Source organism: Pelobates fuscus, chromosome 9 (genome assembly GCF_036172605.1).
Source record: "Pelobates fuscus isolate aPelFus1 chromosome 9, aPelFus1.pri, whole genome shotgun sequence".
NCBI classification, from domain to species: Eukaryota; Metazoa; Chordata; class Amphibia; order Anura; family Pelobatidae; genus Pelobates; species Pelobates fuscus.
Genome location: NC_086325.1, coordinates 150,200,825 through 150,345,003, shown reverse-complemented (window position 1 = coordinate 150,345,003; position 144,179 = coordinate 150,200,825). Strand labels below are relative to the sequence as shown.

At 43.9% G+C, this 144,179-nt stretch overlaps 2 protein-coding genes across 4 annotated transcripts; both read left to right on the top strand.

The window, feature by feature from the left end:
- Positions 1-38,565: 38,565 nt before the first annotated feature.
- LOC134573188 (formin-J-like) lies at positions 38,566-102,039 on the top strand. Of its 3 annotated transcripts, none has more exons than XM_063432748.1 (12): positions 38,566-38,653; positions 46,171-46,637; positions 59,319-59,380; positions 62,781-62,883; positions 63,021-63,106; positions 81,152-81,252; positions 91,832-91,902; positions 93,098-93,205; positions 93,969-94,039; positions 94,599-94,722; positions 96,122-96,286; positions 97,716-102,039. In XM_063432748.1, the coding sequence occupies exons 2-12, from the start codon at positions 46,233-46,235 to the stop codon at positions 101,106-101,108; spliced, it is 4,689 nt and encodes a 1,562-aa protein (XP_063288818.1). In that variant the 5' UTR covers positions 38,566-38,653; positions 46,171-46,232; the 3' UTR covers positions 101,109-102,039. The 3 variants fall into 3 exon arrangements, with proteins under 3 accessions (XP_063288818.1, XP_063288819.1, XP_063288817.1); XM_063432749.1 differs by having other exon boundaries at positions 38,598-38,632; XM_063432747.1 differs by lacking the exon at positions 38,566-38,653 and adding an exon at positions 39,704-40,060.
- An 11,696-nt stretch (positions 102,040-113,735) lies between these two features.
- On the top strand, positions 113,736-121,924 carry LOC134573187 (rho-related GTP-binding protein RhoG-like). The gene is made up of 2 exons (XM_063432746.1): positions 113,736-113,808; positions 119,306-121,924. Exon 2 carries the CDS (start codon positions 119,322-119,324, stop codon positions 119,895-119,897), a length of 576 nt encoding a protein of 191 aa, XP_063288816.1. The 5' UTR covers positions 113,736-113,808; positions 119,306-119,321; the 3' UTR covers positions 119,898-121,924.
- Positions 121,925-144,179: the final 22,255 nt, after the last annotated feature.

Here is a 144,179-nt window from a genome sequence, read left to right as displayed (position 1 = left end):
GGAGAAGACAGGTCCAGCTCCCGTGGGTCCTAATCTCCTAAGTTACTATCTACCCAAGGTGCCCATATTCTGTCGAACTTCGCATTCGTGCCCCTGACCTTTGCAGTGAGTTTATCCATGAGGTAATTATCCTTGATTTTCTGCAGCAACATGCGAAGTGAGGGAGCTGAGGGTTGACGCCAAACCTGCGCAAGGGCCCGCCTTGCCGCCAGAATCACCCTATGGACTAACTTTTGTTCAGTCCTGGTCCAGTCCTCCAGTGGCCGGGCCAGGAGGAATACCCATGGGTCAAGCCCTACCTCCCTGCCGAAGATATCTTTCAATAACCCCGCTACCTGCCCCCAGAAAGTCTGGGCCACAGGGCATTCCCACCACATGTGCAAGTAGGTTCCTTTTTGCCCACAGCCTCTCCAGCATACGTCCGTAGATAGCCTATGCATTCTACAGAGCTTCACCGGGGTGGTGTACCACCTGAACAAGGTTTTATATGCTTGTTCCTGCATAGTCACACATATAGAGGAGGTCGCCGCAGCTTCCCAAATCTCCTGCCAGTCCACCCCTTCCAACTCTTCGCCAAGGTCAGCTTCCCATTGGGCTATATACGTAAGCTCCCCCCACTCCGAAGTGGAGGTACTCAAGTGTGCGTACAATTTTGTGATAAGGCCCCTTGGGAACTGTTCCTTAAGGCATAGGGTTTCAAAAAAGGTGAGTGGTTGGAGCGCGCATAATTTAGTTGCCGAAGTCTGCGCATAGTCCCTAAGTTGGATGTATCGGAAAAAGTCCGATGGGCGTAGGGCCGCTCTAGTTTGTAAATCTTCGAACCTAAGAAGTGTTCCGCCCTCGTAGAGTTGGCATAGACGCTGGAGGCCCGTACTCTCGATCCCTTTGAACGCCCTGGCATCCAATCCTGGGGTGAAGGCTTTATTCCTCAAGTAGGGAGTCAGTGGGGATTCCCGAGGGGATAGCCCATATTTGACCGATGTGGCATCCCATATTTTCACCGAGTTCGCTATGGCCGGGCAAGCAATTTTTGCTATCGGTCTCTGGTCCCGAGGGACCCAGATGTAGAACTGAGGGAGATCAGGTCCCATAAGAGCCGATTCTAAATCCACCCATCTTCTCTCATCCGGGGGAGAGTGCCAAAACGCGATTTGCGAGAGTTGGGCCGCTAGGTAATAGAAAAAGAAGTTAGGTAATCCCAGGCCCCCCCTCGACCGTGCTCTGTACAAGACATTACGGGAGACCCTGTGTTTCCTGTTCTGCCATATGAACTTCCCCACCGCCTGTTGCAGTGCCCCTAAGTCAGACCTAATCAGCTTGACCGGAAGGGCCTGAAACAGAAATAAAATCCTGGGGAGCACATTCATTTTTACAGCGTGGATCCTACCGATCCATGAGATCGGTTTATCCTGCCAGTTTTCCATGTCAGATATCAGAGTGCGGATCAGGGGAGTGTAATTTTGCCTGAATAACTGGGCGGGGTCTGCTGTCAGGTGTATCCCTAGGTATTTGAGACGGTGTTTCTCCATGCGAATATCATGCACAGTCCCTACGTACGCAACTTCAGGGTCACACATACAAATAGGGAGCGCACTCGATTTAGGGAAATCTGCACTTTTATAAACTTTCCCAAATGTGACAGACTCCAGAAATTTAGAGCACTCCAGCAAGCATAACCTAGTAGCTCCCTTTTAAAAACCGATTGAACTAAAAGCTGTGAGCTATGCATCAATCTGCTCGGCGGGTTTGGAGAAGCTAATTTTGAACAGGTGCAGAGTTATTCACTAACGTGTGAATTTAAAGTTAATTTCAGGTGAAACTGAAATCTGTGGTTTAAATAGTAAAAAAAAAAATATCTGAGTCAGATTCATTTTAAATTCATCTACTTTTACCTAAAATTTTAAATTCCTGGCAATTCACTCTTTACTGAATAACTCTGAAGGCATAACTATTCTCAAAGAGGAACATACAAGTTACATTATAGCAAATTCTCATGGAGCATAGCCTAGCTCAGGCATAGGCAACCTTCTGCACTCCAGATGTTTTGGACTATACCTCCCATGATGCTTTGCCAGCATTATGGGTGTAAGAGCATTATGAGGGATGTAGTCCACAACATCTGGAGTGCCAAAGGTTGCCTATCCCTGGCCTAGCTTATCAGTAGGCCAATAGTAGACTTCACAATGAGGAGAACGAAACATCGGTGGTATTTTACAAATATGTATCAAGAGCTAAGACGTCTTATATTGACGATCTTATATTGAATAACCCTGATTACAGCATTTACTAATTTCTGTTTTAATTCATCCAATAAACAACGCCATGTGTGCCCAAGCAAGTTGAGCACATGTGTTTGCTGTAAAATGCCATAACATGATTGCACATATTAACAGTTTATGGGTGTTATTCTAAAACCCATCATATCAATAATCTATACCTCCCAAGTCTCCCCCATTAAGACCATCATTCGCACTTTGCTATGTTTGTATTTTGAATATATTTGTATTTGCATACACTGTGTGCAGAATTATTAGGCAAATGAGTATTTTGACCACATCATCCTCTTTATGCATGTTGTCTTACTCCAAGCTGTATAGGCTCGAAAGCCTACTACCGATTAAGCATATTAGGTGATGTGCATCTCTGTAATGAGAAGGGGTGTGGTCTAATGACATCAACACCCTATATCAGGTGTGCATAATTATTAGGCAACTTCCTTTCCTTTGGCAAAATGGGTCAAAAGAAGGACTTGACAGGCTCAGAAAAGTCAAAAATAGTGAGATATCTTGCAGAGGGATGCAGCACTCTTAAAATTGCAAAGCTTCTGAAGCGTGATCATCGAACAATCAAGCGTTTCATTCAAATTAGGCAACAGGGTCGCAAGAAGCCTGTGGAGAAACCAAGGCGCAAAATAACTGCCCATGAACTGAGAAAAGTCAAGCGTGCAGCTGCCAAGATGCCACTTGCCACCAGTTTGGCCATATTTCAGAGCTGCAACATCACTGGAGTGCCCGAAAGCACAAGGTGTGCAATACTCAGAGACATGGCCAAGGTAAGAAAGGCTGAAAGACGACCACCACTGAACAAGACACACAAGCTGAAACGTCAAGACTGGGCCAAGAAATATCTCAAGACTGATTTTTCTAAGGTTTTATGGACTGATGAAATGAGAGTGAGTCTTGATGGGCCAGATGGATGGATTGGTAAAGGGCAGAGAGCTCCAGTCCGACTCAGACGCCAGCAAGGTGGAGGTGGAGTACTGGTTTGGGCTGGTATCATCAAAGATGAGCTTGTGGGGCCTTTTCGGGTTGAGGATGGAGTCAAGCTCAACTCCCAGTTTCTGGAAGACACCTTCTTCAAGCAGTGGTACAGGAAGAAGTCTGCATCCTTCAAGAAAAACATGATTTTCATGCAGGACAATGCTCCATCACACGCGTCCAAGTACTCCACAGCGTGGCTGGCAAGAAAGGGTATAAAAGAAGAAAATCTAATGACATGGCCTCCTTGTTCACCTGATCTGAACCCCATTGAGAACCTGTGGTCCATCATCAAATGTGAGATTTACAAGGAGGGAAAACAGTACACCTCTCTGAACAGTGTCTGGGAGGCTGTGGTTGCTGCTGCACGCAATGTTGATGGTGAACAGATCAAAACACTGACAGAATCCATGGATGGCAGGCTTTTGAGTGTCCTTGCAAAGAAAGGTGGCTATATTGGTCACTGATTTGTTTTTGTTATGTTTTTGAATGTCAGAAATGTATATTTGTGAATGTTGAGATGTTATATTGGTTTCACTGGTAAAAATAAATAATTGAAATGGGTATATATTTGTTTTTTGTTAAGTTGCCTAATAATTATGCACAGTAATAGTCACCTGCACACACAGATATCCCCCTAAAATAGCTATAACTAAAAACAAACTAAAAACTACTTTCAAAAATATTCAGCTTTGATATTAATGAGTTTTTTGGGTTCATTGAGAACATGGTTGTTGTTCAATAATAAAATTAATCCTCAAAAATACAACTTGCCTAATAATTCTGCACTCCCTGTATATTTGTATTTGCATTTGGTGGCTACGCATTTATCTACATTAAATGTGTTGTAAAATCAGTTTGTGTTCATATAATCTGTTTTTCGTTCTATTTGACATTTTCAGTTACATACGTGACTAGCATCGTCATGAAGTCACCTGAACCTGACAAGAATGAGTCCCTCCTACTGTCCACACCTCTATCCATACCCCTAAACTAAAATCCTGAACCATTGGGAGGAATGCTTCCTAATTGGGGCAACTGGCCATGGCGATGTAGGTCTCGTTGTTGGTGTCTTACTGAAGAAATCATGGATGTTGCCAATCAATCCTATATATTTATATATATATATATATCCAATTTCCTATATATTTGTACACATAAGATAGCAGTTTAGACTTATCCACTAATCTATTACAGGAGCAAGCTGAGAGATTCATTTTTACATAATATTTTTGTGGGAACCGAACAGTTTATTTAGAGATTACCTTGTTGTATGTAAGTTCAACCCTTCATAAATCAAAACCTCCTACACTTGTTATTCTTTAATACTTCGCAATGTAAAACTTTGGCATTTTTTTTAGGTTCCTCCTAGCTCTATTGTTTAAAACATATAATCTATTGATGTTGTTCAACCACTCCTATACAATATGTGTGGGTCTACCATACCCGTTGCCTAATCCAGTCAGTTGTGTTACTAATTAGCTGTGACTGCGCCAACATTCTAAATTTTCAATAACGTACAAGGAAACATGTCTGACAAAGTCGTTCCCTCCTACTTAATGACGGAGACACAGCAATAATTCATACTGTCTCTCACATCTTTTTTTTAAAGGACGTTCAACACTAAAGAATGTTGAAGAATCAGACCAATTCAGAGCAAGAGCAGACTGGAGATATTCATCCCTGGAAGGCAACGCTTTCAAATTTTTTCAAATACCCATGGAGGGAAATTTTTTCGTTTTTTGGCAAGAATGATCAAAAATGTAAAACTTGATAACCAGCGAAGGCCTCAAATGTTTTTTTGATACATTTTTTGAATTATTTAATATTTAGAAAAATATTTTGATATTTTTAAAATATATTTACCGTATATATTTTTTGCACGCAATATATTTTAATATTTTGGGGGAATTTTTTTTTTTTTTTGTAAATCTTTCTTTTATTAGAGACATCTAAGATGGGGTACAGAAGAGAAATTGGGGGAAATGTTCAAGCGATTTACAGTATAGGGTTGATACATCAGTCAGCGAGATGAAGTCACATTTCCAGAGTTACGATGCCTCATTTTTATTTTTTTTTTAAAGGAATTTTTTCGTAGTTAAACTTTAGTTTGAAAATACAAGCTGCGGATCATAAGAACCAGTCAGTGATTCGCTAAATTATTAAAGACAGACATTCGGGAACACATGGGTAAACAGTAAGCTCACCATTCAAAGCAACACAAGAGTTAAAATATATGCAGGCATAAGACAAGTAATGTTAATGACCTCGCTTGGTATGTGTTATCCTGACAACAAAATTAGTAGGCTAGCTGTAAGTTATTGAGGCATATACAAAGCATGTTCATTTTGTTTAGCTGAGTGAGTGAACCCAATATAAACGGTAAATTACATAAATAAATAGCATATAAGCTTTTGCAGGTTAGTCCCGTTTATCTACCAGGGTGCTCATACTGATTTATAAGTATATTAGTAAGTCTCACTGTTTACATAAAAATCATAGGAGTTAAAGTAAATTTGAAAATAGGCGAACATTTTCATACATGCTAGTTTCAGTTGTAGCATAAAAGTACAAACATTAACAGATTACTTAACCTGCACCTATCTGAACACTAACAGTGAGGAGTAGACATGCTAGCTGGGGACTCAGGCTACTACCATCAGGCCTATCTATACGCTGGGCCTAGAAGAACATGCTGAACTGAAAGCTAAATTAGAACCTTACGACAATTAGCATGCTAGCTAGATCGTGGCAGTATTCGCTCATGTGGTAGTTATGTGCCTGTGCGGTAAGCTCAACTCGGCAGGTATAAATGATTTAAGTCCCGTCTGTTACTGCATGTGGCTCAGAAGAGTGTGTCCGCTGTGTCCCGATGTGTACAGGCCCCTGCCCGCAGAGCTCTAGGTCGTGTGCGGCCAGGCAATCCGACTGTTCAAGGCTGTCTGCAGACATGTACCTGTCAGCAGTGTCGTGGGTGTTTGGCTCAAGCACTGGGTAAGCGGATGGTAAGTCCGTATGGTAGTGACTCGTGTATTTCCCCCATCAGGTGTGCTGCTGCTCGGTTATAAAATTTCCCGGCGTTGTGGTGGCATCGCTACCATGAGCCACCGGCCTTCAGCCTGAGGCCTCAGCAGGCGCTCGTGCCCTTTCGCCATGGATCCCATCAGCAGGATCGTGGGCCCCAGGTTCCGCCAGATCGTGGTCGTCTCCCAGGGAGTATGGCAGGCTGCAGAGGGATTCCTCTTGATGAGCGCCCAGCCCAGAAGAAGGGCGAGCGGCCTCATGGGTAGTACGAGTAGGGCGGTATGCTGGGTCTTGCTTCCATACTTTCACCGGGCTTAGGAGCTGCTTTATTGCGTGGTTCACTACACGTTTGCCGCCTTGTGCTCCAAGCCAGTTCCTGTCTGCCTTCTGCCTCAGGGTCTGCAGGTTGTTCACCGCGCGCGTGGCCTCCGCCATCTTGGCTGCGGGTCTTGGGCCTGCATGATGGTCAAGTAATGCCTCCGATTTCAACTTTAAAGCATGGACCGGGATCACCCCCCCGGTCCGGTGGGGGGGGTACAGGGCCGGGTCGTCCGAAGTGCCATATGTGCGACAGGCACCGTTGGGCAGGATAGTGAAGCGGCGGCCGTCCACTTCACTCACCGCCAGGTTGGGTCCCGCTTAATGCTGCAGTGAACCCACCTCCGGGGGACTGGAACTCCTGGAGCAAGCCTCTCCCCGGCTCCGGTAGCCCATATATACTGCGGGTTGGGGTTGTCGGTTGCTGACTTTCGTTGAAATCACGATTTTCAATGTAAAAGGAGCCTGTTGTGCAGGAGCTGTTGTTCCCTGCGACCGCTCGGCGGCCCGGCCCCGCCCCCGGGGGAATTTTTTTTGAAAAGTTTATCTAAAAATATTAAATCATTTGAAAAATGTATTCAAAAATATTAATTTAAGGCCAAAATTTGATAAGACATTTAAACAATATTATTTATATAAAATGTTTACGAATGTATATAGAATATAGAATGCACACCATAACAATTTAAAAAATATATTTAAATTTTATTATGCACAAAAAAGTACCAGAATGAAAACATATAAGAAAAAATGAATATAAACAAAGTAACAGATACAATAAAATAATAGTGATAAATTACCACAAAAATCCTTACAAGCCTCAGACAGAAACACGAGTCACCAAACCCCCCAACGTTTCGGCACCAACTGGCTGCCTTTATCAAGGGTACCTGGCATTCTATATTCTAAATACATTTGAATATTTAAAGCACTTGAGGGAGCGCTTATATGGTTTGCACCTGGCTGTTCTTGTATTGTTTTGTCTCTCCATGTGCTATTGTTTTGAGTATAAAATGTTTATGAAACATGCATGTTTTATGTCTTTGGAACTCTAGGTTAAGAGGGAGGTACACAGAGGTAGTGGAGACATCGCATACGCTATAACTCCCGAAATTTGCATGTGCTCTCGTTACCCAATTACATCTCTGCTCTAATTTATGCTAACACTCCTGCATTCACAAACACATATACAACAACGAAAAAAAATGATACCGACACTTCACTCTTAAATTCATTTTGACATTACATAAAATCCATTAAAAAATATAAAACAAATGACAACTTCCATTCACTCTGACAAAACACAATCACACGCATGCATTCACAAAAGACTCTATACACTCACAATAACACGCATTCACACTGTAAACATATTGATACAATACAAGCTGTTTGTAGATTGATATGAAAAAGAACACTCCAAGCAACATACAAACTTATACCTATAACCCACCACCACCATGCTTTCATACTCCTATACAAATACTCATCAATACTCTCTGCATCCATCACATAATCTATTAATGAAAAGTGCATGAAATTAGCTTTTTAGAAAGAAAACAGAAGTTTCAGTCAGTTTCCTCATCAGTTTCATTTGAGACTTTTAATGAATAAAACCCCTGCCATATGGGGAGGTACGTAGCTGAAACGACCGCCAGCCAGGGATTTATGGGATACGCTCAGCGCTTTCTCTGGAAGTAATGAAAGTACTAGGACTGGCTGGTATGTTTCAGCCACTTCCTTGTATGGTTAGCATTCACTGTAGAGTCTTCAAATTCTGTATGATTTGCGTAAAAATTCAAATTGTATGGCATTTTTTTATTCAATGTTTGATGCATTATCTGTGTAATATATTATGTAATACAATAAAAAAAAAGTAATTTCCCTTTTTTATTAATTAATAATGATAATAAGTAGTGATGGGCAAGGACGCCACTCCTAAATTTTACAGGGGGCGTCTAAAGGCCGAAAGCCGGCCCTGTTTTAAGTGTTCCTTGTATCCAACATTTCGCTGCTCTGTCCGCAGCTGGCTCCGCCTCTAGTTGAGATTGTCAATTGTGATGATCTCAGCCAATCCAATGCTTTTCCACAGGAAAGCATTGAGAGGCTATTGCACATTACCCTGTATAGTAATGCATTAGCTACTATACGGAGCGGCAACTAAACCTCAGCCCCTCCGAGGTGACAGCCCTTCTACGGAATACACCTCACTATTAAACCTTGATGGCACGCACACAGAGTTACCTATTAAGGAATGTCAAGAAATCCCTCCACGTAGGAATACAAGTGTGTACACTATTATACCATGTTTACTGTCAAACAGTGCTTTGTCAACATAATTACAGGCAAGGGTATATCTGTCTAATAGAATACGATAGACACAGACAAAACAATGTCATAAAAAACAAAGAGAGTTTAGAGGAACGGTAAACATCCTATGCAGGACAGGTCTGGTAATATCAAGTAGCCCTGATTGTCATGTAATCTAAACTCATATAACCTGCAAGTATATTAGGGAATAATATGGAAGTGAAATGGAAAGGGTAAAAAAAATTGGCTGATGACAGATGCAGCTCTGGGCAGAATCACTGCTCCTAGAATATAGATTGGTGGCAATATTCTGAAAGAATATAAAGACTGATGACAAACTATGCTTTGTGAGTGTATAAAGGATAAGAACTCAGAGCAGAATTAACCATAAGGTGAGTTTGGAAACACGGTCCAGGGGTAAGAGACAGAAACCATGAATTCTCTTGGACCCATTCACCACCTCTATGTGAAGAAAGAAGGGGACCCCAAACAGGAAACCTGCTTAGGGCCCTGTGGGAACCTTCCCTGTGAACATCTACAATTTACCCGGAAGGTATGTGCAGATTTGTCTGTTTGGTTACATTTACTGCTCCACATTAATGTGAGTGCAGGGCCGGTGCAAGGATTTTTGCCGCCCTAGGCAAAAGTAAAGTTTGCCGCCCCCCATCCCCCCCCCCCCGATATGACATCACAATGCCCCATGTTAACTAACGCAAGTGCTGCAGTGCCACCGTGTTTACATTAAAAGGCCTGCAGGGACAGGCTATAGACACCAGAACCACTACATTAAGCTGCAGTGGTTCTGGGGACTAAAGTGTCCCTTTAATGTGAGGTAAATTAGAGATTAGTGCCACGAATAATATACTAGATTGCCTACTTACAATCAGATGAGGATGGTGATGGGCTCTACCTGCAGTCTGGCTCCACTGGTCTGGTGTAGAACAGGCTCTCTGGAGGCTGTTTGTGTTCTGGGAGAACAGGAAGAAGGCTCCATTTTTTTTAAGGCCCTTTGCACAGCTCAAGGTCTGGGCCCCAGGGTCCACCTTCATGTTCCACCAATTAGTTTGTTCACAGGAGTAGGGGATGTCCTGATATGTGTGTAAGGAATGCATTGTGTGAATCTGTGTTTGTATGTGTAAGGGCTGCAATGAGTGTTTCTGTGCATGTACGGGATGCAGTGTGTGCGTCTGTAAGGGGTGCATTGAGTGTGTGTAAGGAATGCATTGTGTGTTTCTGTGTGTGTAAGGGATGCATTGTGTGTAAGGGTTGAATTGCTTGTGTGTGTGTGTCTGTGTGTGTAATGCATTGTGTGTTTTTCTGTGTGCAATGGATGCATTGTGTGTGTGTGATGGATGTCAATCTCTCCCCCCTCCCTTGTCACTCTCTTCTCCCCCTCTCCCTCCCTCGTCACTCTCTTCTCAACCCCCCTTGTCCCTCTCTTCTCCCCCCATGTCCCTCTCTTCTCCCCCCTCTTGTCCCTCTCTTCTCCCCCCTCCTCCCTTGTCACTCTCTTCTCCCCCTCTCCCTCCCTCGTCACTCTCTTCTCAACCCCCCTTGTCCCTCTCTTCTCCCCCCCATGTCCCTCTCTTCTACCCCCTCTTGTCCCTCTCTTCTCCCCCCTCCTCCCTTGTCACTCTCTTCTCCCCTGCGTGTCCCTCTCTTCTCCCCCTCCCTTGTCACTCTCGTCTCCCCCGTTGTCACTCTCTTCTCCCCTCCCCACTCTCATTCCCCTCCTAATCCCGTCAATTCCCCTCCCTGTCAATTTATCCCCCCCCTTTCAATTTATTCCCCCCACCCTGCCTGTCCATTTATTCCCCCACCCTGCCTGTCCATTTCCCCCCCCCTCCCTGTCCATTTATCCCCCCCCGTCCATTTATCCCCCCCCTCCCTGTCCATTTATTCCCTCCCCCTCCTGTCCATTTATTCCCTCCCCCTCCCTGTCCATTTATTTACCCCCTCCCTGTCCATTTATTTCCCCCCCCTGTCCATTTATCCCCCCCCTCCCTGTCCATTTATTCCCCCTTCCCTGTCTGTCCATTTATTCCCCCCCCTGTCTGTCCATTTATTCCCCCCACCCTGCCTGTCCATTTATTCCCCCCTCCCTGTCCCCCCCCTGTCCATTTATTCCCCCCCGTCCATTTATTTCCCCCCTCCCTGTCCATTTATTCCCCCCCCTCCCTGTCCATTTATTTCTCCCCCCTCCCTGTCCATTTATTTCTCCCCCTCCCTGTCCATTTATTTCTCCCCCTTCCCTGTCCATTTATTTCTCCCCCCCCCCTTCATTGATTTCTCCTCCTCCCCTCCCTCTCCATTTATTTCTCCTCCCCCCCCCCTCTCCATTTATTTCTCCCCCCCCCCCTCTTCATTGATTTCTCCTCCTCCCCTCCCTCTCCATTTATTTCTCCTCCCCCCCCCCTCTCCATTTATTTCTCCCCCCCCTCCCTCTTCATTGATTTCTCCTCCTCCCCTCCCTCTCCATTTATTTATCTCCCCCCCTCTCTATTTATTCCCCCCACCCTCCCCTACCTCTATAGTAGCGTGGCCGAGCTCTGTATCATGGTCCGCGGGTACAGGGAGCTTTTGTTTCCTGTACCCGGCGGACTAACAGGAAGTGAACACCAGTGTTCACTTCCTGTTAGTCCGTCCGAGTACAGGAGACAGATGCTCCCTGTACCGGCGGACTATACTGCGCTCGGTCACGCTACAGAGAGGGAGTGACAGGAGGGAGCGCTGAGCGCTGAGCGCTTCCCTCCTGTCAGCCCCCTCCCTCTCCTCATGCTGTGCCCGGGCGGTGCGCCCTCATGGACGCACCAGCCCGGGCAAAGCTGCAGCCGCCTGAGGCTCTCTACAGAGCGCTCGGGCGGCTGCAGCATTAGGGGGGCCGGCGCTCCTGGCGGCGCCCCTTCCCAAGGGGCGCCCTAGGCGGCTGCCTAGTCCGCCTTAATGGTAGCGCCGGCCCTGTGTGAGTGAGTTAATTTACTAAACACCGAATTGCGCTAAAAATTTTAAATGTTCCACAAATTTGATATTTTTAGTGATATTTTTCACTAAATGTAACTGAAAGGCAGAGTCAGATAACACTATAATAATCTGATTCCGGATTAAAGGGTTACTCCAAGCACCATAACCACTTCAGTGATTTGATGTAATCCTGCACTGTATGTGTAGTTTTAGTATAAAACTCTGCACATACACAGTTTAAGCACGTAACTACCAGAGCTGTAACCTGCCTCTCGTTACGTCAGGGCTGGATTTCCCATAAGGCCATCAAGGCGGTAGGGATGAGAGTGGTGGCACAGCCGGTGGGGAAATTAAAGATCTCCGTCATGGGCCAGTCCATCCTGTAGCAGTGTGTGCAGCAGTCAGCCTGGACAAGAAGGAGACAAGAGTCCTGCTTCTTTTCCTTCCCAGTGAGTGGCTAAGCTGCTGCACAAATCAGAGGAGAGTGGGCAAGCAAGAGCACTTCACCTCCCCTCCCCCAGTACACTACCATGCCATGCCACCCTCCATTCCAGCTAGGTGTCAGTGTCAGTGCCAGAAACTGGCCTGCACAGCCAGGGACCTGCCAGGCCATCAGCACTCAGCAGCCTGCCTTGTCAGTCACCTGGGCCCAACAAGGTCAGTTTGGATGTGTCTTCATAGGACAGTTAGTTTATGTCTGCATGGGTGAGTGTGATTTTACATGTGTCAGCATGGTTCAATGTGTGTGTCTGCATGGGTCAATGTGTGTGTGTGTGTGTGTGTGTGTGTGTGTGTGTGTGCATGGGTCAGTGGTTAGTGTGCTTGTATGTGTGTCAGCTTGGGTCAGTGTAAGTGTGTGTCTGCCTGGGTCAGTATGAGTGTGTCTGCATGGGTCAGTGAGTGTGTGTCTGCATGGGTCAATGTGTGTGTGTTTCTGCCTGGGTCAATGTGTGGGTGTCTGCCTGGCTCAGTGGTTAGTGTGATTTTATGTGTGTCTGCATGGGTCACTGTGTGTGTGTCTGCATGGGTCAATGTGTGTGTGTCTGCATGGGTCAGTGTGAGTGTATCTGCATGGGTCAGTGAGTGTGCATCTCATTGGGCTAATATGTGTTTGTCTGCATGGGTTAATGTGTGTGTGTTTCTGCATGGGTTAATGTGTGTGTGTTTCTGCATGAGTCAATGTGTGTCTGCATGGGTTAGGGAGTGTGTGTCTGCATAGGTCAGTAATTGTCTGTGTAAGTGAGCATGAGTCTTCACAAAGGCCAAAGTTTTCATTAAAAAAAAAAAATAATTTTAATAGCAGAACAGTGGGGTAACCAAAATCCCCCCACTCTGGCAACGACGATGCAAAAAATAAAAGAGGCAATGGAGATGGACAAACTCTCAGCCCTTTTACACGACACCACCCACCACCACAGCAAGATATGGGATCCCTGGCTGATACACCACCTACTGCACAACCTCTGAGACCAGATGACCTAGCACCCGTCTCACCGACCCACACCTCCCTCACCTAACGCATGGCCTCCCCCAAGGCCGTGAATCCCATCCACACCCAACGGCAACACTCAAAACCCACTACACAGCCGACACACGACAGTACAATATGCCATCTCCCGCAAGAACAGACTCTACCCGACCACACTCCGCTTCCTGAAACCAACCAAGACTCACAAACTTCATAGACTCCCCCCATGACGCCGTGAGCTGACACTGGGGGGTTGACTCAATGTAAGGAAATAGGGAACCGGGTGAAATGACAACCCCCCCCTCCCCAACCTCAACCCTCACCTCCCCCCCCCCCCCCCCCACATAACCGGACGACAAGCCCTAAACACCGCACACCCCGTAAAGAGATAACACCCACGGTAGAACACCCCAATATCTGCCCTTTCCCGCACCACTAACCCTCAAGAACACGCTAACTGCATACATAGGCGGTGAACATAGGAGATAACGAGACTAACCGAGATAACGCACGCCCAGGGCCGGCGCTACCTGTTAGGCGGACTAGGCAGCCGCCTAGGGCGCCCCTTGGGAAGGGGCGCCGCCAGGAGCGCCGGCCCCCCTAATGCTGCAGCCGCCCGAGCGCTCTGTAGAGAGCCTCAGGCGGCTGCAGCTTTGCCCGGGCTGGTGCGTCCATGAGGGCGCACCGCCCGGGCGCAGCATGAGGAGAGGGAGGGGGCTGACAGGAGGGAAGCGCTCAGCGCTCCCTCCTGTCACTCCCTCTCTGTAGCGTGACCGAGCGCAGTATAGTCCGCCGATACAGGGAGCATCTGTCTCCTGTACTCGGACGGACTAACAGGAAGTGAACACTGGTGTTCACTTCCTGTTAGTCCGCCGGGAACAGGAAACAAAAGCTCCCTGTACCCGCGGACCATGATACAGAGCTCGGCCACGCTACTATACAGGTAGGGGAGGGTGGGGGGGAATAAATAGAGAGGGGGGGGGAGATAAATAAATGGAGAGGGAGGGGAGGAGGAGAAATCAATGAAGAGGGAGGGGGGGAGAAATAAATGGAGAGGGGGGGGGAGGAGAAATAAATGGAGAGGGAGGGGAGGAGGAGAAATCAATGAAGAGGGGGGCGGGGGGGGAGAAATAAATTGACAGGGAAGGGGGAGAAATAAATGGACAGGGAGGGGGAGAAATAATTGGACAGGGAGGGGAGGAGGAGAAATCAATGAAGAGGGGGGGGGGGAGAAATAAATGGACAGGGAGGGGGAGAAATAAATGGACAGGGAGGGGGGGGAATAAATGGACAGGGAGGGGGGGGAATAAATGGACAGGGAGGGGGGGGAATAAATGGACAGGGAGGGGGGGAATAAATGGACAGGGAGGGGGAGAAATAAATGGACAGGGAGGGGGGGAAATAAATGGACAGGGAGGGGGGGAAATAAATGGACAGGGAGGGGGGAATAAATGGACAGGCAGGGTGGGGGGAATAAATAGAGAGGGGGGGGAGATAAATAAATGGAGAGGGGGGGGAGGAGAAATAAATGGAGAGGGAGGGGAGGAGGAGAAATCAATGAAGAGGGGGGCGGGGGGGGGGAGAAATAAATTGACAGGGAAGGGGGAGAAATAAATGGACAGGGAGGGGGAGAAATAATTGGACAGGGAGGGGAGGAGGAGAAATCAATGAAGAGGGAGGGGGGGGGGAAATAAATGGACAGGGAGGGGGGAGAAATAAATGGACAGGGAGGGGGGGGAATAAATGGACAGGGAGGGGGGGGAATAAATGGACAGGGAGGGGGGAAATAAATGGACAGGGAGGGGGGGAAATAAATGGACAGGGAGGGGGGGAAATAAATGGACAGGGAGGGGGGGGAGGACAGGGAGGGGGGAATAAATGGACAGGCAGGGTGGGGGGAATAAATGGACAGACAGGGAGGGGGGAATAAATGGACAGGGAGGGGGGGATAAATGGACAGGGGGGGGAAATAAATGGACAGGGAGGGGGGTAAATAAATGGACAGGGAGGGGGAGGGAATAAATGGACAGGAGGGGGAGGGAATAAATGGACAGGGAGGGGGGGGATAAATGGACAGGCAGGGTGGGGGGAATAAATTGAAAGTGGGGGGATAAATTGACAGGGAGGGGAATTGACGGGATTAGGAGGGGGAATGAGAGTGGGGAGGGGAGAAGAGAGTGACAACGGGGGAGACGAGAGTGACAAGGGAGGGGGAGAAGAGAGGGACACGCAGGGGAGAAGAGAGTGACAAGGGAGGAGGGGGGAGAAGAGAGGGACAAGAGGGGGGAGAAGAGAGGGACAAGGGGGGTTGAGAAGAGAGTGACGAGGGAGGGAGAGGGGGAGAAGAGAGTGACAAGGGAGGGGGGAGAGATTGACATCCATCACACACACACTTGCACACAGAAAAACACACAATGCATTACACACACAGACACACACACACAAGCAATTCAACCCTTACACACAATGCATCCCTTACACACACAGAAACACACAATGCATTCCTTACACACACTCAATGCACCCCTTACAGACGCACACACTGCATCCCGTACATACACAGAAACACTCATTGCAGCCCTTACACATACAAACACAGATTCACACAATGCATTCCTTACACACATATCAGGACATCCCCTACTCCTGTGAACAAACTAATTGGTGGAACATGAAGGTGGACCCTGGGGCCCAGACCTTGAGCTGTGCAAAGGGCCTTAAAAAAAAATGGAGCCTTCTTCCTGTTCTCCCAGAACACAAACAGCCTCCAGAGAGCCTGTTCTACACCAGACCAGTGGAGCCAGACTGCAGGTAGAGCCCATCACCATCCTCATCTGATTGTAAGTAGGCAATCTAGTATATTATTTGTGGCACTAATCTCTAATTTACCTCACATTAAAGGGACACTTTAGTCCACAGAACCACTGCAGCTTAATGTAGTGGTTCTGGTGTCTAAAGCCTGTCCCTGCAGGCCTTTTAATGTAAACACGGTGGCACTGCAGCACTTGCGTTAGTTAACATGGGGCATTGTGATGTCATATCGGGGGGGGGATGGGGGGCGGCAAACTTTACTTTTGCCTAGGGCGGCAAAAATCCTTGCACCGGCCCTGCGCACGCCGCCCCTTGCAACTACTCGATAGCAATAGCACTTGAGAGATACAACACGCACTGACACATAGACGGGGCACTGGTTAACTCCCTGCCCCCTCTTCTCAGAGCCTGCATCCCCCCCCCCCCCACACGACCTGACAATACCATGGAATCTAGCAACCCGCCAAACCATAAACACCCACGACCACCGCACCTAGTACTTAACACCGCTGAGTAAAAGATATCTGACCCACCCCCCCCTCACCTCCCTCTCCCCCTCTCACTCCCCCCCCAACTGCGAGACCGACAAGGTGACCATACACCGATGAGTATAAACAAGACATCAACCAGCTAACGATATATAACAGTCTTCCTGATGTACGATAACTAGACTGAATTGAACTATCAGAGTACAATGTCGAAACCTTGTATGTATACCCTGATTTACCTTACGAAATATACTCCCCTATCTTTTTCTTCTGTACCCCCTCCCCGTAACAACAAAATCTTCAAAATAAAGAATAAAAAAAAAAAAAAATACTTTTAAGCCAGGGACACAAATCCGAGATCCTAGTACTTCTCAAGCTAACAAAGTCTGAGATATACAGACCTTAGTAATTACACTTCCTCCAGGTCTACCAGGAACAGACACCATACACCATACTTATGCTGGGCCGGCACTCACCGGCCTACCTAACTCATCCCCCAGGAGTCACACTAGGCTTGTAAACTGCTCCTTCTCATTCTGAGGCCGCATGTGCACAACGTGATGGGGAGAAGGGAGACTATGCATAGCCAACCTAGCTTCTGGATAGAATAACAAACATACACTAAACCATTAATGGCAATACGCACATAATGTAAAGTGGACTCCCACCCATACCCCCACCCCCCGCTCCTCCTATCAACCTCCCCAACTCAGTGGCGGATCCGGGGGGCAACGGGGCAATTGCCCCCCCGAGACTCTCCCCTGCCGGCTAATGCAGGGCTGGCATTGTCCAAGTGCCAGCCCTGCAATGTGCCTGCGGACCGGGGAGGGAGATCAGAGATCAGAGATCTCCCTCCCTGCCGGCTGCCAGCACAGTGCCTACGGACCGGGGAGGGAGATCTCTGATCTCTGATCTCCCTCCCCGGTCCGCAGGCACATTGCAGGGCTGGCACTTGGACAATGCCAGCCCTGCATTAGCCGGCAGGGGAGAGTCTCGGGAGTGAAAGAGGTGGGAGTGAAAGAGGACCCGGGAGCTCAGCCTGCAGCTCCTCCGGGTCCTACTCTCGCGAGCATGGAGCGTTGCCGCGGTTACCACGGCAATGTTCCAAATCTCGCAAGAGTGAACTCTAGCTCTGGAGCTACGGGCTAGAGTTCACTCTAACCATCGGGACCACCAAGGATAAGCCACCGGACCACCAGGGATGGAGAAATGTCCCCCCTCCTCCCAGTAAAGGTAAGAAGGGAGGGGGGACATAAAGTATATATTTTTTATTAAATAAATTTTTTTTTAAAAAGCCTCCCTACCCTCCTTCCCCCCATACACACACTGCCACCCATACACACACTACACACACTGCCCCACAAACACTGCCCCCTTACACACACTGCCCCCCATACACACACTACACACACTGCCCCACAAACACTGCCCCCTTACACACACTGCCCCCCCATACACACACTGCCCCACAAACACTGCCCACCATACACACACTGCACACACTGCCCCACAAACACTGCCCCCTTACACACACTGCCCCCCATACACACACTGCACACACTGCCCCACAAACACTGCCCCCATAAACACACACTGCACACACTGCCCCACAAACACTGCCCCCATACACACACTACACACACTGCCCCACAAACACTGCCCCCATACACACACTGCACACACTGCCCCACAAACACTGCCCCCCATACACACACTGCACACCCATACACACACTGCCCCACAAACACTGTCCCACAAACACTGCCCCCAAACACACCCACAGCACACCCACACACACACTGCCCCACAAACACTGTCCCACAAACACTGCCCCCATACACACACTGCACACACTGCCCCACAAACACTGCCCCCATCCACACACTACACACACTACCCCACAAACACTGCCCCCATACACACACTAAACACACTGCCCCACACGCACTGCCCCAAACACACACACACTGCAACTCTCACACACACTGCCACCCTCACATACACACTGCACCGCTCAAACACACACTGCAGCTCCCAAACACACACACACTGCCCCACACATGCACTGCCCCCTAACACACACACTGCAACCCTGACATACACTGCCACCCTCACGCACTCGCACACACACTTCACCGCTCACACCGCTTCACCGCTCACACACACACACACTGCACCTTTCACACACACTTCACCCCTAACACATACCACTGCTCCTATGCCCTATATCCCAGCAGACCCCAGGTAAGTTGTCAAACTGTTCTTAAACAGTTTGACTACTTACTCTGGGATGGGATCCTGGCACTACTGGAGCCATAACTACTACACTGAGCTGTAGTGGTTATTGTGCCTGGATTATTTCTTTAAATAATCTACAAGTGCCCCTCCCGAGATCAGGCTCTGCATCCACCACTGCCCTGACTACCCCTGTTTGTCACCTCCCAGTTATTCCCTCCGAGCCTACTAAAACTAAACTGAGTGCACGATGTATCCACATACTTGAATTTGTTATGCTACACTTTATATGGTACAATGTTCTGCATGTATCGAATGTATACCTTCCTTGTATGATGCTGGTCTACATTGTAACTCGACAATGCTTTGTAGAATTCTCGTCTATACCTGAATGACTTTTGACTCAGACAAGGTACTGTCTCAATGTCAAACTTGTGAGATTTACACTCTGGTTATTCTGGTTTTATTCTCTTCAGTCCTAAAGCAGATTGTCACGTTTCTGCAATCATTATATATAAATCCACCTTATTGTGGCGGAACCCACCTCGCCACTGGACATTGGAGGGGCCTGGCTGCCTGCCTCTTACCTGCTGACTATGGCCCCTGGAAAATTGGTACACTTAAAGATTTATATTTGGGCATATTGTACTGTATATTGCTGCTACTGGCCCTTTTAACAGCATCTATGGACACATTGGGACTTTTGGGACTACTGTCCCTTTAAGACTGTGAAGCATGTTCTAGTGTGCTGCCTGTAATATTGTATATGTATTCATGTGTTAAGTTTAGCCTGGGTGATATGTATGCAGCATTCATCTGATTGTTCGGTAGAATCACTCCATTCATTATATTGAGTGAAACTACCGAACAACCAGACCACCCAGGAATAAGTGTGCCTCCAATTACAGTTTGCAACAATGTTGCAAACGGGTAATTGGCAATCAGTGTAATGTAGTCTTTGTCCTCTGGGTGGCCGCCATTCGGGAAACAAACACGTGGCGGCGGCCATCTTAAACTACCGAACAGCGGTGTTTTGCCGTCGAGTGTCTGGAACTAAAATCGGACACTTGACTAGGCAAACACCGCTGAGACCTCCATACTTCCAGAAATTCGTATGGAAACTACCGAATGACCCGCCGTTCGGTAGAAAGAACCCCATAAACAAGGGAATTCATTCAAACCCTCTCCAGGCTCTATAACACAGGCAATTCGCCTGTTTTCATTCCCTTGTTTGTGACCGACCGCAGGGCCAAAATGCATGGAACTGTTTTCGGATACTTTACCCATGCGGTCGGTCAAATCTTTGGAACCCCATATCTCACGAACCATTCATCCGAATTACTTGAATTTTGGATATGTTGTCCCCCTGAATAAGGGCTATCCAGCGATGCTGGATTTAAAGGTGTACCCCCTGTTTTTGGGGTACATCCAGGAATTGGGGAAAAGTGTGTACTGTATAATTGGGTTAAGTGGTAATCTAAGGGGAGGAAATGTGTGGGAGGTACATCCATGTGATTGGTCAATATCATCCTCCCCCTGGGAGTGTCCTGTATGTACCTGTTTGTGAATAAAAGCCAGGCTGGATGAGCCAGTCGAGAGTTCCTGTTTTAACCTCAAAGTGATGTGTCGTCTCATTATTGGGGGAAGGATTTATTGTATGCTGTTCCAGTTGACTGCTAGGGGTACAAGCCTATTCGTATGGTTCCTATTCAATGGTCTACAGCATTCATACGCTTGGGAGAATTTAAAGGTTTCTTGGATTCGGTGATTATGGTGTCTGCCAGAGTGCTTGGAGTCCTCAGGAAGCACTAGGAGCATCCATTAACGGAGGTACCCGGTCGGGGTGCCAGGCGATCCGTTACACTTATAAGTAGCTATTACTTTATGGACTGATTTTTATTTTTTGAAGACATTGTGTGTCTTTTTAATTTTTTGCTTCGAGGCTGTATTGCATGTTATGCTAATTACCTTTATTGATATTCTGATAATGAGTCATAATATTGCACAATGCATTGCAGGCGGTAATCAACATATACAAATATTTGTGATAAAGCAAGTGTTGATGGGTGCTTGTAATGACAATGGTTATTGCTGTTAATGGCTTTTATGCCAATGGTTATTGCAGATTTAACAATGGGGTACAATAGATAAGAAATAATAAACATTATTACAGAGCACCTCGCTCAAACAATCTTACAATCTAGAGAGTCGTGCTACTTTGAGCGATTATTTACATCTTCAGAACATTTCAAATTTGAAAATTCCTTTCCAAAGTTCTCTTTAAAAAAAAAACTCTTAAAGGACCACTGTACAGCCATACTCCTTATGGACAAGGTGTATCCCATAAAAATGAAAGTTTATGAGCTCTCCCTCCCCGGCTGTCAATCAAACAGTAAGAGGGGGTTTCTCCCGTTAGCCCCCTTGACAAACAGAAGTGGCAGGCATGCTCTATTTCGGTGTGCCTGCTTCCCCCCACATTCCTCAGATCCAACCAGTCCAGTGTCTGTTCGCAGACCTCAGATTAGTTGTGCGCGCACAAGCCGACGCTTGCGCACACAGCAGACGCACACACATGTACAGAGGGAGACTTTGGGTGGCTTTTCAATGAGAAGCCTCTGATTGGCTATTTCCCCGTGAAGAGACTGAAAGACTCTTCCAAAGAAAACGGGGGGGGGGGGGCTTGCAGAGGCAGGAGTTCATAAGAACCGCAGCTTTTGCAAACTGTTGCATAAAAATGCATGCACGCATTAATTGGGTTTATACCTACTACACTGTTTTCTAGTTTCGGACCCATTTGGACAGTGGAGCGTTCCTTTAAGTTAAGCTCCCTATTAACATGTGGGGTCTGAAATCCGATCACTCACCCACCTATTGAGTCCTCCACAGAATATCAGCTGAGACGTAATTTGTTAAGCAGAATTTGCAAAGTTAAAAACATGGTTGTAATGACTACCATACTTTAAACATTTGTTGGGAGTATAGAATCCTAAAAAAAAAAAAAAGTTTTCTGCAGGGGCCATTGACGTGTAAGCTCACCGCTCACATTAAGGCAAACCTCTTAGTCCTACATTGATGCTTTCAGCTAGTAGGCATGATTTCTGAAATAGAATACTAAAAAAACTCCATTTATTTAGATTTGCACAGGGATTTGGGTTAGTGTGCAGGTAACATTTTTTTTTTGTTGATTTTATTCTATGTATTGGGGCTGATGAGCGCTATAGTCATTGCTGCCGCCCAGGAGACAGGAGTAGTGGGAGTTTGAGCGCATGGCTTAATTTTGTATGTTTGTATGTGTTGGGAGTATCTCCAAACCTACATTCAAAACATTTTAACATTTCTCCCTCTACAGATTTGTGTCTCTCGGTGATTATTGGGTTTTCCAGATCAGAGAGTATTACAAGAGACATAACGGTTTATAAATGGAGACATATTTTCCATGCGCCCATCATACAACAGATTGTTTAAATGTTTCCCAGTAAAGATAGAGGATAATGGAAACTGAATCGATACTTTTTACAAGTTGGTAAATCCAATATTATTATTCCAAATTAACTGAATATTACAGTAGCATTGTCATTTATTTCTTTCAGTTTTCCCATCTTCTTTTCTTGCGTTTTTTTCTTCCTTGCGCCAGATCTCGATATACATTTTTTTCTTTGTCCGTGTCATCTGCAAGCTGACTCGTTGGCCATTCTTTGGCCATATACCTAAAGAAACCAGAGCCAGATCCCATGGAGGACATAACTAAGTATCATATTTGACTGATGGGTTATGGGTAAATTAGCTCGGCAAAGGAAGCTTGCATAAATTCGGCCAATTACCAAAGATTGCCAAAGATCACAATCTACATAAAAATAATCAGTCCCTGATTTTTTACATTTAAAAAAAACGAAAAACGAAAGCAAAATTCATGAAATATATAAACAATAGAAAACAGAGGGACAAAGAAAAGATTAGTTAAAAAAAAAACACAAAAAAGCCCTTCAAGGTTATACGGCCACTTTCACGTGAAACATACCACTCTAATTTGTGCCCTGCTAATAAAGCAGTTATCTGTGATTGATTTATTCTACTAGATGCTCAGCTGCTTTGAGTTTTTTGTTTTTTTTAACGTTTTAATCTATTTTTTTTTATGTATTATATTGATGACCTACTACTAGAATAATACATTGAAAAACTACCAGCAGAAAGTTTATTATGAGATCAAAAGAGTTATGGGATAGTTACAAACTACTAAATGAATGCTGATGCAACAGGAAACAGGAGTTGATGAAGTACTGGGTCATAACTTACACGTTAATGCACTGAAGAATTCCTTATCTTTTTCATTGATTGACACATAAAATATATGTATATATGTTTGACCCTCGAGGCAGTAGATTTTTTTTTTGCAGTCGATTATAAATCATTCTCGTTTGAGAGACAATTTCTAGGAAAGTTCGATTGATGTAGAACTATCAATAATTTCTTAGCGTATTTTGCTTTTTCCTCAGATTTACGTATATGAAAAGGTGTTTTAATATATGTCGAAAGCAGATGGTGTATAGCCATAAAACACCCATACAGTCCAAAAAATAACCACATGGGTCTTATAGTCTGATCAAGCACTATTATGAGATGTTTCGGTGCATTCTTCTACTTAAATGTCTTTTTCTCCCCTTCTTCGATCTGTCAGACAGCTTTCCATTGAATCCTAGGTAAATATGATAATATCATGCAAACTGTTCAAATTAAATGGCAACTTTAACCCATTTTAAGTGATGGTTTTATTTTATTTAGCATGGCTGGCAAAGTTCTCTACACTGCGTTCCATGCCCCGTCTGCCGTCCCAGCTGCCCTCGAGCAGTCCAATCAACGTTCAAGGTTACCCCTGCAGGCTATCTATGAGTGCTGCCGTTAAAGGAGGTCTTCATTACATCTGTAACCATTGTGCGCTGACGACAGATTTATTTTTTTACACAGGAATCCCAGTAGGCCAGGTGCCAGTCATGGGAGCCAGGGGTGCAACTTGCCCCCCGGCACAAAAGTGTAAATATCCCGAATATGCAGTGTTTCAAGACTAAATGCTGCACTTAAGGATTCCTGACACCATGACCACCTCTACAAAGTGTTCATGGTGGTTCGAGTAACATTTTAATCGTTAACCTCATTTATACTGGCATCATTTATTTGGGTATTAAAATTGTTCTGAAAAATATTGTCACATCCAATTCTGCAGAATTTGGGCCTTGTTTCTGTCTCTTAAAATTGCAATCCTCCCCCCCCCTCCACACCCCCCCCCCCCAATAAGTTCTTATGAGTGGTTGCAAACATCTCTTCTTTCTACCCCACGGCACCTACTGAAATGTACTTCCTACTTAGGCATTTAGATGGTTTTGGAGGAAATAAAAATAAATAAGTTAATAAATAAATAACTAAATTCTTGTCTGCTGGATTTTGCATATGGAGAGACACATTTTTGGGCATGGTTATATATTATTTTTGGAGTCCTCCAAAGAAAAAATAATTTCTCCAAAGGTTTCAAAATTCACCTGGGATCCATACAGTTTCCTTGTGTCTTTACTTATTCTATACCACATATTCTATATGCCTGAATGCACGTTATGGCCATTGTGTATGTCTACAAACACTCTGTTTGTTTTTAGGCGTTCTAGGTGTGTCAAGGTTATAGACGCTGGTTCGTCTTAGAGCACAGATTCCTCCAATTATATATATTACCTGAATTATGGAGCACAATGGTCCTGAGAAATTGACCACCCAGGTTGTAGCATCTCAGACACAATGAATGCTCATATAACAGAGAAGTCCTACTCTTTTGTCTCACTAAAGAAACAAACACAGCTGCACATTGTGTCGAGGATTTTGAGTAGATACTTTATTTGCCTCCATTTAATTACTGAAAAGAGAGATTGAGGTAATGGGACTGAGCAAAGTGGCCTGTCATTTATAAAGCATTCTCCTACTCTCTCTGGCTGCAAATCAAGTAAAATCATTCTAAGCAAATAAGTAGCCAGTATTGCAAATGTCATGAAAAAGAGGTATACATAGCAATAGTACAATTATTTAAACAGGAACAATAGAACACTACCAAGCAATGATAGATTTACTGCATGCTACTCCAATGCCATTAAAGGATCACTTATGCCCCGTTTCCATTGAGCGGTACAGTTCGGGTCGGTATGGTACGCTATTTTGAGTGTTTCCATTATGAAAGTGGCCCATACAACTGAACCAAACCACACCATTCCTGGGCCCCCTTCAGATGTAGGTCCATAGAAAATGGTACGGTACGGTTTGGTCAGAGCTACTGGCGTCGCACTGTACCTTCCATTGAATGGCGGACAGGAAAACATCAATGCTCACGACAAATGACACACTAGGAATTTGGTCTAAACCCCGCATGCCCCTTGGCGGTCCGACTTGCAGTGGAAACACTCACCTGAATAGGCTGGACCATTCTAACCCTTCTGAACCGTACTGACCCAAACCATACCGCTCAGTGGAAACGAGGCTTAAAGGAACCTGGACCCGGTTAGGAATACAGTATTCCTTTAATAAAAACATAAAGAAAGTAGAAAATGTTATGTAAGCTGGGCATTGGTGTAAGATACTTAGAGATGCATAAAACGTTGGGGATTTGTGGGTGACAAAAGCTATCATTAACCTGGTCAGGATAACAGAGAGCAAAAATGGTCAAACAAGCCGAGGACAGAAAACAGCAAATCGAATACACAGTATAAACACTCTCCGGTTAAAAAAAAAAGAACACAACAGGGCAAGGAAACAAGGACATCCAGAAAGTATATATACCCTATTTTATTCTGGGTTGTGATTGGCTACAAAGGGCCATGATTTCACAAGTGTGTATTGTAATGGAGCTCCTGTACTCCGGCTGAGAACCTCCGCCAAATTTGCTTCTTAGCTGCAACCAGGGACCCCTGGAGCGTTTCAGACCCAGTCGCCGCAGCTTGACGGGGGTCTCTGTGCAGCTCTGCCACCCTGGAACAGGCTGCTGTGGTTATCCTATAGAATGTAAGCTCGATTGAGCAGGGTCCTCTTCAACCTATCGTTCCTGTAAGTTTATTTGTAATTGTCCTATTTATAGTTAAATCCCCTCTCATAATATTGTAAAGCGCTACGGAATCTGTTGGCGCTATATAAATGGCAATGATAATAATAATAATAATAATAATAGCTCTCTGCGGTGGTTATAGTTCTGGAGACCCTTTTCTCCTGCGAAGCAGTGATTATAGATAGTTTTCCCCACACATTAGCCGAGACTGAATGTAGGGGTAGGGGAGTAGAATGCAGCTTTATTGCAAACACAGATACCTATACACAGAAATGTGGATTCCCAGACCAGGGGGTCCTTCATGCAATGTAATGGCTCTTACCATAGTCCTACCCCGGTGCCACTCTGTCTGGGATCTGGATTTCTTCATCCCCAGCTAGGATGATAGACTCCCTGCTGTGCCTTCCCTGTCCAAGAGGCAATATGTGCAAAATGTCCCTTTTTGTAATTTCTGTCCATCTGGTGATAGGGGTCCGTGACATGTATACATCGTCAAAAAGCGTCACATAGACTGACATTACAAAAAGGAGATCAATGGAAGAGTTCCATGTCATCAATGAAGTATAACACGACGCCAGGAAGCTAGGGGAAGAGACATTATTACCTGGGCTACAGACTTCTAAATATGTGTGTTCTCCATCTCACTGTAGTCCTCTCCAAACACAACAGAAGGTTTATTATTGCTGCACACGAAATAAACATTATTGGTATTTATGCATTTATTACTGTTTATCTGTTTCTCTGTTTATCTAGATAAACATAGTAAGTGTAGCACCTTACTACCAGGGGTCGGTCCTCCAGAATATCTCAGCTGCTTTTAATAATGTCAGCCAGACTGTGCTCGTTCACCTGCCCTATCCAATAGGTATTCATAATACAGCTTTCTCTTGGCTTGTCTTATATTCATAAGTTTTATGTATCCTTTCCTATCATCAATTTGCCAATCCTTCCATTGACCACAAGGTTAAGTTCTTTGTCCTCTACTATAGTGGTTTCCAATGAGTGTTCCGTGGTCCTCTGCTGTGCCTCACACCTCCTGAAAGTCTGGCATGACCATACTGACCTATGGGATATAATAGGTTGGGTGAAGTCCTTGTATTTTGTATCTCCATGCATAACATATAAGTATGTACGTAGATTACATTAAATTGCCTATGTGGGATGGTGTTATCTTAAGTGCTTCACCAACCAGATATATATTTCAGGCCCAGTGATGAAAAAAAGTAGAGAGTGCACCGGTGAAACAATATTTTTGCCCCCCTCCCCCATTGCAAGGGTGGCCAAAATGTAGATCCTTATCTGTTGCACAACTCCTATTTAGCAATGAGCAATCTTTGTCTGTTTGAATGTAAGCATGTTTTTTGTATAGAGTATCTCTGTGTGTAAATGTAGGCCCGTCCATAGTCCACGGTGGAGCCATGGCTCCAGGCGGCACTCTGACTGGGGCGGCATTTTGCCGCCCCTGTCAGTGGTGGGCCAGCGCCTCTCTAATTAGGTGTGTTAGGCGGACGCCTAAGGCCTTGCAGCCGCCTAACTCGCCATAGGGCAGGCAGTCTCTGACAGGTCGTCGGTACCTCACCGAGGACCTGACACCAGGAGGGGGCCAGGCGGCTTGCCCGGTATGCCGCCGGATGCGAGGCCCCTCCAATCTGCCCTGAGAAGCAGAGAGCCACCACAGTCTGCAGCTCCGCCAGGTGTGAGCTGTAGACTGTGCTGTATCTCGCTATCACTGGCCAATCAGAGCGTTGTCGTGGGTTATCACGGCAACACTCTGACTTCTGGATATCGCGAGACACTGCACAGTCTGCAGCTCACATGTGGTGGAGCTGCAGACTGTGGTGGCTCTCTGCTTCTCAGGGCAGACTCGAGGGACAGCCCACCGGACCACAGGGATCAAAGTCACTGGACAACCAGGGGGGAAAACATAAGGTGTTTTTACAATTACAATCCCCTCCCTCACTGTCACTCCCTCTCCTTCAGTCACTCTGCCACCTGTCATCCTCTCCCTCACTGTGTCATCCCCACCCCACTTTGTCACCCCCTCCCTCAGTCACTCTGCCACCCCCTCTTTTACTGTGTTATGCCCTCCGTTACTGTGTGACCCCCTCCCTTACTATGTCACCCCCTCCCTCCCTCAGTCACACTACCACCTGTCACCCCCTCCCTCACTCTGCTACCCCTCCCTTACTGTGTCACCCCTCCATCCCTCAGTCACTCTACCACCTGTCACCCCCTCCCTCACTCTGCCACCCCCTCCTTCCCTCAGTCACTCTGCCACTTGTCACCCACTCTGTCACCTGTGTCACCCCCTCCCTCCCTTAGTCACTCTGCTACCCACTCTGTCACCCCCTCAGTCACTCACCTCCTCCCTCAGTCACTCTGCCACCTGTCACCCCCTCCCTCACTGTGTCACCCCTCCCTCCTGCATCCACTAAATACACACACTGCATCCACTAAACACACACACACTGCATCCACTAAACACACACACTGCATCCACTAAACACACACACTGCATCCACTACACACACACACACACTGCATCCACTACACACACACACACACACTGCATCCACTACACACACACACTGCATCCACTAAACACACACACTGCATCCACTAAACACACACACACTGCATCCATTACACACACACACTGCATCCACTAAACACACACACACTGCATCCACTACACACACACACACTGCATCCACTACACACACACACACACTGAATCCACTACACACACACACTGCATCCACTACACACACACTGCATCCACTACACACACACTGCATGCACTAAACACACACACTGCATCCACTACACACACACACTGCATCCACTACACACACACACTGCATCCACTAAACACACACACACTGCATCCACTACACACACACACACTGCATCCACTACACACACACACTGCATCCACTACACACACACTGCATCCACTACACACACACACTGCATCCACTACACACACACTGCATCCACTAAACACACACACACTGCATCCACTACACAAACACACGGCATCCACTAAACACACACACTGCATCCATTAAACACACATACACTGCATCCACTACACACACACACACTGCATCCACTAAACACACACACACACATTTTGCATCCACTACATTCACACAGGCCCTGCATTCGCTATCCACACACTGCATCCATTACAAAATATACACACGCTGCGTCCACTATACAGACACACACTGCATGCACTCCACAGATACTGCATGCAATCCACAGATACTGCAGACACTGCACACACTGCATCCACTACACAAATACACACTCTGCATCCACTACACAGACACTGCATTCACTACACACACTGCATAACATAATGGATGTGAGCGTTTTTTGCTTGGTGTGGTTTTAAATTCTTTATTTTTTGTTGTGCAAGTTTTAACAATAAGCTTACTCAGCCACGACAGCAGTCGTAAGCAATAACAGGCATAACAGTCAAAACGTGGCATATGAATAGACAGCACAATTTTTGATTATGTTGAAAGAAGGTATAGACGTAACATATAAAAGAAAATTTTAGCTTTCTTGTCTGTGGTGAACATGTTAGGTGTTGGTCTTTATCTCTCGCTTTAGTGTGTGTGTGTGTGACAGGTTATCTCTCGCTTTAGTGTGTGTGTGACAGGCTATCTCTCGCTTTAGTGTGTGTGTGACAGGTTATCTCTCGCTTTAGTGTGTGTGTGACAGGTTGTCTCTCGCTTTAGTGTGTGTGTGACAGGTTGTCTCTCGCTTTAGTGTGTGTGTGACAGGTTGTCTCTCGCTTTAGTGTGTATGTGACAGGTTGTCTCTCGCTTTAGTGTGTGTGTGACAGGTTGTCTCTCGCTTTAGTGTGTGTGTGACAGGTTGTCTCTCGCTTTAGTGTGTATGTGACAGGTTGTCTCTCGCTTTAGTGTGTGTGTGACAGGTTGTCTCTCGCTTTAGTGTGTGTGTGACAGGTTGTCTCTCGCTTTAGAGTGTGTGTGACACATATTTTAGTTTTAAATCAAGCTTAAACATTTGGCTTTAAACACAGATTGGAATTATAAGTACGTTAAAACGGTGCTATAATCACGCTGTAAACAATTCAAGTAACGTAAATGCATATCATTTAGCTATATCTGCATAGGTGCAGAGTGGCAGTGCGTGGAGTCGTTTAGCTAGTGATGATTTTTATACCAGCTATCCTAGCTGTCCTTATCATGAGTGACTAAACATAAAACATAATGCATGAAACTTTGCTTTGCCATTAATCAACTAGGTGAGATAGCAATTATAAACAGGCTGAAATAGAATATCTGATTATACTGCGACTGTGTCTCTGAGTCTCAATAGCAGCTAATATGTCCACATGAGGGGCGCTGAGATAGGCCCTTTAGCCGATGCCCAGTGCCTGGACATGTTTCTTGCCGTCGGTGCTTGGCTCTCGGTGATGCTTGGTGACGTTTCTGCCCCAGATTTTCAGGGGGCCTGAGCCCGATGTGGTCACAGTCTCTGTGCCCCTGCTGAGCTGGTCCAACTTTTCTAAGTAAAGAGTGGAGTCCTTGCTTGGTTTGTAGGGGAGGCTTGTGGGGTGCCTCCCAGGTCCCTTCAGCGGTGCGGGTTTACGTTGCTGGGCTAAGTGTGGGGTCTGGGGGGTTCCCTGTGCTTGTCGGGATTGTGAGCTGTAGTGTTCGGGATGGCTACCACGGCGGCGCCCTGCCTGTAACTGTGGTGTTATCACCCTCCATGTAGGTCTTTGCTTACTGTGTCGCCTATGGGCTGCTTTGGGGGTGCGAGGGAGGGTCCGGCCTATTTGGCGCTGGGTTGCCGGGCGGATCCATGCCTCCACTACCTTGATCGCCACCTTGAAGGCCTGTCTTCCGGCATACAGTCGTGACCACAGTTTGGTATACAGCGTGTTGTAGAGCTCCTCCATGTTCTCGGGCGGTAGGTGTAGTGTGCGGTGCCTTGCAGGCCGCATCTCTCCCTCCTGTCTAAGTTGCAGAGCCAAGGTGTGCTTGTCCGCCATTTTGGAGGCCCCCGCTCCCGTGCTGCTGACATGGGCTGCAGGCTTGTTCGGAGAGTGCCGGGTGCTAGGTTCTCCATCTGACGGGGATCGGGATATCCCCCGCCGATCCATAGGGGGGGGGAAGGTTTCGTTCCCAGCTTACTTGTGTCTGGGTGCGTCTGGCGGGAAAGCGGCCGCCTTTCTCCGCCTCCTCCTCCGGTAGGCCTCAGTCCGCAAATGCGGTGCCTGGGGGACCCCAGCGCCGTGTTCAGCATTTCCGGGTTCAGGTCGACTGCCCCGGTCCAATGAGCCCACTGACAGGAGGGTGAGCGCACTTTATTTCGGTTTAGTTGTGATTTTCGTGCTGGTTTGTCAGGAGCTGTTGCAGAGCACGTCTGCCCTGCTCGCTGGTCAGACTCCGCCCCCCTTGGTGTGGTTTTGTTGGAGATGTGGGGGGGGGGGCAACATTTCATCCTTTGATCCAGGCAGCACAGTGCCTTGGGCTGCCCTTGAATGTAGGGGTGTGATTGCATGCAGTGTTGGCGTTTGAATGCAGACGTGTGTTGTGTGTAGTGTTCAGTATGTACATATGCACATACACTGATTTACACATATATTTACACAAACTGACACATATACAGATACACAAACACACATATACACACACTGACACACATGCAGATACAGAGACACACAGATACAATCAGTGATAAACATGCAGATACGCAGAAATACACACTTACTAAGTGCAGAGGCCACTTGATGGGCCCCCGGTGCCATCGTACCAGCTGCACCAGTGCTACTTGTGCTGCTGCTTGCCCTTATTTCCATATTTGTAGCATGCTCCTCTCACACATGTGCAGCCTGTCCCATCAGAGTGGTTACGTTGCCAGTATTCACCACTACATAGGGCAGCTTTTTTGCTGTGAATAAATCTAGTGAAGGCTAGAAGCATGGCTCTCAAATTCCGACCCTAAAGATGTTGCTCACCTACAACACTGATTACAACTACAACGATGATTCTCGCCATGTACTGCATTCAAAGAATTCTAGGAGTTTTAGGCCATCAATATTTCTGCCGATTTGTGCTACAATGTAATTACAGGACCCACCATTGTGACATGCTAAAAGAACTAAACTGGCTGTCGCTGGAATCCAGACGCACCCTTCATCTTTCCAGCCTTGTGTTTAAGAACTTTTCTGGGAAACTCCCACCCTACCTGAACACAATGCTTTCCCCGGCTGTTCCCACTTCCTATAACCTCCGATCCAGTACCAACACTTTACTTAGTCTACCTCAATACAAAAAGAAAGCAGCCCGAACCTCCTTCTCCTACAGAGCGCCGCAATTGTGGAACGATCTCCCGCACAATTTAAAATCTTCCCTAAGCCTAAAGTCCTTTAAGAGATCCCTCTCTACATACCTCAAAACAGAATGCACCTGTCATGGTTGATTATATATTTCCTACCTGTTCTTTGTTAAATTTTGTACATATTGTATATTAATATTGTTTTTGTATTTTATTGTGCACTAACTGTAACAATGCAAGGACTTGTGGACCCAGGACATACTTGAAAACGAGAGAAATCTCAATGTATCTTTCCTGGTAAAATATTTTATAAATAAATAAGTAACTAAATAAAATATTGGGGGGTCCAGAGGTTGAGATCCCTGGTTTAAAGAAAAACAAATAACTACATGGGGGAGTGGAAGATACTGCCATTTCTAGGCTGGTAAAACACAACAAGTTCAAAAGATCTCTTGATCTCTCCAATTGGCCATCTGCCCATGACCATTAAGGTCCACTGGGAATTTGCCCAGTTTGCCCAATGGCCTACCCATGTATTACTCCATCTCTTATAATTATATAGCTCTCGTGATACCCAGAAAGCCCTGCTCAGTTAGATCTGTTTTAAAGGATTAGGCTTTACACTGACCTGTGAGCGCAGTACTAGCTATCTTAGTGGAACAATCTGCATTCCATTACAATGTGACTTTTCTGAGTTTTCTTCCAGCATCCATCGAACGCAGAGAGGGTTATAAACATTTCCTGCCAGCGAGGGAAGGCATTGGCTGAGTAAGCAGTACAGAACATTTCAATTATAACTGTGTCATCCTTATATTTGCCAAGGCTCTGGAATTACTTAATGTGTTTTGAATATCCCTTTTTTATTTATACAGCAAACGCTAGATTTATGATCAATCTATTATAAGCCAAGCACACGTGCTAAAGCTTCTACCGTACATGGCAATCCATTATTAATGCTCAGAGACCAGACAACACTAACACGAACTGTATATTTATCGCTTGTGTGCAGGCACAGCGGAATATTATACTATATTTAGCCGCAGATTTGCATATAGACATAACGTTCCATTTAGCTGATATTTATATTCACCAGCATTTGAGCCTCCTTTGCATTTCCTTTCTTCAGGTTAAAGGGATTCTTCAAGAAACCCCCACTGAGGAAGCCCTGCTCAAGCCTGTATGAAGGAACACTCCCACATCTATAACAACTGTATCTCAAGAACATTATGGTGGTTGGAGTGTGTAACGGATCCCCTATACTCCGACTGAGTATATCCGCTGTAGTTCTCCCAAATCCCAAGTGAAGCAGTGATTAAAGCTCTGAGCTACCCAAACTTTTTTTTTTTTTGTCAATCTTTCTTTTATTGAAGCATATCAAATGGGGTACAAAAGTAAAGAGAGGGAAATGCAAAAACGGTTCACAATAAGGGGTTAGTACATCAATATTGTAGAGAAATTACATTTCCAGAGTGACAATGCCTCATTTTATAATTATGTGAATACGGTGTAGTTTGCAGTGCCACGGCCATAGCGTTAAGCGCAGTAATACCAACAGTGGAATCTGTAAGTGGCAAACGATAATCCTGTACAAATTAAAAGTATACAGTGAACAAGATAAACAAACATGTCTAGGTCAGATTGCTAAAACAAGAGGTGCCTATCGGAGGTCGACATGCATAGATAAAACAAGCAATTAATACACAGGCTTTTTATGTTTCGAGAAACACATAGTTGACAAGCTAGATAAGCAGATATGAGTGCTATTGGTTGATATTCATGTTGGGTTATACAGGCTAGATATAACTTTGTGTGAAATTAAGTGATGAGCGTCTGCTTTGTTAATTGTAAGAAAAGCGAACAGTAGCGTGGTGTGGGACATGGTGTGAGCATCTGTAAAAGCCTGTCTACCAGACCGGTCAGTTAAGGAGTCCCGTATGCATGAGCGGCATGTGGAGCCTGGCATGGAGGGAGCAAGCCCAGAACGTAGGGTTGGGCGGTTCATCTAGGACCCTGAGATGTGGCATATTTGGGCACGGCCTATCGCCTTAGTGAGTTACCCAAGGAGAAGTTACACTGTCTCACTAAGTACGTGCTAGGACAATACAGTATTGGCCAGTTAGACATGGTAACAGACAGTCCCTACGTGTAGGTAGACTCCTGGTGGTTCAGTAGCTGGGTGCTAAGTGCTGGACAACAGTGTTTAGTAGTCATCACATTACTAACGTAGCTGGTTGAGACCACTAGGAATAGCCCATTAAAGATAACTTATTTACAGACAGTAAGCCCACCAATCTAAACATGCCAGCGTCTATAAAGCAAGTTAATGTCCGCTAATGATGTATGGGTACGTTGAGAAAGCGGCAAGTCGGTAATGTTGACTGTAAGTTAACCAGGTGTAGCATAATTGTACCGGACAGTGCATGGGTCATCCTTTAGTTAAAATTTTTCCAAAGTCCCGTTGTTCAGGTTGGACTGCATGCCAATGGACTCGCTTGTCGTTTAGGTCATACCCAGTGCTGGCAAGTTGTGTGTTCATAAGGGTGCAGTTCATTATTGATGTACCGGTAGCTCTGCTGTTTGGCGTCCACTCCAGGCCCAACACGCACAGGCATGACAGTTGTGTAGGGTTAGGTCACCTCAGGCCATCACCACGCTCGGTTCCCCTAACGGACTCTGCGAATGTAGGTTGTAGCGTCGGAGTCCCTGCTCAGGCTTCTCTGCGTTTGAGGGCCGCTGAACTTCGGCCTGAGGCCTTAGTAGGCGCTCGTGCCCTTTTGCCATTGGACCCATCACCAGGACCGTGGGCCCAGGGTTACGCCGGATCCAGAGCTTCTCCCTGGGTGTATGGCAGGCTGTGGAGGGGACAACCCTCTCAGTGAGCGCCCAGCTCAGATGAAGAGCGAGCGGACCTCTCGGCAGTGATATCCCCGTGTGTGGTGGTGGACGGGCGCCAGTTGTCAGGGGTGGCTCCGGGCGTGAAGACCTGCGCTTAATGTTTTCCCGTGTGCAAGGTCGGACAGAGGCTGCTGGTCGCCCTGTGTTCACGGCTGCGAGTCCTGTGCACATGGTCTCCGCCATCTTGTGCACAGATTTCGGGCCTGCATATCTGCGTGCACTCAGTGAAGTGCTTAGCGTAGTTTGGCTTAGCTTGGTTTGATTTGGTACGGACCGGGATCACCCCCCCGGTCCAGAGGGGGGGGAAACAGGGCCGGGTCCGCAAAGATTCCACGCCTGTCGGGCTCCGTCGGGCGGGATAGTGTTGCGGCGGCCGTCCGCTTCACTCACCGCCAGCATAGGTCCCGCCTGTTGCAGCGGGCCCCATCCTCCGAGGGGCTAAAACTTCGAGAGCAAGCCTCTCCCCAGCTCAGGCAGCCCAGTTCTGTCGAGGGTCTCAGTTATTAGTCGGCAAATGTTTCCAAAAATCACGATTTACAGGCTATTTGTTTCTCCATTTGCAGGAGCCGAGATGTCTTGCGACCGCTCAGCTCGGCGGCCCGGCCCAGCCCCCCTGAGCTACCCAAACTTCAGCCTAGACTTGATGAATGGTAGAAACGAATGTGTTTAATCATGGCCAAATGGCCCACTTATATACAAAACAAGGATGCAGTAAAACAGGCCAGAACACTCCCACAAAATGTCCACAAATTCCTGTGTCCGTGTGACTCGGTGCAAGGAACGTTCAGGGATCCTACACGCAGAATGCAAATACTAGTAATATATACCGGACCTTGGGATGGCCGGACTAACACTACACACACAAAGAATAGTCAATATTCTAGGTCAGGGGTACCAGAAATCAGGATCAACAATAATGCAATAGCCAAGGTCAAAGGGACACAGAAGGGGGAACAGTCAAACTAAGCCAAAGTCAGAATACAAGAATACCAATCCGAGATACGCGCTCTTGGGTCTATCAAAAGCCAAAACAGGACAATGAGTCTCTCCCTGGTTTCTCTTTAAATACCGTGTTCAATTAGTTAGGTAACCACGCCCCCAAAATGTTCTTGTTCGAACACCTTGGCAGGCCGTGGCGTTCTTAGTGTCATGACGTCGGCGCTCATTAGCTGTCTTATAAAAGGAGGCGGGGTTATCGCGGCTATCGTGAGAATCGTTGGGGACAAGCGGAGAGTTGGTAGGAGTGTCCCCAATAACCTGCAATGTGATGCCAGCCTGTGACATGCCCCTGAATGATACTCGGGATAAAAACATAAAATATCAAAATACATAAAAAATACATACAAAACAAATAGAAAACCTCACAAATTATATACCGTTAAAAAGCCCTGATCTGAGCACTCAGATCCATGCAGTGTAGGGGAAACACCATCGTGTGGAAGTTCTGACCGGGTCCTATGCCCAAAACAGTTCCATGGCGTTTGGTGCTTTTGCCGGTCAACTTTCAGGGGCTCCAGCGGCCACAATACGGGGTGCTCCGGCTGGCTCCTAGGTGACGTTTGTTCCCCTTAGTCTCAGACACCTTCCCTCCAAAAAGCGCTCTCCTGGTGGATTTCACGAACCAAGCTGTCCAGGAACCGCACGGTCACCTCCTGCTGAAAACAGTTCCATAACATTTGTGGCTAAGTCCCACAAAGTCCGCATGCTGAAATTAGTTCCATAGCGGTCACAGTTAAGTACTGCTGGGACTATTCGTAGGTATTGCTGCTGGGACTATTCGAAGGGAAAGTGTCGAACCAGGGACACCCAGGGCAAGCTACCCTGTGGAGATTTAACTCCAGAACAGGGTCTTGGAATACAGTCCATAGTCCTGGGGCAGGAGGCTAACTAGCCAGCTCCTCCAGGAGCTCGTGGCAAACGTCCAGGGTAAGGAGCGATTGTCACAGAGGGCCTGTGCGCCATCTCACCTGCAGTGGTTAAACCGATTTTGCTTAGTACGTTCTGTTATTCGCAGTGGGAGGCCAGTGAAAGGCCAAGAGGATCAGCTGATGCTATTATGGTGTCAGTGGCCGCCAAGACAAACTATTCTGAAGTGTACATCGGCCAGAGGAAGGAACTCAGCAGGCAGAGCTGTCTAGTGCCAGGGGGTTAACTTTGGTGTTAAACTGTTCGAGAATGGAGAATCAGATATTTATGATCAGAAAACTTGCTGAAGACAGTTGAACATCCCATTTATAGCAAAAGCAGTAGTTACGGGAGTGATTGTTTTAGAATCAATGCAAGGGCTCATGGCGGGCACTCTTGGACATGTAAAATGTTATTTATAGGTAGGCATTGTCATGTACTACCCACTTACAAAATTTCGTCATCATGAGCAATATTTGCGCATGCGTATAACGTCATTCACATACAGAGCATTGCTCAGCAGTGAATGCTACGAACTGGCAAACTAATTCCTTGGCTCTGCAGATCCATCAAGGTAAGAGATCCTGCAATCTATGGACATTACAAGCTAGTATTGTATTACTTTTTAAAGTTACTTTTAAATAATTAATTTAAGGAATGCATTATTTATGAATTTCTTTTAAAAAATGGGGAATCAGCGCCACCTTGGAATGCCCTTTTAATTAATTTATTGGAAACTACACAGAAAGCACGTCTGCCTATCCTATCCTCTTCTTTCCCATGACCCTCTGCTCCCAGACCAGCTCTGATTGGCCGCCTATCTGCGTTATCACTGATTGTTCCTTGAAAAAAACATTTTCTACTGGAACTTTATTTGGCAACAATTTTAAAAGTTACATTTTAAGATTTTGCACTGTTAAGAATTGTATAAAGACCTGGTTTATACCTGAATAAAAACAAAATGTTGGTAAAGTGTGAAACATTATACCATTTCGATCACAATACGATCATTCTGCTAATAGTTACAAAACTAACATTAAAGGAGCAGCCAGTTTACACTGCTGATGAATGGCACCTTGGGTTACTAAAGGGTATTAAAATGTGCCAAAAAGTTACTCTCCTCACTGACTGCCTGTACCGCAAACCCTTAGGCTTTCATATTCCTCCTGCAAAATCTCCAACTGTCTGAGATCTGGCAAGAAACCTGTATATCTGAAACCATGCAATAAAAAAAGTATCCATTTAAAAAAGAATAAAAGAGTTCTAAATAAACACTTGCCCTGATGGCTTCCCATGGGCACTGTGGGTAAAAACTGTATCACTGGGTCATTTATAAACTGCACTTTAAGAATGCTGGGAGGGGGGGAATTATCTCAACCCAGTAAGAGCCAGCTTCTGATTGGCTACTGACAGCACATACTGTCAGCACTTTTTTGTTTTAGTTTTTTTTTTTTTATCAGTAACTGACTGTGAACAGCTTAATGCAGGAGAGCCACAGTCTGCACAGAGATGGGGATGTAATGCCAAGATAGGCAGAGGAGGAGGAGAAAGCTGTCTCCATGTGGTAATTACAACCAATTTTACTGTAACTGCTATAGATCTGCTGGGGTGATATTATTATTATTATTATTATTATTATTATTATTATTATTATTATTATTATTATGAGATGATTATTGATAATGCAAATGTATGTATATAATAATAATAATAAAAAAACAAGCTTTTGATACAATGTATCTTTGTATGTGTAAGCCAGGGTGTGAATATTTTACAGTGTGTGAATAACAGGTTAGACCACCTCCAGCTGTCAATCATACTGGCTGATATGGTAATTATTACTATCATGTGACTGTACATCGTATTCCTTAATATTCAGGAGATATTGCAGCTGTTAACATTGTCCATCATGGTTTTCATTATGTTTAGAATATACTGTGTTTGCTAATAATAATAAAAAGAGATATCCAACCTTTTTTATAACCATATTTAATATACTAAAATATCAGATAGAAGATATATTATTATTTTCATATATATATATATATATATATATAATTTTATTATTTTATTGTAATATATATTTATTTATTTTTTTTCTCATTCCATCAGTTTATTTATATACATACACCCAGTTTAGAGTTAGACTCCCTGATGTCTCTCTCTCTCTCTCTCTCTCTCTCTCTCTCTCTCTCTCTCTCTCTCTCTCTCTCTCTCTCTCTCTCTCTCTCCTACCTATAGCTGTGGAGGTTGATGTACCTAGAGGTGTATCTGAGTCCATGTCCTGTAGTGCGCGTGCGCGGTTCGAGCTCCCAGCTGCGTGCCAGGAGAGACACAAGAGAGAGACACAGCTAGAGGGAGCTTAGAGCTGCAGCAGACAGACAGTGGGGGCAGACAGAGAGAAGACACTGGAGAATGATAGAATGCCGGGGAATGACATGAGAGTAGCAGAGTGAGATGGGACCAGCAGGACAATAGGAAAATTGGAAACAAGAATATACCAGTGATCCAACATGTGAATAGGAAAGTGAGACAGGAGACAACTGAGTATAGGAAAGTGAGACAGGAGACAACTGAGTATAGGAAAGTGAGACAGGAGACAACTGAGTAAAGGAAAGTGAGATAGGAGAAAATTGGAAATAGGAAAATTAGACAGGTCTATCACTTGATACTGAGTGAGTGAGGTCTATCACCTGATACTGAGTGAGTGAGGTCTATCACCTGATACTGAGTGAGGTCTATCACTTGATACTGAGTGAGTGAGGTCTATCACGATGGAATTTAATAGTATATTAGAATAGAATGATAGATTACTGAGAGTCCAGCAATCTAGGAGGATAGAGGGGGGAGTTGGAGAAGGTCAGACAGAAGAAACCTGGCTGAGGACATGGTGAATGGAAAGCACACATTGAGAGAAACAGGAGTGAAAGCAGGCTGACCTTGAGAGCGGACCGTGGAGAGAACTGCCTTCCCCTCTAACCCATATTAACAGGTATAAACTGCTGGGAGAGTTTGGGGTCTGATCCAGTGCGGATCCTGGGCTGCGGATGGGGGTCTTTGGAGGGTGGATATATTACAGTGGGGTCATTTTTACACCTCTGGTTAAGTAGCAGTGGGTGATCCATAATGCAGATAATGCAGAGTTCTGATCAGGACAGCTGAGAGAACACCAGTAATTATATGGTGCTCAGCTCAGAACTGGCTACATGTCACTCTGAGGGAGATCAGACAGTCTGCAGGGTTTAATGTGGGGACAGTATTTATCAGCATCCATGATTTGGGGGTCAATGCATACTTCCCCCCTAGAATGTGTGGTCAGTGAAGGAATGGGAGGGGGATCTCTGATTTGGGGGTCAATGCATACTGCCCCCTAGAATGTGTGGTCAGTGAAGGAATGGGAAGAGGGATCTCTGATTTGGGGGTCAATGCATACTGCCTTCTAGAATGTGTGGTCAGTGAAGGAATGGGAAGAGGGATCTCTGATTTGGGGGTCAATGCATACTGCCCCATAGAATGTGTGGTCAGTGAGGGAATGGGAGGGGGGTCTCTGATTTGGAGAACAATGTATACTGCCCCCTAGAATGTGTGGTCAATGAGGTGATGGAAGAGGAACTTCTGATTTGGGGGTCAATGCATACTGCCCCCATAGAATGTGTGGTCAGTGAAGGAATGGGAAGAGGGATCTCTGATTTGGGGGTCAATGCATACTGCCCCCATAGAATGTGTGGTCAGTGAGGGAATGGGAGGGGGATCTCTGTGTTTGGGGGTCAATGCATACTGCCCCCCTAGAATGTGTGGTCAGTGAGGGAATGAGAGGGGGATCTCTGTGTTTGGGGGTCAATGCATACTGCCCCCCTAGAATGTGTGGTCAGTGAAGGGATGGGAGGGGGATCTCTGATTTGGGGGTCAATGCATACTGCCCCCATAGAATGTGTGGTCAGTGAGGGAATGGGAGGGGGATCTCTGTGTTTGGGGGTCAATGTATACTGCCCCCCTAGAATGTGTGGTCAGTGAGGGAATGGGAGAGGGATCTCTGTGTTTGGGGGTCAATGCATACTGCCCCCCTAGAATGTGTGGTCAGTGAGGGAATGGGAGGGGGATCTCTGTGTTTGGGGGTCAATGCATACTGCCCCCATAGAATGTGTGGTCAGTGAGGGAATGGGAGAGGGATCTCTGTGTTTGGGGGTCAATGCATACTGCCCCCATAGAATGTGTGGTCAGTGAGGGAATGAGAGGGGGATCTCTGTGTTTGGGGGTCAATGCATACTGCCCCCCTAGAATGTGTGGTCAGTGAGGGAATGGGAGGGGGATCTCTGTGTTTGGGGGTCAATGCATACTGCCCCCATAGAATGTGTGGTCAGTGAGGGAATGGGAGAGGGATCTCTGTGTTTGGGGGTCAATGCATACTGCCCCCATAGAATGTGTGGTCAGTGAGGGAATGGGAGAGGGATCTCTGTGTTTGGGGGTCAATGCATACTGCCCCCATAGAATGTGTGGTCAGTGAGGGAATGGGAGGGGGATCTCTGTGTTTGGGGGTCAATGCATACTGCCCCCATAGAATGTGTGGTCAGTGAGGGAATGGGAGGGGGATCTCTGTGTTTGGGGGTCAATGCATACTGCCCCCATAGAATGTGTGGTCAGTGAGGGAATGGGAGGGGGATCTCTGTGTTTGGGGGTCAATGCATACTGCCCCCATAGAATGTGTGGTCAGTGAGGGAATGGGAGAGGGATCTCTGTGTTTGGGGGTCAATGCATACTGCCCCCATAGAATGTGTGGTCAGTGAGGGAATGGGAGGGGGATCTCTGTGTTTGGGGGTCAATGCATACTGCCCCCATAGAATGTGTGGTCAGTGAGGGAATGGGAGGGGGATCTCTGTGTTTGGGGGTCAATGCATACTGCCCCCATAGAATGTGTGGTCAGTGAGGGAATCGGTGGGGGATCTCTGTGTTTGGGGGTCAATGCATACTGCCCCCATAGAATGTGTGGTCAGTGAGGGAATGGGAGGGGGATCTCTGTGTTTGGGGGTCAATGCATACTGCCCCCATAGAATGTGTGGTCAGTGAGGGAATGGGAGGGGGATCTCTGTGTTTGGGGGTCAATGCATACTGCCCCCCTAGAATGTGTGGTCAGTGAGGGAATGGGAGTGGGATCTATGTGTTTGGGGGTCAATGCATACTGCCCCCCTAGAATGTGTGGTCAGTGAGGGAATAGGTGGGGGATCTCTGTGTTTGGGGTTGAAGAGTTGGGATTTTGGCATGATGATGGGCTGTGTTGGGCTCAGTAAGAAGTGCTGACTGATTTTGGAAATTACTGGATAACTGCCCTTCTTTAATCGAGCATGTCAATGCTTTATATAGTGATTTGTGCATATTAGGAAGTTTGTGAAGTTTGGTATGTGACAAGCCTGGGGGGGGGGGGGGGAAACAATGATACATTTATTTATTTATGGCGGCAGTTTATTGCACTTATGGAACTTCAGATGTGCAATGGGTGATTTGGGCACATAAAGCAGATAGTGATGTATAAAGAGATTAAAGGACTCATATAGCTTGTAAAGGGGAGGGGGGGTATTTTGGGGACTGGTAATTCACAATTTCGTGCAAGCTGTATATTTACATGGCAAACACTTGTTATATGTATTCATGTTTCTGCATATTTAATGAAATAGAAAGATTACTTACGTGTGTGTGTGTGTGTGTGTGTGGGTGTGTGTGTGTGTGTGTGATTTGAGGTTGTTTTATGATGAAAAATGCACACAGATCGGTGTAAAATTGTGATATTTCCCATTTATTCTTCAAACTGGCATTAATTCCAACACAGCTTTGCAGTATCTAATATTGATAACTATTCTCCTTTAAGGGGTTACCTGATCGTGTTAAATTGGGCTGATCTCAGGTGCATGAATTGATATAGAGTGGCTCAGAGGCCATTTGTATATATGCGATGCCTTGGAGCAGGAAATGTATCTGGAAAATATTTTTTTTAAAACATTGTAGAAGTTATAAACACAGAGAAATTGTAGAACCAAATTCTCAAGGTGGAGCAATCACCAGAAACATTCCTTTGGTTTCCACGGCAACTGCTCCACTTTAGAATGTTGACCCCGGTTTGCCGTTTATAGAAAACCCACCATATTTTTTCTTAATTCATGGAACTTTTTAAGGATTTTATGGGCTGCATTCAGATTATCCAGACATGCCCTTTAAGGAGGCAAGTTTACGGCAATTATTTATCAATGCTATTTATTTAGAAATCTGTTCTATTAATTCACATGGCCTATGTATATTTTGGGGGGGTTTCATTGCCCTCTGTGAGGACATGGCGTAACATCATAAACAAAATACTGGCATACTGCCAAGATTTCGGGGTGACTCCAGGTGGACAGCGATGGTTTGAAGCATGTTAAAAGTAGGGAACAATTCCAAAATAGTCATAAGGAACATTCTATGGCTTTCTGTGCCCAATGCACCACTTTTAGAAATGTACCCACGACTGATAAGCCCTAATGTGTCTAACATTCTGGTTGGTGTTAATCACCTGCTAGTTTAACACAGTCACTAGTAGTCATTTCTAAGTTATGTGCTAGTGCGCATTCATGGCTTGTGCAAGTGATGGCTCGCTGCTGTGTGGTTTGTCACTGGTAGGATATGGTGTACGTCCACCAAACAGTGAATTGCAAACTAATTAGTAAACTTTGGGCACAAATAGCGAGACAGTGATAGATGTGATAGATTACGCGGAACATGTTCGACATCAACTGTTTGTGCCTAAACTTTAACATTTGGTTTTCAATTCAATACAACTCTGTCTTTGGTGAATACTGCCTAACACGGCTTTAAATTTGTATTCCTGTGCTACTATCCAGGCAATGACATTTTATAGTAACAGACACATAAGAATCTATGTTGTACAAACGCATACAGTTATACCAGTTGGTCTTATATTCACTGACGGGTCGAGTAATTAAGCTTATTTTATTTCTACTGTCTGACACTATTTTCAGTTTTTTTTTGTGTGGTTTTAAATATTGGATGTTCAAGAAGGTCATGCCTTTTTTTAACCACTTTGATGCCGTTTCCATTTTGCGTGCAAGGACACCATATGTGAATGTTCTGAAGGCTTAAGAGGCTATCTAAGCAGCATAGCACAGCAGGATGTAGTGGTTATGGTGCCTGGAGTTCCCTGTTGCGTCCCACTGGCGGTTCCCTAGCGCCGTCCTCCAGGGGACGTCTTTAACATTATTATATATAGTATTTATATAGATCCAACATTTTCTGTTGCGCTTTGTGGGGTTATATAACAGCTGGTAATTAACAGACACAAATCATGTTGACAGATGCAAGAGGTAAAGAAAGCCCAGCTCCAACTAGCTTTCAAGCTGGGAGGAAGGGGTAAAGGGGAGGAGAGGTAGATAGATAGGATGCTTGTGTCTCATTAAACTTGTGTTAATGATGTGTGGAGAAAGCTGGAGAGGAAGGAGGGAGAGTGAAGTGGACTTTGCAAACTCAGGCAATGTTTGGAGAGACTGGAGGGCTGTTTAAATGAGTGATGTGTCACTCAGGAGGATGGTAAGTGTTCCCAACTAGATGAGTTTAAAATGAGTTCTTAGAGGGCCGACAAGGTAGAGAATTCCATAGTTTTGATGTGGCCCTAAAGAAATTCTGATGATGACAATTAACAGTGTGAGAACGAGCAGGGGATGAGGAGGTCACTTGCGGAGTAAAGAAAAGGTGCATTTGTGAATTATAGAGGAGATGTATTGAAGAGATGAGGGCTTTGTATGTTAGTATCAGTAGTTTGAATTGGACTCTGAAATCATGGTAAGAACTGGCAAAGAGTCAGGAAGATAAGCCTGTTGGCGACAGTCAGTACCGCTTTAAGCTGAGCAATACGGGTTATTGGAGGCCAAGGAGGAGTTAGCTGTTAAAGTCAAGGCAGGAAATGGTAAGTGAATGAACATGTGCCATAGATGTACCTTGTCTTAGATCGAGGTAAATACCAGAAATATGTCTCAGCCACATGGATAAGGTATCCCTCTTCACCCCGATTCTTTCCATCACATCTTTGAGTTACATGAATGTACCCTACTATGTAATAATGAGTAGCATTATAAACATCACTATTATGATGGGGAAGATTTATCTTACAAATTAATTCGAATTAAATTTCAAATTTTCGGCCAAATTAGCGAAACTGGAAGCATAACTGATTCGGAGAATTTTTCCGCTTTGAATTTCTGCTAATACTCAATTTAATGAAAACCCTGAACGTGTTCTGTTCTAAAAAGTAGTCTAAAGTACTAAAAGTGGAGCCATCACCATTGAAACCAGTGGAATTAGCAATTGAATCCCATCGGTGACTCCTCCTCTTTTACATTTTGCACTAGGAAAAATCTCCCCTAATGTTTTTTTTAAGTCAGAAGGTTTGTAGGCATTTTCTGCTAAGTGGTTTGACTCTGCAAATAATGGACAGAAAAGACTTACTAGGTCACACAGATAAACCAGCTCAGGATGGTCAAAGCAGAACTGGTACCAATCACACTGCCCTGGGTTATTCAGTAAACTGGGATCTTTTATGGGAATACAAAGTGGATTTCAATTATTTTCAGCAAAAATAGTTAAACCGAAAATGTACTTTTTAAAATTCAGCGATGAACTAAAATTTGAAACTCACTTAGAATTCCTGACAAATCACAATTTTGCGAATAGCACTGAGTATGTCAAATGTGTTGCATCGATAGAGTGCAATATGTAGCTTCTTCTCAATAATTTTTTTTTTCAAATAATAACTTATCTCATTGACCTGTGTATGTGAAGGAATGGGGGCCCAACTGAACATTTTGTACTGAATAGCATCAATGTCTACTTACACCTCTGATAGAAGATATATCATGCCAATCAACACTTTAGCAACATCTTGGGTATGAAAGCTTAATAAATCATTCATCTTATGACTATACACATATTCTCTTGTTAGCTCAGGAATTCTTGTGGTTTATCTCTTGTTCTGACAGCTGTTCCCAAGGATCCCACGCGTGCCTATGCTCAATGAGCCGTGTGAGTTCTCCACTGTCTCTGATGGTTATTTCTATCTTGCTTTAGGTTCCAGTCCTGATTTAGACTTTGAAGAAGACAGGGGGATTTTTTTCAAACCCCCCTGTGAAATGCTGATCAATATGAACATGGGAGTCAAAGATGACAGCTTACACTCAGCGTCTCCTATACAGTTCAACGGATCTCCAATGCCGGAACATTATGCAACTGTGGAAATCCCAGCCCCTCCACCACCGCCTCCCCCAAACTTGAACTTGTCAGGGCCTCCTGGAAGCCCGTTTCCAACCTTTGACACAAAACGGAGGTCACGCCTACGGAACTTTAATTGGGAGGCTATTCCATTGGAAAAGGTAAAAGGTCGACCCAGCCTATGGAGTTCAGAGACCTTTCAGGGTGACCTACAAATTGACACTAGAAGGATGGAGGAACTTTTCGGGAAGCAGGAAAAAGAAATACAGCAAGGATCACCTCGTACGCGTAGATCCCTTTCTCTTGGAGATACCCAGATGACCAAGGTAAGCATTGGTCCAAACTCTTATTGCCAAGTCAAATCTAGACACAAAATGTATCTCTGTCTGTTACGCTTACTAGCCTGAACTTGATACAATAACTGCTAATGAAATTTGCGTCCCACCACTTATCCAAAAAAAAATTTTGCATGTGAGATACACTCTTTGGCTCAACTCCATTTACACATTAACATACAACTTATCTATCTTATTTATCTGGGGTTTCCTAGTCCTGCTTCTGACAAACACATTCATCTTTGTTCAGAATTCTAGATAATTACTAAACACAAATACAAATCTCTGCCTTGCAGAAACGTTTGTCCCATGAATTTATGAGTTTTAACCCAGTCTTATCAATGGAATAACTTTTGGCTAGTGCGTAAAAAAATGTTTTTCCCTGCGGATAAAACATTTGTCCATTAGCGAGCAACAGAGTGAAAGTTGTCTAAAATCAGGGGGAAAAATACTGAAAGTTAAGGATCATTGAATGCAAAGGGTTACTAAATGTGTCAAAATTCCTGGAAAGATTTTTCACTTATCCCTATATTTTAGATAAGGAAGAATGGTAAAGATATTTTTTTATGGGGGCTTTACGTAATGAGATAAAAAATGAAGTGCACTTTATAATTATATATGTCTAATACCTTATATGGACTAAGCTGCCTTGTAAGAATTTGTATCCCATAACAAACACCTGTTCGTATGCCCATGCTTTAAGGACCTCCAATATAAACTTGCGTGTATTTTTGCACGCATACACATATTCGTATACATAAAGCATTTTTTCACTTAACTGGGAATTGTGGAGAATTGACAAGATAATTTTCAATAGTAGGCCAAAATAATCAAGCTGATAATATGGATGATGAGAATTTTCCTGATTCTGCTATTTTTGACCAAAAATTGAACAGTTCCTTTTTGAATTCACTACAATTTAGTGGATAACATGGACACGTGACTGTTTTTAAAGGGGCAGGTTTGATTTGTATGTCTGTATGCTGTCCTGTGTGAGTATTTTCCTCTGATTGAAGTGGTAGGATTCAGCATAACAAAAGTCTTAAAAGGACAATGAAGGCAACATAACCACTTCAAGTTCAGATTGAAGTGGTTATGGTACCTGGAGTCCATGGACACTGGTTCCCGCATCATTAAATTAGTAAAGATTAGTAAAGATTCTCAGTCCTCATCATCCTAAAGCCCAGATCCATTAATGATATGTCACAATTGGAGCTATGCTTTCCCCTCACGCCATAACAGTTTATACCAGGGATTGTGGCAGGGATACACTGACCGCTAGTCCTGGAATTGCGTGATGTGAAGTATAGCTCTGTCATATTGTCATTGGAGGCAGGGTTGCCAGAGACTGAGAATCTTTGCTACACAGAGAAGAAACTATTTAGTAGCCATGCAGGAACCACAGACTCGAGGTACCATAACCACTTCAATCAATTTAAGTGGTTATGCTGCTTACAGTGGTCCGTTAATTACTGTTCAAATGCTTGAAGACAGGGAAGGTAGACATGTCTTCAGGCATGCTAAAGGGATGTTGTAGGCATTTTAACTGTTGAATTTCTATTGATTGAAGCAAGAGTCAAATTTCTGCCTTACCCAAACCTCCAGTGTGAGCCTGGCTCTGGGTGGGCAGGGACCATCATTCAGTGTTAAACTGCTCAAAAATGGTTTAACACTAAATGGAGGGACAGTGCCATGGGACTCCAGGCAGCATAACCAATGCGACGAGATGAAATGGTTAGACTGCCTTTTTTAAGGATTTACCCATTCTTACAAAAATTTAAAACAGTGATCTGTCAATAGGACCCCTGTCCATATTTCATCCACCTGTCTGTGTGACAGAACTGTTATATGATTATGTGCAAAATATGACTCTGATTTTGAGCTGGCTTGGTGCTTAAAGGAACACTCCATGCACCATAATATCTTCATCTTAATCTCAAGGCGCTAAACAGTTCTTGAACGGTTTAACCCCAAAGTTTCCTCCAGTGCCGATCTCAACCTTCCCCAGGCAACATCCGGACATAGAGTGCCGCCGGACTGGATCGTCAGCTGACCGCTTTCAACCAATCAGTGACTCCCTATTTACAAAACTGACTTGGAAACGATATGCCACCTGGGGTGAGCAGGGCCGGACTGGCCCACCGGGATACCGGGAAATTTCCCGGTGGGCCGCGGCATCTGGGGGCTGCGCAAGTATGTGCCACCGGGTGGCCGGTCCGGTGGCACACTCAGAGGGGGGCCGGCGGCCGCGTTCCAGGCTGGAGCCGCCGGGCCGGATCGCAGCCTCGCCGGTCCGGCGGCACTCCTACTGCTGAGGATGCTGCACGGATGCTGCTGGGGATTGTGGGAACCGCGAGGGAGCATGGTAGAGATATGCTCCCTCCCCCCTCAGCCCTCAGCAGTAGGAGTGCCGCCGGACCGGCGAGGCTGCAGTGTGGAACGCTGCCGGCCCCCTGACTCCTCTGCCGGCCCCTGACTCCTCTAAGGTGGGTGGGGGAGATGGGGGGGGGTGAATAGAGAGAGAGAGACAGAGGGAATAGAGAGAGAGAGACAGAGGGAATAGAGAGAGACAGAGGGAATAGAGAGAGACAGAGGGAATAGAGAGAGAGAGAGAGAGACAGAGGGAATAGAGAGAGAGACAGAGGGAATAGAGAGAGAGAGAGATACAGAGGGAATAGAGAGAGAGAGAGATACAGAGGGAATAGAGAGAGAGAGACAGAGGGAATAGAGAGAGAGAGACAGAGGGAATAGAGAGAGAGAGACAGAGGGAATAGAGAGAGAGAGACAGAGGGAATAGAGAGAGAGACAGAGGGAATAGAGAGAGAGAGAGACAGAGAGACAGAGGGAAGAGAGAGAGACAGAGGGAAGAGAGAGAGAGACACAGAGGGGATGGGGGGGTGAATAGAGAGAGAGACAGGGGGTGGGGGGTTGAATAGAGAGAGAGACAGAGGGGATGGGGGGTGAATAGAAAGAGAGACAGAGGGGATAGGGGCGGTGAATAGAGAGAGACAGAGGGAATGGGGGGGTGAATAGAGAGAGATACAGAGGGAATGGGGGGGTGAATAGAGAGAGATACAGAGGGAATGGGGGGTGAATAGAGAGAGAGACAGAGGGGGAGGGAGAGTGCCAGAGGGAAAGGAGGGAGAAAGAGACAGAGGGGGGAGAGTGAGACACAAGGGGAGAAAGAGAGGCTAATAGAGAGAGACAGAGGGGGAGGGAGAGTGCCACAGGGAAAGGGGGGAGAGTGAGACACAAGGGGAGAAAGAGGGGTGAATAGAGAGAGACAGAGGGGGGGGGGAGAGTGCCACAGGGAAACTCTAGCCCTGGAGCTACAGGCTAGAGTTCACTCTCACCACTGCGACCACCAGGGATTCCTGGTGGTCCAAGTGGTGAGAGTGAACTCTAGCCCCATACAAACACTGCCCACACACACACCATACACATTCACACACTGCCCCCCCCCCCATACACACACACACAGACCCCCATACACACATTGCCCTACACACACAGCCACCCATACACACATTGCCCCATGCACCCTACACACTGAACCTTTCACACACATTGCACCCCTCACACATTGCACCACTGCTCCTATACCCTACTACAGCCCCATATCCCAGCAGACCCCAGGTAAGTTGTCAAACTGTACTTAAACGGTTTGACTATTTACTCTGGGAGCGGGTCCCGGCACAACTGGCACCATACCCACTACACAGAGCAGTAGTGGTTATTGTGCATGGATTATTTCTTTAAATAATCTATTGGTTCCCCCTCCTGAGATCAGGCTCTGGATCCGCCACTGATTATATATATATATATATAATTATGCCTATAATATTTACACATATATTAATGTACATTTATATATGCATAATACACTGAGAAATGTCATTGATATGTACAATATGTAATAAGCAGATATTGGCCCAGTCTTGTTGCTAGGTGCATAATCCAGCACAATAACATATTTAAAGTGAAGAGTGCACCCACAGGACCTCAAAATAAACAAGATAACGTAATTTTTTACAGTTGTGCCCTACATACATTCACCATTTCAGTCCCATTACCAAGCTTTCCTTAATATGTCATGGTAGTTGGAGTGAAACATTGGTTATATGCAAAGGCACGTCTGCTTAAAATAAATCTGCACTCTTTTTTTTTTAAGCCTATATGTGCTTTTTTTCACGTTGGAGTAATCATTTTTTATTTTAAGTTATCTTTTCTAACTCTGTATCTGCACACTATGCTGGCGCGACGCATTATGGGGCTGGTAAATATTTTTTTTCCAGGGCTGCTTTTAATTCCCAGTCCGGCCCTGGGGGTGAGTTCAGATTAGCGCTGGAAGCAACTTTGGGGTTAAACCGTTTGAGAACGGTTTAACCCCTTAAGGTAAAAAGCTCTCTGGTGGCCTCCTGGCACCATAACAACTTAATTCAGTTTCTCTTAAATTGCAATGTTTTACATTGCAAGGCTAAGGGGGACAGACAGGGACAGTGCAACCAGACTCCTTCAACGAGCTTAAGTGGTCTGGTTGCTTAGAATGTCCCTTTTATAAATCCCATTGTGTTCTATGTACTAAACAGTGCATTGCGGTGACTTGGTGACCAACAACATTTAGGAGAAAATGGTGTTATGAAAATAAGCTCAGCACGACAGATTTGCTGAATTTTCCCCCCAAAAAATCTGCTATTTTGGTCTAAATTTGTTAAGTCAGTAGTTAATATTTATCGACTTGCTTTTTAGGTTATAAACCCTGCAGTTAAATAGGAACAGACATTGGCTGCTAGTGTTAACAACTGTCACAGTAAATCCACTTCCAGTACCACCTGCCCTGCTTCTTGAACATAAAAATCATTCTTTAACTGCCTTCACCCTTTGCTTCCTAGAGAGGTGTGGAATAGATTTGTTTACTGAATTTTGCTCTGAATTGAATTTCGGAGGAATCAGACAGTTTCTGAATTCCTTACAAACTAAAACGAATTGAAAACAAGCGAATTCTGAACGGATTGAAACAACATTTTTGGATCCTTTTGTTTTCATGAGGATAGCAATTAGGGACTTATCTACTAAGCAACTGAAACAGCAAAAAAAGGTTTTAAAAAAAAAAATTAAAAAAATGATTCATGGAATAGTTTGATTTACACGTACCACCCATTCCTTCTTCCTGGTTCATGTTTCTCCCCAAATGTACACAGGGTACCAGCTTGCCTCCATTAAGTAGGCATGTCAGAAGGTGGCCAGTCTCGTCCCCCTGGCGTAAAAAGTGCCAACACTGGTACGGTGCCAGGGAAAACCCAGTTCTTCTGGCATACATTTCCTATAAAACTCAGTTTCCTACTTTGCATTCCCTTAAATATACATCGGGTTCTAAATAATAAGCTTTGTATGTGACAAAAAAAAAGTATATTTTTTTTAAATGGGCCAAATCGAGCATTGTTAAATAATGCCCATATTAACTGCAACGGAAGTAAAAACGCTTGAAAATAAATAAAGGAAGCAGCGAAAGTATGTTTTCACAGCCATGACTGTATGAAAGATGACTTTGTCAATTGCTGTTTTAAAGAAACAATGTCATTTTTTTTTTAATAATCTCTGTTATAATATACAGTTTAATTTTTATTAAATTTTATTTATTCATTTATGTTGATTTAAAAAAAAATAAAAAAATCTCTTGCCCGCCTTACTGCCAGCCATCTGTATACACCTTTGGCCAGACTGTCAATGATCCAACACTCATATTTTGCAACCATTGCTTTTCAAAATCATGTGCTCATTCCCCTACAGCACTTTATAGGATAGGTGATAGGTGTGTGGGAAGATAAGGCAAGTGATTTATTTAAAAAAAATTCCAATGCATCTGTACATTAATTTAAAAAGTAGTGAGACAGATGTTGATGACTGTGTCCCTTTAATGTATGAGATTTACATGCCACAATGTGATTTTCTCTTCTAACTGGACACAAAAAGTGCTTTAGCAACATTGGAGTAGGAACCAAAGACAATCTGGGGGGTAGCCTTTCATAATAACCCCAGCCTCACTTAGTGAGCATACATTAAACCATGCAGCTTTCTACAGGCAATATTACGTGTTATCACTAAGGGGGTCTGTTAGTAGGATGGGATAACCAAGTCTTAACTTGTGTTTTTCTTGAATTTATTAAACAGTTACAAAATTTTGCTAAATTCAAAATCAAATTTTTTGGCGGGGAGAGGGGGGCATTCTTCCCCCCATACCTCAGTTCCTGCAGTGGTGAGCAAATCGGTAGCCATGGTTGAGTCTGCTGCAAGGCTGCCTGTTATCCTGATGTGCATGTGTACAATGGTGAGATGCCCCTCTTAGTCAGTGGGTCCAGGGCCGCCATCAGTGGGTGATAGCCATTACCCCTGTAAGGGGCCCGGTCGAGCAATGGGCTTTGCATGGGGTGGGCTGCATTGTGGTGCTCCAGAGGACCAGGCCCCTTAATGGACCTCACTGACTGCCAGCCTTACCCCTCTGGTCTCCTGTGCGGCAATGCTGGGAGGTAGTGATGTCATATCGCTTCCTCTTAGCTCCCAAGGAAGCCACGTGGGAGGTTAGCAGAGGTGCTAGGAGCCCTATACCTGCTGATCCTCAATAGACCCCCAAAGCCACTCTTCAACTGTAAAAACATAACGTAAAAGGAGGTTGACTAAATAAAATATACTTTATAATGTGTTAAAAATATGTACCCGTGTTTGTATCTGTGAGTGTATATCCGTGTGTATCCCATGACATTGTCTGAAATGTATATCTGTTTGTGTGTGTTTATGTCTAAGAATGTGCATCTCTCTCTGGGAGCGTATGTTGGAGTATCTCTGCCTGGTAGCCTGTATATCATGGGAGCCAGCCAGTGGGCTTGTAAGGGGCTTTTAAATATGATGGTTGGTCTGAGTGAGTCACTGGCACTCACCAGTAGCATCACTGCGTTATCAGAGTAACACTTTGGGCGTTAGGTAATCCGTTTTTGGAGCAGCAAAACCAAGTAGTTTTGAATCTGTATTGTTTCCCCAGAAGATAAATTAACAATTTTTATTAAACAGATAATGGTTAAAAAAAAAAAAAATATATATATATATATTTTAATGATTATATTTATTTTAGTAACAACCCCTGGATGTTGGGCTAAGGTAACATCCCTAGGACGTACTTGAAAACCAGAGTAATCTGAATGTACCTTTCCTGGTTAAATACTTTGTTATTATCATTTTAATATTACAATCTAGCGAGTAGATGTTACAACAAAATCTGAAAAAATTATTATAATATAAAGTTTGATTTAACAGATGTGGGGGGATTTTAAGACGTACTGCTAAAAACAACAAAACAGCATTTCCCCCCGCTTTCCCCAACTTTTCAACTTATAACAGCACACCTTTCTCTGATGTTAATTATTTTTTTTAGCACTATAGGGAGGATAGCAAAAGGAAAGAAAAAAGACCATTTAAGGTGCGAAATGATCTCTAAATCACTGACAGGCAAATGGTAGCAAGCTGATTGCTGGAGAGATAATGTGAAAGTTTTCTTCAAAGTCTCCACTGTATAAGTATAGCATTCCAAAGTTCAAGATAGGATTCCCCTCTGTAATTTATGTATTCATTTATTTTGAGAGGTGGGTACTTCTGAATTCTTCATTTTCCAAGCAATGTTTAGCCTGTTATAATAGTGGATATGGCTAGTTGGTATAGTCAGATTGCTACATTTTGTACCACTTGCAAGCAGAGATCCATTTAAATTTTGACATGAAAGAAAAGCGACAGGGGCAAAGCTCAGTGCAGACCACAATCAAAGACCGGTTGAGGTAGATAGGCGTTATGATCCACAGCACCTTAAAAGCAGGTGTCCTTAAACGCTCATCCAAGACACTGTGTAACCCATACTCCTCTGAATCTGAAGTGTGATGGCGTGACCATGACTACAACATAATATAATTTTTATATTGATTGGCTTATTGTTGTCCTTTTAAACGTGAAGGGCTGAGTGCAGTGTTTTGCAGTGATCCATAACAGAATAAACTCCAGGGTGTAATTAGTGCTGCAATTAAAGGGTGGGTACGTCTTCAGTTTGTCAACATTGCTTAGCAGTTCTGGCGAGATGCAAAGTATCCATTGTAAAATGTCAAAGTATCGGACCGTGTTTTCTTAGTACATTCTTTGTACACCTTTACGGGTATATTGAATATTCCAGTTCTCAACGGGGAGCGGGCAAATTAGAAATGAAATTTGACAAATAGCTGTAATTTTGGATGATACATGAATAATACTGTGTATGTAATTAAAGTAAAAATCTTCGGGGAAAAATACAGAACAAAAAATCCAAAAAGAGGTGTAAAAAACAGCAGAAACACGAATTATTTTGGTACTTTTTAGAAAAAACGCAAACAGACATCACCAATGGATAAAGGATGTAGTAGCCTTTTTATACATACAAAATTACGCATGTACATGAAACTGAAACAAATATAAATGCAAATGTGTCGATTTAATAATTCCCCCTGTATGTTTCTCATACCCATCAAACTTTCTTGACGCTAATCACTTTTTCATGCAGTTTGGTAGGACATGAAAATTGCTTCCCTGTAGGGTGTAAAAATGATATTCTGCAGGAAATTATTAATCAAACTGCAATTCTGAAGGGCGGTATCAGCTAATCTATGGGTTTCCTTCCTGTAGCATATTGAAGGCATTGAAGGATTAAAATAAAGCGACCTAAGAGACCACCGAGGCTCACCGGTTAGACAGGCCTCTCGAACCATGAAGAAATATGATAGATTTGTGCGCGGAGAATTAAATGTGTTTGTGCAAATCAATTTGTCAGGAAAAAAACATGTTTCTGGCAAATAGTGTTTTACCCATGGGGCTTTTGGTTTGGGAAAAACAATTTGATGAACTAAACTGGAGCAAAAAATGTACCTAAAAAAATAAATATTATATATTGCCGTAAGCAGTACACAAATTGACATATTTTCCTGCCATTTGGTTCACAGGTCAAGTGAGAAGAAATAACCAACAGAGAGGAAAAAACGAGGACTAGTAAAAAAATATATTAAAAAAAAATATATATATATATATATATATATATATATATATATATACATAGTATATTAATATATAGAATGTTTTTACTCTAACAATCAATCATCTTTTTTGTTTAATATGTTTTCTGCCCCAAACCACAAAACAAATAAAATAGCTCTTCCATCTCTTTTTCGTCCATCGCTCGTCCATCTTTTTTTTTTTTTCATGATCATCAATATTGTGTTTCGGAGTTGCAGAACCCAAACTTCAAACACATTGTGATTCGTTTGAAACCAATTGCACAAGTCTATGGATGGTCCATTCCTCATCCATATATAAAAAGTGAAGGGTACGGGGTTATGGCCATGTGGGATCGTAATTTAATATCAAAATACAATATGGTTGCCACCAAGACACCCATGCAACCTATATACGTGGACAAAGAAGGAAAATACAAGGACCCAATATATTAAATGAAACTATGAGATACTGCAGATTGAGGTTCATCATACTATTATTGATTGTGTCCCTCAACGCCCCTTACATTGACCTCTTATGACTAGGAGATTGGTCATCTACTCATCCTTATTATTATATTAATGACATATTTAAGTATTGACATATATACTGTGGAGACCTTTTGGCCATCATATGCGTGTGACCAGCTAATGGGGTGGGGGGTTTCCTGGTCTTTTGAAGTATGGGTCAGGCTGCTTGGCCTACCTTTACCTACCTTATGTTTCTCTACTTACAATTGTATCATGGTGGTAGAAGAGGTAGGGAATAAGGAGGAGTGAGATAGTCACCCCAGCTCTAGCAGCTGACACACATCTAGTGGGGGAAAAAAGTGATTTATCTCTCCTTTGGAGAGGGTCCTGTAGATAACAAAATGTTTATTTTAGCATGTTTTATGTGTTTACAGCCTTTTTCAGCACCATGGTAAGGTGGGGAGGGTCACTCTTTTGTTACAATAGCACCGAAAGGGTGAATATTGATACCTTACGCAACATCAGTCAGGGTAATTTAGATAACCAAAGCTGACATAAGGCATCAAAGTCCTGCACTATCTATAAATTCTATGACTTTTACTGTAGTTTTATATATCTTTTCCCCATCAATTTTCTTCTATCAGTACATTCTCCAACCTTTTCCAGAATTCGGTATATACTTAGGCAACAATGGTTTATTTTATTTAGTGGGAGACTCAGAAGGGCACCTTGAGCACAGAGCTTATAACATTGCTGCTAGTATTTGGTATGTCTTATATGGTAATACACATAATGTTAAAAAAAAAAAAGGAATTTTCACAGTTCATCCTGTGTTGCTCCTCCTCCTGATACTGAACAAATTATGGACCATATATTGGTACTTTATACCACTTTTTAGAGCAGAACACTTTGATAAATCCCCCCAGTTTCTCATATTGCTGTTCTAAATGTAATATTTTTGTTAAAAATATATTCAGAATCTCCAGAGATTCCAAGAGATTTCATATTTTATGTATATATTTATATATGTTATGTAATATATAGTTATAGCCTTCCTGATCCCAATATTTTCCCTCTCCTCTAAGTTAATATGGGGGAACCAAAAACTGCCATCCTTCTCAAACATAGCTTTGCATTGTTTTCTTAATTTTAACGGGACTTGGGGGATGTGGAGAGCAGAGCCCTTGTATGTTTTGAGCTTCCCTTGATTGTCATTAATGACATTTCCGTTGTCATAATGTATTTATCTATGTGCCTTAAGTACATCGTAACATTTTTATGTTCCCTTACATGGGATTATTATGAGATAACAGTGCAAGGTCAATGGACTTCATAACTCAATTATTGTCAAGGTCAATTCTCATCTTACTGGGGCCTCTGGGCAATTCTGTGTTACGAAGCCCGATTCCCATTTCTCAGTTCTCCACACCCTACACCTTGTTCCAGGTCAGGTCAATATGTCACATGTGCTAGCTGTACATCCACATTTTCTATCTCAGTACTCAAAAAATTTACTTTCCTTAAGTAGTCTTTCACTTAAACACAAATAGTACCATTCCTCTATCTCTACTTTATCTTGGTAACTGTTTCACTTTCTCTTACCAAATTGTGATCCTGCCTTATTTTTTATCTCCGTATCCATCTGTTTACCTATTGTAGCACATTCTTACTTTGCTTAGGACCTTGTTCCCTTTTAGCACACACTCCACTGTTAATTTAGGACACCTCAAATCCCTCCCAGTACATGCTACCCCTGCCTTCTTCATCTGAGAACCTCCTCCTCTTCATGATATGTTCTGGGCCTCCCAATACCATCTCCTAACACGTAGGATTCCTCCTTCCCTCCCAGCCCTCACTTCCTTCTCTCTCAGCACTCACTCCATTCCATCCCATCATCTACTCCTTCTACATTCTTCATGTTAGACCCCCTCCTCCCAGAAGTCTTAATCATGATATATCGCCGCAGAATATGTTGGCGCTAAATAAATATTTGTAATTATATGTCCCCTGCCTCACAACACCATATTCTTCCATTATAGATCTTGCTCCTACATTATAGGCCTCAGCATCCAGCCACATGCTCTCCTTCCTCACAGCACCTCCTACCACTATACCCCTTTTTAAATGTAAGACTTCTTCTGTCCCAGGATCCCTTAAATCTTTGTATCCTCCTGCTCCAAGCATCCAATCCCTTAATTATTTATCCCCAACTTCTTCATTAATCATAGTTCCCACTCTCTTCACATCCACCTTCCTTCTTTTCGGGTCCCTTGTTGTGATGTTCAGGATCTACAATTTGGTACAAGAAGTTGACAGATACTGCATATGCAATGTCTGAGGAGCATCATGGCAGAATTTTAACCAAAACCACTTTCATATTACTTGCACAGTACTTTTCAGATTCCAGGTGGGCGACATCTTTCGTGATGGTACAGGTTGACAAACTAAAGGGGTGGCAGAGAATAGAGAAGGTTTAAAAACAGAGGCTTTTGGGCAGAGTGGGCAGATGATGAAGCGTAGGATTAGGCAACCTTTGGCATTCCATATGTTTGGACCCCATTATCCCTGATGCTTTGTTGGCATTATGCCCGTAAGAACAGCATGGGAGATGTAGTCCACACCATCTGGAGTTCCGAGGAGTTTCTACCCCTGGCATAGAGCTTCTTAGACAGAAGATGTGTATATTTCATGCATTCTTGCTTTATATTATCAGACATAACTACTTAAGGTTATCTGAACAATAAAAAACATCATATGTCTGATGTTGTGTCGTGTCAGGGTTTGTTTGGAGTGCCGCAGTGCCCCTGTGAAAAATGATGTTGGCTTGTATTTACAGGCAGAGAAGGGAAGGGGTTTTCTTTTGTTCAATTGTTCGGGGGAGTTCAGCATGGCAGTCTCTTTCTATAGAGTTTGGATCCTGCCGAGGGAGGACAGGTGTGCGGAGAACAATAAGTAAAAATGTTGTACTTGGCAAGAAAAGATGTTATGAAAGGAGAGATGTCAGTGGCGGGTTGGTACATGAAGATGTTGCGGGCAGGCTGGTACAGGAAAAGCTGGGCTATGTGCTAAAGGCAGGTTCTGCAGGTGCAACTTGTATCTTATCTCCGTGTTTTACCATATCTCCATTGTTTGGTTTACTTTGCAGGTTTTTCTGTTGGATTCACGAAGGAGTATGAACATTGGCATCTTTCTGAAACAGTTTAAAAGGTAATTATTTTTGACCGTTTGTGAACATTTTACTACTAACTGGATTTTTTTTTTTTTTACTAAATTCAGAATTATGGCAAAATTTAGTCTAAGATAGTGATTTGGAATAATTATTAAATTCTGCTATAATCAAAGACTCCATTTTGACATTCTTATTTAAGCCTCAGGTTAATATTTTTGGATACATTTTTAGAATTATTTAATATTTTTTAGAAAAACGTTTAAAATTATTATTTTTTCAAAACATGAAAATATCTATAAAAAGAAATATCATATGTAAAAATGTAGATCTACATATGAAAATATTTGTCAAAATATGAAATTGTTGGGGGGCGGGGCCTGACCTGCAAGCCGATCGGTCGCATGGCGGAGGAGCTCCCGCTATACATGCTACCTATAAGGAGAACACTCACCGTTACCAAGCCTGAAATTATGCCGGGAGGTGCTACCCATGCTGGGGGCACCCTGGCGAACACGATGATACCAGACCCGAGTTCCTCCCGCAATCATGAACCGACGAAGGTAGGCTGCGGCCTACGGCGGACGGAGCTGAGGAGAGACGGCCGCTCTCCTCGCCCAAATGCTGGGGGTACCGAGCTATTGCATACCCGCTCCCCCCCCTCAGGACCGGCGGGGGTGATCCCGGTCCAACCACCCCTGGCACCAAGGCTCATCCAAGCACAGCAAACGAAACCCAGCAGGTCGCCCGCAAAAGCAGGGAAGCATACAATGGCGGACGCCACGTGTGAACACAGTGGCACAATATGGCACCTCACCTGGGCACGACTTGAAGCCATGATCGACACCTTCTGGGCGAGCCTGGAGAGCAGACAGCAACAGACCGAAGACCCGGCGAACTCGCCTGGCAGAACACTCAAAGACCCCTGCTACAGCCACTTTGGCAACCACCTGGCACAATCCCAAAGATGGCGCCGCAGACGGAGACCTCACCCGCGCGCACGCAAACCACCACAACAACGCCATACAGTGAGGCCAGCCCTAAAGGGCCCAAGGGCCCTCACCAGACCCCATGCATGGCAGAGAACCACAATGCTACCACCAGCAAGCGGGCCTACCACACAGCATCGAGCACAGCCACTGCCAAAGAGCGCCCCATCAACCTGGCCGACAACACCCCATGCCGGCAACATCAGCACAGATCTGCGTAAAGACGGGTGGCCGAGGAAAACGACGGCACCCACAATGCCCCACCTTGCTCGACCCCTGCGGGACACTCAAGCATATACAGAGCCCTCTTATAAACGAGGCATAGGCTGACAGGGCACCAGCACCCCAGGAGAGGGTAGTGGCCCTTACACATTGCCTTTGCTGCTAAGGACGCTGCCCAGACCCTACCACAGCCTCCACAACTGAGACTGGCTTACCACTTAAGTAACCTTCAACGTTTAAATGCATATTATCTCTCTTGTCTTTTTCGTCCAAGTATAACAATCGTATGTCACTCATAGCCTAAATGTTCTATGTTGCGCTGTCCACACAGGGCCACGTCACCTGCTACTCACATATTGATTAGCCTGCTGCCAGGCATTCTCTTGAGTCCCTCTACCTTTCTCATACTCCCTGTTTATAAGCGTGTACCATATCACAGAAAACTTGTCACCTTACACACCTGAGCGATACATAAACGCTGTCACACATACACGCCCGAACACACAGGTCATATTTATGACAATAGGGCACTAATTATATCACTTCAGATGTGTACGGATACTTCTTGTATTTTCCTATAATTTAAAAATGTGCCGACGCAACAAAATGAAGCAAAGTATTAACTAATGTGGACTCATGCTTTGTGTAACCTGTTTCATTGTAATAATCGCATGTTCTTGCTCTCGTTGTTGTGACGAGGCAGGAGAATTTGTACACCTGTGCACAATAAAAATAAAGAATTGAAAAAAATATGAAATTGTTATAAAATGTAATCCACAAATATTAAATAATTTCAAAATTTTATCCAAAAATATTACATTGAGGCCTTTATTTGGTAAAATTAGATTCTAGCAAATAACCCTGTAAATAAAAGCACAATTGTTTTAGGCTAAACTAAAAACTAAAGATACAAGCACTGGTGTGGCTTTATGTATGTATCACAGTGTAATTCATGTGAAATAAAATATGAAAACTTAAATTAAAATGTTTACTAAAATAACACATATGGTAACTGACAAACCCAAGTGGTATTTGGAATAGCCAATAACGGCCATGATTTAATATATTTGGATGAACTTTTCAAATGCTGTAATGTTTTTTGCTAAATTCTTAAAACAATTTTTTTTTTAAATATTAAAATATTTAAAAAGTCACATATCAATACTAAACCCCATTTAAATGTTTATTTAAAAAAAAATATGAAATGATTTGAAAATATTCAAAAATATTAAGTTGAGGCCAATGTTCTAAAAAAAGAGAATATCAGGGACTTCACTATATCGCACTGAAGGGAAATACGATTGATGATAGTGGTTTCTCATAAGGTATAGATGGAAATAGAAGTACAGCAAAATATAATTTTAATATGTGAAAAAATCATAAAAAAAATAAAGACATAGTAATGTGCGTTTCCTGTAGACAAGCCGTGTATAAATATATAGATAAATCATATTATCAGCATACAGCAGCCTTTTTTTTAAATGCTTTAAGTACCAACAGTAGATCAAAACAGGAGCCTTTTGAATACCTCCAATTACTGAAAACAAACTTGCTAAAGGAGGAGAGGGATCTTCAATGTATGTCTCTATAGACCTACAAGAGGATGCAGTAATAGCTGGGCCAGAATTCCAAGAGGACATCCCTGTGACCCATAATCTTGTAGAATGAAGTGAGAGGGAGCAGGTTTTGAGCCAAAGAAGGTATGGTACATAAATATATCACCGTACTGTGAAAGCCCACATCTCATTCAGCTTGGAGGAAAAATGGAACGCTTGATTAGGCACTAGTCACTATTAAGTTATTTTATCACTTTGACCTGTCTTTCTTTGTCACTTGTTTCTTATCCATCTGTAATCTAAAAAAAAATGAATTCAGAAGTGAATATAATGGGAAATCAGCATCCTCTACAAAATGGCACAAGGTGATGAATTAGGGGTAGTTGCTCCTTTATAACCAATCCTTGTACAGATTAAGTTGGGGCAGGCTCCTGACCATCAAGAATATTAATAGTGAATACAGGTTATGAAACAGAACCAATAGCTTAACTGTAGATAATTCAGCAACTCGAATAGCTGTGCATCAACGCAGGTGGATTAATTTAAATGACTATCACTGCACTCCTCTTTGCCATGAAGGCTGGAGGTTGGGAAATGTTGTTGTTGTGAATTACAATTATCACATCATCTGTGCACATACCATACAACATTTCAGAAGGTTTTCCTCTCTACAGATCAGCTGCCGAGATAGTTGAAGACATAAAGAGAGGAAACGGGGATGCGTACAGCTCTGAGAGATTAGGTGAATTGTTGAAACACCTGCCAGAAAGGGAGGAGGTAAGGTATTTTTATTGAGTGGAAGCAATCACATCCTATGTCCACTGACGCTCTAATTAACCTAATCCTCACCTCCACTGTCAACATTTGTGAAATGAGGTTAATAGATCACTTTGTTGTTGCTGTTTCCATTTCAGGTGAAACGTCTGAAGTCATTTCAGGGGGATAAGGAAAGACTGAGCGAAGCAGACATCTTCATGTTACTGCTTCTGGACCTTCCAAGGTAAGGCAACTAGTTAAATAATATACCCCCTTTATGCTCTCCGATATGAACTACTGTCATGTTTATTATAACATTTCTCTATCGATTGTCACTTAAAATAAAGAGGTACAAAAAAGAGAAGACCACAGGCACTCCAAATTAAAGCCGTATGCAGATTTATTGGGAAAAAATGCAACGCCAAGCTTGAAAAAGACCTCTGTTGGTCGAAACGTTGCTTGGCATTGCATTTTTCCCAATAAATCTGCATACAGCTTTAATTTGGAGTGCCTGTGGTCTTCTCTTTTTTGTACATTATCCTGGGATTGCTGGTCCTGATCCGGAGCACCCTTAGCCGTTGGATTGAGTGCGATTCCCACTATCCACTCTGCGGTAAAATAAAGAGGTAACATTTCATCCACTTCCATCTAGTCCCATCACACCATCAGGATAGAGTGTCTCTTTTTCTTTTTGAGATGGCATGTGAGTGCTTAATTGTGCACCGTAGACTGGCACCCAGTTTCTTCTCCTGTGCTTTACCTATATGAATGTGCCAGGGGTACCCCTGTTTCTGATAGTAGAGGAATTATTGAATGAAGGGTTGACATTATGGACTATTTACTGGTACTGTCTTTATTGGTATTATACACCCTCCCTACCTACCATTCTAAAATACACCAAAACTTCTATAATTGTGGCTCAGCTATGCTTGATTTTAGTGATTGTTCAGTAATCTCAGTTCTTAATCCTATGAAATAAATCTGACTTAATCCTAGACTGTTAATGATCACAAACTAATAATGCAACACTTTTACTCTAAAGGGATTGTAAGTGCTTAGTGCGTGCTCTTGGATGTGACCATATCACAACTGATTAATACATGGTACTATTACCCAACATAATCCTACTAATTTAGCAACCTTTAACGTAACACTATAGCGTTAGGATTACAAACATGTCTATAGTGTCATACTCAATATTTAAATGTAACCCCTACCCCCCTTTTGACCTGTAAAAAATTTGAGAAAAAAATGTTTTTGCTAATATTTTTCCCATTACCGAGATTCGCACATCATCGCCTACATCGTCCTGTAGGCGTCGCTTCCACAATGATCATTGAATTCAATGCCAGTACTTTCTATTTAAAGTGGGGTCTGTAATTCTTCTCATACACCGACAGTCAGTGACTCCCTACACAGTGTGGTATAAACTCAACTATTGGAAGAGCATCCTCAAAGTAGGGATAACTGAAGTAGGAGCTCATTTCCAAATGTGTCTCCTACACATGGTCACATCTTGGATTGTTATCTAAGACCTGTATGTTTCTTGGAAAACAAAACTTGAAAAAAAAAAAAGAATCCAATGCTTCCCTATAAGCTACATTTGAGGACGTTCAACATCCTCGTGGACATCGAACGTTACATGAACATGAAGTAGAGGTATGTTTAACATTTCAATCAAAACATTACCGTATCTACTAAATAGAAGTGTTTCAGATAGAAGAGCTAAAACTAAAGGGCCACGTGCCCAGACCACTACGTTGAGATTGAGTGGTCTGGGTGCATTTAGTGGTCCTTTCAAGTATGAAGGCTTGAGGTGACTTTGGTGAACATAGAACCTGTGATCCTGTGGATTTTAAGTGGTTTTGTTGTTGGTGCTTTAAGCAGCTAATAGACCTAATTTGCCTTGTGTTAGCTGCCAATGAAAGGCATTCTGTCAAAGGGACATAAACTCGGTGCGAGATTTTCACATTTACTGTGGCGCTGGTGGTATTGGTGGGAGTTCATGACCAACGTGATTGGTACAGGTCACCAGTGACAGTTTGACATGATTAAAATAAGTCAATCAGAAGGATGTGTTTTGGTCTGTTTAGCTACATCTCACATGTGTTCTTTATAATCCTCTTCTTTGTCCATTGCTGAATTACGTCTTCCATCTGAGGCAAGGTGGCAAATTTTAGACAATAAGGCAAGCCAATGGACCTGAAAACATGATGCCCCACAATATTTCTGATACAGAGCAACTGCAAAATTGCAGAGAGTGACTGTACTGTTCTCTCTTCCTTACACCCACTCAGAACAAATTAGAAAAACAGGAAAACTTGAGGCAGCAGAGTACGAGGTCCTATGCCTTATTTTTGTTCCAAGAGTGGTCGCGCATTGGAGGAGAAGACAGAGATCTCCTCCCCCCCTCAAGATCAATGGCTCGCAAGCATTATTAAAAGTTTAGGTTTTATCAATGTTAGGATTTGATTAGACTCAGGTAGTCTATATATCCTGGGCCATCCGTCGTCCATGAGATCTAGATCTAAAACCCGTTCACTATCTCACCAAAAGCTGTCAGGGTTACTCGCAAAATTCAGAATTGTTGGAAACTGACCAAGAAATTTGACATTTTAGTCTAAGGTAGCCAAGTATCTTATTTTTTGCATATTTATTTTTATTTGTTTGTTAGTGTAAGCTATAGAATCTAAATTGTTTTTGTTATTTAGGTGGAAGACTCTCTGATATATATACAACTTTATAAAAGTTCCAATAGTAGACTTTCTTGCTTTAATTTGATGCACAGTTCCGTTTTGGACAAATAAAACAATCAATGTGAAAGTCCTCAAATAGGACCCTTGAGAGATATATGTTCTAGTCAAGGCCATTCATGTATCTATTCCAACGTCTAAACAATCCCACAGTACTGAATGTGCAGAGAGAGCGTAGAAGAGGTCAAGGAAGTGAGATATGAATAAAAAGCAGGAAACCAGCATTACCGGGAAATGTAATAAAGATATTAAGGGAGGAGAAATTTTACCATTTGAAGACACATTTACAGGCGTATTCACTAAACTGAGAATTCACAGATAATTTAAAACTGAAGGCAGAGTAGCTGCAATGAGAGGTCTGCTATTCTTTACCTTAAATTTACTTAGAGTTCACTTTAAATTCTCCCTTTGGTGAATAACACTTTGGAAGAGTTACCCCCAGGTGTCCGAGTTATTGGCATGGAATATTCAGTAGAAAAAACCCCAAAAGGTTTGTAAGGATAATCAACCCCGAGTTACGTGTAGTTAATAACCTGAGAATTGAATTTACATGTAGCTAGTTAAGAGCATTTTTTAAAAGTGCTCCTAGTTTGTGTTTTATTTTATTATTTAATTTTTTTGCAATATTGTATAATAGCCAATCCTTACTACTTTACTACTGTAAAACAGATAAAATGTCATTTATGGATACAAAAAAAATAACAATATATAAACCTTCACTGTAAAGCCAACGTTATATAAAATATGAATAGACCAAAAAATAATATAGTTACAATTACAATTATTTATTCCAACATATTCCGTACCGCTGAGCAATAAGAAACGAAACTCAAATTTTTTGATTTTGTGATTTAATTCTAACCAAATATTTATGACATACGAGAACAGCAGGTGAAAAGCGCCCTGCCCAACGAGTTGTCCAGATGTATCCTCTCTGCCAAAGCAAAATCTGGATCCTAATTTTGTTAATAGAATATTTTTGCGCATATTATTTCAAAAGACCTAAGGAGAATAATATCGTCTGACAGCAGATTCCGTAAGAGAGCTTTGAGTTCTTTTTTTTTAACCAGAAACAAAAAGAATGCTTAAAGTGCACTAGAGAATTCAGTAAAGCAATATTGTTTGTTAAACTGGAATTCCACTAAATGTACCATACAGCCATTAGATACGAAGTGAGAAGAGTGTGGGGAGGAGGTCGTGGTAGAGCCAGCATAAACGAAGAAAGGGCAGTTAAAATCCCAGACGATAGCGTGCACTTTCCTTTTTAGGTGTCCAGCAAAAGTCTTGAGGATAATAGGAGGAAGGAAGGGACGTGGTGGGGAAGGTCAGGGGAGACGTACAGTAATGTGAATTTGATTAGATTTCTATGAGGGTTGGGCATTGAGAAGTACTGTTTGTTAGCAGCCGAAAGTAGGACGTGATACACTTGACTCAGAAAGTTATCTAACTCAAGTGCATTCGGAATAGTCAATGGGAAAACCTAAACCGTAAATTATTCAAAAGACCTGAGTTAGGAAAGAAAAGAAAATTAGATTTGCAGCCAGATATTCCTGTAATAAGAAGCAACTGAATAAAGAATACAGGGATAAAGAGAAGAGATCTAGTTCCTTATGTCACTCCGCTCTCTGTCACCTTAGTACTTTTTGTACCCCGTTGCCGTAGCAACACATAACTGATTAAATCAGGGTCACTTGGAAAGAAATGCATGCTTTAGTCTGTAAGTAGTAAAGTAAAGTCAGCTGTCCGCAGACCTTAATTCTCCCAATGCAACAATGGAATGATGTGTCCCTGTCCCATAAAATAAACTATGTGGTTATTCTACTCCAGTGATTGCCATCCTTTCAGATGTGTAAACTACATTTCCCATGATGCTTAGCAAACCAAGTTAAAGGTATTGTGGACTACCTGAGTCCATGGTTCGATCATGACTTGTGTCAGTGTTATAAGTTGATGATGTTTTCTTATCACGTGTTAGAACTCTTTAATTCCACTTTTTGGCATTACCCTGGCAATTCCGCTTTCGTCCTCTGACACTCCACGCAAGTCCCGACATCGTGAAGTCTCGTTCTGATGCCATTCATGGTGCAAAACGCTCACACTTTGCCCCTTTATAGATTTAAAGATACAGGGCACATTTTTATGACGTTATTTTTTTACAACATCACACAGAACTGTAACTAATCACAGCATTGGGTATTTAACTACCTGATGTTCCTAGTTCCTTGGCCTTTTCTGGTTTCTGTTAACTGACTGATTCTGTTTTCTGACCTTGGCTTGATTGACCATTCTTGCTTTCTTTAACCCTGACCTTGGCTTGTTACTTGTTTCTGTGTACATCTGTTATCCCTGACTTTGGCTTGTTTCTCCTTTCTGTGTACGTCTGTTATCCCTGACCTCGGCTTGTTTCTTCTCCTTTCTGTGTACGTCTGTTATCGCTGACCTTGGCTTGTTTCTCCTTTCTGTGTACGTCTGTTATCGCTGACCTTGGCTTGTTTCTCCTTTCTGTGTACGTCTGATATCCCTGACCTTGGCTTGTTATTGTTTATTCTGTGTCTGCTTGCAGATAGCCTGACTAATTTATCAGTGCTAGCCCAGCCATTCTAAGGACTGGTACGCATACCTGCCTTGTTTCTACCTAGGTTTGTGTGTTAGGGTCAGGTCAGTCCTGACAACTACCTTTTTTTCAGTGGTTTCTGGAAGCAAAATGGCTTCCAACCTGGTGCCAGAAAATGTATCTGTTAAAGTAGGCCTGGGCTGAGTATATATTTAGGAACATCACACAGAGCATATCCAATTGTGTTCCCCATCCATGCCTTACACTGGTTTGGAACAGAAACTTGGCAAACTGCGTGAATCTTGAGGGGTTGCTTGGTCAGAACACCAATGCCTGACCTCTCATTAGTGGACCTACAATAAAAATAAACGGGCGGCACAAGCTTTTGGCGGTGGTGTATGTGGCAAACAACCACCCCACGCCCGGAATGTAATTTGTGAAATGTTCAAAATGAAGGATATTTTGATTGGAGGTATATTTGGCTTGTTGCCAGAAAAGTACTTAGTTCCACATTTTTCATGAATAGACATTTAGAATAATTACTTTCCACCTCTGTGTCTATTAAGTTTACAATCCAACAAACTGTTGACTAAACTCCAGAGTGGTTTAGAAATGTGGTCTCCGGAAAAAAAAATTCCCACAGTTCACTGCTGTTTAAATGATACTTAATTGGTAGTTTACGTATAAAATATCATATAGACACATTCCTTAAATTATTTTGGTAACATTCTGCCACCAGACACTTTGTCCAAACGTATCCTGAAATGTTTTTAGAATACAAAGAGTTATTTAGAATATTGTGTAATCCTTCAAAGAATCTTTTGCTTGGGAACAAGATGACAGTCAGACGTGTAACAGCAAACGTTGACTGGATGAATTGATGTATTTATATATATATATATATATATATATATCTTTATGGGCCTCAGATGCTGAAATGAAGTTGCCTATCTTTTTATAAGGTGGATAAATGTTATACGATAGACAAAACCACTCGGGATGGCAGGACGTTAACCAGCAGATGAGAAATTAAAGTTGTACTCGAAAGGAAGTTAGTGTCTGTTTGCGTTCCAGTAAAACAGCTACCAAACCTCTCACATTTTTGTGAGGTGACATTTTACTAGGATAAGGAAAGTACAGAATGCCTCATGTTAGTTTTTCTAGTAGCTTAACGGATCACTATAGTGTCAGGAAAACAAACTTATTTTCCTCACACTATATAACCCCTAGGTCCCCCCCACCCTCAGGCTTAAAACCACTTCAGCCACTTACCTTTATCCAGCGCTGGGCACCCTCGGCGCTGGTGACCTCTCCTCCCACTCCGACATCAGCTCTCGACTGGAGCCGAATGTGCCGAATGCCGCGCGCGCATTAAAAAATGCCCATAGGAAAGCATTACTCAATGCTTTCCTATGGACGTCCAGCGCAAGTTCAATGCGATTTTCACACTGAGAATCACGGAAGCGCCTCTACCGGCTGTCAGGAAGACAGCCACTAGTGGCTGGGTTAACCCTGCAATGTAAACATGGACGTTTCTCTGAAACTGCTGTTTACATCTGAAGGGTTAAAACCTGAGGGACCTGGCACCCAGACCACTTCATTGAGCTGAAGTGGTCTGGGTGACTATAGTGGTCCTTTAACCCAGGTATCGCTGGGAAGTAGATTCACAACTGTTGCAGAACTACAAATCCCATGATGCTTTGCCAGCCTTAAGATTGGTCAATCAACAGGATAGCTGTAGTTTCGCAACAGCTGGGGATACGTTTATGTTCTTAAATAAAGAGTGAAGCTAGTTAAACCAATGCACAGTCAGTCGGTAATAGTGTGTGGGGACTTGCAAGGTAAGCTCCTACATTTTCAGATTGTTTGCTGCAGCAATATGTAACAGAGCCCGAGAAGAGGAAAAAAAATGGGAGTTGTATGACAGATGTTTATGGTGCTAAAACTGTCCTTTTACAATTGTACAAGTTCTAATTAAAAAAATGGAAAAAAATTTGAGCTCTATGTCTGTTCAACCATAATTTACCTCTTTCATTTTAAGTGCACCCAAACTTATTATATATCATTTTATGCAGGAGAAACATGGCTTCCGTTGCACCTCAAATATTCATAATTAAAACATAATTTAATATGAATAAAATCTAACATTTGAGAAATTATTTTTCATGTTCTGCATGACGTTTTAACTGTGAATGTCATAATACTGTTAGCTTTTACGGCAATTAAATACACATATTTGTGTTCAGCAATGTCTCACGAGTAAAACGGTACCCCCCCCTTCCCGCCCCATGTACAGGTCTTACGGGGTTTTGGAAAGTTACAGGACTGTCTCCGTTTTCAGTTTTTACACATTAAATCTTGTGGATTGGTTTGTTGGGCCTGCGCTGCCTTTGAGACATGACATTTGCACAGACGTTATTCGGCATGTGCTTAAACTTTTATATAAACCTTTGTACAGACGATATTCGTCATGCACTATAACCTTAAACTGAATAAGACACGGACACAGTTAATTCTGTTGGAGTATAAAGTCCACAGCTTTTATTAATTAAATTATTAATTAAATTATCATAAATTAACATAATTTAGGGTCATTGTCCAACTATACATTAAATTACTATACCCCCCACACAGTACCCCTGACAATGACCCTACCAATTGAACAATATATAACAAATAACAATTCACTTGAAACACGGCCTACCAAAGAGGCCCCACATCATATTGTTAACTGTAGGGGTGTACCTCAGACACCCCTACACCCACATGTTCGTCGCCACCGAAGAGCTAGAACCAACCAGTCCTTAATTCCATCAGGCCTACACCTCGGCCTGTCCAGTCCAAACTCTACGCCAAATTCCAATTTCTACTATGCCCTGTTCCGCCACAGCACATGGCTTGACCTCCTTAAGCGCATGTGCGACCCCCACCACACCTAAACAGGGCCTGCTCCATACCTTCGTGGAACCCAAGGTTCAACAAGTCGTTCCCCACATCTGACAGGTGTACACCGTCCCTCCTGAAATACCCAGGTAACATGCCCTCCAACTCTCTGTGACGCACCACTACGCCCCCAGAACGTCTAATGAAAACTGACATCATCTTATTCACCTTACCCCTCGATCGAGCTATTGCAGCCGGGTCCCTGGCGTGCCGCCACGCAAAACGCGGAACCATTTCAGACCACACCACCACCACGCCAGGAACCAGCTCCCTCAGCCGATCTACATCCCTTTTCATCCTTCTCACCAATTCCCTTTGTGGAATCCCACCTAGGTCGTTCCCTCCTCCATGAATCAATACCACATCCGGGACCGACCCTCCAACCACTTTCTGAAACAAGAAATTACACAAACTCTGCCAACTTGCTCCCCTGAAACCAAACCAACATAGAGTCACTCGTTCCAAAGGAAAGCCCAGCTGTGATCCGCTTCTGCGAACTGCGGCCCTCTTCTCCGCCCAGTACACATACGAGTGGCCCAGCAACCAAACTTTCAAACCTGAAAAGAGACAAAGTTAGTGGCAGAAAAAGGCAACGTCCCCATCCCAGATACTTGCACCCTAGCAATTACACCAACATATCAGGCCTTACATACGAGCGGAATCGCACGGACTCCCACCTCCCAATTTGCTTGATCTTCTCGTCCCCCAGACCTAAACGCGCAGCCTCCGTCGCTGCCCCAATGCGAAAGGAGTGCGTCCCAAATTGACTCGGCTCCAAACCCATTCTCTGCAGACCCATTCGAAACATCCGTAGAAACTGAAATCTCGACAACGCTGAACCATCGGCATGTAAAAAGAAACAACTCTTACCTTCTGGCCGAAGCTCACAGTACCTTTTGCCACAAGCCACCGGGCAAGCCTCTGATCCTGGCAACTCATACAGTACCACCGCACGGCCCTTGCCGTACACGTCCGTTTTAGACCGGCGCAGCCATATCTGCACCTGATCAATACCCACGACCACGTCCTTGAACATCAAACCGCCGTTCCCCAACTTGTTGGCACTCACCAGCTCACTAATGCGAAAAGCCCCAAAAAACGCCCAGACAAACGCCCCGGAAAATAGTGTCACTTCGAAAGGGGAATTACACAGATCAATCAACACACTTAACAGGTTTTGCAAAACCGAAAACGACACCGGTCGCCTCGGGTCCGCGAGCTTCTTACCCTTCTTAAAGCCCTTCAAAGCCTGGCGTATTAGAAAATTCTTCGTAATGTCCTCCCACCCGTTGAACTTGAACAAAAACGCCATGGCGGACATGCACCTATCTATCACGGCCGGCGACGCTTGTTTAGCAAACCAGCGACACAGTACCCACAACAGCACGTCCACCCTCTGCCCTTGCGAACTGTCACCCCCTACCTGCTGTACCGCCTCGTCCCATTCTTTCCACACCTTGACATAGCCAGACCACGTGCTCGGCGCAAGAGAATTCTTTATACACTCCCCAAGCATGCGGTCCCGAGCTGCCACATCTCGCCAGGGCAAGCCTGCCCCTGTGCCAAAGCTTCCGGCGCCGCTTCCCGAAATCGTTCCCACTGAAAACGAGAAAGCGCATCAGCTACCACATTCAACATACCAGGGATGTGCCTAGCCCTAAACACCAAATTAGAAGACATACAAAGAAGGACAAAACGCCGCAGCAAACACAAAACAGGGGGGGACGACGCCGACAAACTATTGATCGCCTGTACGACCGCCATGTTATCTGAGTGAAATATAATATGCTTGTTGGATAACACCCGTCCCCACAAACTCACCGCTACCACTACCGGGAATAGCTCCAGAAACGCCAGATTTTTAATCAGCGAGCTTTGCCTCCAGGCCTCCGGCCATGGCTCAGCGCACCAGTGACCCCCCAGGTAAGCCCCAAAGCCTACGCTACCAGAAGCGTCGGTGTATAAACTAACAACCTCCCCTGATGCCGCCGGCTCTCGAAAAATCACCGTTCCATTAAAATCCCGCAAGAACCGGTCCCACACCATTAAATCTGCCTTCATATCCGCCGAAACCCTAATGTAATGCGCCGGCAGCCGCACCTTACTCGTAGCTTGCGCGAGGCGCCTACAGAAAACCCTCCCCATGGGTATGACCCGGCACGCGAAATTAAGGCTCCCCACCAGCGATTGGAGCCCTCGCAGTGTCACTTTCTTGGCCCTCCCTACCGTGGCCACCAGCTCCCGCAGCCGTGACAATTTGTCCCCCGGTAACCTGCATTCCCATTTACAGGAGTCAATTTCTAAGCCCAAAAAACTAAGGCACGTCGTAGGCCCCACCGTCTTGTCCTCCGCCAAGGGAACCCCTACTTTATGCGCCACCCACTGAAACACGTCCAATATCTGTTTACAGCGGTCCGAATCCCTCGGGCCCACGCAAAGAAAATCATCTAGGTAATGCACCACCGCACCCTCTGCCGATTCCGTCCGCACAACCCACTCCAAGAAGGTACTAAACTTCTCGAAATAGGCGCACGAGATCGAACACCCCATAGGCAGGCACAGATCAACAAAATATTCCCCTTCAAAACAACACCCGAGCAGATGATGGCAGTCCGGGTGTATCGGGAGCAGTCGAAATGCCGCTTCCACATCCACCTTTGCCATCAGTGCCCCATGCCCCAGCCTCCGAACCAACTCGACTGCCTTGTCAAATGACGTATAAGAGACGGAGCTAAGAGCCGTGTCGATGTCATCATTCACCGAAGCCCCTTTTGGGTACGATAAATGGTGAATCAACCTGAATTTGCCTGCCTCCTTCTTGGGGACCACGCCCAATGGGGATATTCGCAAATCGGGCAATGGCGGTGCCGAGAACGGCCCTGCCATCCTCCCCAGTTGCACTTCCTTACTTAGCTTGTCCCTCACCACCTCTGGGTGTTCCCGCACTGACTTAAGATTCCCACATAACGTACCAGGTCCCCTAACTACGTAGGGAATAAAGAACCCTTCCCGAAAACCCCGCCACAAGAAAATAGCATCTTCCCTGTTAACGTATTGCCTTAGCCAAGGCAACATCGCGTCTATTTTCACCGGAGACGCTCCCAACGGGAGCTGCGGTGGCTGCCGCCCCTGCGGGCCCGCTTCCCCCGCCAGACTTACCCTTTTTGAAACAACGGTTGACACCGTGGGACCCCCCGCAGCCTGAGCATTCGTGCCGGAACCTGCAGTTATTTCCCCATTTGCAATGTCCTTCGTTGAACATCCAACAGAAACCTTTCTTTTGCCCAGCCGACCCGGCCCCTGAGGCCGTGCCGGCTGCCCCAGGAAAGGGCGCCGCCTTCTGGGCCATCATAAGGCGCATCCATAACGGCAGGTCCATTTGGTCCCACCGCATGCTCGCATTCGCTGCCAGCCGCTGACGAAATTGTTCGTCGTACCTCCACCAAGCCAAACCTCCGTAGGTCCGGTACGCGTCACCTATCCCGTCCAAATAACAAAATAGTTCTGAGCAACGCCCCGGCGCCTTCTCCCCGATTACGCTAGCTAGAATGCAGAAGGCCCTCAACCAATTCCCAAAGGTCTTAGGTATCTTGCGATACCTCCGCCTTTTCTCCTCTTCCTCCTTTTTAGCATCCTTCTTATCCTCCTCCTTCAAGTCTAAAAACTCCTCTAGGGGAAGGAGGGAAAATATCTCCACAAACTCACCTTTCCATATCTTCTCCTTCACTTCTATTTTTAAATGACATCCGAGGGGGCCCGCGAAGGACACGTGCACATTCTGTCGCGCCGCATCCGGGACATCACCTACCTCCCGCTCTTCGCCCCCTCCTTCCAACCCAGACAAATCAGCCCCGGCTCCGGACTCACCTCCGCCATGCACGGACAGCTGTGTAACCCCGAGCCCTGTAGCTATGTCCCGGCTACTCTCTCGTGCCCACACCTTCCCGAACTGCGCAGGCGACCCCTCTTTCCCAGACCAAGAATCTAAAAATGTTCTTAAATCATTCAACAACTGTCCTGGGTGTCGTGTGTGTGAGAACTCACCACTCGAACCTCTGGCCGTAACTGGCTGCAGAGGCGCTGTCCTTCTGTCCACCTTTTCAGGCACCGGAGAATCCCGTTGTCGCCGACTCCCATCCGCCTGGACTCGCCTCGAGACCGTAGGGGTATTGCTCCGAGACCTGTAGGGAGAAGGAAATCTGGGTAGTCTGTCCTGAACCTTCCTCACCCGCCTTTCCTCCCTACGTTCCTCCCAATCCTCCTCCGCAACGCTGCGTCTCGCAGGGCGACCGCCCTCACGAGATGATCCCCTCCACCGATCACTGAGCCTCTCTCCCGGCGAACCCGATCTTCTCCGCTGACTCCTCCTCATGCTATCCCTGGAATCACGCCTCCTGCAACATGAGCCTGCTAAGCTGCACCCGCTCCGCGCAGGTGATCCTTCCCTGCTCCCTGAACTCCTTGCTCTGCTCTTCGAAATGCTGCGCCTGACGCCAGAGAAGCGTCGTTCTGCTCTCCACTCACTCCCCGAGGCCTCCCTGTCATGAAGCTGACCCTGGGAGCGGCCAGATGGGCCCTCCCGCCTACCGCTGACATCCCTAACCAGCTTAGCAGTTTGAGCACCCTGTCCCTCAACTGTCAGTGCCGAGCCTGGCCTCTCCTCGGCCGTCTGCCCCATGTCCGATTCATCTCCGCTATCCTGGCAGCCTGCCGTGTGCCCAGACCTACTCGCTTCTTGTGAGGTCCCCTTGTCCCTGCATCTGTCTCCCTGACCTGCCTCAGCCTGAGACGTCCCTGCCCTCACACTGCTGTCCTGGCCTCCCCCCACAGCTTGAGGGGCCGTCATACATCCGCCATCACCATCACACCCCTGCCCTCCAGCATTCGCACTAGTGGCTGACTCACCGGGACGTGTCCGCTTCGTGCCGCCGCTCACATGACTCCCAGCCGGCCTGGCCTCCGTCCCGGCCGTCTTCCGAGATCCGCCAGGACCGTTCCTCCTGCCAGCCGCGGAACCGCGTGGCTTAGATCCATCCGCCACCATGCGCTGTGCGGCCGTCCTCGCCAGGCCGCTGCCGCGCCCACCGGAGCGAGCCGTGCGCCTGCCTGGCTCTGTTGACCGGGCCTCACCCGGACCGTCGTTCACACCACATCCCGCCGAAGGGCTCCTCCTCCGCCGCGCTGCAGGCCCAGCGCCCGAGCTCAAACGCTGAGGTGGTCTCGTCCTCCTCGCCGGTCGACGGGCCGGTACCGCAGGAGCAGGCCCGGCAGTCCCCAACTGCTGATGAAGCCAATCCAGTCCTCTGTCCTTCACAGCTGCCCGAACACCATCCAGGATCTCATCTAGCGACGCCATAATCCTGCAGAAACGACAAAGAAAAGAACCTCGCCGACCTGACACAATTTACAGGTAAGAAAGGCTCTGGTTAAAATGGCCCCTATTCTAAAATGGCTGCTCTTTATACTCCCTGTCTCCGCCCCCAAGCTCCATTAAACTAATCCAACCCCCAAACACTAGCACCTGCCCACTTCCTGGCTCTGTCAAGGCCCACTCCTCCTACTGCGTTGTTCCATGGGCTTCAGTATGGCAGCCCAGGAATGAGAATTATCCCCATCATGGCATACCATTTGTAAAACCCAGGTTATTCCAACAGAAAAACATACCCTATCCATCACAATGTCTTTATTCTCACGAGCATTACAGAATCCTGATGTTGGGTAAAATCTGAAGTTAAAGTTGTTGTTTTTTTTCTCTCTCGGCTATTTTCCCAAGTTTTGATACTTGGCATTAAACACAGTAGATATATTTCCACTAGCGTTTTCACACGCCAGTTTATTCTGCTATTCTATTTGCTTTATGGCCCAATACAGTGGCGTACATACCAGGGTCGCAGGGGTCGCGGCTGCGACCGGGCCCGGCCCACCAGGGGGCCCGGCCGCCCTGCGACCCAGGTATGTACCCACAGGGCCAGCCTCTTCTGCTGGGGGGCCCAGGAGCCGGCCACCTCCGGGCCCCCCGAGGCTGGCCCTGCTGTCACCCGGCTGGCTGGCGAGCGCGCGAGGGAGCACTGTCCCATGAGTGCTCCCTCTTCAGCTCCCTCGCGCACCGCCCTGAAACCGGAGCCGGAAGGTGACGTCATCTTCCGGCTCCGGCATCAGTACGCGACGCGCGAGGGAGCTGAAGAGGGAGCACTCAGGGGAAAGTGCTCCCTCGCGCGCCCGCCAGCCAGCCGGGTGACAGCCTGGCCAGCAACACCACTGGACCCCAGGGAATCCCCCCAGCTCTCCCACAGGTAAGGAGGCTGGGGGGATTAAATAAAAAAAAAAAAAACGTGAGTGTGTTAGTGTTAGTGAGTGTGTTAGTGAGTGTGTGTGTTAGTGAGTGTGTTAGTGTTAGTGAGTGTGTGTGTTAGTGAGTGTGTTAGTGTTAGTGAGTGTGTGTGTTAGTGAGTGTGTTAGTGTTAGTGAGTGTGTGTGTTAGTGAGTGTGTGTGTTAGTGAGTGTGTTAGTGTTAGTGAGTGTGTGTGTTAGTGAGTGTGTTAGTGTTAGTGAGTGTTAGTGAATGTGTGTGTTAGTGAGTGTGTGTGTTAGTGTTAGTGAGTGTGTTAGTGTTAGTGAGTGTGTGTGTTAGTGTTAGTGTTAGTGAGTGTGTGTGTTAGTGTTAGAGTGTGTTAGTGAGTGTGTTAGTGTTAGTGAGTGTGTGTGTTAGTGTTAGAGTGTGTGTGTTACTGAGTGTGTTAGTGTTAGTGAGTGTGTGTGTTAGTGTTAGAGTGTGTGTGTTAGTGTTAGTGTGTGTGTTAGTGTGTGTGTTAGTGTTAGAGTGTGTGTGTTAGTGAGTGTGTTAGTGAGTGTGTGTGTTAGTGTTAGAGTGTGTGTGTTAGTGAGTGTGTTAGTGTTAGTGAGTGTGTGTGTGTTAGTGTTAGAGTGTGTGTGTTAGTGTTAGTGAGTGTGTGTGTTAGTGTTAGAGTGTGTGTTAGTGTGTGTGTTAGTGTTAGAGTGTGTGTGTTAGTGTGTGTGTCTGTTACTGAGTATGTTTGTGTGCGTCTGTCACTGAGTGTGTGTCTGTCAGTAAATGTGTGCGTCTGTTCATGAGAGTGTGTGTGTGTGTGTCTTAAGCACTTACCTTTCTCCAGCGCCGGACTCCCTTAACGCTGGGGATCTCTCCGTCCCCATCCGCCTCTCAGCTCCGAACGCACATGCGTGGCAAGAGCCACGCGCGCATTCAAACCGCCCGTAGGAAAGCATTACTCAATGCTTTCCTATGGTTGTTCAGTGTCTTCTCACTGTGATTTTCACAGTGAGAATCGCAGAAAATCCTCTAGCGGCTGTCAATGAGACAGCCACTAGAGATGGATTAACCCTCAGTGAAACATAGCAGTTTCTCTGAAACTGCTATGTTTTCAGCTGCAGGGTTAAAACTAGAGACCTGGCACCCAGACCACTTCATTGAGCTGATGTGATCTGGGTGTCTGTAGTGGTCCTTTAAGTGTATGTGTTTATGCATGCACTGGCATACATACCGCGGTCGCACGGGTCGCAGCCCTGCGACCAGGTGCCCGCCGCCATGTCTTGCGGTCCCAGCCTGCGCAGAGTAAGCGCTCGGGCGGGGGGAGGGGGGGGCCCCGGATCAGTTTTCGCACCGGGGCCCCATGGGTTGTGTGTACGCCACTGGCCCAATATTTAGAACGCCTAAACTGAGATATTGTGCTTGCTCACATGTTGTAGCCCTAACCATTAATGTGCTATTGCTATATAGAGAGAAACAGTGTTTCCTTGGCCAGTGTTATGCCTCTTTTACGAGGGCAATGCAAGATACTGGATTGATGTTAGATTTGAGATCTCAGAAGAGTATGCTGCAGTTTAAAAAAATGTCTCAAAGAGGTCAATTTTAAGTATTGATTAGTTGTATAACGTTAATTGCTCCATCCTCCCTCTCCTTTCCTATGGGAAAGCACGCATTGCATTGGCTGAGATCATCAATTCTGATAATCTCAGTCAAGGAGGCGGATTGGGGGCAGAGCCAACTGGAAAAAATACAAGTTTTATACTTATTAAAGGGGGAGCCTGGAGACCCAATATGGTTTGTTAACACTATACACATTTGTTCTCCTGACCCTTTAATGTTGATAAATTACTGCAGTTTATCTCAAAATCCCCCTGATGTGGTTAAGTGGTTTTTAAACAACTTCACATACCAGATTTTTTTGTTTTTGTTTACACCAAAGATTAAAGAGTAGCATCAGGACTTACAGAGACTATTAGAAAGTTGTCTTCTCCTTAGTCCTACATTGTGTGTCCATAAAAATACCAATAGGTAGGGTTACCAGATAAACCATGTTTTCAGGGACACATATCATGGATACAGTTTGATGGGCAGCACATGAAAAGGGTTGCCCTGTAGTATGTAGTTTTCAGAAGAAGGTGTATCAGATTAAGTAATTAGACAACAACGAATCTTGCGCAAATTGCAATATACACACTGTAGGGCAACCCTTTTCATGCATTTTCATAAATATGATCAAGTTAAATAAATCACGGCACGGTGCAATATGCCATGTATTGTTCATCATCAATAAGGTTGTATTTACCTAATTGTAAGGCCTGCTAAGGAACAGATGGTAGCTATTATGCCCTGATATGTAAAACCATAGAATTCGGAGGGTGTTCTTTCTTTTTCCCATGTCTGTATATGTATCCCTGAACACATGGTAGATCGGGTAACCCTACCGATAGGTGCTGATGGAAAACAGTGCTATTCACCAAAATAGGAATTAATAATTAACGGCTATCTCTCAAGCCCATTTATTTTGGCAAATTATTCATAATTCCATTGTCAGTTCTTGACAGTTTCAGCTTAGTGAATCACATTATGTTATGTTATATATATAAAGTATGGCTTAGGGTTCTGATGTAACTAAACTGGAATTTATGGAGAATTAACAAGTTTCTGGTCAAAATAACCAAAAATGTATAAACAGCCGAATTAGAGAATTTTTACAATTTGATTATTTTGACCTACAAAAAAAGCAGTGCATTTGTCATTTATCTATAATTGTCATTTTATTGATTTAACCTCATGTACACATTTAATTTATTCACAAATATGAACTGTGGAGAAATTAATTATCTGAAAAGGCATCGTTTACAGTGCTAAGGCTGCAGGGACAGGCTATAGACACGAAAAAAACACTGTGTTAAGCTGTAGTGGTTCTGGTAACTATAGCGTCCCTTTAATTATATTGCTGCCTGTTGCTTTAACTCTGTGTATATAGAAAAAAACAAAACAAGATAAAACTAGTTATAAATGCCGCTAAATATGTTAATTTTGCAACCTTTCAGAAAAAATGATATTAGCAGCAGCTTACTGGTGTATTAGCTGCACAACACCTATTCAGCAAAAAAGCAAATATAACGTTTTTTTTAAATATAAATATATATTTTTTATTTTTTTTAATTTGACAATTTTTATTATCAGTTTAAAAAATATATAAATATTTATTAAAAAAAATACAAATAAATGAAATAAAGTGCTTCATTTTTAAATATTTTATTTGCTGGGGTTGATTGCAATACACAAAAAGTTGTTTGTGAGCCCAATCTTAAATGCACAGCGCACTTTATATTCGTTTTTTTAACCCTGTGTACACTGTGTGCTGAGAGCTAATAGTAAGTCATGAGTATCTGCAATGGTTGGAGTCTATCAGTATCTTAATGCTTTAACCCTGTTCACACTGTGTGCTGGGAGCTAATAGAGTAGCTGACATGTGACAGCAGCAATATTTAGTAGAAATCTAATGTTGTCATAGCAGGAGCTCTACTGAAGATGGGATCATGAAAGGGTGAGCTAAGAGAGTGCTTGGAAGATAGACAGAGAGAGCTGGAGCGTTATACAGAGACATGTACTGTGTGCCCCTGTCAATTAAATAAGGCTCCATTGGGACATTCTAGAGAGAAGCAATATAGATCAGACACAGAACACAGCTGTACTGGGTTGCAATGTGCATGTTTAATAATGCCTTTCGATGTCTCTCTCTTGTAGCTACGCGTTGCGTCTGGAAGCGCTGATTTTCAAGAAGGATTTCCACGCAATTGTACTCTCTCTGCTGTCTACAGCCCGAGAACTAAAGGGAGCTGCGGAAGGTGAGGGTTTAGCTTACTTACGAGTCTGTCTGTGTATAGCAATGTCACAATGTTTGCTAAACATTCCACTGTCGTAGAATGATTGCGGTATAAGGTGTTTCTGGCAATTTATATAAACCATTCGGGCATCCCTACGTGTTTCTCTGTAGGGCAACACACAGTATATATGTATCGATAGATAAATTGATTGATCCTGGTTTTAACGAATTGGAATGCTAAACCTTGTGGCGAAACCAACCTCGCCACTGGGCCCTGGAGAAGCCTGTTTGCTAGCCTCCTACCTACTGACTATGGCCCCTGGGTTATCTGGGGCATATTGTACTGTATATTGCTGCTACTGGCCCTTTTAACAGCATCTATGGACATATTGGGACTTTTGGGACTACTGTCCCTTTAAGATTGTGAAGCATATTCAAGTGTACTGCCTGTAATATTATATATGTATTTATAGATGTGTTAAGTTTATCCTGGGTGATTTGTATGCAGCATTCTGATTGTTCGGTAGAATCACTCCATTCAGTATATTGAGTGAAACTACCGAACAACCAGACCACCCAGGAATGAGTGTGCCTCCAATTACCGTTTGCAACAATGTTGCAAACAGGTAATTGGCAATCAGTGCAGTGTGGTCTTTGTCCTCTGGGTGGCCGCCATTCGGGAAACAAACACGTGGCGGCGGCCATCTTAAACTACCGAACAGCGGTGTTTTGCCGTCGAGTGTCTGGAACTAAAATCGGACACTTGACTAGGCAAACACCGCTGAGACCTCCATACTTCCAGAAATTCGTATGGAAACTACCGAATGACCCGCCGTTCGGTAGAAAGAGCCCCATAAACAAGGGAATTCATTCAAACCCTCTCCAGGCTCTATAACACAGGCAATTCGCCTGTTTTCATTCCCTTGTTTGTGACCGACCGCAGGGCCAAAATGCATGGAACTGTTTTCGGATACTTTACCCATGCGGTCGGTCAAATCTTTGGAACCCCATATCTCACGAACCATTCATCCGAATTACTTGAATTTTGAATATGTTGTCCCCCTGAATAAGGGCTATCCAGCGATGCTGGATTTAAAGGTGTACCCCCGGGTTTTGGGGTACATCCAGAACTTGGCTGAAAAAGTGTACCGGATAATTGAGTTTAATTTTATCTGAGGGGAGGGGATGTGTGGGCTGAACCATGTATGTGATTGGTTATTTTATGCCTCCCCCTGGGTGTGGCCTGTATGTGGATTATTGTAATAAAAGCCAGGCTGGATGAGCCAGTCCAGAGTTCCTGTTTTAACCTCAAAGTGATGTGTCGTCTCATTATTGGGGGAAGGATTTATTGTATGCTGTTCCAGTTGACTGCTAGGGGTACAAGCCTATTCGTATGGTTCCTATTCAATGGTCTACAGCATTCATATGCTTGGGAGAATTTAAAAGGTTTCTCGGATTCGGTGATTGTGGTGTCTGCCAGAGTGCTTGGAGTCCTCAGGAAGCACTAGGAGCATCCATTAACGGAGGTACCAAGTCGGGGTGCCAGGTGATCTGTTACAAACCTATTTAATACAACTATTTGCATTGTTTCCACTCTCCAGATGTCTTTGTTTTCAGATGGTAAGTAAGCAGCGAGGAGGAGGAGATTGTCCTCCACCCCCGTTTCCCCCCAAGACAGTGTTTTACATAGCAAGCATAGATTATGGTATAGAGTAAACCTGCCGCGCTTAGTATAAACAGACATGTCTCGTTATGGTCTGCTTCAAAATAATCATAAATCATTCCTATGGTTAGCTTCACTTTAAAGGTAACTTGTTAGGCAGGGATACATTGCTGGGCTGGCTGGTATTAAGAGGATTAAAGACAATAAATGGTAACTGCTAGAACGAGTCTTTAAATAATATGCTGAGTTGTGTCATGCTGCTTTGGGTTATCAGAAATCCATACCTCCCAATTGTCCCGTTTTAGGAGGGATAGTCACTATTTTGAGTGGAATCACTATGTCCGTCTTTTCTATCCTTATATCCCTTTTTCTGCCAGATATTTAGATATTTTTTTTATGAAATACTCACAACAATTTAAGTCATTTGTCAATTAATTTGGAAGTAGGAAATGACCAGCACCCAAGGTAAGTCTCCATTAGCAAATAGTTTGACTAAATACACTGGGGCGGCGCTGGGGCACTTTTGGCACCATAAACACCACCACACACTGTAGTAGTTATGGTGCTTGGACTGCTCATTTAACAAAATGGTTGGTTGTTTTTTTTTTTTCACTACAATGGCCCTGTTTCTGTCACTCTCCTTTTTTTCTGTTGTGATTGTATGTGAGCCTGTGTAAATACCTTAGATATAGAAACTTTTATTTTATGGGTAATGCTTAAGAATGTGGCTAGAGGGTGTGGTACTACTGGAGAATTTTTAGGTGGCTTCAAGACAGATATATGTGTAAGTTAGTAAGCCATTTACAGCAAGCATAAAATATTTTACTTAGAAAACCAGGTCTATAAACACATGCGTCGCAGTATAAACATTGGTCGTGTGAAGCTCAGTGATACACAGACTCGTTTACACTGCACTTATTTGAGGTTTGTTCATTGAACTCCAATTATTTAGCCTTTTAATTAAGTTTGTTTTTAAAAAGAAATCTGCCATTTTAGGCTAGTTCAAGGTGGCTGTTTGAGGCCTGATTCAGCTGCTGTAATGGTGATCTTAATTTAGATTTAATGTTGAGTAAAGCTTGTTGACAATCAACACCAACGATGCTGCAAAGTGAATAGGGGCCCTCAAGCCCAGGGTGAGAGAAGTGAAGGAGTTTGTGCATGCATGTGTAATAGAATTTGCAAACACCTCAACAAGTTTTCCTCCTGGATTCATATGTGGTATGTGGAAAACCACGTGTTTGTTTTTTGGGTTCAGAACAGGTGTTTTTAGTGGTCACAGATGCCCTAATTTAGCACCTGGGATGGAATGGTCTGTTGGCCACCTCCCCTAGAATTGTACGTCTTTTTATGTTCTACTCCACCACTTGTGTTTCTCTCTGCACCCCATTACCCCTTGTTTGTACCTGCTGACACCCCTCACCTTATACTGTTTCTCGAAACCCCCTTACTTGTCTGTCATAACCTTTACTCCCTCGTGTGTCTTTCCTAATCCCCTTGTGTGTTTCTCAAAACCTCCACTTACCTTCATGAGTGTCTCTCCAAGTCCACCATATTGTAACGTGGCCTAGTTAGACTGACAGGAGTCTGTCAGGAGTTCTGAACAAGCAGAGTGACTGGCTAACGTGGCAGGATATGACGTTCAATCTCCACCCACTCTGTAGACCGCAAAGTAGAATGTTCAGATCCCATGTTGTGCCCCAGCTCGGCCATGCTACAATCAGTGGAGGGGTTCTGTGAGTGTGCCTCACACGGATACCACATAAAGCGGCCTGCGCTGCACCCCCCAGTATGTTATTCAAGGTGATCAATATGGATAGCAGCAACCAGTACATGTTGTGTAATAGACATACTGGGTTAATCACTATAGTGCCTATTGACAGGTAAATTAGATATTTGAAACCAAAATGCCTGATATGGAAAAATAGTCATGTTGGATAGTTTTTCTAATTCTACTGTTTGACCTAAAATGTGTAATTCCCTGATAATTCTTCATAATCTCCAGTTAAGTGAATATCCTTTGACAAGCTGATGCCGCGATTACAAAGAATATCCTTTGACAAGTCCATTACCGTGTAATGGCTAAAATCTCAATATTTTAACAATACAGAATAAAGGGACACTCCAAGTACCATAACCACTGCAGTGCAGTTAGGAGCTTCTGTTATCTCTTCTGAGCTAAACCTGCAGCGGCATCAGCTGATTGCTCTCAGCCAATGACCTAAGCCCTGCACTGCCAGGCTTAGCTCAGACAGAGACCTTCCAGCTTTCTGAGAGTTACAAGGGGGGAGGGCATCCGTCATACACCAGGTATGAAGTCAACCCGCTCTATAACAGTTTGACTGCTTACACTGGGTGGGCGCACGTTGCAGTGGTTATGGTGCTTGGCGTGTTCCTTCAAGACAGAAAGATGGCTTACATAGATGTTGAATTAAACAGAGCCTAATCGTTATTTGTATAATGCACAGGTTATTTGTTGATTTGCTGATATACAAAGAGTCTCTATGCTCACAGTTTACTCAGACAAGTAAAACAATGTAATGATTATCTTGGGTTTCATGCGCATCCTTAGGGTATCTGTCTGCACACACTGCCTGCCTGCCTGTGCTGTCTTGTGTCATTGGCTCCGTTTGTGCGTACGTTTGGCATCTAATTTGCTGCTTGAACCCAGTAATTTAATTTTGATGTTTTCGTTGGACAATTCAGAGTAGACACAATGAGCGTTTAGAAGTCAAGAAACTTTTAGCCCACAAATCCCACAGCACAATAGGATTCATCTTCAAAGGGTTTTATTCTCGGGTACTATTTGTATTGGGGGATTTTAATTCATTTTATTTTTTAGCCATAGTTTGATAAATATCTCATTCCTTTCTTTCGCTCAGTATAATAAAATTTAATGGAGAAATTAAACATTGTATCTATTCCTCCTCTTCATTAGCCTTGGCCTTGCCTGGTCTGGAATGGATTGTGAAGTCATTTGCCACGTGCTTCAGTTACACTTAAAAGAAAACGCAGGACAAATGTTAACGCGAGTTATAGATCATTTACAAAGTTTTATTTCGTGGTGTAAGTTCCAGGAAGTGTCAGTTCTCCATCAATGAATCATGTGTTTGTAACTAGTCTTCTTTTGATCCCCGAATACTTTGGCTAATAGCTACGATTCACTGTGGCATGAAAGGTGCCCAAATCACAATTTGTGGCGGCACTGCCAGTCCCACTGCTAAAGTAGTTTGATAACATTTAGAGATCTATTAAAAAAGATTTGAGTTGGCCAGCAATATATGCAGTGATGACATTTCGTAACTAAATTAAAGGACCAAAATGTGCCGTACATTGTAGAGTCTTCCTGGGTAATTTATTTTGGATTAACTTCTAGTATCACACCAAAAAGTACACAGTTTATATTTAATAACCCAGTACTCTGTATTGTGTCATAACTGGAGGCATTTAAATACTGATTGTTAGAAAGCTAAAATAAAATGATTACATTAAGCTATGGGCTCCTGATTCCCCGAATGTCTTGGGACCTCAACAGACACCAAACTCTTAAACTAACCCTGGTGCCAGTTCTTTATCTCTGAGACACTTCGCCCAGGGAGGGATGGATAGGGGACACTTGCCCCACAGGCCACAGCCTTTAGGGTGCAGCCTCACACCATTATTCATTTACCAATTACATGCAGGGGTAAATAGGCTGGACAGTCTATTGGCCTAGTGGAATAATGCAGGAGAGAGGAAGCAAGCAAGTTTGTACAGAACTTAAACTTCCCATTTAGGTCAAAGAAAAGGCAAATTCTAGAAGGGGGCTCATGCCCATTCTTTGCTGCTGCAGACACCTTGGAACATAGAATGTGACGGCAGATAAGAACCATTCGGCCCATCTAGTCTGCCCAAGGTTCTAAATACTTTCATTAGTCACTGGCCTTATCTTAGAGTTAGGATAGCCTTATGCCTATCCCACGCATGCTTAAACTCCTTTACTGTGTTAACCTCTACCACTTAAGCTGGAAGGCTATTCCATGCATCCACTACCCTCTCAGTAAAGTAATACTTCCGGATATTATTTTTAAACCTTTTTCCCTCTTATTTAAGACTATGTCCTCTTGTTGTGGTAGTTTTTCTTCTTTTAAATATAGTCTCCTCCTTTACTGTGTTGATTCCCTTTATGTATTTAAATGTTTCTATCATATCCCCCCCTGTCTCGTCTTTCCTCCAAGCTATACATGTTAACTTTCCTTTCCTGGTAAATTTTATCCTGCAATCTATGAATCAGTTTAGTAGCCCTTTTCTGAATCAACTGGAATTACACGCTAATTTGAATTATTATATAAAACCTTTTTTTTTAAATTAGATTTTTAATATAATATTTTAATAAATACTATCCTTACATCGAGTTTGGGTGGCTTTTAGTTCAGATATCATAAAGTTCTAGCTATCACTTGTGTGACAAATTGTATGGTGGTTTAACTGTCTAGTCAAGGCAGTGTTTGACCTCAGTTTGCCAATAAATCCATTGAAGTGGACGCTAAAAACAATATGTCCAGCTGATCACCACGGGACATGATTTTTTTATTTATTTAAAACCAGCGTGTTTTTTTTTTTAATTCTTTATTTTTGCACACGATAGGCAAGGCAAGAATAATACAACTTTGAGGCTTGCGCAGAAGCCAAAATACAAAAGACCAGTCTTGTAAACACAATAATTGACATCAGCCCATATGACAAGCCACTTTATAAATTCTATACGACTTGCCTCCCATCGAGGATTTTGTGTTTTTTATATCCAGGCTATGTGACCTAAAAAGGGGCCCAAACGCTGACCCTGTATGATTGTACTTTAGGCTCCCCCAATTCTCCTCCAATATGATCAAGCCTGAGTGAGAAAAAAACCAAAAACAAAACCTAAGACATTTAAAGTAAATGAAGGCTAGTAAGAACAAGACCCTAAGATACCAAGGGTGTAGCAATCAAGGCGTGAAAAGAAAGGAAACAAGGCAGGAAAAATAGAGGGGAGAAGAGAGAAATTAGGAAAAAAGAGAAAAAGGATGCAAGAAGAGAGGGCAGGAAAAAAGGGGTGAAAGGGGTGGAGGGGAAGGCGAGCGAGGCTAACGGGGTCCACTCCGACACTAGTCCGCGCAGTGCCAGTTCACCACCCATACCAGATATCCAGCTCCTCAGCCACTACCGGAGCCCATTACGCTCATATCCCATGGTTCCCAAATCTTCTGGAAATTTGCGGTTGTTTCTCTTAATCTTGCGGTCAGGTCTTCCATGAGCCTGCCCTCCCTCACTCTGGAGATCACCCCCCTGAACTCTGGGCCTTCAGGTGAGAGCCACGCCGCTGCTACCGTTCTGCGTGCACTTAAAGTTATCGCCCGTACCAGTTTCTGCTCTCTTCTCGTCCATCCCTCAATAGTTCTGTTTAACAAGTAGATCCATGGGTCTAAAACTAGGGATTTGACGAACGTCTGTGTCAAGAGGTCTTCAACAGATTTCCAAAATCCTTGGATTTTCGGGCATTCCCACCACATATGGAGGTACGTGCCTCGCGATCCACAGCCCCTCCAGCAATCGTCCGGATCTATCTTACGCATTTGATACAAAGTTACCGGAGTAGTATACCACCTGAGCAAGGTTTACCATGCCTGCTCCTGTTACGTGACGCATATGGAAGCGCTCTTGGTTGCTTCCCAAATCTCCTGCCACTCAATCCCTTCCAGTTCCTCCCCCAGGTCCGATTCCCATCTATCAGTGTACTTTAGTCTACCCCATTCCTTAGTTTCAGTGCTGATATGAGCATATAGAAGCGTAATCATACCTTTGGGGGCAGAACCATCCCTACATAATCTCTCAAAGAAAGTAAACTGTCCCTGTGCTGCTGCTTTAATACAGGGTTTCCCGGCCGAAGTCCCTGATCTGGACATATCTGAAAAAATCGGCAGGAGTCAAGTGGTGTGTTTTATTTATTAAAGTGATGATTTTGTACTACAAAACATAAAACAATAAACTGTTTGACATATGCGGTGTTTAGCGCACATAGGATCACATTCTGGATGAAGAACGGTAGAAGGACTAAATAAACTGCAGGATGTGAATACAATATGGCAATCACAGCAAGTAAAGAATAAATATAGTTTGAAGAATACCCCAAATCATAAAGCTGCTGCTTTGGTTGTTTAGGCTTATGCAATATAAGATTTATAATGTGGAAAAGTATCAGTCAGCAAAACAGAGCGTTTAGAAAGTGGTTACAGACCGGTTAGAATCTTCAGAATGCGGTGTGGAATTAACAAAATGGAAAGTTTAATTAGAGAAGATTTAGAAAATGCACAGTATGGAAAAATTTAGTCAGAGGAGGCAGAAAAAGTTGATATTTTCTCTAAAATGAGCACTGCTACTTTACAATGTATACAACAGGGATTATCAAAGGTAAATCTCCAAATATAATATAACTACATTTCCCATGATGCTTTGCCTGACCTGTTTTGGTCTAAATCTTGTATTGCATTTATATCTGTTTATATATGATCTAATCAATACACAATCAGTCTTAATCCTTCAGTCTTAAACTTTTAAAATCGAATGTTGTAATGTATGTAAATCTTTCTTTTATTAAGGCAAATATGGGGGATACAAAATAAAGAGAGGGAAATGCATAGGTAGTACAAATCTTTGGTGGTATAACATTGAAAACATAGTCAGATACATTTCCAGGAATGTAATGCCTTGTTTTTAAATTTTGTGAGTCGCTTAGTGTATACGAGTTTTAAACAAGCTAGAGTAAGATGCAATACCGCGAGTAAGAGCTTTCCATTAGAGATTATCATGTGGGGCATCTTAAGGTTAAGTACTGTAAGTTAAGGCTGCACCGTGCAAGCCAAGATAGCAGCGATGCCAACTATGTCAGCGGTGTTAGGGCGGCTATACTGTTTGGTAACGCTAACAGATGTCAGGCTGGTCAATACAGTGTACAGTGTATAATTTAGTGTCACGAGTAGTTAAGTCATGGTATGTCGTTCAACGTCAGCCTATGTCAGCCAGACTGGGGTCTAGTGCATAAACAATTATCAGCGGCAGATTAACAGGTTGGTTCGCCTTCAAGGTGGCAGCTCGAGTAGCCCATAGTTATGTTAACATACGATGATATTTAACAGTGGGATGCATGTGGGCTATGGGTCTAACTAGTCAGTTGCGCTGGTGAAAACAATAGACAATAGACAACATTAAGATACAGCTGTTCAGTACTGGCTAAAGGGTGTTCATGAATGACTGGACACATTGTGGAGACATATGTTAGGTCGCTTAGGCAGAAAACAGTGTGCACAGCAAATACTTAGATGAACAATGTCCCGCCCGTTACTGTATGTTGCCCAGAGGAGTTTGCTTGCCGTGCTCAGGTGTGTACAGGTTCCGCCTGCTGAACCCTAAATTTAGTGTGACCAGGCAGTCGGGCAGTCCGAAGCAGTCCACAGACATGTACCTGTCGGCGGTATCAGGGGTATGCGGCCCATGACACGGGTAAGCAAGTGGGAAGTCCGGTTGGTGGCGGCCAGTGTGTCCGGTGATATTCTTAGTGCTCTTCTGCAACTCCCCCCGGGTATGCTGTTGTGTCTCAGTTGCTTGGTGTGAAGATTTCCCAGCATTGTGGCAGTACCACTGCCATGGGTCACCAGCCTGAGGCCTGAGGCCTTAGCAGGCGCTCGTGCCCTATCGCCATTGATCCCATCTGCAGGATCGTGGGCCCCGGGTTCCGCCGGATCGCGGTCTTTTCCCAGGGAGTATGGCAGGCTGTAGAGGAGTTCCTTTCGGTGAGCGCCCAGCCCAGAAGAAGGGCGTGCGGTCCCACGGGTTGCTCCGTCCACGGGAGTAGAGCGATGTGCAGGGTCTTGGTTTCGGTATGTCACCGGATTTAGGAGCTGCTGTATGTTGTGGGTCACCATATGTTGGCAGCCTTTTGCTCCATGCCAGGACCTGTCTGCTGTCTGCCTCGGGGTCTGCGGTTCTGTCTCCGCACATGTGGCCGCCGCCATCTTGACCGCGGGTCTCAGGCATGCTTGGTGGTCGAGCAATGTCTCCGAGTGTGGTCGTGGGACATGGACCGGGATCACCCCCCCGGTCCGGTGGGGGGGGAACAGGACCCGGCCAGCCGATGTACAACTTGCATGTTCGGCTCCTTCGGGCGGGATAGTGAAGCGGCGGCCGTCCGCCTCGCTCACCGCCAGGTCGGGTCCCGCTGGGTATTGCAGGGATCCCACCTCCGGGGGTCTGGAACTTCAAGAGCGAGCCTCTCCCCGGCTCCGGTAGCCCGCATACGTTGCGGGTCAGGGTTGTTGGTCGCTGGGTGCTTTATAAATTGCAGATTATATCGTATATGGGGCTGAATGTGCAGGAGCTGTTCTTCTCTGCGACCGCTCGGCTTGGCGGCCCGGCCCCGCCCCCCGTATGTTGTTGTTTTTTTGTGTCAGATTCTTACATTAAAGTGCTAGTCCAAGCACCATGATCATTTCAGTGATTTGAAGTGGTGATGGTGGTAGGAGTCTGTATGTGCAGTGTTTCTGTTTGAAACACGCATGCGCTCTGAGCCAGCAATTGGTCCAATCACAGACATCTCTATAAGAAGCGTCTGAATTGACCGCGTTGCAGGTAAGTAAAAAAACGTTTCAGGTTTTATTTCAATGGGAGTGGGAGGACCTCCTCAATAATGCCCAGTTGGGCATTTTACACAGGTAAGGACCCCCCTCTCCAAATGTTTAAAGTAACACTTTCATTTTTTTTTTTTTTTTTATGAGGCTGTCTGCTCAATGAGTGTTAACATATTGGGACTGGAAAAAGCATATCTCATGTTCTCTCCAGATCAAGATAAGGTACACCCAGTAGTGTGTGTTGTTAGCTCTGCTTAATAACCAACATTTTTTAAATTATTTTTCTGTTTTTTCTCCAGAGCTGCTGCAATGTACAGAACTGCACTACATCCTCCGGCTCATACTAAAAGCAGGAAACTTTATGAATGCGGTGAGTGACTTACACGCCTTCTGCATACTTAGACTCATACGGGTCTCTGGATCCCAGCTTTTAACACCCAGTGGCCAATAATTGGCGGCAGCACTTAGATTGGTCTGTGTGTCTTACCTGCAAATGAACCACTCTGATGAATTCCGTAGTTTTTCTGGCATGATCTTTTTGTGACGTGGGTGTGAAGTAGTTAAAGGGACACTGTAGGTCCGTTAACCATTTCATTTCATTGAGTTGGTTATAGTGCCTGCAGTCCCCTGGCGCTGTCCATTAATTAAATCTTAAACCATTTTCAAGTCGTTTAACACCAAATAAGTGTCTCTGGCCTCCCTTTGTCCAGCCCCTAACGGAGGTGCGGCTACTGTAGAAATTACACACTTCCTTCTAGTCGTACCAGTTTCTACCAGCAATAAATGGTTGTGATAGGCTGAAACTAATAATCTTCCTTCGTTTTTCCTTCTCCCTCCCTTATAGTCTTACCTTCCCTCCTCACCTTATGGTGCTTTATAGCACAGGTTCAATGATGCAGTGGTTTTATGTTACAGCTGATAGTTGTAGATGTTTTTCTGCTACTTTGTAACTATACTATTCACAAATGTATGACCCATATCTGCAATTTGATGTTTGTTACATTCCCACTTAATGTTTTTCAAATTGCATTGCTTGACGTCTACCCTTGTGTAGTAGTGAGCATACGCCATGTAACTGCTCTTCCGATCGCGCATGCTTATTTGAAATAATGAAATGGTTTTGTCTCCTACAGATACCTATCGATAAACTCTATCTACAGGTTTAGTCCCCTGTATACTTCTACCCAGAATCCATAGCTGTAGATTTAGTCGCCCCCCCCCCCCCCCTACATATATATAAGGTACCCATAATCCTTAGCTGCAGGTTGAAAAACAGGTCTGGGATTTTGTCGGGAATGTACCTGTGTGAAAACGTAAAATAACAATTCTATAAGTACTTCAAAATACTGACTGCACCCCAGGAACAAAGAAAAAAAATAGCAAACTTTGCTAGTGCGAATATTTCTTTATCAGTCTAGTAATATTTCCACCTTATACATTCTACTGCTGTTAACCCCAAACCCTCAAACCACATTCCAGTTCCCATTTGTGCGTTGCACCTTGCTGCCATTTTGTCTTTTATTTTACGGCTATCTCTTGTGTAAATTAAACATGACTTCTTGCAGGGTGGATATGCTGGTAACGCAGCCGGCTTTCGAGTTTCATCCCTTCTCAAACTCGCTGACACAAAGGCAAACAAACCTGGAATGAATTTACTGCACTTCGTTGTGATGGTAGGCTTGTGGGAGAAGCGAGATCAGAGTGGGAGGGTTGGTGGCAATGTGCTTATTTGAGCATAAACGCAGTAATAATAATAATAACCATCGATATAGTATTGTGTTACTTAGATGTACTCTAAATTCCTTCTTGTCGTCACTTATCAGACTGTGTGTGTTGTTAATTGGACCTTTTCAACACTCTGGGGTTAGTTAATAAATTGTGGAAAACTGACAAATGAATTGCAAATTATAGCCCGAAATAGCCCAAACCACACAGTACTGCATACTCTGATTATTTTTGTGTTTGGCTGTTTTGTGCTTACATGTGCAATTCTCAATTCTTCAGAATTCCTATTGTAACAGAACACTCCAAGCACCATAACCACTACAGTGTGCTGCAGTTGTCATGATACCAGTAGTGCCCTGACCACCCCTCTTTACACCCCCACATTGTAAGAAGTCAAATGTTTTAGAATAGTTTGACTTCTTAATTAGAGTCCACTGGGCACCACTCCCCATCTCCAATACAGTTCAGCGAGAGCCGGAAGCTCTCTTTACTAAACTAAGCCTGGCAGTGGAGGGCTTTGTGTATTGGCTGAGAATGATCAGCTGACACACTCAGCCAATGAGCTTTGCCCTGCACTGCACAGCTTAGCTCAGTTGAGCCAAGGATAACTCTTGAGCAGGATGAAGGCTAGGAGCTCAATGAGCTTTTGTAGAGGCAGGGAGCTGATTCCAATGTATTGCACTGAGCAGCTACTGTTTTAATGTTGTACAGGAAGTCCAGAAGAAAGAGGCAAGATATCTCTCCTTCGCAGATCGACTGAAACATGTCAGCATCTCAAGCAGGTAAAGGACATACCTCTGTTTAGCAATGCTTATGCCTTTAATGTATAGTTAAGAAATCAGTGTTTTGTGTGTATGATCTCTGTTTGTGTGTGTACCTGTATGTCTTTTACGTCATAATGTTGTAGAACATCTTAAGATATTTGAAAAAGCAGATTTTAGGTGGAAATAAATTAGATGAACACTCCACACACCATAACCACTACATAACAGTGTCAGTAGTTATAGTGGTCGTTCCCCACCACCACATCCAACAGAGAGCCTGCTTAGATCTTCTATTAGCTCTATTGAGCTAGGCCCTGCAGTGCATGGCTAGCTCATTGGCTGAGAACGTCAGATGATCACTCTTAACCATCAATCTAAGCCCTGCACCACCAGTCTTAGCTCATCTGACTCTCTGTTGGATGTGGTGGAGAGAGGCAGCAGTGCCTGACGGATCCCAGTTAAGAATTCAAACCATTCTAAACTTCTACAGCTCACTGCAGTGGTTGTGGTGCTCGGAGTGGCACTTTTTGATGACATCACATGTTCATTGTTTTTATGTGTATCCTGACACTTTCAGATTGTCAGAAGACGGGCTGCTGGAGGAGTTTTGCAAGCTGCAGTCCCGAGTCACTTCTATGCGCCAGATTCTGAGAGATCCAGAGCAGAAAGACGTTAGACAGCAGATGGATGAGTTTCTAGAGGTAAACTGAGCAGGTCAGGAATGAGTACTGGTAAAATATAGAACAGCCATAATTAAACCCTGCCATTCTAGATGCTGTTCATAACTCTTAGTAGGGACAACCCACTTTTGGACCCAAATCCTTGTTTTCTCATCTCTAGTGTCCCTCTTTTATACAAGCTCATAATTTCTGTTGTTTATATATTTATTTATTTATTTTGCAGCATGGAAGCACGTCGTAATTATTTTTCAACTATAATAAAGGGGTTTTGTTTTTTTTATCTGTAAATCCATTCGGCATCATCTAACATACATTTTTAGTCATTTTATTAGCTTTACATAGATAATTACCGTAAGTAATCTATAATATTCTGAATAGCACTAATTGTGGGCACTCTTCCAGTGACTTCTCTCAAAACAAACATGTCCCTTTCTGACCATTTGGAATATCGGAAGGTAGACTGTGACCGAAGACAAATTTCTCATTTTACACTAAAGTAAAGTCGAATTGGACAAAATCTCGTAGTCACATGTTTTCAATTTTCATTATGTGAAATATGCTTTAAATCCTTGACAATTCATACTGTACTATACAATCCTGACGGACTCTAGATTAAGAATGGATTATATATAATGATGCCAGATTTACCGTGGTTATATATAATGCGCTAGTCCCCGCTCTCATATGTAGCATTCATATATTGCTGGAAGGAGACCAAAACAACTTTAGCTCAATTAAGCAGTTTTGGTGTATAGATCGTGCCCCTGCAGTTCTAATGCTCAAATTTTCTGCCATTTAGGAGTTAAATTATTTTTGTTTCTGTTTATGCAGCCCTGGCCATCACCTCCCCTGGCTGTGACTCACACAGCCTGCGTGAGAAAATGGTTTCATTTTCAATCAGATGCAACAGCACAGTATGTTTACTTAAGAAGTTTGATTCAATTTGATTTGATTTGATTCAATTTTGACCACACGCAGGAGGCTCCTTCAGGGTCCTGCAGGCTTCTAGCAGAGTATAGGATAAGAAATTCTGAATGAAACAGAATGTGCAATAAAAAACATTTAAACATTAGATCTCTCTTTACAGGAAATGTGTAAGGAAACGGTGTAGGTCACATGCAGAGAGGTGTGACTTGGACTGTATAAACAAAGTGATTTGACTCATGAATGGCAGCGAATTGAGCAGTTAGACTGCAGGGACCTGATTTATACACCAAAACTACTTCATTAAGTTAAAGTTGATTGGTGGTTATAGTGTCTCTCTAATCAATTAAGAAAAGGTCTCAAATGATTTCCTTTGATTAGATAAAATATGTATCTCTTGCAGAATATCACTGTTATGTTCTACTGGACAGCACTTTTCATTGGTAATCTGTAGTAAAGTTCCTATGAATATGTAAAAATGTTTTCGTTTTTTCAGTACGCCGAAGATAAACTACGAGAGGTTCAAAAGGAAATTGAAGTGCTGCAAAACTCTAAGCATCTACTGATAGAATTTCTCTGTGAAGACGAAGAAACCTTTCACTTGGAAGAATGCTGTAAGATATTTAGCTGTTTCTGCCAAAGATTTCAGCTGGCCATTAAAGTAAGTAAAAGTGGATTGCTCTAAAAAAAAAAATTCTATTAACCTTAAACAATGTTTAACAAACTTGATTTTAAGTTGGGAGATACTGAGGGCAAGGCTGGCCAAAGATTGCGTTGCTTAGGTCCCAGAACAACATGGTACCCAGTACCCACTGCCTTCCTTCCAAAACCCCACCTCTTAATATTAAAGGCACATAATACACTCTGACACCCACTGAATTACAAAGACAGAGAATTAAATTCTCCTTTTGCCCCGTTCATATTTCACTTCCTGTGCTTCCTCAGCAGTTGTTCCCCATTTACTGTACTTTCACCCCTTTCTTGACTCTTTGTGCGTTCTGATATCCCCTCTGTAGCCAAGTTGATATAACCCCTTCAGCTACCCCAAATTTGATAATACAGTTTCTGCTAATCCCCTTACAGTTTTCCAATTCATCCCCTGTTGAAATATTCCCCCAATGCATTCTCTCCATTGTAATTTTCATCTCGTGCCCCAGTACCAATTCCCAAATTAAATGTCCCCATGTCATACACCATGCTTTCTCCCCTTTATTCACGTTCTTCCTATCTCTATGCTCCCCTTCTACTGTTGTTCCAATTTTTTTCTCCTTCATTGTCTAACATCTTCTACTATTTCCTCTCCATTGTGTTGTCGCCCACTGCAATCAGTTCACTATCCTCAATGTACTTACTTTCTATGCTTCATTACCTTACTTACGATTGCCACCCCCACCCCTTTTTTTTATCCACCTTCAACTCCTTTCCTTCTTTAGCCTCCACATTACCACATTTCCTCCTTAATCACCAGTTACTGCTCCAATTTTCACAAAAATTTACTTCTACTCAAGCCACTGCCTTACTTTTTCTTTGGGGTCACCTCCCAGTACTTCACCACCCACTGCTCACTGCTTCTTCATTCCTTCGCCTACCTATATTCCATGCATTACCTTTAAAATATGTTTTTTGGGTTAGATAACAGCATAAGTATTATATTCTGTAACCATAATGGTGATTTATTTGTAAACTGCTGTTTTACATAAATAAGCAATAACTGTCTAATATACATGAAAAATACTTATGAATGGAGGGTGACTAATGTACACAAATTATTATACAAAGACCTCTCCTGCACTTGGAATTAAGGTTCATTGAGTAACTGGAGTTTTTTTTTTTTTTTCACACCTTAGTAGACAAAACCATTAACTGATGTTTTAAAAACGCGCCATTAAATCGCAGAACACCGTACTCCAACCCGAACATACACTGATATGTCCGTGTTCGGGTCCGGGGTCCAAAAAACGTTCAGTACAAACCCGAACTTTACAGTCCGGGTTCGCTCAACTCTAATCATGATGATTGTTTGAGAGATTAGTCTTATCCAATTATTTGGAATGGGATATAGACCTAACTTGTAAACGTTGTTCTTGCAGGAAAATAAGATCCGTGAGCTAGAAGAACAGCGACAGCAACAATGGGAGAAGAAACGTTTAGAAAAGAGGCATTCCATGGCTTCCTGCAGTTCTCTGGAGCTTTTGCGTGAAGAAGATGAGTTAGAACTCACCTTGGAGAGGAACCTACGAAATTCACGTAAAACTGGCAGTTTCCGTCTGTGCAGAATGCGCTCCTTGGGATCGAGCTATATCTCCACTCAGATGTCTCGCAAAAGTCAGAGTGAAAGAATCCAGTATTATTGCGACCAGCAAAATGCTGTCCAGATGCGTGAGGTCTCTGAACGAGTGTTGAGGCAGCAGATGGGATATGCAGCTTACAAGGATTTCTACAAGTCAAATGCTGTCAATGTTTGTAATGTACATTCCATTGATACAAGGAATTCTGTTACAACAAAGCAGTCTCCAACCCAAACAGATCTTCAAATTCCCAATCAATCACCAGACCAGACTAAATTGAGGATTTCAAGACAATTACTTGTGCTCAAGGTGGCGGATACCACCAGTCCGTTATTAAGTCAGTCTTGTCCTGATTCTCTTGGATATCTACAAAATAAGTCTCAATCTGGAACATCAAAACATTCTCTGTTGCAATCTGAAACTGAAGCTTTTAGGCCGTCAAATGCCCTCTCTGAACTTAAGTCTTCTCAATATTCCCTTGCCAAGTCTGAGGGAACTTCAGGTAGTACATTGCTAAAGCAAGATGCACCTCTGGTCCTCAACCAAACAGTAGACAATTCAAAACTTGAAATAACAGAACCATTACCAGTGAAGGCTGAGCTGGGTCTCCCCCATGACTTAATTGACCACACTGGAATTGATTTTTATAACAAATCACTAACTCAGCCTACAGAACACAACTGTCAACTATTAACATCACAGTCTGCATCAATTAACCCCCAAGAGATAGCATGCCAGTCTGCATCTGATAGGTGCCAACAGGTAGTATGCCAGTCTGCATCTGATAACCCCGAACAGATAGTATGCCAGTCTGGAAATGATAACCCGAAACATGAACTATGCCACGGCCAGTCTGCAACAAATAACCCACAACAGATAGTATGCCAATCTGTGTCTAGTAACTCTCAGCAGATAATGTGCCAGTCAAAGACAGTATATCAGTCTGCGATTGATCATCCGAAACAGCTAGAAGCACAGATTGAAATTGATAATCAAAAACTATTCGTAGTCCAGTTTGAAACTGATAATCCCATACAGTTTGTAGATCAGCCTGGAATTGACAATCAGAAACCGTTAGAAGCCCAGTTTGAAACTGATAATCTCAAAATGTTAGCAGCCCAGTCTAAAACTGATGATCTCAAAACGTTAGTAGCCCAGTATGACATTGATAATTCCAAACAGTTCATTGTCCAGTCTTCAGATGAACCTCACAGACAATACAAAACCAATCATGCACCTGATATTCCAAGTCATTTATCCACTCAGTCAGTATCAAAATTTCCCTTTCAACCAATGAGCCAGAAAGAGACTAAACATTTATCACCTGAAACAGAGACTCAGAGACATTCTGTCCAGGACATACAGGAGTCACTCAGGCACACGCAACCTGAGCCTCAAACTAAAAAAAATAGCCACGTGCATTCCCAGTCTGTACTTGTTACCTCAATAAAATCAAAAGCACAATCAGGACCTGAGACTCAAAATGTTTTACTTCAGTCTCGACTAAAGATTTATAGACGATCCCTGGCTAAGTCTGAAACTGACACTCCTGATTCATCACTCTTTAAATCCGAACAAGACCAATCACTAGGCCAGCCTGGTGAGGAGATGTCCTGGACAAAATTAGGAAATTCTGCAAAATGTCAATTGCAAAATAATTCTGGGATTAGGTCAACCAGACGTTTAACGTCCCATTCTTGGTCTAAGATTCCAAAACATTCTGGAGAGTATGATGCCTCAATACTAGAGCCTACATATATGGCCAGTAACCAAATGTCTCAGAATCTCAAACCGATATTTTCCCAGCCTGAAACTGACACCACACAATGTTTAGATCAGTCTCGGTCTGACCATTCAATATGCCAGGTGGCAAATGATGTAACCCCGCAGTCATTAACCCAGGATATGCAAGGGTCTGACTTTGACAGACAATCAACAGACCAGCTAGAACTTGGGACAGCCACAGATTCCTCAGCACAGTCTCGACCTGTTCCTTCCATATCCTCAATGCCCCAAACACCAAAGGATGCTGCCTCTCAGTCATTAAGCCAGGATAAACAAGAGACTCAAGGACAATCATCAGAGCAATTAAGACAAGATACTAGCAAGAAATCACTTGCCCAGTCATATCAGAAAACCTCCAAACAATCACTACACCAGTCTACGACCAAAATTTCAAGGCAATCTATACCAAAACCTTCACCCAAGAATCCCAGAAAATCTCTAGATCAGGTTGACTCAGAGACCAGCATTCCGTCTACATCGGATATTCCCAAACATACTCTAGCAAAACCCGGTAGTTTCAACAGTAGAATAAAACTGACAGAGCCAGTGTCTGTCCGACACGATATTAAAGCAAAAGAAATAAATGTTCAGATACCAACCACAGAAGACAAGTTGAGGGAATCACAGAATGGGACTGCACAAACATCAAAGGTAGGGGAAGATTTTGAATGCAAGTCATTAACAAAGGTTCTAAAAGATGTATGCACATCCGTACATACAGATAGTCCTGACCCATGCTCCAAATGGAAGAAAGAGTTACAAAATACGTGTGATAGAGACGATTGTGTGAAACGAGAATTGAAAACAGAAAGAAATAGTTCAAAAGCAGACTGGGAAGATTTGGGACAAAGAAGTGGTAACAATCCAAAGAACTCCTTACTAGGAAGAGCTGGAAGTAATACTTGTAAAAAGTCAAAAACCAATGAATTTGGGTATAGAGTAAGAAGAGTCCACTCAGACAAAGAGGTGCCTTCAGTCAGCATACAAGGTGTGGGAAATGACACCAAACAAAGGATGCCCACTTTCAAACAGACACAAAATGTGAGCCGAGACAGCAAGCTACCCCAGAAACTTTCTCAGCATGGTGGTGGGACATTGAAACCATGCTCCGGCAAGATAATGGCGAGTGCCAAGGTACAAAAAGAGATTCCTCATCTAAATACTAATGAATATAGTAAAGTTTCCGATCGTAAATGTAGCCCGTCGGTAACTGTCGGTAAATCTGTAGATGGTTCATTGCATAACGGTGAGCCCAGTAGGGAATCCGATTGGCCTTCACAAGTGACATCTAAAAAAACAAATTCCACAGCTCGGTTGGCAATTCGTGTTATCAAAAATTGCGAGTTAAGCTCCTCATTACCCCGTGGGTCAAGGAACCTGCATGTGGACCCTCAGAAAATCTGGAGGTGAGATTGAGAACTTACAGTCACTTTTCTAACTTGTGAACCTCTTTAGAACCTCACATTATATTGCCACCTTCTGTACAATCAGACAGACATGATCTTAGTATGGAGACAGTTGTCAAGCAACTCTGGACAAAACCTCAAAAAGAGAAGTGCCTTTACTCTGATACTTTTTTATAAGCGCAGACAAGCTCGTGGGATAGGTTCTCGAAACCTCATTTATTGGTTTGTTTCTGCCTGTCAACTGTGTTTTATGCCCTTTTCTCTGAATATCTAGCCCTGCAGTTTGTTTTAGCACTATTTAAATAAAAGATAATAATTAATGTATCCTCTGTATAATGAAATGTGACCAGCTACAATCGCGACAACGATCATAACTAGCTTGACAAGCGATACAGTTTGGATATTAATGGCAAAGAGGAACTGATTGGTGTAAAGGGAAACTTGCATTGTGTTGGTTTTAAAAACAGTCGTCTGTTCCTCTGGCTGTGACACACAAACGGTTCTGGTTTTAAATCTAACACAAGGTACTCAATGTTATAACACTATATTTGTGTGTGTGTGTGTGTGTGTATATATATATATGTATATGTTAATTTTTGTATGTATTTAAAATCTAGCAAATTAGCAAAATATAGAATGTTATTTATTTAACTCAAGTTTCAAACATGCAGACGGAGCTAGAATTATCCACTTTTTGACACTTTAGTGTGTTACTGGGATATTTTCAGGAGCACGAACGTTAACCAGTATTGTTGCATTTTGATATTTTTGTATGCAAAATAAATGGCCTTTTTTTTCCATAGGAATGCCATAGTTTACACTAATGGAGAGGAGGAATAATACTGGCTAAAATTTTGTAATGCAGTTTTTTTGTAAAAAGATTCTAAGTATTGTCACAGAGTTTAATTGACCAGTTGCACTGCTTAACATGGTAAAAAAAAATAATACATTTTAGAAAAACACAACTTTCATTATTTCTTTTTTTTAAAGCTTATTCCTAATTGTAAAGCAATTTGATATTTACGTGTCATGGTGCTTTTTTTGTTACATTAACCAGAACAGTGAATTGTGGTGAATCGATTAGGGAGTTGCAAACTTTAGACAAAAACACCTAATTTATATTTTTTTTCCCCAAGACTTTATTCCCTTTTTTTTTATATATATATTTTTTTTTTTTTACATTTTTTTGTTTTTCACCCCAGTTGACTGTTTCATGAAATAACCTGCATTCTCTTTGTAATTTACAGTGTCTAAGATGAAATATTTGAAATAGTTATGAGGAGTTGCTATGAGAAAATGGCAAAAAAAAAAAAGACCAAATAAAAAAGTCCTCTCTTGGGATCCCTGTAAAACCGCTTGTTTTTATAACAAAATATTCCCCCTTATATGATAGTGTCTTGGTATGCAAAATAATAATGTGGATAATTTTTTATCATTACTGTTATTATTTCTATTGCAATGCAGTATGTGCTAAATAAATAATTCAAATGTACTTAGAGAAGGAATGGACAACCCTGGCAGTTTCTAACACTTTTAGAATCATTATTTTCTATTTCTGAAAACATTTACATCTTGTGTTTCATCCATCCAATAAATATTGGTTATAAAACAGAGCAGGAGCATGTTATTTTTACAAGTAACCAACTGAAAATGAGTGATTGCAGAACTTCACAGAGAAACATAGAAACATAGAATGTGACGGCAGATAAGAACCATTCGGCCCATCTAGTCTGCCCAATTTTCTAAATACTTTCATTAGTCTTTGGCCTTATCTTATAGCTAGGATAGCCTTATGCCTATCCCACGCATGCTTAAACTCCTTTACTGTGTTAACCTCTACCACTTCAGCTGGAAGGCTATTACATGCATCCACTACCCTCTCAGTAAAGTAATACTTCCTGATATTATTTTGAAACCTTTGTCCCTCAAATTTACGGCTATGTCCTCTTGTTGTGGTAGTTTTTCTTCTTTTAAATATAGTCTCCTCCTTTACTGTGTTGATTCCCTTTATGTATTCACATCTGTGATACATTTGTATTAGGCAGTTAAAGTAAAATTGCCGTGCCCCCTACAGCCCCACACTGCAATCGTATAAAGACCGTATAATGGCAAGTCAAGTGTTACTTTGGCATTAAAATAGTTTAGCAGAGATTCTTCTACTAAACCCGTAGGACATTCACACTCACAGAGTCATGTAATCACCCACAGACTTATACATACAAGCACACATTCAAATACACAGACAGAATATATACACACAAATTGAATTTTCATTTAATTTAATCTGGGGTCTTTAAAGTGAGCTCCTCCTATCCTCAATTTTCTTACATTTAAAGGGACCTGGAGGGCAACTGGTGATTTCTGCTGGGATTAGTCTGTGATTGCCCAGCTCATTACGGATGCACGCGAGAAAGCGGAAAATTCGAAACAAGTAAGAGCAAGGTGGGGTACTTTAAGAAAATATTCAGCAGATGAAGATGTGGTGAAGTGTCAGAAGGTACATCAGACATTGTGAGAGCCTGTGGTGGAAGTAGTTCTTTACACACATGTTTCAATATGACAAGTAGACATGTTCAAATGTTTCTCTTTGAATACAATTTGGGAAGAATTCAGCAATTTGGAAGCATCCAAAATTCCGAATTCCTTTACAAACTGAAACAAAACGAAAACAAACGAATCCAGAACATATTAAAACAAATGTTTTCAGATCCATTTGTTTCATAAGGATAGCGAATTAGTGACTTATCTACTAAGCAACTGAAAAAACAAACTTAAGAAAATGTTTATTTTCCTTCATTTTGACCTTATAGCTGTTTAGTACAAAGCTCCCTAACTTGGTATCCTTACGTGGGTTTGTCATAATTAAGGGCAATTAATTGATGCATTGAAACAAAATAAAATGAGTTTTTCGGCCGTGTACATCTCGAATGACAATATCTAAATCATGTGGAAAGTTGGACCAAAACTGAAATAGAACAAAAAACGGTGTATTATTGGATATAATACCATTGATAAGCTCTGGAGACATAATAAAACACAAGATCATGAGTCAAAAACAAAGTCTGATGACTGATTATAATTGTCTTAATTCATAAATTCTGTATTTGATTTCCTAATGGCATCATGAAATGGCAGAAAAGCCATTTCAACGTGTTTTGTAAGAATTCGTTATACTTTGTCAAGATCTTGACATTGTATACCTTTTATATGAAACGCGTACATTTGTGCCTGTTCTGTGGAAGACATGAAGTGTTGGGGCCTCACGGAATATTTGTCTATTTTTTTAATACCTTAAACAGTTTGATAAATGTTTTTATTACTTTTATTGAAGAAGCTGACGCCGCTATATTTATTGCTGAGATTTGTAGTCACCATTGATGTTGGCTTTCATGTGACGTTCCTAAGAAGGGATTGACGACCCCATTACTCCACCAGCGAGCGAGTTGTCTATTGATAATAACTTAAACACCGTGCTCAGCATTGCTCCACTTGAGACTGCTGCATCGTGTGGAAAGTCAACTTTTTTTACTTGTTCGTGTCATCACAGCTAAAGTGGTTCTCTCCCAAAACGGAGCCTCTGACGTTAGGTTCAGGGGTATTTTACGGTGCGAAACAGGTTTGTTTATTTGTATTGGTTAATGTGTGCGCAAACTTGGGTGTTCTTGTGTGCATTGTACACATGCAGTGGAGTGTGGATATTTCTGTCTGCGTGTTTCACACAAAGAAATTCTGCAGACAAAAAAAAAGAAAACTTAATAAAAATTACAAGGTCACTTTAAATGAGAAAAGATTAGTGTTGAAGCACACAGCTGGTAAATCTTCCCACAGTGTAAACACAGCCATTTAACACTCTGTCTTGATGTTTTTGTTCTAGTGATTGTCTCTCTGTGTTTTTCAAAGCCCTCGAATGCTTGCACAGGAATAACTATTTTAAGTGATGCTTCGGGCCCCACCTTATCTGTTTACTTTAGTTTCGGCCTTTTTGGCTGTGTGTGGGAAATAGCTGGTCGTGGTTTTTGTTAAGGAAACACAACGATTTGAGTCTTCCTCTCCATAGAAATAGAGATCTGGGTTCACTGATTTCTCCGTGCATTAACTTGTGGGCTTTTTTTTTGTCTATGGATAAACAAATGGGCGAGAACAGGTACGGATAAAAAAAAGTCTAATCCTTTAGCCTATACGCACACATCCTGCTTTAGTTTTTTCAATTATCATCTTATCTTCATCATTGTGTGCACTTCACCTACTTCCAACACAAATGGCCAATTCCTAGCTAATGTCACACTTTGACCCTACGACGTGCTAAATCGCCTATATGGCCAGGCAGAACAAATTTGTCTTATTGGAATTCATCTTCATCTCCAGTTGTTTGGAACAATCTATCAATTTATTATTCGTTTTTTCACCGTTGATTTCCCATGGAAAACAAATTAACGGTCTACGGTACCATACTGGTATTGTCATAAAAGTCCTATAGACTGTAAGCCCGTTTGAGCAGGGCCCTCTTCAACCTATTGTTCCTGAAAGTTTTTGTAATTGTCTCATTTATTGTTAAATCTCCCTCTTTGAAAATATTGTAAAGCGCTATGGACTATGCTGGCGCGATATAAATACCAGTATTAATAATAATAATAATAATAATAAAATGGGCAGTAAACGCCCTTTTCTTTAGAGAAGGGCATCTGTGCAGTTAATTCCGTATTTGCTATGGAGGTCGGATATATCACTGAATTAAAAATACACAATTTTGATAGGTCACGATGTCATAGGACAGTGATGGGGCAGGGTCCACATTATGTTTTAACACCTTATTGTTCCTTTGTTCATGCATTTATTTTGGAAGGAGTTTTAAAGCAGGAGCATTTACTAAGGAATGAATTCCTAATAACCCAAACTTTTAAGGATATTTCCTATGTATTACCCATTGTACAGCGCTACGGAATTTGCTGGCGCTATATAAATAATAAATAATAATAACGTGTTATGTCTTATGGAAGAATATTAGTTTATCTTCATCTTTTATATACCATATTATTAAAGGGACACTATAGGCACCCAGGCCACTTCATCCCATGGAATTCAGTAAATTTGACTTCCTCTCACATGGAATTTGATCCAATTCCTGTTTGGTGCCATTTTCCCAATTTGCAGTTTTGCACCCTTATTTTTTGTTTGTTTTCGGTTGATAGTCCTTTCACAGAGATTTCTAATGGTAGATGGAGCAACAGTACTTCTCACACACTCCCAATACAATCTGATGTTATTCTCGTACAAACTTCAGCATCATATAATTTTTCTGGCCATGTTCCATTGTTTCAGATTTAATGATATATGGTAGATGGTGGAGAAAACTAATGGTAAAATAAACCTAAGCTAAAATATTAAAGGGACACTATAGGCCCCTAGACCACTTCAGTTCATTGAAGTGGTCTGGGTGCTGTGTCCCAGGTCCCTTAACCCTGCAAAGATAATTATTGCAGTTTTTATTTAACTGCAATTATTACTTTTGAGGGTAAACTACACCTCTACAGCCACTAGAGGGACTTTCGGCTGGAGACAAATGGATATAGCCGAGTATAACAAAGCCATGGGTTAGGGATGCCAGAATACAGAATAAACTATTAAACAAAGCCAGTCAGTTACCAGAATACCGAGAACATAGGAACGTACTCTCGTGTTACTAAGACAATGACACGGCAAGGAAGTGATGTCTCTTCTTCATCCCTATACATACTCAGAAACACACAATGCATCCCTACACACACAGAAACACAACATGCTTCCCTTACACACAGAGAAACACACAATGCATCCATTACACACACACTGCAACCCTTACACATAAAGACAATGCATCCTTTGCACACATACACAGAAACACACAATGCATCCCTTACACACACATGCAAACACACACTGCTTCTCTTACACACACACAGAAACACAATGCATCTCTTACACACACTCAACGCACCCCTTACAGACACACACACTGCATCCCTTACATACATAGAAACACACTTTGCATCCCTTATGCATACAAACACAGATTCACACAATGCATCCCTTACACACAACGAGAAACACACAATACATCCCTTATACACAAACACACACTGCTTTCTATCCCTTACACAAATACACACTGCTTCCACTACACACAAACACACTGTATCACCTACACAAACTGGTATCCCTATACACTACATTCCATAAGCACACACATTAGATCCTCTACCATAACACATCTCCTACACACTCCACTTCCTGTGAGCGAACATATAGTTGGACTTATGGGTGGGCCTTATGGGCATACTCACCGTCAGGTCCTGGGACCCAGACCTTGAGCTGCGTAAGGGGCCCAAAAAAATTGAGCTGCTTCCCGTTCTCCCAGAACATTGAATTTTGTGACCACAGTTACAAACAGCCTCCAGAGAGCCTGTTCTATATCAGAACAGTGGAGCCAGACTGCAGCCAGAGCCCATCACCATCCTCATCTGGTTGTAAGTAGGCAATCTAGTATATTATTAGTGACACTAATCTCTAATTTACCTCACATTAAAGGGACACTATAGTCCCCAGAACCACTGCAGCTTAATGAAATGGTTCTGGTGTCTATAGCCGATCCCTGCACTGTGTGCAGCACTGGCGTTAGTTCATATGGCAGATCATACGGCTGGGGCATTGTGGTGTCACGTGGGGGGGGGTGTCTTTATTTTGCCTAGGGCGGCAAAAATCCTTGCACCGGCCCTGGTTAGGGTATTTAATTATATAAATATGTGTTTTAAGCCCACAAGTGATCTGGGCTGCTGTCACGTTAAATTTAGGATCCAAACAGGCAGTGTTATATTTAAAAAGAATATTGAATAAAGAAACTGTTCATAGAATTCTGTGAACACTCTATTATAGTGGCTCTGTCACGTCCAAGTATTCTGTAAAGATAAACGTTTTATGAAATACTCATAACTGACTGCATTGGAATCTCCCTGAAAGTCCCGTATTTAAAAGCTATATTAAGAAAAGGTAGAGACTACTTTGTCTTACAGGCAAACGCGAGTTTGACACGAGTTGACAAAAGGCGTAGCTTCCCCTACCAGCTTTTGTCATTCATGCTAGAATAAAGGTATTTATTTAGTTATCTTTATCGTCGAATCGAGGTATGTTTTCTTCTATATGGAAGAGACACTGCAATCCAGTTTTTCAGTGCTTCCCGCAGAGACAGAACCTTTACGTATGCCTCTCCTGGATACAGGTACATTTTGCTTTGCGTTATATATTTTTTTTAAAGATGCCATAAGCAATCGGTGCTAATGTCCAATGCTGCAAAAAGATGATGAGCTAAAATTAAGTTAAAAAAAAAAATAAAAAAAATCACTGTGCAAATTAAAGGTACACTCGACTGGAGTATCCCTTTAAATATACCTTTAAAGGGGAATTAAATGTAAACTATATAGGGCTCATAATTTCATGCCCTATGCCAGGCATAGGCAACCTTTGGCACTCCAGATGTTTTGGACTACACCTCCCATGATGCGTTGCCTGCATTATAGGTGTAAGAGCATTATGGGGGATGTAGTCCACAACATCTGGAGTGCCGAAGGTTGCCTATCCCTGCCCTATGCTACTAGACGAGCGTAAGAGTTACAAGCCACTGCAAGCCTGGAAGGTCCATGGCTCAACAGGGCTGAATTTTCACTTGCAAGCTGGCTACAGCAGGAGTGAAAAATTTTAAACCAGGAGATCAAAGAATAATTAACTAATTGTATCACTGATCAACACGCTCTAATTTGTTATAGCAATCTGGACTTTATGTGGGGTTTATTGTGCAAGCTTGTATTATTTCGTATTGGAGGCTTTTCCGTGGAATGTGGTACGATATTGTTTTATTAGAAATCCCTTAAAATCTGTTCTGATTTTGAGATGAGTATTTTATTTATTTTCTTCTCTTTGGAATATAAAGCTTCTCATTTAAATATTTTAAGAGCCCCTTTAAATATTAGAAAGAAAAAAAAAAAGGTAATTTTGTAAAAAAAAAAAGAAAAAAAAGAATTACCTCAAAGTATACAATTTCACTTTTTTTTAAAACTAAATATCCTCTCTATTCATCTATCCTTGTGGGTGAGTTTGACTGACCTCCAAGGTTTATGGCTTTAACCCCTTAAGGACCAAACGTCTGGAATAAAAGGGAATCATGACATGTCACACATGTCATGTGTCCTTAAGGGGTTAAATGGCTTCAATGTTGCCCAATTGCATGTGATGGCCAGGGGGTGGATGACAAGCTATCTTTAGAACGGCAATAAATCACCAGTCTTCGTTTTTTAGAGAACTTCTATAGCCGTAGTTAACCAGATGAACAAAAATAAATAAATAAAGTGTAGCTAATTAAATAATATAGAAATAATACATACTTGTACATTGTAGGTTGTACATGCTTTAGAACATGTGTACAAAATGACGGCCTTGCTCCCAAAGAAGGCTGAAAACCATGAAAATGATGTTGTAGGGTTCTGGTGCTTAGAGCGAACATTTAATTAAAAAAAGGTTTACAATTGCAAATATTGTCACCAGTACAGCGGGATTAAAAGATTAAATTTTTACAACCACATAGATGTGTTCATCGGATTGCCCACTTTTCAAAAACGTATAAAGTACAATGTCTGATTTGTATTCTTTCAACGTTATTAATGATACTCAATTTAAAAACACAGTCTAAAATTAAAAGGGGACTGGACTGTCTGTCACTTCATTGTAAATGACACTCTTAAATAAAACAATGAAAATCGCCTATAACTTTTGATGCTTCATGTTCCTTTAAATCTGTATTAAAGATGTAGCACATGACATCAGAAACCAGATCAGTCCAGGCACAGCCAGGGCATGCATTGCTGATAAACAATATGGAATCATTGTTTGATTTCAATTCCTTCTCTCTATGCTGACTGCCTGGCTGCCAGATGCCTAGGACACAGCTTATTACGAGGATTTGCATGGTGCTACCATGGAGGCCCCCAGTTCCAGGGAAAAGAGATGCAGATGAATACATTTTTAAAATCTTTTCAGGCCTTACAATCACATATTTGTTAAAGATAGAGGATAGGTAAAAAAAAAAAATTGGCTTTGTAATTGTCACAGGGGACAGCATATGGGTTATGTGCAAAATTAGAATAAATGTATTTTAGGGTATTTTGCGTGCTATTAATTCGAAAATATATGTGTAAAAATTTAGACCCCTTCCCATTTTTGTGTATATTTATATGGTTTTTGCCCTACATTAAGACCTTGTCAGTCCACTGTACCCAGGCAACACTTGGAAATCATCTCTTGACAGGGAAACATTATAAGGGATACGATGGTCACTAAAACAACTTTAGCTTAATTAAGCAGTTTTGGTGTAGAGATCACGCCTCTGAAGTCTCACTGCTCAGTTATCTTCTATTGAGGAGTAAAATCAATTTTGTTTCTGTTTATGCAGCCCTAGCCACACCTCCCTTGGCTGTGACTGACATCGCCTTCAAGAAAACAAAATGGTTTCATTTTCAATCAGAGGTTAACTCACCTTAAAAGTTTTTCACACACAGGAGGCTCCTGCATGGTCTAGCAACTATTAACAGAGCAGAAGATAAGAAATTCTAAATTAAACAGAATTTGGAATGAAGGAAGCACAAACATTAGGTGTCTCTTTATAGGAAGTGTTTAGGATGGCTGTGTAAGTCACATGCAGGGAGGTGTGACTAGGGCTACATAAACAAATTTATTTAACTCCTAAACGGCAGTAATTTGAGCAGTGAGACTGCAGGTGCATGATCTATATGCCAAAACTGCTTCATTAAACTAAAGTTGTTTTGGTGGCTATAGTGTCCTTTTCATCTTTGGAACCAGGTAGCTCAATGTCCACACACTGTGGGAAAGAAAGGGTAAAGATAACTACAGACTCCAACCTCATTTATCTTTAAAGGAATACTGTAGTATTAAGAATACAAAGCAATATTCCTAACACTATAGTGTCTCCCTTCCCCTGCCCTCCATTTCAATCAAAGTCCCTCGGCGATGGCTCTGTCTCCTCCGATGTCATCATAGAAAAGCATTAAATAGTAGACCGCCACTATAAGCAGTCTTAATCCTGCAATTAAAACATTGCAGTTTCACTGTTCTGAGTTAATTTTATTTGTCACAATGACTTTATAGCGAGACAGCAATACATTCCCCACTACGGCAACTACCCCCCCTCCCCGCCCAGACACACACACAACTGTAAGGGCTATCATGGCAGTATATCACCCTCTCTTAATTACCTTGATGGCAGGCTTGTAAACCCCCTATATCCTACCGACCACCATTTCCCCTCATGGTATCGAAGTTATAGCCACTCAACGTTTCTGCAGGCTGAGACACCGGCAGTTCGGCACAGGATATAAGCCCAGGTCCCTAAGTTCTTTCCAGGGAGATAAACCCATCCCTAATCAGAGGGCATGCAGCTACCTACCTACTCCAGCATATAGATAAACCCTTATATAAACGCAAAAGCTCTGGCCCCAATGCCAATCGTGTGACACGATGCCTCTGTTAACCCTGTTATTATCCAATGATGTCTCTTTAAACCCAAGACATCTGGGCGCAAGAAATACATAAAATAACCAATAACTTAGAATAAACGTTGAGACCACTTACTCACACAGACAGGCCTATCATGCACGTACTTACCCATTAGCTTATCTTTAACACCAACAACACAGAAGAAGGAACAGAGGCAGTAATGTTCTGTTATTAACAGGTCACAATAGCAAGAGGACGGTTTTCCGCTTAGCTTAGCTAACTTGGCTAGGGTACTCTTGTACCACCTAGACTAATAGCCTACCACTCACCCTCTCCAGGCTATATTGAGATGCTAAGTTCGTGCGGTGTCTCAGCCTGATGCTATGTTGAGCTTGATTTTATGTATAATTTATACGTACGCTTAGTGAGATATATCTCCCCCATTGAGATTAAGGATTTTAGTCTATAAATTCTTATAAATAAAATGTGCACTGTTTTCGGAGCCACACCAATGTTATACTATGCCGGTTTCTCAGTTTGCACCAGCTGTTGTGGCAGTGCAAACCTGCTTGTTTAACCTATGCACAATTAAAATAAAGAATTAAAAAATAAAAAACACAGCATTTTCTCAAAAACAGCAAATTTCAGCTGCATGGTTAAGGGGACAGGGACACTGCACCCAAACTACTTCAATAAGATGAAGTGGCCTGGGTGCCTATAGTGTCCATTTAGCTAACTGTTCACGAGATGGAAGAAGAGGTAGAGGTATTCACTGAGTCCCCTGGCAAAGGTAAGGAGGAGGGGGCAAAAAATATTACACAACATTCAATATCCCCTCGAATAAAACATTTGCACCTCCCACAAACAGCCTTCCGATCCACACGCATAACCTCCCCACCCACACAAAATGCAACCCTCAAACACAAAAAAAACATTTCCACGTACAGTTTCTCCATACACTACCCAACCTCGCAACATTTCAAATGGACAAAGAGGGATACTTTAATATTAGGGGTGTGACTAGGGGCGATGCTGTTCCGAGAAATTTTCGGTGACTTATTAAAAACACTTTATGCAACTAAATTGTAATTTAGAAGTACAATATATGTTATTTAGGCAGACTTATTGCCAAACAAATTTATTGTATTTTATTATTGCTGTGGAGCTCTGTTATAAACTCAGACAGAGCAACAATATGGAGCTCCTACAAAAGAAGGACATTATGATAGAAAAGAGGGACAGAGGGATTTGGGCCCACAATAAGGACTGTCCCGCCTAAATAGGGCTGCTTGGGAGGTATGCATCCCCAACACACAGCCTTCTAACATACAAAATACACACAGCTACCCCACAACATCCCCCCCCCCACACACACACAGATACCACACACCCCACAACATTCCCATACACACACACAACAAATACACAGCAACCCCACAACATTCCCATACACACACACAACAAATACACAGCTAACCCACAACATTCCCATACACACACAACAAATACACAGCAACCCCACAACATTCCCATACACACACACAACAAATACACAGCTAACCCACAACATTCCCATACACACACAACAAATACACAGCAACCCCACAACATTCCCATACACACACACAACAAATACACAGCTAACCCACAACATTTCCATATACACACACACACACACCAAATACACTTCACACAACATTCCCATATACACACACACACACAACAAATACACTCCACACAACATTCCCATATACACACACACACACAACAAATATACTCCACACAACATTCCCATATACACACACACACCAAATACACTCCACACAACATTCCCATATACACACACACACACAACAAATATACTCCACACAACATTCCCATATACATACACACACACACACACACACACACAAAACACACACTCCAGCCTCCCCACACAAACACTAGGATTGCATTCAGTGTGGACACTGCGGCATCTGCTGGCTGTTTCGGGAATTACAACGCCAGTCTTACAAGACAAGTAAAACAGGAACTACATTTCCGACAATGCTTTGCGGCGGGTGTGGCTGTAAGCTCAGGTTCCCGGATGTTAGGGCTGTAAGGAACTTCCCACGGCCGGTACAGGAAGTGAAGCGGCGCGAGTCAGACCAGGAAGTGGCTGGGAGGCGGTAAGCGAGAGCTCTGGGGTCCCTCAGACGGTGGGGGAGAGTCCATGAGATTTATGGCCAATGGACAATGTATGGGGGGGCTGGGGGGCGGGGGTCACCTGGAGCTCACTGTATACACAGAGCAGATAATGGGGGGGCTCAGTGATAATGAGGGGGGGGGGGGGTCGGTCAGTGATAAAGGGGGGGTCGGTCAGTGATAAAGGGGGGGTCGGTCAGTGATAAAGGGGGGGTCGGTCAGTGATAAAGGGGGGGTCGGTCAGTGATAAAGGGGGGGTCGGTCAGTGATAATATGTGGGGGGCTCAGTGATAATGAGGGGGGGGTCGGTCAGTGATAAAGGGGGGGTCGGTCAGTGATAATATGGGGGGGGGTCAGTGATAATATGGGGGGGGGGTCAGTGATAATATGGGGGGGTCAGTGATAATATGGGGGGGTCAGTGATAATTGGGGGGGGGGGGGGTCAGTGATAATATTGGGGGGGGTCAGTGATAATATGGGGGGGGGTCAGTGATAATATGGGGGGGCCGGTCAGTGATAATGGAGGGGGGGCTGAGTGATAATGGAGGGGGGGCTGAGTGATAATGGAGGGGGGGCTGAGTGATAATGGAGGGGGGGCTGAGTGATAATGGAGGGGGGCTGAGTGATAATGGGGGGGGGGGGGGGGGATTTAACAAAGGGTCCAGGGTGCAGAAAATCAATGCTCCCCAATTTTCTATGTGTGTGGTTTTTTTTTTGGTTTTTTTTATCATTAACCCCCTCTGACTCATCCCCATAGGCAGCAAAGAATTATGGTTTGGGAATTTTTCTGTATGGTCCTGGGAGGGAGGGGGGAGGGAGATTTAATTAGTTTGATCATATCTCCTGATATACTATTCTTGGGGCCTTATGTATAGCTGCATGTACATAATTTCTTTCACTTAATTTGAATTACTCTGCGAGCTGTAAACAAAGATTGTTCTTATCCCCCCCCACACACATACACCCTCAAGATTCAGAGCTTATCTCCCCCCTCAAGATTCAGAGCTTATCTCCCCCCCTCAAGATTCAGAGCTTATCTCCCCCCCTCAAGATTCAGAGCTTATCTCCCCCCCTCAAGATTCAGAGCTTATCTCCCCCCCTCAAGATTCAGAGCTTATCTCCCCCCCTCAAGATTCAGAGCTTATCTCCCCCCCTCAAGATTCAGAGCTTATCTCCCCCCCTCAAGATTCAGAGCTTATCTCCCCCCCTCAAGATTCAGAGCTTATCTCCCCCCCTCAAGATTCAGAGCTTATCTCCCCCCCTCAAGATTCAGAGCTTATCTCCCCCCCTCAAGATTCAGAGCTTATCTCCCCCCCTCAAGATTCAGAGCTTATCTCCCCCCCTCAAGATTCAGAGCTTATCTCCCCCCCTCAAGATTCAGAGCTTATCTCCCCCCCTCAAGATTCAGAGCTTATCTCCCCCCCTCAAGATTCAGAGCTTATCTCCCCCCCTCAAGATTCAGAGCTTATCTCCCCCCCTCAAGATTCAGAGCTTATCTCCCCCCCTCAAGATTCAGAGCTTATCTCCCCCCCTCAAGATTCAGAGCTTATCTCCCCCCCTCAAGATTCAGAGCTTATCTCCCCCCCTCAAGATTCAGAGCTTATCTCCCCCCCTCAAGATTCAGAGCTTATCTCCCCCCCTCAAGATTCAGAGCTTATCTCCCCCCCTCAAGATTCAGAGCTTATCTCCCCCCCTCAAGATTCAGAGCTTATCTCCCCCCCTCAAGATTCAGAGCTTATCTCCCCCCCTCAAGATTCAGAGCTTATCTCCCCCCCTCAAGATTCAGAGCTTATCTCCCCCCCTCAAGATTCAGAGCTTATCTCCCCCCCTCAAGATTCAGAGCTTATCTCCCCCCTCAAGATTCAGAGCTTATCTCCCCCCCTCAAGATTCAGAGCTTATCTCCCCCCCTCAAGATTCAGAGCTTATCTCCCCCCCTCAAGATTCAGAGCTTATCTCCCCCCCTCAAGATTCAGAGCTTATCTCCCCCCCTCAAGATTCAGAGCTTATCTCCCCCCCTCAAGATTCAGAGCTTATCTCCCCCCCTCAAGATTCAGAGCTTATCTCCCCCCCTCAAGATTCAGAGCTTATCTCCCCCCCTCAAGATTCAGAGCTTATCTCCCCCCCTCAAGATTCAGAGCTTATCTCCCCCCCTCAAGATTCAGAGCTTATCTCCCCCCCTCAAGATTCAGAGCTTATCTCCCCCCCTCAAGATTCAGAGCTTATCTCCCCCCTCAAGATTCAGAGCTTATCTCCCCCCTCAAGATTCAGAGCTTATCTCCCCCCTCAAGATTCAGAGCTTATCTCCCCCCTCAAGATTCAGAGCTTATCTCCCCCCTCAAGATTCAGAGCTTATCTCCCCCCTCAAGATTCAGAGCTTATCTCCCCCCTCAAGATTCAGAGCTTATCTCCCCCCTCAAGATTCAGAGCTTATCTCCCCCCCCCACCCTCAAGATTCAGAGCTTATCTCCCCCCCCCACCCTCAAGATTCAGAGCTTATCCCCCCCCCACCCTCAAGATTCAGAGCTTATCCCCCCCCACCCCCAAGATTCAAAGTTTATCCCTTTCCCCCCACCCCCAAGATTCAAAGTTTATCCCTCCCCCCCCAACCCCCCCTACTCCCAAGAATCAGAGCTTAACCCAAAGTGGGAGATGTGTTAATGTAATTTAACAATATACCTAATGTATATTGCATGATAAGCTGGGGGGTGGGGTTTTACATTTGCACTGAAACTGCTTTTATTTTTGCAAGATAATCCAGGGCAGGCATGGGCATCCTTTGCACTCCAGATGTTTCCCAGCTGAGACTTTGCTAGGATAAGAGCATTATGGGAGATGTAGTCCACAACATCTGGAGTGCAACAATTGCCCACCCCTGCCCTAGGGGAACAACTCCATTCTTTTAAATGTTTATAATTCCTTGCATATAGGTCAAAAGCAAGTCTGTTTAGTTATTTATTGAGGATGATAAAATGACTACCACTGAGTAAAGTTAATGTCTTGACAGAAGTTACTGTTGCCACTTTGGTTGTTTTCCCAAACAGCTAGAATTTCCAGATTCTGTTGTGGTTACTAACCCAAAGTTCCACATTCTGACAGCGGTGAATGAATAATTATGTGACTTCCTCTGGCTGCGTGTAATTATTAAACGCTGGCAACTAAGACCATCTATAGCTTTTAAAATAGTATTATGGCCAGGGTTAAAGTTTCCATTAGCCATTGACGTGCGACAATTTAGCCGTGGCGAGTAGAAATTTATCCCGCTCTCTAAGCTTTACGTAGCAAGTAAGTTTTAAGCTCTGGCTAGTATCATAGTACCTGAAATGTTAAAGGAACACTATAGTGTCAGGAATACAAATGTGTATTTCTGACGGTATAGTGCTGGTGTGGCTGTTTAGGCATTTGGCCCCACTCCGATCACCCCAGAGAAGGTGACTTTACTCACTCTCACTCTTTGCTGGTGCTAGACCCACCTCCATGGTGGATGTCATCAATTTTGATTATCTCAACAAATCCAATGCTTTCACATAGGACAGTGTTGGGAGGCTATTGCGCATGCGCAGCAAAACGCAGTGCTGCAACAATCAGCATATCCTCATAGAGAGGCATTGAATATACGTTGTCTATGAAGAACTTGCAGTGTCTCCATGCAGAGCACGGAGACACTGAACGCTAATGCTGCACAGGCAGTGCTTACATTAAAAAGCCTGCAGGGACATACTATACACACCAGAGCCACTACATTAAGCTGTAATTGTTCTGGTGACTATAGTGTCCCTTTAAACCCTGTTATAACTACTCTGGAAAACATGCCAAAGCTTGCATGTCTACTCGCAGGTAATATAGCTTAAAGGAACACTCTGACATTAGACACTTGTTCCTAATGTTAGTGTTGTACTAGTAAGTGGAATTATTGACCCCTCCCCAGAAGCAACAAAATTAGGTTGTTTAAATCCACCTTTGACTGAGAATCATTACTGGTGACCTTCCAGGGAAGCATTGGGTGGCCAGTGCCCATGCGTGGCAGTCACTGTGCTTTTCCTTAGATAGCTTGACTTAAGGCGTCTGCATGCACGCTGAACGTCGGTCCTGCAAAGATTGCAGGACTGCAACCAGGAAACCCCTCTAGTGGCTGTCCGAGTGCCAGCCACTAGAGGTTCACTTGGGCAAAAATTTAAACACCTCTCTTGCTTTTTTTGAAAAGTCAGTGTTTACACTGCTGAAACTACAGAAACCGTCTCTTTGCACTAGAATCACTACATTAAGCTGTAGTGGTTCTGGTGTATGTAGTATCCCTTTAAAGGGGAACTCTAAGCACTAAAACAACTTTACTGTAAGCAGTTTTGGTGTATAGATCATGCCCTTGCAGTCTCACTGCTCTATTCCCTGCCTGTTGTGAGTTTAATTGCTATTTTATGCAGCGCTAGTCACTCACCCCTTAGCTGTGACTCACACCGCCTCAATACACACTTTTTAAATTTATTTTTCTGCTTGTCTTATTGCAAAGTGTCTTTAATTTCGAATTTCTTATCTCTTACTCTCATAATAGCCTACTATAGCCTGCAACAGCCTCCTGTGTATATTTGAAGTTTAATTACCAGCAGGAGACAAAAACTTCAAAAGTAAACACACTGTGCCTTTAAGATCTGTTTGAAAATAAAACCTTTTTTTTCCTGGAGGCCATGTGAGTCACAGCCAGGGGAGTGGTAGCTAGGACAGCATTAACATAAACAAATGTTTTTTAATTCCTAATTGACGTCAAACTATGCAGTGAAACAGTAGGAGCATGATCTATACACCAAAACTGCTTCAAATAAAGGGATACAAATCTGTGTTCCTAGTACTATAGTTCCTTCTGCATGGGGTAAACCTGTGTAGTCTCTTTAGCTAAAAATTGCCCAACCTGAAAGCTAGACTGACTGAACCTTATAATGATGTGAACAGATAATACATTTTTGTTCATATTACTAAGCCTGAAGCAGTCTTACTCTCCACTTGGACACCTCTAATTTCACCAGAGTTTGAGTCTGGAGTTAGTTCCCAGCTAGATCAATGGAAAGCTCTGTAAATGTGGCGACTATGACCTAAATGAATACATATTTGGGACATTAGAAAAGCTTTACCTGACATTCTAACCAGAACTCTGTGTCATGTTTATAAACAACTTCGGAATTAATGTGCAAAACCCAAATTCTACTGAATTTAAGTAAATATGGTCAAAAATTGCACAGCTATGAGTATAGCCAAAATGGCGCATGTTTCCAGATCAGAGATTTTACCCTCCATTTTGCCCTCTGGGATTTAATTCAATACAATTTTGGCGTTTAGTCAGTAACACTGTATTGCTTGTAAAGAGGATGATGTCTTGGTGTCTTAAGGTTTATGAAACCACAAAAAGGTTAACGAAACTATTGTCATTTGTTCACTGTTGTCACGTTTTGACATTTTATTTCCTTTCTTTTGCTTTTCACCATGAAATACAGTTTAACTTCATGAAGAATGCAGACCATCAAGTGCGTTGTAGTTGGTGATGGAGCAGTTGGAAAGACGTGCCTTCTTATCAGTTATACCACCAATGCCTTTCCAGAGGAGTACATCCCTACAGTATTTGACAATTACAGTGCTCAGATGACAGTGGACAGCAGAACGGTTAGCCTGAACCTATGGGACACTGCGGGCCAGGAAGAGTACGATCGCCTGCGTACTCTCTCCTATCCTCAGACCAACGTTTTTATCATATGCTTTTCTATTGGCAGTCCGTCTTCTCATGCCAACGTACGACACAAGTGGCACCCTGAAGTGTCCCATCATTGTCCTAATGTGCCAATATTACTTGTGGGTACCAAAAAAGATCTTCGGAATGATGCAGAAACCATAAAGAAGTTGAAAGAACAGAGCCTTGCTCCCACCACACATCAGCAAGGATCATCACTGGCAAAGCAGATAGGGGCGGTGAAATATCTTGAATGCTCTGCACTGCATCAGGAGGGGGTCAGAGTTGTATTTGAAGAAGCCGTTCGAGCAGTTTTATATCCCGTGACAAAGAAACACATCAAGAAGTGCGTCCTCCTATAGTGCTGTGTGCTGACCATAGAAATGTTGATTTTAAAGAAAATATATATATTGGTTTTTAGCACAAGATTTTCGGTGGTATCCCTTTTATCCTCAGCTTGCACTAACAGCTCGTAACTGGGTTGCGTGGAGTAGAATCATGCCGCTTATAGCTTTTCCTAAAATGAATATGGCAGCAAACTAACGCAATGTAGCAGTCAAGAGGAGAAGACACAAGATGCCACCATGTTCTTGGATACAAATCTCCTAGCTCTTACACACGCCAGCCTTGCACTTCTGACTGTAATTATCTGTGCATCCTTTTGCTTACCAGGGATTAACATCCTGCTATGAAAAATATCTTCAAATAATATTTTATACTTTTCTTACTTTTGCCACTATTAAAGCTTATCAGTGCAATTTTGAACATTTTTTTTCCATACCTGCAGAAAATTCTCCAAAAAGGAAAGGACTTGAAAGACTTTATTAAACAGATCAGCATTTTTTTTTTTTTCCTGTGTTGCTGGATTACAGATTTTGACTCCAGTAAATTCTGGTAAAACACTGTAACCGTAAGGGGGGGGGGGGGAGGTGTTTTTATCCCTTTGAGTGCATGAGGCCCCTGTCTCCTGCCTCTGGAATTAAAGGTTAAACGAGCTTCATATATCTCTGTATCACAGGTTAAACTCTTATTATTATAATTATTTTTATTTTACCGTAAAACTCAGGGCTGATAAATGTGGTTGTAAGACAGTTCTTATTTTCCTTGTGAAAATTAGAATGTGTTTAGAGAGAGGGGAGATCTATAATTAATCTACTATTCAAAGATAATTAAAACTATTTGTATTTAAGACATAAATATGCTAATTTTCTCCCAGATATTGATGAACATCAAAAGATGGTATTGCTTACTGTATTCTGTGCACCTACAGGGCTGTTTTGCCTAGTGCCATCTGTGTATACTGACATATAACTGTTACAATGCCACCTCTTTCTCGAATGATGCTAATGGCTCGAAGTTTGATTCGGCCATGTACATTGACATCCTTTTCAACTTGATATCTTTGGTTTCAGCCTGTGTTTTGGCATCGTATTAGCTGCGGAGCATTTGTCTCGAGTCTCGGGTGGATGGGACAGAACCATCCCAAAGCAGAATATAATTCTGCTGACGATTTAAGTCGGGAAATAAAGGAGGCTTCGATATGAAATGTCACTGTGGTCCAGCGCGACCAAACGTTCATACGTTTTAGGTATGGCATTCAAAGCATACTTTAAACGTACAGAGCAGAGACTGTGCTTCTCTTTGTGCTAATACTGCCTCTTAAATCTCTGTTCTCCAAAAATGATTTTTGTATATCACACGGTGACTTAAACACAATTATAAAGAGGCCATACATTTCAAAACAGAGTGACTTCATAGTATGCTAAAATCCATCCAAGTCAACATACTCTGCAAAGTACCTAAAAGTGCCTTTTGGGTTTGAAGATATGTACGTAAGACCTTTTTTATACCTTAATAAATACAGCAGTTTAATCAGCTGTGATATTTTATATTTTGCGCAAATACTGTACTCCATAATTAAATAATGGTACTTTCTAGTTAAATATCTGTTATTCTTCTTCCTTACCAAAGAGCAATCCACTAAGGATGTAGACCACAAATGCAGGAGTCATTCTTACCCAAGCCCCTCCTCCTCCTCTCACCTGCCCCTCTTTCAATAAGTTTCTCTGAAATATGAAAGCGCAGGGGTATTACACAACTGACGAGACGTACAATGTGAATAGGGCTTGTCAGAAGCTCTTCTATGTCTGTGAGTAAATGAAAGATTTAATGCCAGCACAATGTGTATTGTCTCCAGTGATTGAAAAACCACTCTAATGCTTTGGAAATTATAAAGCATTTTCTTTGATTTTTTTATCCTTTTTTTCAAATTTCAGGAATGTATATTTTATGCAGTTAAGAACTAAATTTTCTAATCTAACTCGTATCTCATGGTTCGATTTTCATATAACAATTATATTTATTTAAAGGACTCCTAATAAATGGTACTTTGAATACAGTCTCTTTAGATATTTGTTTCTCCTCTTATTTTCTATTTTTTGCAAACAGAAGCACTAACAACACTTGCTATTTTAAGGCAATTCAGATCTTTGGCTGGGCAAGGACATTCATCTAATAATTACATGATCCTTAAAGTGATGCTTCTTCTTTTACTGGTGACCTCTCCTCCCCCTCCGACATCTGCTCCCGAGTGGAGCCGCATGCACTGCCAGAGCCGCGCACACATTAAAAACGCCCATAGGAAAGCATTTCTCATGCTTTCCTATGGACGCTCTACGAGTTCAATGCAATTTTTGCATTAATCGTCGCAGAGGCGCCTCTAGCGGCTGTCAGGAAAGCAGCCACTAGAGGCTGGATTAACCCTGCTATGTTAACATAGCAGTATCTGAAGGGTTAAAACCTGGGGGACCTGGCAACCAGACCACTTTATTGAGCTGAAGTGGTCTGGATGACTATAGTAGTCCTTTAACACTTGGGCTTAGCATAAGATTGAGAACTGGATGTTGCAGAAGTACTCAGTTATTTATGGAAGAATATTCTCAGTTTATCAAATGTAGGGTTTTGCAATAAATGCGATATTAGCATTTGAATAGCCACAACATATTCCACAGCAGGTAACAATTATATCTTACAATAAGTAATTGATGGACAAAATCTTGAAAGAGACCGAAGGGAATAAAAATAAAGCCTTGCTCAAAGAAGCTTGCAATCTGAGAGATGTACTGTGATGAGCTAAAATTCTTCAGTCAGCATGATTTCAGAGATTATGGCATTGAAAGAACATTTTTGCTTTATTCCAGCTATATTTAGGAATGCAGGCCGTGGTAGGGCGCTCTATGCAACATAACCACTGCAGTTAGCGCTGATGGTTATGTTGTGAGAATTCAGAGTTTAAGGTCAGAGTAGCCAAACTGAAAGTATAGAATTGTAAAGAATCCTTTAAGGCTATTTTGACCTTAAATTTACAATTCACTTGGAATTCTAACCCTGTTAATCCTCTTCCTAATCTCCAATGTATATACAGGGATATAGGAAGTGTACTCAATGTGTTCATGGAATGGTTCCAGAATAAATAGTGGAGATTTCGTAAAAAAAATACGCATGGAAAGTCTATTAGAACATTTTCAGCAATCTTATACTTTAGCTGTTGTAAGCAAACATAATACTTTAAATTCTGCACACATTCAAGATATTTTCATAAATGAAGTGTAAACCTAATACAGTATTTCAGAAACTGTTAAATGACAACTTTTAAGATCTCCTCTAAGCCATGCGCTGGAGCGAATTAAGAACACATCCGTCTGCATGTAAACACCTCACCTAGTACTTTAGCAGCCAATGAAGGCATCTTTTTATTTTTGTAGCTGAAATTATTTTTGTTGTGCCAGTTTTGCCCTAATATGGGCTAGCTGCATTTCAAATGAATGGTGGAGTTATATTTTATGACACAATGCAATCCTGGTTCTAGTCTGGTGGTTTGTTAAAAGGGTTACAAGCTCAATCTATGCACAAGATAAATGAAGAATATAAAAAAAAAGGGTTACAAACTGTGGATACTACTAGTTGCGTAGGCCGATTTATTTACCTGGGCACCCAAAAATCATCACCTGGAGGAAGGTGACTGGTGTGCTGACGACAAACTTCCAATATCCACAATGTACAATTACCATCCACAAGACGCCTCCTATGTGTGCTGCTTGGCACATGGATTTTATACTAGTATTCAAATGTGGGAATTAAAGGGACACTCCACTGCCCAAATACATAAAAATTGCTGTCCAGTTGGTATACCCCAAATGAAAATCCGGTATGGAAAAATCCTGAGACAAAGTCGGTTGTCTTATGCCTTATTTTGGATAGAAATAAATTAAAACAGATGCAAAGAAGCGGAAGTGATTTGAAATAGGTAAGTATGGCGTGACACTGCCGCTTTAATATGCTGTATTTTTTGGCATGCTCAAATCTTTATTGGTTTTTGCATACAATAGATGTTTTTCAAAATGCTGCATTTTTTTTGCACAAAAATAAAAAAAATTCAGAATGCTGCACAATAAGCCGGCCTCTTTAACCACACCCCCTCACTCCAGAAAACGACTTCCTTATCAAAGATATGCGCACAGCTTAGCCTATGATAGTACTGAATAACGGAAGCTGGCTTAAGGTGCAGAATTAGGCAAAACTTTTTTTGGTGTGCAAAAAATTTATTTTAAAGGGACACTGTAGGCACCCAGACCACTTTAGCCCAATGGAGTGGTCTGGATACCAACTCCCATCACCCTTAACCCTGAGCATGAAGTTATTGCAGTTTTTATAAACTGTAATAATTATCTTGCAGGGTTACGTCCTCCTCTAGTTGCCGTCTACCAGACAGCCACTAGAGGGACTTCCGGGTTCTTAGACGACTTTTGGTTACCTAACTGACGCTGGACGTCCTCCCGCTATGCATGAGGACATCCAGCGTCGCCGGAATCCCCATAGGAAAGCATTAAATAATGCTTTCCTATGGGGAGATCCTAATGCGAGCAGGGCCAATGCTGTGCATGCGCATTAGGCCGGGGGGAGGAGCGTGGGCAGAGCCAGCGCCGAGGGACATCGGCACTGTACCCCGATAGGTGACAGGGTTATTAACCCCTTGTTGCCCATGGGGGTGGGCCTTGACAGAAGGGGAAGCTACAGCGCCAGGAAAACAAGTTTGTTTTCATGGCTCTATAGTTTCCCTTTAATGATATCTAAATCCATCCATTTTTTTAACCACTTGGGTAGTAAAACAGGACTCTTCCAGAGACTATTCAGAATTGTAATTAAAATTCGTTGAGAAAGTTTAACACTGACCTTGAAAATATCAGTATGCGGAAACCAGATGACTTTTTAACTTTTTTTAAAAAAATTTAAAACATGAAAAATTCAGTTTTCCCAGGTGTCCGAAACACGCTTTTCCGACACTTTACTTTTACAGTCTGTACATAAAAATTTTTTGTGAGATAATAGTTCTTAAAGGGGCAGTCCGGGCACCAAAACATCTTAAAAACATTTGATAGATTTTGACCTTGTTAATATGCTGTACTTTATTGAATGCTCAAAATCTTTATAGGTATCTGATGTTCGGCCCCAGCCTACAGACATACAGGATCTTTTACTAAGGTGAGAACTGCTGGGAATTCAAAGTGAATTTAAAATTTAAGGCCAATGCAACTGATCTGAAAGCACAACTCACTTGGAGAATTTTTCTGGTTTGGCTACTTTGACTTCAAATTTGAAATTCACTTTGAAATCACTTAAAATTCACAATTCTTACTTTAATAAATAACTCTGACAGAGTGCAAACTGCTTACACAGTATCTGTCCTTCAATGATTTGCTATTGAGACAGATAAGACTTGATGAATTACATGGATTAAGCCTGTGTGAACTACTCGTTCGTGGCAAAACTACGCGTTCACTAGTGTAACGGATCACCTGGCACCCCGACCGGATACCTTCCGTTGATGGATGCTCCTAGTGCTTCCCGAGGACTCCAAGCACTCCGCCAGACACTACAACCACTGCAGACCCCACGAACCACCGCAGCTTGGTTGGGGTCTCGCCGTCTCCACCCACCCTGGACCCAAGACCAGGGTCCAGCTCCAGTAGGTCAACCTCTCCAATTCCAGAGAGCAGGAACAAGAACTAGCTCTTAGCAGAGCTTAGTGATTATACCCTGGTGAGTATAGTGATTATAGCAATCCCCAGAGTGTAGTTCTCCAATCCCCCAAATATGAGCCGAAACTTCATGAAGGTCCAAGATGATCTGACACACACAGACTTTTATGCAAGTCCCCATGCAAGGGGACATCCCACAGGGAGGGACAACATGTAACCAATCATGTACAGTAAAACAGAAGGCACACCCAGCACAAACACATACAATCCCTCCCCTCTGCCTGTGATATAATTACTGAACACAATGGGTTAATGTAATTTATCACAGGCAGAAAAAATAAACTTTTATACATATACTATAACTTTAAAAATGTGCATCATATTCACATACATATTCGGAATCAGCATACTTTAAATACAGACATAACCAAAAATCAGACAAACCCCCCCCCCCAGTACATAAAAAGTTAAGTTGAAGTCCTTTATGACCGACCGCAAGCACAAGCACATTTCCCTGCCCAAAACAGTTCCATAGATTTGGGCTGTGCGGTCGGTCAATTTCCTACAGAAAAACGTCTAAGTCCCCTTTGAATACACGAACGGTCCGTTCGTGCAAATAGCACATTGCAACCGGCTGTTCGAATTGACTTTGTCGAAGTGGAGGTGACGGTAAGGGTCAGCGGTGTTCGTATATTTACGCAGCCGATTTTAGTTCCATAGATTCTTTAGCTTACACCGCTGACCTCATTCGACTAAATTAAAATGGCGACGACTTCGGCAAACTTCGGCGGAATCCGAAGTGCCATATAAAAAGTACCAATCCTTCCCCATAGTTCTTAAAGCAGCAACATAATAAAAATCCATTAGCCCAAATAAGGTTTGTAACGGGCTGTACAATCTGGGCCATAGTCATGAGGCAGGAGGCTGACACTCAGGCTCCTCCAACAGCCATGGGAAAAGGGCCGCTTGTCACCTAACCATCCAGGGACAAAAGGCGTTTTGTCACATATCTCCCCTTTGGGGGGGAGACTAACCAGGTACCTGACCTGTCGGTTAGTGCCTGAGTTAGTCGATAAACCCACCCACAGTGAACAAGTACATAAGCCCGCCCACAACACACATTTACTGCACCTGGTGGTTCCTCTGGTGGTACTGGGCAACATGCTGTGGGGACTTGGGGGGCAGAGGCCAACTGCGCTCTGCCCCGATGCCAGCGCTTCTGCTGGGGTAACCTGGACGCAACTTGGCTGGGGAGGGGAGACATCTCTTACCTCCTCCTCCTGGTAATCCTGTAAGGGTAGTTTGGGATCTGGACAGGCCATCCAGTATCCCTGTAGGTCGGGTGCAGAGACCACGGTCCCATCTGCACGGGTGTGGGGTTTATCATCTCCCCTTGGTGGGCTAGGCTGCCGTTGGGGAGAGGGGGTAACAAGATCCTCTCCCTTATACACTTTCAGTCGCTTGGGAGAGGAGGTGACAAGCTCCCCTCCCTGACTCTCTCTCTGCTGGTGGAGGGGGGGGGGACCGACTGTCTCCCCTTTCAATATATTATTTCCTGCTGCTGGGGGCCGAGACCGACTGCCTCATCTGCCCCATCTGGGAGAATAGGGTCTCCCCTTTGTAAAATAAGCTGCCGCTGAGGAGAGGTGGCCACCGACTCCTCTCCCTGGAACACTTTCAGCCGCTGGGGAGAGGGGGTAGCCGGCTCCTCTCCCTGACACTCCCTCTGCTGGTGGAGGGGGGAACCGACGGTCTCCCCTTTCAATATTTTGTCCTGTTGCTGGGGTGCGAGCCCGACGGTCTCTGCTCCCTGCAGGCCACTCTGCCGCTGGGGAGGAAGGGCGGCACCTTCAGCTCCCTGTAACACATACTGCCGCTGGGGAGGAAGGACGACACCTTCAGCTCCCTGTAACACACACTGCCGCTGGGGAGGAAGGATGACATCTTCAGCTCCCTGTAACAAACACTGCCGCTGGGGAGGGGGGGCCCTTCAGCTCCCTGTAACTCACACTGCCGCTGGGGAGGAAGGATGGCCCCTTCAGCTCCCTGTTACTCACACTGCCGCTGGGGAGGAAGGATGGCACCTTCAGTTCCCTGGTACTCACACTGCTGCTGGGGAGGAAGGACGGCACCTTCAGCTCCCTGTAACTCACACTGCCGCTGGGGAGGAAGGATGGCACCTTCAGCTCCCTGGGACTCACACTGCCGCTGGGGATGAAGGACGGCACCTTCAGCTCCCTGTAACTCACACTGCCGCTGGGGAGGAAGGACGGCACCTTCAGCTCCCTGTAACTCACACTGCCGCTGGGGAGGAACGATGGCACCTTCTGCTCCCTGTAACTCATACTGCCGCTGGGGAGGAAGGATGGCACCTTCAGTTCCCTGGTACTCACACTGCCGCTGGGGAGGTTGGGGCCGAATGGAGCTAAGGAAGCGTTTGTAGTCCTGCTCCAATGCTCACTCCCGAGTAACTTGGTAAGCGAGGTCTCGTCCCAACTCAACAGCTGAAGGAAAGGGCAGCATCTTTTTCCGGTACCGATAAATAGCCCAGAACCGCGACACCTCTGGACTCCCAAAGTCATCATCTTCCTGCATGGATTTGAGCAACAGGCCAGGGCCATAGTATCCCTCCCCCTCTGGCTGGACCTCCTCTGTCACCCAAGTGTCTCGCTGGACTGCGTACCACCGCAGCGCCCAGTACGAGTTATCCCGTATCACCTCTCTCTGAACTAGGAACTCAAGTTATCTTACCCACTCCGTCAAGGGTTGTTCTCCCAGGATTCCCATCCGCTGAGCCACTTGTTGCTGCCAGCGCTGTGCTTTATTTGGAAGCTTCTTTCTTCGCCGAAGCTGTGCGACCTCCAGGGACTCCTGCCAGAGCTCTTGCATTATAGTCTCTCTATAACTCAGTTCCACCTCGTCTGACACAAGACCACATTTTTTCAGTGTCCCTTGCAATCTCCACTGGAACTCCTCCACGTATGGGGTCGCTGCGTAGGGGCTCCCATACTCCATGCTGCTGTGAACAGGGGCGCTTTACGGATACTAGCGTTGCCCTCAATTGTAATTCCAACTGCTACCGGTGTCTTCGAGCTGCTTCTCCTCGCACTAGGACGCCATCCCACCGCTTGCCACCAATGTAACGGATCACCTGGCACCCCGACCAGATGCCTTCTGTTGATGGATGCTCCTAGTGCTTCCCGAGGACTCCAAGCACTCCGCCAGACACTATAACCACTGCTTGACCCTCAACACGGAGCCTTGTCTCGTTCTTGGGGGGAGTTACTGTATGCTGTTAGAGACTGATTGCCAGGAGTGTAAGCTGATTGTCTGCTTTTCCTGTTCGTCTGCTAGCAGCTATTTGTGAGGTTCCAGATCGGGAGGTGGAGTGCTATTTTGTATCCAGTTCGGGAGTTTGGTGTTCTGCAGTAGCTGTGCCTGTATCTTTGGAAGGGGAAGATCTCCTAAACGGCGGTTTAACCCCTTTATGCCTGGAGGTGCCGTTACAACTAGCCATTTGGCTACCACAATGTATGCATGAAATTATCAGAAGGAGGCTTGTAGTTTTTTCTATTTTGATTGTATATTTTCATTGTATTGTAGGAATACAACCACAATGAATGCTTTGCACTGCACTGAATGGCCGCACGCCGTCTAAGCTCCGATCCAAACGGCCACTTCTACCCCGAATACACCGGCTACCCTCGACTTACCGGACTCAAAACGGGTGCCAGGGCAGCTGGAGCAGAGATGGGGCGGAAAATGAAAAAATCCAAACCCGACAAGCCGCGGCAACAAGCGAGTATTGGCGACCTCTGGAAACAGGCACAGGACGCTATGGGCACAAACATGGCCGCCCTTCAGGATGACGACTCCGACTTCTCGGACGATTTTACGCCAAGTCTTGAGGTAGAGCCTACACCAGCATTAACAAAACCCCACAAGTCGCCCCCACAAACTGACTCAGCCCCAGTCACGGCGACGGTACTGAAGGACCTACTCGCTGGGGTCCAGCGCGCACTTCAGACCGACATAGCCCAGATACGAACGGACCTGCAGGGCCTGACAGGCCGCATGGGCGCCTTGGGACATGGCGCGAACCAGAACGCCAAACAAACACAGCAGCTGCAGCAACAAGTTACCGAGCTGCAACGGCAAAATTTAAAATTCGAACACCAGTTGGCGGCACTGGAGGACCAGAGGAGAAGCAGGAATATAAAGATAAGGGGCATAGCAGAGGAAACGCCAGAGACTGAGCTGCCCCACCTTGTACGGAGGCTCCTCTCAGCCCTCCTGACACCTAAACATGCCAAACAGATGATCCCTGAGGGGATGTTTCGTCCCCCACGGCCTGCTAAAGCATCAAGTACCTTACCCAGGGACCTATTGGTTCGCTTCCCTAATAATAGGGATAAAATGGCGGTGATGAATGCTACAAGAAACCAGACCCCCTATGTGTTTTAAAATATGTCACTCTCATTCTACACAGATTTGTCACGGCCCACGATGGCCTGGCGCCGCTCTTTCCAACCCTTTACGTCTTTACTACGGGCACAAAACATCACCTATAAATGGAAGGGTCCACAAGTGCTACAAATCCTCCACGGCAATTCCCAGCACATGGTCCAAGACATGCAGGGCGCACAAGACCTCCTCCCTACTCTAGGCATACGCCAGGAACTCCTACCTTCGAGAGGATCACAGACAACCACCGCATCGCCTGAGATGGGAGACCCGGCAACGTCCATTCCATTTGTCCCCCGATCACGCGAAGCCGCACACTATGCAGCTGTTACGACCTGACGAGACGTGAGGAACATAGGGGTAGAAGGGACGAACCCTGCATCCCTACGGACTGTAAAGCCCAAAACAGTTTAAAACAATCGGACTTCCTTTGAAGTGTTCTATATATCTATATTTTTTTATTTTCTTTGTTTCTCTTGTTTTAGCTGTTAAAGTTTATTTCTTGTCAGACAGGATAGAGCTGATCCATCACCATACTCCCATAAGGGTACTCCATAAGGGTACACTCCTTAACACACGGCAGTACGGCCATAGATTATGGTAGACCTGACTTAACCGGCACCCCTTTTCTCTCAACATGGGGGGCTGTAAAATACTAACATCCCCAAGGCACCCACGGCACCCGAGACCACATGGCGCCACTCACAACCAACACACAGAAGCCAGGCCACTAAGGCACCAACCCCCCCCCCCCCCCCCCGCCCCTCCCCTGGGTTACGGGGCAGTTTAATTCATCCAAAGTGTCATGAGACACGAGTTCCTAGCTCCATGTGAAGCACATACCACCATTTCCAATGCCACCGTCCGCGCTAGACACGCAGCGAGCTGACCTACCACAACATGGCAGCGCAGGTAGGCATCAGCGGAACACCAAGCACACCTACAGTAACATGAACCCAGCCCACACACCACGAACTACATATCCACATTACAGATAGGTAAGCAGGATACTCAATAAATAAATATAAAATTGCAGTTCAAACATAGGCCATGTAATTGATATACTGCTGCTCTGTGTAGTGGTTATGGTGCCAGGAGGGCCAGGACCCCCTCCCAGAGTAAGTAGTCAAACCGTTTAAGAACAGTTTGAAAACTTACCTGGGGTCTGCTGGGATATGGGGCTGTAGTAGGGTATAGGAGCAGTGGTGCAATGTGTGAGGGGTGCAGTGTGTGTGAAAGGTTCAGTGTGTGTGTGTGTGTGTGTGTGTGTGTGTGTGAACATATAGGGTGTGTGTGGCAATGTTAGTATGGGGGGCTGTGTATGGGGGTCTGTGTATGTGTGTGTGTGAGGCAATGTGTGTAAATGTGTAGGGTGTGTGTGGGGACAGTGTGTGTGTATGGGGGGCAGTGAGTGAATGTGTATGGTGTGTGTGTGGGGGGGCAGTGTTTGTATGGGGCTAGAGTTCACTCTCACTACTACGACCACCAGGAATCCCTGGTGGTCGCAGTGTTGAGAGTGAACTCTAGCCCGTAGCTCCAGGGCTAGAGTTCACTCTTGCGAGAGCCGGAGCGTTGCCGTGGTAACTGCGGCAACGCTCTGTGCTTGCGTGAGAAGGACCCAGAGAAGCTGCAGGCTAAGCTCCCGGGTCCTCTCTTCTTCCCTCCCTGCCAGCTGCCCGCACGGTGCCTGCAGACCGGGGAGAGAGATCGGCTGGGGCGATCCACCAATTATATATACAGCCCTACTGTGTGCCTTTTTGTCTCCCCCAGTCCCTCTGTATGTTTCTTTCTCCCCCTCACTGCTCCTCTGTGTCCATGTCTCCCCTCTCCTTCCCAGTCTCTCTTCCCCCTCTGCCTCTTTCTCCCCCTCCCCTTGTGGGTCTCTCTCCTTTCTCCCTGTGTCTCTCGTCCCCTCTGTCTCTTTCTCCCCCCTTTCCCTGTGTCTCTCTCTACCCCACATCTCTAGTCCCCTCTGTCTCTTTCTCCTCCCTTTCCCTGTGTCTCTCTCTACCCCACATCTCTCGTCCCTTCTGTCTCTTTCTCCTCCCTTTCCCTGTGTCTCTCTCTACCCCACATCTCTCGTCCCCTCTCTCTTTCTCCCCCTTTCCCTGTGTCTCTCTCTACCCCACATCTCTCGTCCCCTCTGTCTCTTTCTCCCCCTTTCCCTGTGTCTCTCTCTACCCCACATCTCTCGTCCCCTCTGTCTCTTTCTCCCCCTTTCCCTGTGTCTCTCTCTACCCCACATCTCTCGTCCCCTCTGTCTCTTTCTCCCCCTTTCCCTGTGTCTCTCTCTACCCCACATCTCTCGTCCCCTGTCTCTTTCTCCCCCCTTTCCCTGTGTCTCTCTCTACCCCACATCTCTCGTCCCCTGTCTCTTTCTCCCCCTTTCCCTGTGTCTCTCTCTACCCCACATATCTCTTCCCCTCTGTCTCTTTCTCCCCCCTTTCCCTGTGGCTCTCTCTACCCTACATCTCTCATCCCCTGTCTTTTTCTCCCCCCTTTCCCTGTGTCTCTCTCTACCCCACATCTCTCTTCCCCTCTGTCTCTTTCTCCCCCCTCCACCATCTCTCTATTCCCCTTCTTTCTCCCCCTGTGTCTCACTCTCCCCCCCTGTCTATTTCTCCCTCCTTTCCCTGTGTCACTCTCTCCCCCCCCTCTGTCTCTTTCCTTCCCCTCCCCCTGTCTCTCTATTTTCCCACTGTCTGTTTCTTCCCCTGCCTCTATCTTTTCCCCCTCTCTGTTTTATTTTTCCCCCTCCCATTTACCAAGAGAAGACTGAAGGGGCCGGGTACATGCTGGAGCCGCCGGGCCGGGTGGCAGCCTCGCCGGTCCGGCGGCACTCCTGTCAGGCTGTCAGTAACGCTGAGGACGGAAGGAGGGGAGGAGCATGTCTCTCTCACATGCTCCTTTGCGGTTCCCACATCCTGTGCTGGGAATTGTGGGAACCGCAAAGGAGCATGTGAGAGAGACATGCTCCTCCCCTCCTCCCCTCCTCCCCTCCTCCCCTCCTCCCCTCCTCCCCTCCTCCCCTCCTCCCCTCCTCCCCTCCTCCCCTCCTCCCCTCCTTCCCTCCTTCCCTCCTTCCCTCCTTCCGTCCTCAGCGTTACTGACAGCCTGACAGGAGTGCCGCCGGACCGGCGAGGCTGCCACCCGGCCCGGCGGCTCCAGCATGTACCCGGCCCCTTCAGTGTGCCACCGGACCGGCCACCCGGTGGCACTTACATGCACAGATGCCGAGGCCGCGGTGGGGCAATCCGGCCCTGCCGCCGGGCCCCCTGATGGCGGCTCTGGCGGCGGGCCCCCCTCCCAGCCGGGCCCTCGGACCATGTCCGAAGTGCCCGACTGGTCAGTCCGCCCCTGCTTCCGACCCATGTATTGCAACCCAACTACTGCTAACGTCCACCCGTGCAGATACCATTGGCTTCTTAGGAGTCACCAACAGCATAGCAAACAAAACTGGAAGTATTCGGGTTATGTGAGGCCGTCTTTTCACTTACAATAACATTGAATTAGCCTTACTACCCTATCAAAACTTATAGTAGACTTGCCTCTCCTACAGTCCTGGCGAGGAATTGGTAAGTCAAAAAATGGGTGGGATGTTCTATCCCTGGGGTCAGGACAAAGGTTTGGTTTGCCGAGAGGATAGCGGCTATGAATCAGGTGGTTTTGGTTTTGGTGTCAGTCTGCTCGGGCTATTTTCAAGCTTTTACTGGCGATGGTGTTGAATGGACAAAATAAAATTTTACCACAGAAGGCTTCATATTTTGTATAAGCCGCAGACATCCTGCTATGTGAAGGAGTTCCTGCCGTATAAGAGGGGCCTGATCCACAGCTGGGCTGGTCTGTGTTTCTTGTTATTACATGCATTAGTCTTGGTTGTTCCTATTAGAGTGGGTTTATGTCCCCAATCAAATTGCTGGACAATTTTCTGTGTATGCAGGAAGCTAGATGGGCCCCATTGTATGTCACATGCTATTAACGGTGCATTGTCGGTGATCCCAAATTAATTTTACTGTTATGGGCATGTTAAAGTACCTGTTGCCAGCCTCTGCCCTTGGCGAGCCCCTGTATTACTGATTGAACAGTCTTACTGTTCCCCTATTGGACCTTGTCCTTACAGCCTCTGTATGTACCTACACCTTAACTTTTTTTATGCAAATCTGATTTCCTTAAAAGGATTACTCCAAGCACCATGACCACTTCAGTGATGTGAAGTGGTTATGGTACCTGGAGTCTTCATGTGCAGTGTTACAGACAGAATTTAATCCCTTTGCTGCCCGAGGTGTAACTCCATGCCTAGCAGCTTCAATGAGACATTGAAACAGCCAGGAACAAAATCTGGCTAATGCCAGTTCTGTGCAAATTTCCCAGCACTGTGCGCCAGTCATTGGTTGAGAGCAGTCATCGACTTGATTGGCATTTGGTTTCTACAGCTTTGCAGAAACCAGAACCGCGTCACCAGACATAGAAACAGCCTTAAAACCCAGCGGGGACCCAAGCAAACCATCACTAAATCGGGCCACGGAACTCCTGGCACCATAACCACTACATTGTTCTGTAGTGGTTATCATGTTGGAGTTACTCTATAGATGAGCAGTTTTGATATTGTATAATGACCTGAACTAACACCTTGTTTTAAAACCTCATATAGGCAAAGTCTGCATAACATATTATATTTCCATATCTTTTGTATAACTCTTTTACAGGCTACGACGACACACAGCTCAAAGGGAAAATATCTGATTTCATGAATGTGAGCAATGTAAATCTGTTCATACTCAGAGTCCATGTGGTTATTTTTTTAAAATATCTTTCTCTTGGCAGAGGCTCAAATGCACAAACCTTTCAGTAGGAAAAGTAAACTACATTATCGGGCCGTATTAATTCCATCACTTTATGATGGAATAAAAAGGCACATGATTTTTAAGATTATGGCTGATCAGAGTTAAAGGAATCTTTGACTTCCTCGTTACTTGCACAACCCAATAAGGAACTAAAAGTTTTGAGGAGATGGGGTTTCACATCAAATGCAAGGCTGTCAAGGCACAACCTGGCATATGATGCAAATCATTTGCTTCCCATAATGCTATTTGAGTAAAACCATGATAAAGAATGTTTTTATTCTGCACTGTGGATGGAATGACTAAGAATAGATGTGCTCTACAAGGTTTATGAAGACGATGTCTGAGCATCAAGGAAAGTAGGTGGAATCAGCACCTGGAAATGCTGTGAATTTAACCCCTTAAGGACACATTACATGTGTGACATGTCATGATTCACTTTTATTCCAGAAGTTTGGTCCTTAAGGGGTTAAAGGGACACTATAGTCACCAGAACCAATACAGCTTTATGTAGTTGTTCTGGTGAGTATAATAGCTACCTTCAGGCATTTTCATGTAAACACTGCCTTCTCAGAGAAAATGCAGTGTTTACATTGCCCCTAGGGACACCTCAAGTGGCCACTCCTTAGATGGCTACTGGAGGAGCTACCTGGGTCAGTGCTGCACAGTAGGCAGCCCTGCCGTTCAGCGTCCCCACCAGGGGAGGGCTGGCAGCCTTAGGCCTGCGGGGCAAAACCAGTCAAGTGGCCCATTGCACCACCAAATCAGTTCACCATCCATGCCCACCTTTTCCTGGTTTTATAACGGATATTGATATTATGCTAATACCTGCTCCTTCACGGCTCTGACTTTCAATGTTGTCAGAGCGCAGGCTGAGAATCTCTGAGCCTGTGCTCCGACTCACTAACTGAGCACCGGAACCACGAGGGAGAGGATATAATCTGACTGCACCTACTGCTGGTGCGCACCTGTGGACCACCAGCGAATCGTTTAAATTAAATATGCTGGTGTACCCAACTTGTGAGCTGTGTTGGCCGCCGGGTGCCTCTGTTGTCATGGCACCCTGCGTGACCGCACAGCTTGCACACCCCAATAGCTGGCCCTGCTGACACACACTGACGTTACTACTTAGACATCCCTCAATATTAATACAGACATCAGAGTAAACACCAATAAACTGTGGAAACAGAGCTGATCCCCCCCAAATTAATAAAGATTTGCTTACTGGATTTGCTGTAAGATTAAATCATGCCGCCTCCTCTCTCTCTCCCATGCGCTGCTCTGTAGGCTGGGAGGACACTCTCCCAGCAAAGCGGCACCTGTGGCTGCACGGGGAACAGCTGGTTAATGTAATGCTTGCAGGATGGCCAGCTGCCGCAGAACCTCTTTGTTCCCGTCTCTGCAAAGGGCTCCAGGCACTGCTTGCTGTGAGTGTAAATTAGGGGCAGAGGGCACTTGCACTGCGGTAAAGACGGGTCTGGGCAGGAGGAGAGTGCTGTGCAATCAGTGCACTCTCCTCCTGTGGGTCACCAGTAGATTGGTGCACCTGCCCAGGATCAGAGCCGGTGCAAGTATTTTTGCCGCCCTGGACAAAAGAAAAATTTGCCGCCCATATGATCTGCCATATGAACTAACGCCAGTGCTGCACACAGTGTGTGTTTACATTAAAAAGCCTGCAGGGATTGACTATAGACACCAGAACCACTTCATTAAGCTGAAGTGGTTCTTGGGACTATAGTGTCCCTTTAATGTGAGGTAAATTATAAATTAGTGTCACTAATAATATACTAGATTGCCTACTTACAACCAGATGAGGATGGTGATGGGCTGCAGTTTGGCTCCACTGGTCTGGTGTAGAACAGGATCTCTGGAGGCTGTTTGTAACTGTGGTCACAAAATTCAATGTTCTGGGAGAATGGGAGGCAGCTACATTTTTTGGGGGCCCCTTACACAGCTCAAGGTCTGGGCCCCAGGGCCTGACGGTGAGTATGCCCATAAGGCCCACCCATAAGTCCACCTATATGTTCCACCCATGAGTTCGCTCACAGGGAGTGGAGTGTGTAGGGGATGTGTTGTGTGTTATTGTAGAGGATCTAATGTGTGTGCTTATGGAATGTAGTGTATAGGGATACCAGTTTGTGTAGGTGATGCAGTGTGTGTGTAGTGGAAGCAGTGTGTGTTTGTGTATTGTGTGTTTCTGGTTGTGTGTAAGGGATGCATTGTGTGTTTCTGGTTGTGTGTAAGGGATGCATTGTGTGAATCTGTGTTTGTATGCATAAGGGATGCAAGGTGTGTGTCTGTAAGTGTGTGCATTGTGTTTCTGTGTGTATGTAAAAGAAGCAGTGTGTGTTTGCATGTGTGTGTAGGGATGCATTGTGTGTTTCTGTGTATGTATAGGGATGCATTGTGTGTGTGTAATGGATGCATCGTGTGTTTCTGTGTATGTGTGCAAAGGATGCATTGGCTTTGTGTGTAAGGGTTGCATTTTGTGTGTGTGTGTGTGTGTAGTGGATGCATTGTGTGTTTCTCTGTGTGTAAGGGAAGCATGTTGTGTTTCTGTGTGTGTAGGGATGCATTGTGTGTTTCTGTGTATGTATAGGGATGCAATGTGTGAGTGTGTGCGCGTGTCACGTCTAAACATTTGATATGAAGGAACACAACAGTAGATTTCGTATAGTTTGAAGTTTTTATTATAAAAGGTAAAAGATAATGGGACGTTAGTCCAATTCACAGGCACTGTAGCTTTAATTAGAAAACGATAACTGAAGTCCACAATTACAGACACTGTAGCCTTAAGGAATAAACAATAACTGAAGTCCACAATTATAGGCACTGTAGCTTTAAGGAGTAAACGATAACTGAAGTCCACAATTATAGGCACTGTAGCTTTAAGGAGTAAACGATAACTGAAGTCCACAATTATAGGCACTGTAGCTTTAAGGAGTAAACGATAACTGAAGTCAACAATTATAGGCACTGTAGCTTTAAGGAGTAAATGATAACTGAAGTCCACAATTATAGGCACTGTAGCTTTAAGGAGTAAACGATAACTGAAGTCCACAATTATAGGCACTGTAGCTTTAAGGAGTAAACGATAACTGAAGTCCACAATTATAGGCACTGTAGCTTTAAGGAGTAAACGATAACTGAAGTCCACAATTATAGGCACTGTAGCTTTAAGGAGTAAACGATAACTGAAGTCCACAATTATAGGCACTGTAGCTTTAAGGAGTAAACGATAACTGAAGTCCACAATTATAGGCACTGTAGCTTTAAGGAGTAAACGATAACTGAAGTCCACAATTATAGGCACTGTAGCTTTAAGGAGTAAACGATAACTGAAGTCCACAATTATAGGCACTGTAGCTTTAAGGAGTAAACGATAACTGAAGTCCACAATTATAGGCACTGTAGCTTTAAGGAGTAAACGATAACTGAAGTTCACAATTATAGGCACTGTAGCTTTAAGGAGTAAACGATAGTAAATTGCAGATACTGAATCAAATAAAGTCTCTTAGTAGAATTAACGGTTTAGGTGATAAGTAGTTACAATAGCTGTTCCATAACTTTAACTGAAGCAAGACTGATGCAGATAACTGATATGAAGTATGAGTTGAAGTTAGCTGTAATGGGGTTGGTTTTACCGAAGGACTTTGGAGACAGGTAATTACAGCTTTTAGATGCAACGCTTATCACATTGGTTTTACTTAGCTTCCGGCACATAGAACACTGGTTCCCGAGATCTCCTCAGAGGCGGATGAAGAGTGTTTAAGCTTTAGTCGTGGATGAGGAGAGGTGAAGGGAACTTTGCAGAGTCTTTCAGTCCGGTCTGGTAGCAGAGGCTTTCACAACGAAGTTGTACCGGTTGGTAGGTACGGAACGTAGTTTAATAATCCAGCGTCGATCAGCTGGTGCGGTCAGATTAAATAGGCAGACCGTGTCATAAAGAGGTGTGGCTAGGCTCCGTGGAACCAGGAAGTAAGGGAATACCGTAATTAAGGCATGACAGTATCCCCTCCTTAATGAGCAACCTCTGGGTGCTATTGACTTGGTTTAACAGGGTAACGTTTGTGGAATTTAATTTGTCAGCATGAACGACAGAGGAGTTTTCCCATGTATCTTCATCAATTCCATATCCTTTCCATCTGATGAGGTATTGTAAGGAGCCACGATGGATCCTTGAATCCAGTACACCTTGAATTTCGTATTCTTCTTCATCTTGGATCAATATGGGATTAGGAGAAGTAGAGACATTTCTGTGGAAAGGGTCAGGATGATGAGGCTTCAGCAAGGATACATGAAAAACAGGATGTAGCTTCACTGTAGGTGGAAGTTTCAATTTAACAACATTACGGTTGATAACCGCTGTAATTGGAAAAGGACCAAGAAAAGGAGAACTTAGCTTCTTTGATGGATGGTTTGTAGAGATATTCTTTGAGGAAAGCCAGACAAGATCACAGTTTTTATATGAGGGTGAAGGTTGTCTTTTTGAATCAAAAAACTTCTTTTGATTGGAGGCCAATTCTAGATTTTCATGCAATTTCTCGAATAAAGAGGACATTTGAGAGATTCGATTCGATTCGAAGAGATTAGATGAAGAAACTGATGGTTGATGATGGACATGTTTCGATTTTTGACATGTAGAACAAGATTTGACATAAGATTCAATGGTTTGATCTTGACGAGGCCACCAATAGTATCTTTTAGACAATTTAAGGGTCTTTTCCATACCTGGATGACCTGCCAGAGGAGAATCATGAATAGTTTTGAGTACTTTGATTCTGAAGGAGGGAGGAACGTAAATCCGGTCTTTAAAATAGTAGAGATCGTTTTTCTTGGATAATTTAATTGATTTTGGAAGTTCAAGAGCATTTTCACTGAGATCCTTAATGTCGTCAATAAGAGAAGATAAGAATTCAATAAATGGAGGCAAAGGAGGTTCAATTTTAGTGTCCTTATGAACCCTGGAAAGGGCATAAGCCTTTTTGTTTCTAGACCCAGGTCTAAAGACGATGTGGAAATTGAATCGAGAAGAAAAAAGATTCCATTTTACTTGTCGAAACAGACAGTGTTTTATTGGAGTGAAGGTTTTCGAGATATTTATGGTCAGTATATACGATTAAAGAGTTCTGAGCACCTTCAAGAAGGTGTCTCCAGGTTTCTAAAGCCACTTTGATACTTAGTAATTCTTTTTCCTTTGCAGGATAATTCTTTTCGGCAGGAGATAATGTTCGTGAGAAGAAGGCGACAGGATGAAGAGGTTCTTGAGGATTTTTCTGTTGAGAGAGGACAGCTCCAATTGCAATTTCCGAAGCATCCGTTTCAAGGACATAAAAATATGAAGGATTTGGAAGTTGAAGAACAGGAGCTGTTGTAAACTTTCTCTTCAGTTCATTAAAGGCAGTTTGAGCCTTCTCGTTCCAATTAAAGGGATGTTTTTTACTGTTAAGTAAATTGAGTGGTTGAGCTATCTCAGAGTAGTTCTTAATACATTTTCGTTGTAACTCTTTTACTGTAGAGGGAATAGGCCAGTTAATAATACAATCGACTTTTGAGTTATCCATACTTGAGGCATCAGGTATGAGGTTTATAGGACAATCGGAAGAACGATGAGGTGGAAGCGTTTCAGCTTCTTTTTTACTGGATATGTCTGAAAAGTCGGAATAACAAGAAGGTATAGTTGGTTCTTTGGAGATCTGAAGAATAGGAATTTGCTGTAAACATGTTTCTTTGCAATAATGTGAGTTAAAGGTGAGAGAGAATGGAGACCAAGAAATTTGGGGGTTGTGGTTCCTTAACCAGTTGATCCCTATTATAACGGGATATAAAGGTGATGGAATAACATCAAATACTAGAAATTCGGTATGAATATGATTGGTGGTTACCTTTAGAGGGATGGTTTCATGAAGAATCGGTCCCGATGAGATAAGGGAGCCGTCAATCACTTTGATAGGAACAGAAAAGGTTTTTCGAACACAAGGAATTCTGTTTTTTGCTACAAGAGTTGAATCGATGAATACTCCATTTGCACCAGAATCGATGATAGCTTCAGTAATAATTCTCACTTTGTCCCACTGTAGTACAAGGGATATAGGAGTGAACTGAGCAATTGGTGTAGAAGGGAGTGCACTGAAGATCGCAGAGGTATAGGCTTGTCTGCCGGCCTTTGTCCGTTTTAATAAGGGACAATCAGAAACCAAATGATCTTGAGAAGCACAATACATGCATAGGTTTAATTGACGTCTTCGGTTCTTTTCTTCAGGAGTGAGAGGACTTCTTATTACCCCTATTTCCATAGGTTCACTTGGTAAGGAAGTCTTTTCAGGAGCTTTTGAGGGAGTGAAAGGTTTGCGGTCTTTAGAATGTAAGAAGGCTTTTTCGGCCTTTCTTTCTCTTAATCTTCTATCAATGCTAATTGATAAGTGAATTAGAGCGTTCAAAGTAGTAGGGAGTTCTGTTCTAGACAGTTCGTCTTTTACAGCTTCAGATAAACCAATTCGAAATTGGTTGCGCAATGTGATGTCATTCCATTGCGTTTCTACAGCCCATCTTTTAAATTCAGCAATGTAATCTTCAACAGGTCTATTTCTTTGCTGTAGTGTTCTGATTGTTAAATCAGCTGTAGCTTGTTTGTTAGGATCTTCATAGAGAAGAGACATGGCTTCAAAAAATTCATCCAGTGAGCCTAAGATGGGGTCATCATTGTCCAAAAAGGTATGGGCCCAGAACATAGGTTCACCTCTTAGAAAGGAAATAACTGAAAAAACCTTAGATCTTTCTGTGGGATAAGATCTAGGTTTTAAAGCAATCAATAGTTTGCAGGAATAAAAAAACTCCTTATATTTGGAACGATCACCGTAGAATTTTTCAGGGTTACATACAGCAGGATCGCTAGCCGAGAGCAGAGTAGTATGAGGAGTATGAGTTTGTAAATCTCTAACATAAGTGAGAATTCTTTCGTTAGTGACTTGCAGGTCTTGCACACCTTGGGTTAATGTATCAACTCTTTGATTTAGCGAAGTTATCGTGGAATCGAAATCTACTGGATCCATTACAATGGCTGGATTATTCTGTCACGTCTAAACATTTGATATGAAGGAACACAACTGTAGATTTCGTATAGTTTGAAGTTTTTATTATAAAAGGTAAAAGATAATGGGACGTTAGTCCAATTCACAGGTACTGTAACTTTAATTAGAAAACGATAACTGAAGTCCACAATTACAGACACTGTAGCCTTAAGGAATAAACAATAACTGAAGTCCACAATTATAGGCACTGTAGCTTTAAGGAGTAAACGATAACTGAAGTCCACAATTATAGGCACTGTAGCTTTAAGGAGTAAACGATAACTGAAGTCCACAATTATAGGCACTGTAGCTTTAAGGAGTAAACGATAACTGAAGTCAACAATTATAGGCACTGTAGCTTTAAGGAGTAAATGATAACTGAAGTCCACAATTATAGGCACTGTAGCTTTAAGGAGTAAACGATAACTGAAGTCCACAATTATAGGCACTGTAGCTTTAAGGAGTAAACGATAACTGAAGTCCACAATTATAGGCACTGTAGCTTTAAGGAGTAAACGATAACTGAAGTCCACAATTATAGGCACTGTAGCTTTAAGGAGTAAACGATAACTGAAGTCCACAATTATAGGCACTGTAGCTTTAAGGAGTAAACGATAACTGAAGTCCACAATTATAGGCACTGTAGCTTTAAGGAGTAAACGATAACTGAAGTTCACAATTATAGGCACTGTAGCTTTAAGGAGTAAACGATAGTAAATTGCAGATACTGAATCAAATAAAGTCTCTTAGTAGAATTAACGGTTTAGGTGATAAGTAGTTACAATAGCTGTTCCATAACTTTAACTGAAGCAAGACTGATGCAGATAACTGATATGAAGTATGAGTTGAAGTTAGCTGTAATGGGGTTGGTTTTACCGAAGGACTTTGGAGACAGGTAATTACAGCTTTTAGATGCAACGCTTATCACATTGGTTTTACTTAGCTTCCGGCACATAGAACACTGGTTCCCGAGATCTCCTCAGAGGCGGATGAAGAGTGTTTAAGCTTTAGTCGTGGATGAGGAGAGGTGAAGGGAACTTTGCAGAGTCTTTCAGTCCGGTCTGGTAGCAGAGGCTTTCACAACGAAGTTGTACCGGTTGGTAGGTACGGAACGTAGTTTAATAATCCAGCGTCGATCAGCTGGTGCGGTCAGATTAAATAGGCAGACCGTGTCATAAAGAGGTGTGGCTAGGCTCCGTGGAACCAGGAAGTAAGGGAATACCGTAATTAAGGCATGACAGCGCGTAGTGTGAAAGAGCTCCCTGTCTTGCCCCCTGTCCTATAGCGCTCTCCCTTCTGTCCCTTAGAGCTCTCCCCTGCCCCTTAGTGGTCTCGCCTCTCCCCCACCCTCCCCTAGCGGTTTCTTCTCACACTCACCCACCCTCCTTGTGTTCTCCTCACACCCACCCACCCTCCCTCCCCGTGTTCTTCTCACTCCCCCCCTCCATGTGTTCTCCTCACTCACCCCCCCGTGTTCTTCTCACTCCCCACCCACCATGTTCTTCTCACTCCCCCGTTTTCTTCTCACCCCCCACCCTCCTTTGGTTCTCCTCATCTCCCCTTCTCCTCACCCCCCTCCCTGTGTTCTTCTTACCCCCCTCCCTGTGTCCTCCTCACCTTCCCCTCCCTGTGTTCTTCTCAGTCCCCCCTCTGTTCTCCTCATCTCCTCTCCCTTACTCTCCCCCCTCCTCCCTGTGTTCTTCTTACTCTCCCCCCTCCTCTCTGTGTTCTTCTTACTCCCCCCCCCTCCTCTCTGTGTTCTTCTTACTCCACCCCCTCCTCCCGGTGTTCTTCTTACTCTCCCCCCCTCCTCCCTGTGTTCTTCTTACTGCCCCGTTCTCCTCATCTCCCCTTCTCCTCACCCTTACTCTCCCCCCTCCTCCCTGTGTTCTTCTTACTCTCCCCCTCCTCTCTGTGTTCTTCTTACTTCCCCCCTCCTCACTGTGTTCTTCTTACCCCCCTATTCCCTGTGTTCTTCTTACTCCGCTTTGTTCTTCTTACTCACCCCTATTCTTCTTACTTCCCCCTGTTCTTCTTACTCCCCCCGTTCTTCTTACTTCCCCCACCTGTTCTTCTTACTCCCCCCTGTTCTTCTTACTCCCCCCGGTTCTTCTTACTCCCCCCCATTCTTTTTGCTCCCACTCCTTTTCTTCTTACTCCCCCCCGTAATTCTTACTCCCCCCTGTTCTTCTTACTCACCCCGTTATTCTTACTCATCCCCGTTATTCTTA

Coding starts and splice junctions, on each gene's coding strand:
- LOC134573188 (XM_063432748.1), top strand. CDS start 46,233: ATGCTGATCAATATGAACATGGGAGTCAAAGATGACAGCTTACACTCA. Junction 62,884..63,020: donor ACCTGCCAGAAAGGGAGGAG/GTAAGGTATTTT, acceptor TTTCCATTTCAG/GTGAAACGTCTGAAGTCATT. Junction 94,723..96,121: donor AGATGGATGAGTTTCTAGAG/GTAAACTGAGCA, acceptor TCGTTTTTTCAG/TACGCCGAAGATAAACTACG.
- LOC134573187 (XM_063432746.1), top strand. CDS start 119,322: ATGCAGACCATCAAGTGCGTTGTAGTTGGTGATGGAGCAGTTGGAAAG.